General features: G+C 52.8%; 4 protein-coding genes and 1 long non-coding RNA gene across 9 annotated transcripts in view; 3 read left to right on the forward strand and 2 right to left on the reverse strand.

Annotated features, from left to right (window-relative positions):
• Window positions 1-3,416: 3,416 nt before the first annotated feature.
• On the forward strand, window positions 3,417-37,878 carry FAM3B (FAM3 metabolism regulating signaling molecule B). The gene is made up of 8 exons (XM_010992397.3): window positions 3,417-3,518; window positions 10,049-10,192; window positions 19,446-19,569; window positions 29,048-29,106; window positions 30,064-30,114; window positions 31,232-31,319; window positions 32,351-32,483; window positions 37,747-37,878. The coding sequence occupies exons 1-8, from the start codon at window positions 3,500-3,502 to the stop codon at window positions 37,834-37,836; spliced, it is 708 nt and encodes a 235-aa protein (XP_010990699.1). The 5' UTR covers window positions 3,417-3,499; the 3' UTR covers window positions 37,837-37,878.
• A 2,435-nt stretch (window positions 37,879-40,313) lies between these two features.
• Window positions 40,314-43,407, forward strand: LOC116155337 (uncharacterized). The gene is made up of 2 exons (XR_004139219.2): window positions 40,314-41,206; window positions 41,386-43,407. It is a non-coding gene; the product is annotated as an uncharacterized LOC116155337 (long non-coding RNA).
• A 2,464-nt stretch (window positions 43,408-45,871) lies between these two features.
• Window positions 45,872-82,932, forward strand: LOC116155339 (interferon-induced GTP-binding protein Mx2). Of its 3 annotated transcripts, none has more exons than XM_064476084.1 (14): window positions 45,872-45,971; window positions 54,247-54,549; window positions 55,166-55,358; window positions 56,694-56,831; window positions 58,882-59,036; window positions 62,445-62,583; window positions 67,106-67,304; window positions 70,576-70,654; window positions 72,736-72,858; window positions 73,165-73,306; window positions 74,090-74,248; window positions 74,658-74,734; window positions 76,495-76,749; window positions 78,280-80,600. In XM_064476084.1, the coding sequence occupies exons 2-14, from the start codon at window positions 54,301-54,303 to the stop codon at window positions 78,508-78,510; spliced, it is 2,139 nt and encodes a 712-aa protein (XP_064332154.1). In that variant the 5' UTR covers window positions 45,872-45,971; window positions 54,247-54,300; the 3' UTR covers window positions 78,511-80,600. The 3 variants fall into 3 exon arrangements, with proteins under 3 accessions (XP_064332154.1, XP_064332153.1, XP_064332152.1); XM_064476083.1 differs by lacking the exon at window positions 78,280-80,600 and adding an exon at window positions 82,638-82,932 and having other exon boundaries at window positions 45,890-45,971; XM_064476082.1 differs by lacking the exon at window positions 78,280-80,600 and adding an exon at window positions 77,114-78,273 and having other exon boundaries at window positions 45,890-45,971.
• A 3,997-nt stretch (window positions 82,933-86,929) lies between these two features.
• On the reverse strand, window positions 86,930-117,451 carry LOC116151375 (interferon-induced GTP-binding protein Mx1). 3 transcript variants are annotated; one of them, XM_064476077.1, is made up of 15 exons: window positions 117,364-117,413; window positions 114,572-114,649; window positions 113,700-113,825; window positions 109,323-109,515; window positions 108,110-108,247; window positions 105,453-105,607; window positions 104,671-104,809; window positions 102,876-103,074; window positions 100,579-100,657; window positions 98,980-99,102; window positions 98,470-98,611; window positions 94,992-95,150; window positions 92,957-93,033; window positions 90,647-90,886; window positions 86,930-87,553 (listed from the first exon to the last, which is right to left on the reverse strand). In XM_064476077.1, the coding sequence occupies exons 3-15, from the start codon at window positions 113,802-113,804 to the stop codon at window positions 87,323-87,325; spliced, it is 1,980 nt and encodes a 659-aa protein (XP_064332147.1). In that variant the 5' UTR covers window positions 113,805-113,825; window positions 114,572-114,649; window positions 117,364-117,413; the 3' UTR covers window positions 86,930-87,322. The 3 variants fall into 3 exon arrangements, with proteins under 3 accessions (XP_064332147.1, XP_064332149.1, XP_064332146.1); XM_064476079.1 differs by lacking the exon at window positions 114,572-114,649 and having other exon boundaries at window positions 117,364-117,451; XM_064476076.1 differs by lacking the exon at window positions 117,364-117,413 and having other exon boundaries at window positions 114,572-116,569.
• Window positions 117,452-123,180: 5,729 nt separating this feature from the next.
• Window positions 123,181-139,878, reverse strand: part of LOC105106579 (interferon-induced GTP-binding protein Mx2) — a 35,377-nt gene continuing 18,679 nt past the window's right edge. The window contains exons 7-14 of the mRNA XM_064476075.1: window positions 137,146-137,344; window positions 133,795-133,873; window positions 131,597-131,719; window positions 131,149-131,290; window positions 130,207-130,365; window positions 129,721-129,797; window positions 127,706-127,960; window positions 123,181-126,175 (exon numbers count right to left, since the gene is read on the reverse strand). Coding sequence (XP_064332145.1) covers window positions 125,945-126,175; window positions 127,706-127,960; window positions 129,721-129,797; window positions 130,207-130,365; window positions 131,149-131,290; window positions 131,597-131,719; window positions 133,795-133,873; window positions 137,146-137,344 — 1,265 coding nt within the window. The 3' untranslated portion in view covers window positions 123,181-125,944. The remainder of the gene's footprint in view (window positions 126,176-127,705; window positions 127,961-129,720; window positions 129,798-130,206; window positions 130,366-131,148; window positions 131,291-131,596; window positions 131,720-133,794; window positions 133,874-137,145; window positions 137,345-139,878) is intronic.

Genomic DNA, 139,878 nt, shown 5'->3' on the forward strand with positions numbered 1-139,878 from the left:
AAAAGTTGGATAATACAATACTTTGGGAAGGGTATGGACAAATATTCTCATACGCTGCCAGCAGGCATGTAACCTGGTATAACTTCTCTGGAGAGCTGTGGGGAACATCTGTTGGAATTCAGAATTCATGTACCCTTTGGTTTAGTAATTCACTTCTAGGAATTTATTTGTATTTAAATGTCCTTCTGGCTTTTGTTGCCCTCATAGATTTCTTTGCCTTTTTCACTGTTGAGTGTACACAGCATTTCCTCTTTTGAAAAACCCCTTAGCATAGATCCCCAGAAATGGAACCTCTGTCGTGTTTTACAGGCCAGGGGAGCTGCTAAGGAGAACCTGAGGAGGTTTCTTAGGGACCGTGTGAAAATAGGGAGTGGGGTCTGGATTTAGGAGGATTAAAGCAAAATGAAAGCAAATCCCAACCTAACCAAGGAGGCACTGAAAACGACAAAACTACTGAAAGAAACGAAGGAAGGTGCAAATAAATGAAAAGACATCCAGGGGTGAGAGATCTGAAACTGCAGTATCGTGAAGTCACCGGTACTACCCAAAGCAATCTGCAGGTTCAGTGCAATTCCTAGCAAATATCATGGGGGTTTTTTTGCAGAAATAGAAAAGTCCATCCTGAAGTTCATATGGAACCTGAGAGGACTCTGAATAGCGAAAACAATCTTGAAAAAGAAGAACAAAGTTGGAGGCTCGCGAACTTCCTGGCTTCAAAACTCAATTATAAAGCTGCAGTAATCAGAAAAGTGTGGCACTGGCGTAAAGACGGACATGTCAGCCACTGGAATAGACTAGGGAGCTCCTAAAGAATTCCTCGAATATATGGTCAAGTTATCTTTGATAAAAATAAGGATTTTTTTCACAAGGGTGCTGAAACCATTTGATGGAGAAATGACAGTCTCTTCAACAAATGGTGTTGAGAAAACTGAATATCCATATACAAAAGAATGACGTTGGACCTTTACCTAATGCCATGGACCAAAAAATTAACTCAAAATGAGTTAAAGACCTCAAACTTCTAGAAGAAAACGTAGTATAAAAGCGTCATGACATTGGATTTGGTAACCATTTATTGGCTATGACACCAAAAGCACAGGCAGCAAAAGCAGAAACAGATAAATCAAACAAAAACTGGATCATACAGAAACTTCTGTGCATTCAAGGACACAGCATGGTGAAAATTAGGGCATGTGGGGAGATGTTTATAAACCATATATCTGATAAGGAGTTAATATCCAGAATATATAAAGAACTCCTGCAATTCAACAACAACAGAAACAGCCAGATTTATAAATGGCCAAAGGCCTAAATAGACATTTCTCTGAAGATGCTACACAAACGACGAATGAGCACGTGAGAAGATGCTCACCGTCACTGTTCCTTAGAGAAATGCAAACAAGATCACAGCGAGATATCACCTCACGTCCTTTAGGATTCCTGCTCTAAATTAGAAGCAAAGCAAAACAAAAAAACAAAGTAATGCATTGTGAGGATATGGAGAAACTGGAACACTTATGCACTACTATTAGGAGTGTAAAATGATGCAGCCACTGTGGAAAATAGTATGGTGATTCCTCAAACAATTCAAAGTAGAATTACCCGATGATCCAGCAATTCCACTTCTGCTGTATGCCCCGAAGAGCTGGAAACAGGATCTCGAAGAGATATTTGCACACCCACGTTCACAGTAGCATTATTCACACTGGCTAAGTGGTGGGAACAGCCCAAGTGTTCATCAAGGGATGACTGGATAAACAGGCTACTGTCTATACATATAATGGAATACTCTTCATTCTTAAAAAGGATTGAAATCCTGTCACAGGCTACAACGTGGATGCACCTGAGGACGTTGTTCTAAGTGAAATAAGCCAGTCATAAAAAGACAAATACTGTATGATTCCACTATATGAGGGATCTAAAGTAGTCAAAGTCTGGAAGCAGAAAGTAGGACTGTGCCTGCCGGGTGATTGGGGTCGGGGGAAGGGGGAGGTGCTGATTACTAGGAACAGAGTTTTCGTTTTGCAAGATGAAACCGTTCTGGCGTTCTGTTGTGCAACAAGGTGAACGTACTTAACTTTACTGACCTGTACACTTAAAATGTAATTTTGTAAATTTGGTATAAGGTGGTACATTTTATGTTATGCACTTTTTTACCACTTTTTTTTTTCAATGAAAGCGAACCCAGAGATAAACGCTCCATCTCTGAAGTGAGGTGAGCTAAAGACAGAGGTGCGGCTCTTGGGCGGAATCAACACCCCCTTCAATGAGCTGATTCGTGTGTCTAGTGTCAGTGTTGAGGAGAGCTGGGGACTAGCCTGCCAGCATCGCTGGAGAGATGCTCAGAGAGGCATCCGAGCCGAAATGTGCCTCGCTCGGGCTGGGTGCCGTCCTGGAGCCCTGAGGAGGGCGTCCCAACAGAGACCCCTGTCTTCTGTTCCCCGATCTGCAGGCCAGCGGGCAGGCGGTGGCCTGGAATAAAAAGCCACGCTGTCCACAGGACACTTGTCCCCGGCTCCCTGGGTGACCCCACACTGGAGCTTCTCAGGAGGCAAAGACGGTGGTGGAGGGCGGTGGCAGTTGAGCCCCTGGCTTCTTTAGGGAACAGGACTGTGGGAGCCAGCACACTCTGGAGGTGGGGACTGTGTCTTTTGCAGACGCTGCCTCCCTGGAACTCCTTCTCCACAAAAGTGACCAACTGCCTGTGGAGCCTTAACTTGCTCTTGGGAGCCTGGGGCCACTTTGATGGCAGTAGGTTCAACGCGCTGTAAAACCAGACGGATGCCGGGAAGGCAGGCCTCCCTGCCGGGAGGAGGGCAGCCGATCCTCTTCCCAGGCGGGACATCCCGGGAGCTTTCTTCAGAAACCTGCTTGACTCTAACCCTGGCAAGCCTGGCCTCCTATAAACCCAAGGACCTGCAGGCCTGTGACCCTGACTTTGGGGCCCAGGACATGGTTCCTGTCCTATTTTCCCTAATCAATTCCCAGAGTAAAGGAGGACATGAGAGGCAGAGCGCCTGCTGGGCTGTGCAAACTGCAGTGGGTAGGGAGTTTTGGAGGAAGCCAAGCGCCTTATAACCGTGACCCCGGGACCTGGACTTGAAACCTGGATTCATTCCCCTGGGCCTCTGCTTTGACGTCTAAAAGGCTCGAGATAGGCGTATCTTGGGCAATCCCCCTTGTGAGACATTGAATTGGGGCCTGGGGCCACTAAACGTTAAGAGGCAGCGTCCTCCCCGTCAAAGCAAACCCCGCTCCTTCTCTCTGGAGACTGGAGAGCGCATCCCGCAGACCCTGAGCTCCCTGCCCCTCCCGCACCTGTCCCGCCCCGCCCCGCCCGCACCTACGCACCTGCCCTACCCGCGCCTGCCCTCCCTGCTGCGGCCCAGCCTGGAGGGCGTGTCGCCAGGCGTCCGCCCAGACCGTGCGAGGCGCCCTCCGGTCCGTCCGCCGGGAGCTGAGGCCAAGGGCCAGAAGGGCCCGCAGCCGCGCCTGGAAGATGCGCCCCGGGACTGCCGGTGAGTGCGAACTCCACCGCGGGAGGAGGGAAGGGACCCCTGGGCAGGGGAGAGTCGCTGCCTCGCCCTTCCTGGGACCCGCCACACTGAGCCAGAGGTAGGGGCGCCCCCGGACAGGGTTTTCTCTTGGATCGGTGACCAGGAATGCGGGAAGCGAATGCGGCAGGCAAGTTGGCTGGAGTTTTTCCTCCGCCCTCCTACCGGTCCCCACCGCCCTAGCTGCGTGCGTGGCGGGTAGGGGTGGGGGTGTCAGTGAGAGGGACGTTTGGCCTGAAAAGTAGGTGTTGGGTGAGCGCAGGTGGAGCAGAACCCGGTGAGCCCCAAGCGGAGAGGGCGCCTTCCTCCGGGCCGCAGGTGCCAGCAGGGGCGCTGGAACTTCCTGGGAGGGGAGGCAAGGGACGCCGGGGCTGCCAGGCGCTGGTTAGAGGCACCTGTGGATCCACCTGTGGCTTCTCCAGTTGGAGGCAGAGATCATTAGCCTCAGGTACCTGACCAACCCAAGAAATTGTGAAAAGTGTGGGACAGACCTTTTTAAGTCACTGGCCTGTGGGTGGGTGAGACGTGGGGACTAATTGACATGGAATGCCCCATTGTCCCTTATTATAACAGTTCCGGTAGCATCTTTTTATAAGGCTTTTGTTTCCTTCCGTTTTATCAAACTACTTGAGTCTCTGAATTCTTGGGGCAAATAGGAAAGTGGAGAGAAAATCCCCAACTATTTCAAGAGTCATTTTGTCCCTCGGTGCCTGTCTTCCTGACGGTGGCCTGTCTTCCCTGCCCGCCTCCATTGCTGTCAGTGGGGTCCAGGTGAACCTCCCGCCACAGGCACACATTGCCTTTTGAACGGTTTGGCTGTTTCTTCGTATAATCTGAAGGATTATAATCTGGCTTCCTCCTGGAGCAAGGCAGCAGACTGTGCAAACATTTTAAATTCCAAAATGGAAAGCTCTCTTGGCATCTTTCAAGGTCACTGCCCCTGTCTGGCGGCAGGTCGTTGCTGCGAGGTGTTTGTTAGCCTCAGTGGCCTTCATCCTTCCTGGCTGGCCTTCTGGCTGTGTGGTTGCGCTGCAGGATGTTCTAAGCACCGTCTTTTCTGCTCATCCCCAAAGGGTAGGAGACCCAAAGTTGAAGATTTTTGTTTTGTTGTGTAAAATACTGGTGTTTGCTACAGAACCGTTTATGGGTGACCAGCACTATTTGGGGCGCCCTGTGTGGGCTGTAGGGGACACACATCTCTTCTTGGGAGAAGACATCTCCCAGGGGCACTGGCTTCCGTTACCGTGAATTTAGAAGAATTTTTTTGTTATTCCTACATTATATGCTTGTGATACGGTTTTGCTGGTTCCTCGATGGGAAGATGCTGAGTGTTATCAGGTCGTTTTGCCCTTCCTGCAGCTTTTTCACACACAGCCCTCGTGACTCACTTGTGGGCTATGTAGCCCTTTCACATGAAGCTCTGAGGTAACACCAAGTTTGCACTGCTCCAGGTGTGTCTGGTTGTGACAACCCCCCCCCCCCCCCGCCCCGCAGAAGCTCAGGGCCATGTCCCTTTTGATTTTGTGAGCTAAAGATTTGGTGACATTTGTGGAAACAGCATTCCCCTGCACCAGATCTGCCTCAGGTAGGGACACAGCTCACAGGAGGGACAAGCAGACTGAAGGGCTGGAGTATGTTAAGCCTCCACCGCCCTTCATCTGGGAGCAGCTTCCTGGCAGCTGTCATCCCCTTTCCTCACAATGAGGGTGTTGTCATGTGTACTTTGAAAGGTGGGTAACCTTGCAAATCACGTGTTGTGTCCAGGTGTGGCACTTCCCAGCTTACTACCAGAAAGACTTCGTCACCTGGACAGTGAAGACAGGGGACACTAAGGCCAGCAGAGCTGAAGCCACAAAGCAGCTGCATCTCAAGTCTGGCTCAGCCACCCCTCAGCATCCCCAGCCTCTTAAGAACGAGGGATGCAGGAGTGGCTGTCTCCAGGGTGACGAGATTTGGGCTCCCAGGGGGAGGGTGCCAGTGACAAATAGCTTCCTCATCCTGCATGCTACTTGAAGGAAATCCCCCCATGTGTGTTCTTAAGGGCTCAGGACGGCCCTCTGCAGGGCTGCCGGGCTGGAGGGGCGGGCACTCAGAGACCCATCCCCCACTTATATGTAGCCTGGCTTAGTGTTACTGGTTTTCAGACTGCTTTGGCCTCCAGTGGAAGTGAAGTGTCTGGGCCAGCCTGAGACCCCCCAAGGCTCTGAGGGTGGGGTGAGTGAAGGACACACACGTGCACGCGCACACAGGTCCGCACAGGTGGCGGGAACACACTCGCGCCCTCCACGAGGGCCTCCGAGGAGGAAGTCCCCGACCTCCTGCGGCGCTCAGAATTGGCCTTTGCTCTCTCACCTGTGCCCGCGGGGTGGAAGCACTTGGGAGGGGGTGTCTGTGGGCTGATGGTGACTTGATTACCTTCTGAGAGTAGGCTGGGTCCTGGTTACAGAATCCCGCACGGTTCCTGGACTCTGTGTCCTTCCTCTCCCTCCTCCCCCATGTCGGAAGCTGCTGGGCCCCTCCTGCCAGGGCTGGCCCCCCCGGGGCTGTCTTAGCCGAGTCCCTGTGCGCCCACCTTTCCCAAGACGAATCCTCCCCTGCGCCCCCACCGGGTGCCGGGTCCGCCGCCAGCCTGCACCCTGTCTTCTCAGGATGAACTGGTCCCATGTGGGCTGCTGGGTCTGGCCCCCCCCCCCCCCCCGAGGTGCTTCTGGCTCCAAGGCTCCCTTCCTCCGGCCACCGCAGGCATCCCCGACCTGGAGCATGGACACTTCATAAACTTTCTTGGAGCCAGAAAATGCCCAGGGCTCTCCTTGTCAGGAGGCGTGGCTTTGATTCACTCTTCATTTTCTTCTCTGTCACTTCCACCTGCTTGTCCTTGTTCACCTGGGGATAAAGGCAGGCCTCCCTTCCGTGCGGGATGGAAGGCATCTGAGAGGTGGCACCACGTTCCCTTTCAGTCTTTTCCCATTGAAACAGCAGCTCTTTGCTTAAAGATCTCACGTGTGACATGGGGTCTAGAAAGTCTTCTGAATAATTTCTGCTTTGCGAATTTTCTTATTCAAATATGACGCTTGGATAAAGTAGTCCGGCTGTGCTCGGAGGCACGGGGCACAGTGCGCTGTTGCTTTGGGACCTGAGACCCTGTGGATGCTGAATCCCTGTTTCCCGCAGTCAGCGTGCGTCCAACAGTGTGTCCTGGAACATCACTGGACCCTCACACCGGCTTAGGAGTGTGGACGCAGACCTGGAGAAGAGGGGTCTGGCGTGCTGCGCCCCTGGGGCGTGTGAAGGGCGGTCATGAGGGTGTCTGTGTGGGCTGCACCAAGGAGGGGCCCCAGAGCTGCTGGGGTCCTTGAAGGAGGAGAGAGAGATGGCCAGGGGTCTGTGGACGAGGGCGCCCCGGAGGCAGAGGGACAAACTCAAACACAGGGACAGCAGGAAAGGGCAGCAGGTCAGCACAACTGGAGCACAGAGCAAACGGAGTTCCCAGGACAGCACGCCTGCTTCATCCATTGCTTTTGTGCTTCTGTGTTTTCTGTGGCTTCTTCTGGCTTGGAGAGGTCCCTCTGTCCTGGGAACTGCAGTGGCCACACTGTCTCAGGCATTTTGCAATAGGAAGCCATCTCTGTGTTATGTCCTAACAATCTTAGAGACTGCATGGTTTGTAAAAGAGAAAAAAATGATTGATGTTGACACATGAACTTGAAAAACAACCAAATGGTCAAGGTGAGGTGGAGGCGTCCCATTCCACCAGGATGATTGCCTAACGAACTAGCCAGTGCCCATGCATCGGCACACACGGACCCGACAAAGCTTAACCAGTGGGGGTTCAGTGAGGGGAAACCTCTAGGTGCTAGAAAGGAAGAGGGGGCTGAGATCCAGGGCTCAACATGGCCAGGCTGACGGACAGGTTTGCATTGCATCACTGCCCGGAGAGAGGGGGGCACCTCTGGCTGGGTGCTGGAGGGTGGGGGGCTGTGCCCTCAGAAAAGCAGGGGAACGCCCACTGGTGCCTGCTCAGGGCTCTGGGTGGGGAGACGCGGAGCCTCTGACACCAGCTGGATGTCCAGCCATTCAGTTCAGCTCTGACCTGACCACACAGTCAGCGCCAGCGCCCACGGGTTACGGGACACGTCCTCCATGAGCTGCCCTCTCTTCCGACGCCAGCAACAGGTCTCGGGAGCTGCTCACGGTTCTGAGAAGCTGGCTGCAAATCTGGGGGTTCCCACCCCTCCTGGGGGTTTGATAATTTCCTCCAGCAACTTACAGAAACACTAAAAACATAACTATATTTACAATTATAGTTTTATTCGAAAGGATCCAAATCAGGAGGACCAGCCAAATGAAGGGACATACGGGGCAGAGACTGGGAGGGTCCTGGAGTGGGAGTTTGTGCCCCGCCCTTGGTGTCGGGGCACATCACCTCCTGCCACATCAGTGTGCGCACCACCAGGAAGCCCTCCAGAGTTTCACTGGGGTCTTAGTGCATTGCTGGTCATGTGACTGAGCTCAGCCTCCATTCCCTCTCCCCTCCTGGAGGTCGGGGGTGGGGATGACGTGTCAGCCCCCACCATGTGACCCAGTCACAGACTGGGTCTTTCCAGCATGGCCAGCCCCTCCCCAGAAGCTATCCAAAGATGCACCCAGTTACCTTGTTAGCATAAACCCTGGTGTGGCTGAAAGGGGCTCCTTATGAACCAGGACAGCAGACCCCCTGATCAGGGAGTTCCAGGGTTTTAGGTGTTTTGTGCAGGGATGTGGGATAAAGATCACATGTGTTCTTTTTTTTTAACTTTTTTTTTTTAGTGGAGGTGCTGGGGATTGAACCCAGGACCTCAAGCATGCTAAGCATGCTCTCTCCCTCTGGGCTATACCCTCCCTCCGCAAGACGTTCTCTTTATTATACTCCTTGTGATACATCAATGCTCCATACGGAGCACCCCTGGGTGTGGGGGTTTCACCACCTGCGAAAGAGATAAGCTAGGGTGGTGGTGGCCTGGGGAGTTGGAGGCAGTAGAGGCCAAGAGAAGTCTGTGGAGGTGAGGTTGATTTTGGAAGCTGCCCCAGCAAGACTGGCTGATGGGCTCCACTGAAGGCTAGGAGTGGGGTGTGGGATCAAGGATGAGGTCCTCGTCTCCGGTACCTGGCCCTATCTGTCCAGCTGAGCTGGGAGAGACTCAGGGCAGGGACAGATCTGGGGAGCCGGGGAGAATCTAGGGCCTCATCTGGGACATGCTACATGTGAGGCCCTGTGGGGCCTCCCAGGGTGCTGATGGGGGTTGGAAAGGGGACATCGTATTCAGGAACCCAGAGGACAGTCTGGGTGACCTCATCTAGGATCCTGAGGACAGGTCCGGGATGCACCCTGCCAGGGAAAGCCTGCCCACGAGGTGGGGACCCCTCGGGAGCGTAGGAGCCGTCCGGGGAGAACACGGTCAGGGCGGGACCGTCATCCAGGGGCCTGGGGCAGGCAATGGGGAGGCCTTTGGAGGCCTTGACCAGCACAGCTGCCATGGGTGGAAGGAGCAGCCTGGAGGCCACTCTAGAGGATGACTGTTTCCAGATGTTTGGCCTGAGAGGGTGTGGGATCACCCTCCCCTCCCCTTCCATCCCCTCTCCTCCCCCTTGTTCTCCTTCCTTCTTTCCTTCCTTTTATTTCTTAGGACTGGACCTGTTAGCACAGAAATGCCAGTGGGGACATCTTGAGGTCCCTTTCCTGCAGGCCTATGGCCATCCCTGCGTCTCGGCAGTGTTGGGAATCCTGCACAGTCCTGATCTGTGAACTATTTAGGGAGTGAAATGCCAAAGATCCAGGAGCAGATTGTCTATGAAGGGGCGGAACTGTCCCCTAGACCTCCGATAACCGAGGAAGGAGTAAATGCCTTTCCTGAGGAACTGAGAGGAAGATTCTGGAAGCCTATCAATCAGATAATCTCCAGGGACGTCCTGCCAGGGGAACCTCTGGTGTCCCTGCAGGCTTGTCTCTGAGGATGATGATGGTGGGGAACTTTTTCCAGTGACACAGGGGCAGTTGCGTGTTCCCAGGACACAGGTGCCATCCCCAGCACTGGCCGCCCAGCAGCAGACAGAACAGAATTTCCACCTGCTTGAAGGCGCTTCCCGGGGCTTGCAGAGGGAAGGGCCCCCTCTGTCTTTTTAGGCCTGTGTCAAGGCAACTTGATGAGTCCTTGGCGTGAGCACCTGAGGAAGCTCCGGGCCCCAGCACAACGGCAAATGGGAACCTTTGGCCTCGAGAGCCTTCACATCCTGTTCACGTTACCTGCTCCGGTTTATCTCAAAAGCCTGCCCTCGGGGCCATGAGCCGACGTCGTGGCCCCATCAGGTGGCCCCGGGCCCTCGCCCGCCAGCCTCCAGGGTGATCTCCCCTCAGCGCATCCTGTGGACACTGGTGCCAAGCACTGTCTCGGGAAGGTGGAGGGTTGGGTCAGGAAAGCCGCGCTAGGGGCACCCACTCGTGTCTTGTGTGTCCGCAGGCACCCTGAAGGCAGCGTTCCTCGTCTTTGCCTCCCTGTGCGCCTGGTATTCCGGGTACCTGCTCGCAGAGCTCATTCCAGCTGTGCCCCTGTCCGGCACCATCTACAGCATCCGGAGCATCGGTGAGAGGCCCGTCCTGAGAGGTGAGTACCACGGTCGGGTCTCAGCCCAGCTGCCGCGGTGAGGTGAGCCTCTGGCCTCCGGTCTGCCCGACTGGTCATTTGTGTTGACGAGGCTGAGGAGGAGGAGGAGGAGGGAAGGTCCTCTCCTGTGGTTCCTACACCATTCCAAGGTAGGTCCCCCCTCGTCCCCCTGGGAGACCCCGAGGCAAACTATGAGTTAGGAAAACAGACTTCGTGTGCAGGGTGCGTTAAGTAAAACTCTGCGTTGGGACTGGGAATGCAGTGAAATTACAAAAGATCCATTAAAATTGCATTGGAAAATGCGTGGGGCCCTAAAATAGTCAGATGTACCTTTTTTCAAAGTCTTGTAAGTAGGTATGCTGGCATATTTTTAATACAGAAATAAATTATACAGAAATAATTTGCACAAATAAAGAGAACCTGGTAATGATTTTAAAAATGTGTCAACACCATTCCTTTTCAGATTTAATTACCTTCTGTGACGAGTAAAAAAAAAAACTTTCTAGGAAATGACTGTGACTGAAGTGTTTTGTGTCAGTTTTAATAAGGTTTTCACAGTGAAGTTGCATAAATCACATAGATTGTTGCATAAGGGCTGTGCATGGGGCCCAGTGCCGCAGGGGAGACCTCCCATGTGGGGGGCATGAGCATTGCCCTCCAAGGGCTACTTTCTCATTTTCTCCATTTTGAACAAAACGTGACGTCTGTCCTGGATACAGGCTTACCTCTAGGAGCCGCCTCTGTCGCTGGTCTTTTTAGAAGGACTCATTCACGTGGTTTCTGACTCCCATCGGCGTGGGCCAGGAAGGCTGTCACCCTCTCCCTGTGACTGAAGCACACCAGGTTATCTGGAACCCAAAGGTGGTGGCCAGAGGCAGCCGTGACGGCTGTGTCCCGGCCAGCTGGCTTGCAACCTCCACTTTTCTTTTAATTGCAGCGTAGTTGATTTACAATGTTGTGTTAATTTCTGGTGTACAGCGTAGTGATTCATTTATGTATATATATAAAAATATATAAATATTCCTTTTCATATTCCTTTTTATTATAGGCTATTACAGTGCATTGAGTATAGTTCCTTAATCTATACAGTAGGACCCTTTTGTCTATTTTACACATAGTAGTATATGCTAATCCCAAACTCCCAATTTATCCCTTCCCACCTCCTTTCCCCTCCAGTAACCATGAGTTTATTTCCTATGTCTGTGAGTCTGCCTCTCTTTTGTAAATAAGTTCGTGACCTTTTTTTCTTAAGATTCCACATGTAGGTGATATTATATGGCATTTTTCTTTCTCTTTCTGGCTTACTTCACTCAGTATGCAAATCTCTAGGTCCATCCATGCTGCTGCAAATGACATTATTTTATTCTTTGTTAGGGCTGAGTAGTATTCCATTGTGTAAATGCACCACAACTCCTTTATCCAGTCATCTATCCACGGAAAATTAGGTTGCTTCCACGTCTTGGCTATTGTAAATAGTGCTGCTGTGAACATCGGGGTGCAGGTGTCTGTCTGAATTAGAGGTTCCTCTGGATAAATGCCCAGGAGTGGGACTGCTGGGTTGTAGGGCATCTCCCCTTTGGAGGGACACAGGGCTGATTGGGGGTCTGGTGGACTCAGAGTTTGCGATTGAGACTAGTGATTCGTAGTTTAGTGCTCAGGTGGAGAAGAGATTAAAGGGGAGGCATGGTCCGCGGAGCTAGGCTGGCTTTGCCGCAAGGCCTACGCCATGCTGTCATCAGCAGCGTGACTGGAGGGGACACTCCCAGGGACAGGTGCCCCTTGTCCAGGTGCTGCCTCCTGGGCTCCTCCTGTGCGTCCTGAACAGGCAGGCAAGGATGTGCTTTCCCCGCCTCGGAACGAGGTCAATGCGAGCTGTGGAAGCGCTCAGTTCCTCCTGTCCCAGCGCCGTGCTGTTCTCAGTTGCACGGTCCCCCAGTCCCCTGCGGGTGGTGACCAACGGGTGGGACAGCATCAGAAGCAAAGACAGGAGCACGTGGAGATGGGAGGTCAGTGTACTGCGCACTGAGTGAAATGAATCTCAGAAACCGAGGCTCGGGGCACTGAACTCCTTGCACTCCTGCCCTGCTCCCGAGCAAGACCACACGGGCCCCCACCTCGGGCTGGCGCACCTCTATCCAGGTTTGGCTTTTTCCACTGTGCTCTCTATTCTCTTAAAGTGGCCCAGTCCCTAGAGCTGTGGGGGCCTTAGGTCCGGGCTTCAGATTTCCCGAAGTTAACTTGCCCGCCAGGCCAGCTCTCCTTGGATGCACGCTGTCCCTGTGTCACATGTTGCCTCCCCACCATTGCAGCGTGATTTTGAATCCTGGCTCATGGGAGAGACTCGCTGAGTCAGCCGGCTTTCCAGACCTAGCCTGACCTCAGCAGGGCCCCTGGTGGTTGCTGTAATCTGCTGCTCCTGCCTTTCTCTGAGGTCTCCTATTCCTCATACTTAATAGGGGTGGGGGTGGGGGTGGGGCTAGGCCTCACATTCAGCCCATCTACTTCCTGGAAGGTTCTGTGCTCCTTGGAAAAGGATGGAAACACAGTCCCCTCCCCCTGCAGGGCTCAGCACCCCCATGTCCTCCTCCTCAGAGGCCTCCTCCCTCCCTCCCTCCCCCATCTGAACCTCTGGTACCTGTGGTGGAGGTGACCAGCCAGCTATCCCTGCACCAGCCCAGGCCTCCCTCATTTTATTTACTTATCCCTTTATCCAGCCTCCCACTCTGACTTTTCCCCCAGCCCTCCGAACTGTCTGATAAATAGTTAATTGCTGACCTGACCATTGTGTTCTGTGGGCCTGCATTCCGGGCCGTTGTAAACCTCGTGTCTCAGTGTCACTCGGTGCCGTGCCTATGGCCCTGTCTTGCTGTGGGTGCCTCTCCTCCTGTCCTGCCGGGGCGAGGCCCCACATTTCCCCCTCGTGACTCAGGACCCGCACAGATGCGCTCAGACCTGGGGGAAGTTTTCTATGTGATTTGCGCATCCAGGGTGGAACTATTAGCCACAGCGTGTGTGTCGGCTTAAGGTGACCAAGTCGAACCCGACGCCTTTCCAAGACCAGCCTGCTGTCTGCATCCCACCGGCAGTGTGCGGGCTCCGGTCTCCAGCCATCCTCTCCCACCATCCTCACCAACACCTGCAGGTCCCAGCTTTCTGAGTTCGCCAGTCTGACCTGCGTAAAGCGGCAGCTCCCTGCTGGGACAAGCATTTCTCAAGTTTCCAATGAGTTTGGAAGAGCAAGCGGGACCCTACAGTCATTGCCCATATCCGGGGACCCGACTCCAGGGCCCCCGTGGGCACCAAAATCCACGGGTGCTCAAGTCCCTTGTACAAAACAGCGCAGTGTCTGCATCACCGGCGCACATCCTCCCGCAGACTTTCTTCTTTTTTTCTTCCGGTTTTACTGAGACATAATCGACAGACAGCACCGTGTACGTTTAAGGTTTACAGCATCATGATGCGACATGCACACGTCATGAAATGATTATCACAGGTTTAGTGAACAACTGGCATCTCGCAAAGGCACAAAATTAAAGAAATAGAAAAATGAATTTTTTGTGATGGGAACTCTTAACGATTTGCTCTCTCAGCAGCCCTCTCCATACCTTGTCATGTCTGGATTCCTTGCGATACCTAATATGACGTAAACGCTATGTCAGCAGTTGCCTGCAGGATGCAAATTCAAGTTTTCCTTTTGGACCTTTCTGGAATATCTTTTTGAATCCTTTCGATCCCTGGTTGGTTGAATCCAAGATGCGGAGGGCTGGCAGGCCGTACTTCTTTGTGACGGGCAGGAGGAGGAACACGGAAGAGCTGAGGGGAGGAGCCCGGCCTCACTCCAGCCTCCGTGTGACTTGATCCCGAGCACAGTGGGCTGGTCGGGGCGCCAGGGTGCAAACCTGCTGGACCCACAGGCGGGCGGGTGGCCGTCCAGGGCCGCCTGCAGCTGCCTCCGGGCCATTAGGCCTCTGCCCCCAGGCCCCCACTCCTGTAATTACACATCTGTGACTTGCCCGTTTCTGAGGGGCTGTGCTCTGTTCTCGTTGACTTGTGGGGTGCTTCTCACGCACATTCAGCCGCTCACGCCTGTTTCCTACACGGCACGTCTCACAGGCTGCAGGGACCTTCTCCTCACTCACTCACTGCCTGTCTCTCCTGTTCGCGTGTCACCGCTGCCCCTGCAGGGCTGAGGGCGGTGTCTGCTGTTTCACAGACCCATGGGGATTAGGTGTTTGCGTAGTTAGAACTTGTGACTGAGTGAAGGAATGGGTTTAATTGGAAGCCGGGCTCACAGCGCGGGCGGCAGAGGGAAGGACAGGGTGGGGTGCGTGGCCGAGAGCCCTGTGCACGTTTTCTTCCACGTTCTCCCACCGTGCATCGTCCCGTCATTGTCCCAGAAGGTCTTGGGAGACAAAATTAAACCGAGTGAATTGGCCGTGTTGAGTCACCTGCCTGGACTCTGAACCAGGATGAAACGGAAGAACAGCGGAATCGCTACTTTTCTGGAACACGGACGGGAAGCCAGGAACACTCATCTTCGTTCTAATCCCGCCACTCGCTAGCCGCTGATGCCTTTGGGTTGTCCCCATCATTGGGGGTGATATTTACATGCGGGCTCTTTCCGATTCTGAAATAAACTCCCACATTGTGATGCTGTGACCTCTGGGCTTCGGCTCCACCTGGTAGAAGCCCAGGACCACAGCCTTGAACATGTGGCACGGTGCCGGTTTCCAGGCCCCACACTGAAGGCATGTGAGCAGCAGAGCCACTCTCCCCGGGGGGCGTGGGGAGGGGACCGCACAGTCTGCCGTCAGCGCCGCGCCCGCGGGAGCATTCAGCATTTCCCCACCTGGGCGCCGCTGAGCAGCTGAGCTGCGCCACCTGCACCGCTGAGGCTCCAGCCAGACAGGATCCTGGGCCACAGAGGGACGAGCGCTCCTTGTGGGTGCGGCCTGGGCTTGAACCTCACACTGAAGTGTGAACTGAAATGGCTGCGATGCAGTCATCATCCCTGTCGACCTGGTGCACACGGCAAGGCGGTGTCTCTGGAATCATCCGGCCCATTTAAAGGGTGAATGAGATGATAGTTCCCAAATCAGGAAGTATTTAGGAAAGAAAGAGTCCTGAACCCTGCTTCGGGAAATTAAAAACCCTGTGGGTCCAGGTGGCATCTAAGACTCTGTGTTTGTTTTGATAAATGTAAGTAGGAGAAAAGTTGACCTTCCTCAGGAAGAGGGTCGGTTCTAAGACAGAAGTTCACAGCAGGAGGCCCGCTCTGCCGGAGGCGATGCTGACGGTCAGGGCGTCTGGTCTGATGCTCAGGTGTCTCAGGACACAGGGAGGCAGGACACGGAGCGGGAGGCCGCCGGTCCCCGGCCGGGGCATCAGCATCCCTCTGTCCACCTGAGCTTTACCTTCTCATCTTGGGGAAGGAATGTCGGGAAAAGTGCTGAAAGCCTGGAGGTGGCCTTCAGGGAACGTGGTAGAAGAGGCAGGCAGGTGGGAAACAGCTCTGTCTTCTCAGAAGACACATCTGCCCTGACACCCTCTCTCCGAATAAGGAATACGATTTTTCTTCATTCGTGTAATGACATTTTGTGCTTCTAGGAAGTGGATGGAAAGGTAAGAAAGCCTTTAAAAAATGCCGTACGAGTTACTCGACCGTTCCCAGACAGTGAGAAAACACGAATACCATCTCCGTGTCACCCTTGCCACTAGAGCCACATCCTCCTTGGAGAAGCTGATGAAAACCTGTCACCTGCCTGCTGGAAAACCCGCCTGCACATATCCTCGTGAGCAGCATCTGAACTTTGCAGGGGCCCTGGGTTCGGAAGGCCTGCCCTCTGCAGGCAGAAGCCTCGCTCCCAGCAGGGCACAGGCTCCTGCTTCCACCCCACCCCAGCACCCAGGGGAGCTGGCTGCCACATGGACAGCCATGCCCCCGTGGGAGGAGGAAGGCAGTAGGGAGGGGAGGGGTCCCTGTGATGGCCATGCAGGGAGACTCCAGCGTCAGGCCTTCAGGTGAGTGTCCTGAGGTCAGGGGGCAAGAGAGGCAGGCAGACCGAGGCTCGTTCAGGACCTTGCTTGCCCAGTGGGGCGGGCCCCCTTGTTACTGTCCCTGGGCCCCGGGCCCCAGCCCCCAGGTCTGCCTCATCCAGGAGGAGCAGAGAGGGTGCCAGCTGCCCCCACGACTGGTTCATCCTTCTGACTGGCAGGAGGAGGAACAGGGGACATCTCGGGTCAGAACCCAGCCCAGCTGTCCCACCTGGTCATCCCCTGTCTCTTCTGGCCAAGCTGGTCATAGAGAAACATCCTGCTCCTGCCTGCCTTCCACCTGCTCTCAGTTTGGAGTCTGCTGCCCCTGTCTCGGGCACCCATCATGGAGGGGAGATCATTGCTTAGGGTTCACAATGCCTGTTGGTGCTGGATCCAAAGAAAGAAGGGCAAGGAATGAATGTGTGACATATACACACACACACACACGTATATGTGTGTGACTGAATCACTGAGCTGTACGCCTGAAACTAACACAACATTGTAAGTCAGCTACACTTCCCTAAAAAAAAAATTCACTGCTCTTTTTACAATATAAAATATAATGTTCTTTAAATTATATTAAGTATATAAACTGTTATCTGATATGTTGGCAGGCAGAGCTTTCAGCTAAGTCAAAAAAATACAGATTATTTTCGAAATCTTCCCAACATTTTTGCAAAGAGGTACCCCGTTGCCCTGCTGCCCTCTCCTTCCCTGTTGCTCGGAAGTTTAATTCCTCACCTAAGTGTAACGTCTCTCAGCTTTCTGAGTCGCTTCACGTACTTACTGACCAGGCTGCTTCGCTGGCACAGGAGACGGCACGTGGCTCGTGGCGGGGAAGACGAAGGCAGGGTAGTCACACCTGTGAGCCGCTCTTAACTGTTCAGCTCACAAGCAGCGTGGGTGATGCTTGGCCGTGGCTTCGGAAGCCACGTGCCTCTCTCACCCTGTGGGGACCTTTCTCCGGCGCACCGTCACGTTACCAGACCCCGTTTGCCTCTATTTTTTCAGCTGGCTTTAAAGCAAAGCAAAATACTGTTTCTGATTTCCCTCTTACCTCCCCTGCTAATCTCCTGTCATTCTGTCTCCAAACTGCCATATCCCATGGGGGTCAGGAGGTACCTGCTATTCTCATGGTTTTATCCTTGAAGCTCCACTGGGGCTGGGGCTGGGGCTGCGTCAGACCAGCCACCCCTGCGGGTCACAGCACACCTGTCTGCAGTGCTCAGTGAGGACCTGGGTCGAGAGGATCCCGTAGCCAGGGCACTTCTGCAGCATCGTGATGATGGCAGAGGGCCTGGAAATAATGCCCTTCTCCAAGGGCAGTCCACGTGACAGTGAGTGAGTCTGTGTGCCTGCTCAGGGGAGGGGTCAGTGACGTTACGGGAAATGCAGGTGGCCTGAGAACCAGAGTGGCGCCCACTTCAAGAGTGTTCTCTCTAGACTGAGTGCAGAGCTTCCTTGACTCACGACAGGGTCACATCCCAATAAACCCTCCTCAAGTTGAAAATATCAGCTGAAAAGGTATCTAACCAACTGAACGTCATGACTTAGCTTCGCCCACCTGAACCGTGCCCAGAGCACCTACGTTAGCCTACGGTTGGGCAAAATCCTTTGTCACAAAACCGACTTTATAACTGGGCTGAGCGTCTCCTTTAGCGAACACTGTAGTGACGTCAGTGGTTCCCCTTGAGATCTGGGGGCTGACTGGTGCAGCAGAGCCACCAGCGCACTGTCCTGCATGTCACCAGCTTGGCTGAGGGTAACAATTCACAATTCGAAGGACAATTTTTACTGAATGCGTGTCCCTTTTGCACCACCAGAATGTCAAACCACTTACGTCGGGGACCAACTGCACGCAGTCTCAGGACGTCTGCCAAGTCAGGAAACAGGACACACCTACTTTCAGTCTGTTTGTTACATTTTCAAATACTACGCTTAGTGTGTTTTTGGGGTAAATGGGGTAAATTACCCCATTCTTGCGTTCAACAGCGCCGATGGAGGGGCTGCGTGTGCTGCACACCAACTTGGTGCTGGAGGTACAGTGAAAATAGAACCTGGGAGATACTGGAGAGTGATGAGGGCTGAGAAAAAAGAAAAGAAAACAGGGTGATGCGGGCAGTGCGGGCTGGGTGGGAGCCACGAGGTTAGTGGTGGGGGTCGGGGTCTGGGGCAGGTGAGGAGGTCGAGGACGCGGAGGGCTGAGGAAGCACAATGTTGGGGTGCACACACCTGAGGAACTGTGTCGTCCTGGGCACCAGGGCTGGGTGGGTGTCCGCCTCCCCGTGGCCACCAGGAAGCTCAGCCCCCACCCAGCTCGGCCCCTGCAGAACTCGCTGGCCGTCACAGCCCATGTCTGCGTCCGATTCCCTCCAGCTGGGCCTTCCAGCCCCTCTCTAGCCGTGCGTCTAGTTAATCAGAAAATCACAGCGATCCACAGAACAAGCACGTCCCGTCCAACTGGAAAAGCGAGCTCACTTTCTGATTTTTTTCTTTCCTGGAGACTCAGGATTTCAGTTTGAATGCAGTACGGGACAGCCGGCTCTGCAGGTGACGACGGGCAGCCACACCTGCGGTGCGGGGAGACAGTGGGGGATGGCAGCGCGGCACCCAGCAGCGGGAGATGTCGGGGAGCCCAGGGCCAGCCGGGCGCCTCAGCCAGGTGCCCAGCCCTCCCCAGATGCTGACCCCCATGAAATGGGGGTGCCGCGCGCAACATCTGCCGGGCCTGCCAGCACTGACGTAGCAGCCCAGGAAGAAAAGCTCAGAGCCTCAGGCTCGGGGGAGAGGAGGGGGGGGGCCAGGCATGGCCAGGGTGGCGGTCACCGTGTGTGTGTGTTTCAGGCTGTGTAAATGCGGGAGCCAAACAGGTGCTCCACGTGCTACCTCTTTGGTCCACAGCGCTCTTAGGCCCAGGGAATCTTTCTCAATTGGAATAGCAGCCACTGTGCACTGCAGTCCAAGGGTCTCGGCATGGCGATCAGCCAGGGAGCGATGCCCAGCTCTTGTGAAATCCTGACGCCTGGTCAACATCCCCTCCCATTTGTACGTTTGCTCTTTTAAGACAACTTCCCGTCTTCCAGTTTTTTCCCCACTACTGCTCGGAGACTTGCTGGTGTGAAGTCCTGGGACAGAACAGCTGCCATGTGTGCTCAAGCAAGGGGTCCATCTAACAGATCCCGCGTGACGCTAACTCTCGTCCTCTTGTTCGTTACAGCGCCAGCACCGAAAAGGCAAAAATGTGACCACTGGACCCCGTGCCCCACAAACAGCTATGCCTACCGGTTGCTCAGCGGGGGTGGCAGGGACAAGTATGCCAAGATCTGCTTTGAGGATGAGATGTAAGTACCAGCGCGGGGAAGGGAAGCCTAGCTCACCCACCTGCTCTTCCTTCTCTGAGGCCGACCGCGCAGCGAGTCTGCCCCCGGGAGAGACAGGCACGTCCTTGACCTCAGGCGGAGACCGGGGGCATCCAAGGGGACCTGAGAATGCCCACCCTGCCTGTCGGGGCTGGGAGGGGCGAGGGTCGGGGACACAGATTATCTCCTGTAGTTCTGTGTCCCCCATGGAACTTTCATTTGGCAGCAGTTAGAACAAACCTCAGGATGTATTTTGTACTTTCTCCCTTCAAAGTCATGGAAACACCAAAGTCCAGCGGACACAGCTGACCCCCAGCTTGGTTTGGACCTCCACCCTCACGACTTAGAGCAGGTGCTGTCTCTCCGTGCAGCGCATGCCTCCTGCATTCTTTCTGAGGCTGCGAAGGAGAGTCTGGTCCGGGCCCCTCTCCTTGGCTCCTAGGCGCCATCCTCAACCTGTCTCTTTACCTCGCCTCCCTGCTGTGTGTGTGTCTGGGAGCAAATTTCCCCCTGTAAAAAGAACACCAGTGGTGTTGCATTAGGGTCACCGTTTTAAAAAAGCCTCATTTTAACTAAATCATCTCTTCTAAGGTCATACTCTGAGGTTCTAGGGGTAAGAACTGCCGACATTTGAATTTTGAGGGAACACAGGGCAATCCGTGCCACCGAGCTGAAGGACGTTTCGGAGACTGAGTTAGTTCCTACAAATGAGGGGCAGTGCGGGCCGTTCCTGGCCCTGAGTGGGAAGTCCTTCCCAACTCTCCCACCGTTTTCCCCCCAACCTGGCACAGCTCCCTTTGCTGGCTGGCTGGTCGCTGCCCACAGCGCTTGGCGCCTTCTGCACTTCCCTCCCTGCATCTTCCAGTCCTTCCATCTCTGCACTTACCTTGTCCTCCCGAGGAGCAGGGAGCACACCCAGAGAGCATGTTGTAACCAGCTTCCTACACCTTCCCTGGTCTCGGCATAGCCCTCAGTCAGCATCTGGAAATTGGGTGGAAATAATAGCCTCTCCTGTCCGCGGGTCCATCACTCCTCCAAGGCCCACTTCACTCCTCGGGGGAGCTCACTGATACACCTTCCTCCACTGATGATCTGCCGAGTGTGAGGCTCTCACCGGAGGGACCCTGGCATTGAACCCATGGCTCCGGCCCTCGAGGGGCTGACATCAGTTCAGGGCTCTCCACCTCAGCACTGAACACTCTGGGCTGCTGATTCTGTGTGGTGGGGGCCGCCCTGGACACTGCAGGGTTGGCAGCATCCCTGGCCTCCACCCACTATATGCCATAGAACACCCCCCCAGCTGTGACAACCATACGCGTCTCCAGACATTGTCATGTGTCCCCTGGGTGGCAAAATCCTCCCCTCCCCCTGCCTATTAAGAACCACTGGGATAGTTGGTGAGAACACAGGTTTTGCAAATGTCCGTAGTAAATGGATTATGAGAACCGTGGGCGGCTGTGGAATTTCAGAAGTGATGCCCTGTTGAATGGGATTGTTAATGAAGTCCACGGAGGAGGCAAGGTGAGGGCTGGACTTGAAAACTGAACAGGATCCCATGGTGAGGAAGAGGAAGGAAGATCCGGGAGGTGGTAGGGACAATGGGACGAGGTTGCTCATCCAGAATCACGCTGAAAGAAGGGGGTTGCTCAGACTCAGCTCCCAGAGCCCGGGACGTGCACTGCGGCATGGGGCATGCAGCCTTCTGCTGACCATGGTGTGGGAACAAAAGCATCCTACTTACCTGGTCCAAACTAACTCACACATTAAGTTCATGTGACTCCCTCTGAGGTAGGTACCGCCATCCCCATGATGCAGACAAGGAAGCGGAGTCACACAGAGGTTCAGTAACTTGCCCCTCATCACACAGCTATTAGTGGCACAACCGGGATTCCACCCTGGTGTACATGGGGTATGCTGTGTAGACCAACTTAGCTGTTCCTTTAGACTGCTGGTCTACCAACTCACTATTGCTGTGAACATGTGGTACCCAAGGGCAGTTTGCCTGCTCCAGACAGTATTCTAGTTGTTTTTCAGAATACAGTGCAAGATAAAACAGGATAATCACAGATAAAAGCAAGTTAAAGGAACAGAAGAATAAGCATGGCCCACTGCCTGAAAGAGACGCTTGTGCTGGTTTAGCACCGTGTTTCCTTGTAAGCAACTCGTGGAACAGAAAGTATGTGTTTTAGAGATTGCATTGTTGTATAAAGAAAACAGACAGGCTTCCACAGAAAGACAAGCAGCTTTCCGCCATTGGTTTCATTCCTGCAACCAGCACAAACTGGGTGCCTGCAGACGTCACTGCCCCAGCGACAGCCACCTCCAGCTGTCAGCAGTCTCCCTACTCACTCACTTCCACATCCCTGAACAGCCTCTTGGTTTTCCCGTTTTGGGCATCACCTATTGCGTTGCCCCTCGGGAAGTGAGCTCTCTTCCACTGTCGCACAGTTCCTGTCCCCCTTCCTTACCATCGTCCTGCTTGAGTTACACCATCACTGTGGTTTGAGCAAAATTCAGCATGTACGTGATTATGCCTGTGGAAATAAAATTCAGACAGCTTTACCTGAGAGGGGTATTTTAGTGAGTGAGAACCCAGCTGTTGGTGAGCAAGGAGACTTCCAACGGGAACGCGGTCAGGAAGCCTGGCTCTCAGTGGTCACAGCTCAGCTTGTAAAGCGTGGATGAGCAAGTGCTTTGTCATTAGAAACTTCTGTGCCGTCCGCTGCGTGAGCTGAGTGCTCATGACTGCAGGGTCATGCGGACACGAAGAAAGCTGAAGTCGTGTTTAAGGTCAGAGTCAGCGTTTTGAGGATGTTGGGACAGTTTTAAGTTCTGGTTATGAGACTCTGAATGTTCTTCTGAGGGTATATTTAAACTGTGGCCTCCAGTTTGTATTTTTTCCTAACAGGAGTGAACCGCGGTTCTTCACGACTGAAGTATGTTGTGTACAATAATTACATTTTGTTTGTTTGTTGTTGACTTGCTTGGTTTCCCATGAACTTCCATCAGCTTAACCCCTAAACCTTCCTTGAGTTAAAATAAATCTTCTCTTCCATCAGACGTTTACCAACTTCATCTTCTGCCAGCCACGTTGCCCCAAAGCCACCATGCAGCTGTCACCTCACATCCTTCTCCACAGCATCCTGGGGTGACTTTTGTCTCCCCCTCTGGAGTTGGAGCCCCTGTTTCCCAGATACAGGATCTTACGCTTTCTGAGACTTCCCCCTTGTTTTGCTGGAGCACATTTCCCAGTAACATCCTAAGAAACGGTACTGGGAGAGATAAAATGTTTAAAGATTTTTCTCGTTTATTAAAATTGATTCATTCTCCCCTCACAATTAACTGATAGTTTGGCTGAGGATAGATTTCTCATTTAGCAATTTCCACTTGGAATTTTGAAGTCCTTGCCTGCAATGAAATGACTCTCCCTCCCGCAATGTTTGAGGGTGGTAACCTTGAGAATGCATGTGTCAGGTTTCTAGACGCAGGAAGTTCACTGACCAAGAGTTCCAGCTGCTGTATTCTGAAATCTGAAACCCATACCATGTTTGCTGGAGGCCTGGCTTCCCCTGGGCTGCTCCCAGCCGGTGACTGAGAATGGTTAAAGAAAAAAATAGTTGTGACACTTCCTGAAAATAGTAAGACAGACTTGATTCAAGGAGGAGTATGTGTGGGGGTGGGGGGTGGCAGTAAGTGTAGGGACCACTGCCATGGGGTCTTGAGGTGGAGAGAGGTTGGATTCAACTCCAGATACATCACGGGCAAGAATTTATAGTCAAGGAGCAGGGTGAGGTCAGTGGATGGAAAATTGCCAAGAGGAAGCATCAGGGCTAAGAGGGATTCTCGCTAAACCGGCTGACAGGATTCTTGGTGAAGCCGGGCCAGTGTGATCAGACACCACCTGGATGGGTAGGGGGTGGATGGGTGGAGGATGAGGAAATGGATTAAACATGGAGGGTGATCAGATATCAAAGGTGGGGGGGGCGTGGTTCTGGTTGAACTGACTCAGCAGAATCCTTGCTAAAGCTGGACAGTGCGGAGATGAACACGGACATCCAGCAGTCAGGCCGCTGGCTCTGACCTTAAACACAACTTCAGCTTTCTTCACGTCTGCACGACCCTGCAGATATGAGCAAGTCAAAGAGCTCAGGGGGAGCCTGAGTAGAGTTTGGTCAAGGAGAGAATCCTTGTCAGAGCCTAGAGGCACCCGGCAGCCCCATTCCTGGGGCTGAAGTCTCAGCTGAAGGCCAGTTTGGGCTCCAGGAGGCCCAGGGGCCTTGCCGAGCGCCCCGAGCCTGCTCCGCTGCCTCGGGCACGTGCACCCCGGCTTTTTCCTTCCCTTCCCCCTCGTCATGGTCTGACAACTCTCCCTGCTCAACCCAGCCCCCGTCATCGTCTTGTAGGTGTTTCCCCTAATACAGATTCTCATGCGCTTCATCCTGTGTGGGTGTCTGCTTGTCAGAGGCCTCAGATTAACACGAGAATGACTCTCCCACGGCATGATGACTAATATTTGGATTTTTGCCACTCCGGGAGAAGAAAGTTAGTCTCGGATTTGTTTTTTACTCTTCTGGCTCCTGCTGAGTGAATCTAGGATCTCTTCATGCTAAGGAAGGTGATCTTGTCGGCCCTCCTTTTCCCCGGGTTCCACATCCGTGGATTCAGCCAACCGCGGATCCTGTACTGTGTTTATGGTCTGTGGTTGGTTGACTGCACGGCTGCAGCTCTCACAGATGTGGGGGCCGACTCTGGGACTGGAGCATCCGTGGAGCTGGGTATCCGCGGCAGGTCCAGAAACCAGTCTCCCGCAGGGACTGAAGAATGACTATATTTATTTTCTGTGATCTGTTTATATCTCTTGCCCATCTTTTTTTTCTGTCATTGGCCTTTTTAAAAAATTGATTTATAAGATATTTTTTTAATTTGTGCTTGTCTTTTTTTATATATATTTTTATTGAATTATAGTCAGTTCACAATGTTGTGTCAATTTCTGGTGTGCAGCACAATGCTTCAGTCATATATGAGCATACATATATTCATTTTTCATTTTCTCTTTAAATTGATTTATAAGAGTCTTTAAATATTAAGGTAGTTAGCCCTTTTGTGTTGTAAAAATGTTCTCCACATTTTGTTTTTTCATTCTTTAGATGGCATTTTTAAATATGCTTATGTCTTAGTTAATATAAGACCTTTAACAAAGCAAAGAAAATACACACCATGGAGTGAAAGCAAAAATTAAAAAATGTAAAAAGCAACAAAACCAGAAAGCAACCCAAGTGTGAAGGTATCACCAGGGACAAATCTATCTCATGTATTAGTAGGTGTCCTGTGAACCACCAAGAAGATAATCCTTAGATTAGATCACAGCACACTAACCCCAAATTATGCTGTATATTAAAAAATGCATACAGACAAGAGCACTGAGCATTGAGGTAATGGGACAAACCACCGCCCTGCAAACTGGAGAGACAAGCAGATTCAGAGACTCACAGCTTTCCTGGAGCAGCAAGCTCAGTTGGACCCAGCATCGGGCAGGAACCCCTAACGGGTAGTTGACTGCTTGCTGGAGACTGAACTTGGACGAGCTGGAGAGATTCACTTCTGGAGGCCAAGCCTTAGAGGAGCCCCATGCTTCTCTGAGTTTTTCCTCCAGGAGCCCTACCAGGCTTTCAGAGTAAAGAGGAAAGAAACATCCCCTCCTGCTTCTGGCAGTGGGAATGGAAAAGTAGACATTTTGAAATATGCCCACATGTCCTGTTCTCCTTAACCATGGGCTGCCTTTAAGGGAAACCGTTTTACCAGAGTCAAACCCATGTAGATTTCACCAAAGACTAACCAACCTGGGGGAGGGAGATCCTCAACTCCGGGCACCTCTGACCTTCCTGCTTCACCTAAAGAGTGAAGTTAAAAATAAAACCAGTTGTGAAGCCCACAGCCCAGGGGCAAAGGATCACTAAAGGACTGAGACCCAATCACAGGGCTATAGAATACTGCCTCACCCCCACATCTCACCACCTCCTAAATAGGGCTCTTGTAACATAACAAGGGATTGCAGCTGAAAATAACTGAAATGCTCAAGCCCAGTGTAAAAGAGTCTATAGGGGTACCCACGACAGAGGGGAGAAGTGTTAGCTCTGACACCTACAGCAGCAGTAAACCCAGCCGCACTCCTAGCCAGATGAACATAGTTCATGCGAAATACCTGTGCGCCTTGGCTGCCTTTACAGAGTACACTGCATCTGGCTTCCAACAACAAGTAACAAAGGTTCTAAAAGTAAAACAAACAAACAAATAAAAAAAACCACACACAGTTTGAAGAGGCAGGGCATGCATCAGAAACTGACTCAAATATGGCAGAGATTTTTGAATTAGCATCCCTGGAATTTAAAACAACTATGATTAATATGCTAAGGGCTGTAATAGAAAAAGTGGACAAAATACAAGGACAAATGGGTGATGTAAGCAGAGAGATAGAAACCCTAAGACATAATCAAAAGGAAACGGTAGGAATTACAAACCCTATGACAGAAATGAAGAACTCCTGTGCTGCAGGCTAGACACAACCAAGGAAGGGATCCATGAGCTTGAGGATATGTCAGTAAAAATTCCCAAATGAAAAGAAGAGGAAGAAAAAAAAAAGGATTTAAAAAAGCCCTGAAAAAACCCCCAGAATATCCAAGAACTGTAAGATGACTACAGCAGGTGTAATGTGTAACAGGAGTACCAGAAGGAAGAGAGAAAGGAACAGAAATATTGTAAGTAATATTGCTGAGAATTTTTCAGAATTATTGACAGAAACCAAACCACCAATGCAGGAAGCTGAGAGAACACCAAGCAGGATAAACAGCCCAAAATGCACTCCTAAGTAAATCGTATCCAAACCAGACAAGATTAAAGACAAAGGGAAAATCTTGAAAGAAGTGGGCAGAGGGGAGGACTTTCCCTTAAAGGAACAAGGGTGAGAAATATTTTGGGCTTTTCTTCAAAAGCCACGCGAGCAGCATAGAGCGGGGCGAAGTATTTAGCGTTGAAAGCAGAGCGGCTGCACCCTTTTCCACCCGCATCAGTGTGTGAGAGCTTCAGTTTATCTGCCACTCTGTTCACCGGTGCTTGGTGTGGTCGGTCTTCCTAATTCTGGACATTCTAATAGGTGTGCAGTGGTATCTGCCTGCGGTTTTAATTTGCGTTCCCTCATGACTAACGGTGCTGAGCCTGTTTCCATGTGTTTATTTGCTGGATGTGTATCTCATTTTGTGGAGTGCCTGTTCAAATCTGTCCCTTTTTTACTGGGTTGTTTTCTTATTATTAATTGTGAGGTTTCTTCACATATTTTGTATTCAAGTTCTTTCTTAATTATATGATTTGCATATAACTTCTCCCAGCTTGTGGCACATGTTCTTTGTTGGGGGACACGGCAGGCCAGTGTCGCGGGTGGTAAAAGGATTTATGAAAGACAAAGAAAAGTTTGAGAAATAAAGGAAAAGTTTCATAGATAGGCTGCTAAAAGCAACAGCGGGCCGCACAGATGAGAGGTACCCAGGTAAGCGCCGAGGGCGGACGTGCAGGGTCTTTTATTAGGGACAGGGCTGTGTACACAAGGGGTGGGGAGCTGCGTGCTCAGCCCGTGCACAGGGACCTGACTGGCTGTGAGCAGGTAAGACTTGTCAGGGGCTCTTCTCAGTACTGGGATTCATGACTCTGGTAAGGACAGGATGAGGCCTGTCTGCCCGGGTTGTTGTGAGACTAGCCATTTCCAGGGAGGTTAGTTCTGCCAGGGCAAATACATGCCAAGGAAAACTGCTCTTTATCAAGAATGTGGGCATGAGGAGGGTCCGGGAGCTGGGGCTTGGGGTTTTATGGACTTCAAAGAGCGCCACCCCACATCTCCTTCTCTTAACGGTGTTTCTCAAGAAGCAGAAATTCTTAATTTTAATGAAATCCAATTTATCAGGTTTTTTTCTTTAATGAAGCATATGTTTTGTGTCATATCTAAGAGCTTTTTGTCTAACCCACCGTCACAAAAAATTTCTCCAAAACTCTGCCAAGTCTCTTCCAAACTTCTGGACTTTTTATAGTTTTAGGTTTTTCATTTTATATAATACAATATATCCATTTTAATTAAGCTGATTTTTGCAAATGGTATAAAATATGGATTGTAGTCATTTAAAAAACATGGCTAGAGAGTTGTTCCAGCACATTTGGTCATAATACTGTCTTTTTCTCCTGAATTCTCTTTGTACCACTGGGGAAAATCAAGTGACCATACATGTGTGTACCTAATTCTGGTCTCTCCATCTCTCCTATCTTTCTGTTTGTCTGTCTTGTCGCTACATGCAGTTAACTTCCTGATAACTCCGGCTTTACAGTACATCTTAAAGTTCGATAACACAATTTCTTCAAATTTGTTCTTTTTTTCAAAATTATTTTTACTACTCTAGAGTATTTCTATTTGCGTGTGAATTTTAGAATCAGTTTATAAATGTCTGCACAACAGCTTCGCTGATTCTGAAACTTGACAGAGGATGCGTGCACACAGATCGAGGCGCACACACGCAAAGTTCCCGAGATCCTCAGTGACAGTTCGCACTTCCAGGAAGGTGGCTTTTCTTTCCTGGTTTTAGGGCACAATCCCCTGGAAACTGATGTTTCATCTTCTCCAGTTTAAAAGTAAACATTAAGTGAAGCAGTATAGGGGATTTATGGAAGGAGATGGATGGGGTTGCACTTTGTGGTTGGAGGAAGGATCTCCACGAGTCAGCAGAACCTCGTGCAGAGCACCGGTGGGGAGAGGACACATAGAAGCTGACACCGGAGTTGGATCACATCCCACCTCTTGTGGCTCGTTTTTTCCCAGTCGGCCAGGCTGAATGTGTCAGTCATATTTGTCACCCCCACCTCCTATGTCTCTCCCATCCCATCCATGGTCAAAGCCCAGCAATTACATACCTTCAACATCTCTTTCCTCTGCCCTCTTCTCTCCCCACTCCTAATGTCCTTGTTCACAGTCTAATAAGCTTTTGTCAGACTGTTAAAGCAACCATGTGGGGGGGTGTGTGGGTGTGTGTGGGTGCGTGCACACACGCGCCTCCTGGCTTCCTCACTCCTGACCCAGGCTGCTTCTTGTTTACTCCATATTTACAAGATGGGAAAATGAAGGTCCACCCATGAGGTTGCTGAGGATTCAGTGAAAGAATGTCTGCCAAGAGCCTGTGCTAAACCAATCGGTGTTTCCTCCCCTGGGCCATTTGTATGCCTTAGAAGACTAAATGCAGTTCCCAGGTTCCCGAAGCGACTGGGTCGGTAGAGACTTGGGGATGGATGTGTGTGGGGCAAGTGTGAGGGTGGCTTTCAAGGGAGCTGGTCAAGGCCATTTTATATCTACGAGGAAACGGGAGCCGGGAGGGCCTCTCACTGCTTGATAAGAAAGGAGCTCTTTGACTAATGCTTATTTACCTTTCAGGCTCATAGGAGAAAAGACTGCAAATGTTGCAAGAGGAATATACATTGCTATTGTCAACTGTAAGTTACTCAGTGTTTTCTTTAAAACTTCTTTAAAGCTCTGGGATTGGCTATTCAAATGTACCTTGGGTTTTGGGTTTTTTTTCAATGATTTTTGCACACAACCTAGCCTAGATTTCTATTTTAATGCATTTTAAAAGTATAGATTTAACTGTTTTTATAATGCCTCACTTTACAGATTACTTGTGGTTCCTACAAAAAAAAAAAAAAACCCTGAAATCTAATATAAACTGATTTTTAAAAGAACAAAGAAGGACCTGCAGAAGTCAGGGCTAGAACCAGACCAGCAGACCTGGGCGCACAGACACCCTGGCCTTGGGCCTCGTGTTTGCTCTGACTCCTGATGGCCCAGCAGAGGGTGACACCACCAGCCAGTTCCTACCTTTGTCTGATAAAAGGTGACAACTAGGGCCTCTGCTGGAAAAAACACCTGTCACCACTGGGGCCCCGACAGTAAGAACTGTAGCAGATTTGGGAAAAGGACTTCCCGTGGTGTCTGCCCCTGTGAACAAGCTGACACATAGTCCAGTGACAGCGGGGCTGCAGGAACCCAGGAAAAACGTGCCCGATCCAATAATCCGGCAGGAAAAGCTACAGTGCAAGGTGGAACGGACTGAGCGGGGTCTCTGGTGTTTGTGGGAAGGACTGAGAGGGGTCTCTGGTGTTTGTGGGAAGAGGCAGTTGTGCCGGGAAGGAGCGTGAGACCCAGTGTGTCTGGAGGCAGATGGGAGGGATTCTCTGTGCAGCTGGCGAGCGCTGCCTTCCTGACCCGCACCACCACCTCATCGGGGACCCCTCTCCAGGGAAGGCGGTCCCCTCCTTCAGGCCGGGTCCCCAAGGCAGGCATGCTTCCTGGAAAGAAACAGAAAGGACAAGCTACTCTCAGAACTGCAGTGCCACAGATGTGCCCTGAGCCCCCACGAACCTTCTTTTGAAAACTGTTTCTTTTATTTTCAGATATGACTGGGAAAGTGATAGCAACACAGCTTTTTGATATGTACGAAGGCGGTAAGGAATCTCTTCCTGTTAAAATTAAAAATGAATTACAAACATAAGACTAAAAAAACGCAAACAAAAATGTCAAACAATCTTATTTTGTCTACTCAAAAAATTGCCAGAAGCTCACGTGAGTATGCTAGAATGGGCTTACGTAAATTCTCCTAGTCTCTATGTGAGTTCGTATACTAAACTTTGAAGGCATTATCTAGAAAATGTCTTTTCTCTGATCAGACTCGTCCTGGAGCTTTTCCTTCTGCTTCTTCATCACCTAGTGGAAAAGAGAAAACATCTCTCTTTTTTTGGTAAATCGAACATATGTGAAATAACGCCATCAGCATCCAGCCCCGAATAGCATCGTAGTTGCTGTCGTGTTCCCGGCGCTGCTCTGCGGTGCTCACGTCCCTGGAGCCCATGGAGCCCAGCCTCCTCCAGGGGTCCCTCCTTTCTGGGCTCTGGGCCTTGACTGCAGTTAGTTGTCCATAGGGATATACCAGCCCATTTTACTTGTACTTAATGCTGAGAATGATAAGTCTTTATAAAGACAGTGGAGAGGAGCAGTAAAAAGTGCCTGGATGCCCTGGACAGGAGCAGTGCAGTTTCACGCTGCAGTTAACTTAACCATTGCTGTAAGTAGCAAGCCCCAGTGCTGAATAATGGGCTTTGAGCTGTGTCTTTCTTTCCTTCCTGTAAGAAATAGAGAGGTCTCTTAGGAAAGACATGCCCAGCCCCGTCTGGTCTGTCTGTCTTGTATTTCTCGCCTTCATTCTGTATGTCAGTGTCACAGGGCTGCTCTGGGACCAGTGCTCTGGTCACACCTGGTGCCCACTTAGTGATTGCAGAGAAGAGTCCACCTGTGCTGCTGGATTGTGGCCAGTTTTAAAATTGATCGTTGGAATCTTTATGATCTGGTTGTGCCGCTTGCCTCACACAGTCCCACTGGGGGACATGGTCTCTCTGGCCACTTACTACGAAAGCCCCGGAGCACCATTTGCGTTTCAGGGGACAGCTCTCGAATCAGAGGAGTCAGAGGGCAGGGCACAGGAGCTGAGTGCAGAGGAAGCCCACCCTCTAGGGCTGGAGTCTCAGCCGACTGAGATACTAAAACTGGTTTGCGCTGATCCGGCAGATAACTCTGGACCAATGGCGAGGTTTATTCAGAGCGCCCCTTCGCAGTCCCTGCTGTTCATGGTGACCCAGGATGAAGGCAGCAGCAGGTGAGCATGCAGGTTTGTCACAGAAGGGGCGCCAGGAAGGGAAGCCTGCAGGGTGCAGGGTGCCCGGCCCCTGAGGGTCCCTCAGGGCATCCTTTAAGAAGGAACAAAGCTCCGAGGAGCAGGATGCTTCCTGAGGGAAACGGAATGGGAGACGACGACTAACAGATTGCCTTTCTAAAAAAATTATTGGCTGGTGGAGCGCATAAATCCTAGACGCAGAGAAATATTTCCAGGTAGCAAGACAGAGCTACCGCTGACCATAAATAGAATAGCAAAGAGCTAAACCCAGGGTGGGACTTACACTCACACACACACACTCGGGAAAAACTGACCCGGCTCAGTGTCCTCCAGGTGTGCGCTTCTAAACAGACGTGCGCATCTTCACTGCTGAACTTCCAAGAACCTTGTGGGGCTCATTCGCATTGTGAATTTCTGAGATGGGGCCACTGAACGTGGCGTTTCCCAGATTTGTCTGACCTCATATCCTATTTTCACTAGAGCCTCTTCCCAGATGGAAGTTCTTTGATATATGCTTAAAAAAACTCAGATTTAATGCATTTAGGAAAATCTGAACTTATTTTTTCTCTTTTCCTTTCTGCCCTCCTTCCTTTGCTTGCTCTAAATTGCACTTTTTTTTTTTTTAACAGTGGTAGGATTGTTTAGGGTTTTTTTTTTTTTCTCTTTTGATATTGACTTTTCTGAACACAGAAGGGACAGTTTTTGGCATTTGTTTTCATCTTTTAGAAACTTCTGTCCATCTTATTGTGTGGTCGGTAAACAGGAGGGCAGTGAGGACCGAAAATTATGTTGGCTGAGGGTGAGGATGTGACTGAACCCCAGACACAGGGCTTTTCAGAACTGAGAATTAAAACTCTGTGCCCGAATTGAGTCCGAAAGAGTCCTACGTGTGGCACACTGGGCTAGCCTGTCCCCTCCTGTCATGGGCCCCAGGAGGACAGACTCTGTCCTAGCACGACACACCGAGTCTGCAGGGAGACGTTCATATGCTTTCCCCTCTTCCCCCCGCCCAGACTGAAGGAGGACGCCAAGAAGGCCATCGAAGCCCTGGGAAGTAAAGAGATCAGAAACATGAGATTCAGGTCAAGCTGGGTGTTCCTTGCAGCAAAAGGCTTTGAACTCCCTGCAGAAATTCAGAGAGAAAAGGTGAGTGGCTGTTAAACGTCCCTTCCCCCGAACAGTACAGTACATGCTGTGATTTGTCTCCTAACACCTTCCTGTGTTAGACGCATGCGCACAGGGCTGTGCCCGAGGCCCCTGCTTCTGTGCGCGCGCTTCCCGCGTGGTTCTGCATCCTGAAATCCTGGGGGAAGCTCGCCTTCCACCCAGTGGTGCTTGATGAGCTGTTACAGGCAAAACAGTCCATCCTAAGATGTTTGCAACCTTTCTTATTGTGTCAGCATTCAAAAGACACTTGGCAAGTTTTGACCTTCCAGTCTCTTTAAAAGTAGAGAATTCTGAATGCGCTATTGGTGTTGATTTTCTATCCTGCTACAGCCGACAGTACGTCCCAAGCCTCTTCCCTTTGCCTCTGTTCCGGGGCTGGTCACAGTGCTTAATTCTCAAGTTGGTCCCCAAGTCACCAAGCCTGTGTGCGTGAAGCACTTGAGACAGGGCGGGCTGCACACGAGCACTGGGTAAATGCCGCTTGCCTCGTCGCTGCCTTGAGTAAATTGGGACAGGACTGATTATACGCCCCTCCCACTATGGCCTTTATTTATGGAAGAAAAGTAAAGAGCAAAAGAATGAAGTTCTGGCGCATTAATACTAAGTCACCATGAAACTTCCAAGTGAGGGGTGGCCAAAGTGTCCTAGGAGTTACAGGCTGTCGCCTCTGCAGGCATCACCAGCTCCTTTGGAGGGCGCTGCTCTCCAGGAACCGGCGCTGAAATACGCTCCAGAAGCGGAAGGAGTTAGCTGGCTGCCAAGGAACGAGCCCCGCCCTCAGCTGCTCCTTTCTTCCAGCTAGAAGGTCAAAGAGAGTCGAGCTTCCCTACTTCCCCCCACCTTTCCATCCCCTATCTGTCATTCCCAACCTGAGTCACCTCAAAAAACGCGGACACCCAGACCCACTGCACTGGAATCGCAGAGGCCGGGGCCTGCCCCGGTGATTCTGACGCGCAGGGAGAGTTGGACCCATTGCACTGATTTTCACGAGAAAATAGAGGCCCTGGTTCTATGTGCACATCCACACTCTCCCTTAATATTATATTCCAGCGTCTCTGTGCTTTCCCCAGCTATCTTACCCCTCACCCTCTTCCATGCCTCCTCCTCTGTCCCCCTCATCCTCTCCAGGTGCCCCGCCCTGCCCCCACCCCAGCTGTCCCGGTCACATAACTCATCAGTAGTGGTGGTGAGCAGGGACTGCTGGCAGCCAGGGGTGTCAGGCCAGTGGGAAGTGCTGTGTGTCCTCGCCTGTCATTACTGTTATGACAGGAATTGTTCCCACTCAAATGTGAGAGCTTGAATCTTGCTTAACTCAAAAATGTCAACATCTCCACAAACAGGTTCCATATTCATGTTTAGCTCAGACAGAAGACAAAGCCTCATCTGAACTGATTTTTTGTTTTCTTTATGGGAAAAGGAGTTTCTGGAGTGGGAGGAATCAAGGAAAATGCAGGTGTCCCAGTACTGCACTGCATTTAGAGACACAATGTGTTTTGAAACCGTGGCTCTAAGTGAGTTGCAGGAGAATGCTTGTCTTGCCCACGTGTGTTGGTTGAAAGTCATTGTCCTGCTTACTACAAGGGTGCAAAGACCAGACCTGAGCGTGGTGAGCAGTTTTTGTAAGTCATTAGAGCTACTGTGGTTTGGGGCCCAAAAGGATGTTTGCTTGGATGTTGATGAAACCTGAGCTGGCGGCCAGGACCTCAATATGGGCCTGACTGCGGATCTGAGTCAAGTACTACTGGAGGAATCGTTGCCGTCTTCATTATTTTAGACTTCAAGTTTGTACACCGTAGATTTCCCCAAGAGTGGGGTACAACCTGCTCCCCCCATGATGCAGAACTAGAGCTCAGACCCTGTCTGCAGCCCAGCCAACCCCCTTCCACGCTTATCTCCATCCTATGCATGCTCAGCACGCTTACTGTGGTTTTTGCTCTCACACGCACATCACAGAGCCTCCCCTTGCTTGGACCTCTGCTGTGACTCCTTCCATCCTGAGTGTGCTTTCCTGGAAGCTCCTTCACGATCCAGCTCACAGCTGTTTTTTTGTGGAGACTTTCTGGCCATCCTCCCCTGCCCTTGTGTGCCCACAGCACTCTGTGCCTTCCTTGATGGGCATGTGGTGCTGTGCATTAGTGTTGTCTGTCTGTCCTTGCTTGGATGGTAACCTCCTGAAGGCATAGAGCACATTTTCTTCTACTGTGTGATCCCCGAAGTCTCAACAATGAGTGAATTATCAGAAGAGTAGTTTTCAGAAGAGATGTATAACCAAGTGAGATTTGTTCCAGAAATACAAAGTTGGTTTAACAGCCAAAAATCAATTCATGTAATCATCACGTTACTAGAATAAAGGACATGACTATTTCAATAGACACAGAGAAAATATTTAACAAAATTCAACACCCTTTCAGGATAATACACTTAACTAAGAACAGAAGGGAACTTCCTTAACCTTTTAAAAGGTATCTACAGAGGGGTGGATATAGCTCAGTGGTAGAGCTCATGCTTAGCATGCACAAGGTCCAAGGTTCTGGGTTCAATCCCCAGTACCTCCATTTAAAAATAAATAAATCAAAATAAAGGATATTTACAAAAACCCCATATATAACATCATATTTAATGTGAAAACCAAACGGCTTCCCTCTGAGATCAGGAACAAGACAAGGATATCCATCTTTGCAACTTTCTTCAACATTGTTCTGACCAAGGCAATTAGGGAAAAAATAAAAAAAGAAAAGAAAGAAAGAGACGGGAAAAAAAGGGCAATAAATGAAAGCCATCCACATTGGAAATGGTATGATTCTGTGTTCCAGAAAATCATAAGGAATCCACTAAAAAACCTGTTTGAACTAGTAAACAAGTTCAGTAAGTTTGCAGGATGCAAGATCTAGGTACAAAATCTATTTACTTGCAGTGAACAATCTGAAAACAGAATTCAGAAAACAATTCCATTTGCAATAACATCAAAAAGAATAAAATACTTAGGAATTAACTTAATGTAGAAGTAAGACTTATACACTAAAAACTATAGAACATTGCTGAAAGAAATTAAGAAGACCTAAAAAAAGGGAAAGATATTTTACATTAATGAATCAGACAATTTAATATTGTTAAGGCACGAATACTCTCCAGATTGATATACAGATTTAATGCCATCTTTATCAAAACCCCAGAGGGCTTTTCACAGAATTTGAGAAGATGATCCTAAAATTCACGTGGAAACTCAGAGGACCCAGATAGTCAAAACAATCTTGAAAAAGAAGAATAAAGTTGGAGGACTCTTACTTTCCAGTTTCAAAACTTACTACAAAGCTGCAGTAATCAAGACAGCATAAAGACAGGCATATAGACCAAAGGAACAGAACTGAGAAATAAAACCTCATAGTTTTGATCAAAAGATTTTCAACAAGAGTGCCAAGACCTATTAACAGGGAATAAATGGTCTTTTCAACAAATGGTCCTGGGACAACTAGACATCCACATGCAAAAGAATGAATTTGGATCCCTACCTCACACCATATACAAAAATTAACTCAAAATGGGTCAAATAACTAAATGTAAGAGCTAGAACTATTAAACTCTTAGAAGAAAACACAGGCATAAATCTTTGTGACCTTGGATTAGGCAGTGATTTCTTAGCTATGATACCAAAAGCACAAACAAAAGAAAAGAATACATAAATTTCACTTCCTCAAAATTTAAAACATTTGTGCTTCAAAGGACACCATCAGGGATGTGAAAAGATAGCCCACAATATGGGAGAGAATATTTGCAAAAAAAAAAAGAGTTGTATCCAGAATATATAAAGAACTCTTGCAACTCAATAATAAAAAAGACAAATAACCCAGTTTTTAAATGGGCAAAGGATCTGAATAGACATTTCTTCAAAGAAAATATACAGATGACTAATAAGCACGTAAAAATATACTCATGACTAGCCATCAGGAAAATGCAAATAAAAACCACTGTGAGATACCACCTCACACCTGCTAGGAGTGTTATAATAAAAAAGACAAAATAAGAAGTATTGATGAGGATGTGGAAAAATTACAACCCTGCTGCTCTGAGAAATATTCTGGCAGTTCCTCAAAAAGTTAGGCATGTAGTTACCGTATGTTCTAGCAATGCCACTCCCAGCTACAGAGCCAAGAGAATGAAAACATATGTTCACACAAAAACTTGTACATAAATATGTGCGGTAGTGTCATTCATAATAGCAAAAAGTGGAAACAACCCAAATGTCTGATTAATGGATTAAAAATGTATAAATCAGATATGGTATAGCCATACACTGGAATATTATTCAGGCACATAAAGAGATGAAGCCCTGGTATATGACACGGACGACCCTTGAAAACACGCTGAGTGAAGGGCACCAAACGCAAAGGCCATGCATTGCGATTCCTTTTACAGGGAATTTCTTGAAGAGTCAAAACCAGAGACAGAAAGTACATCAGTGGCTTCTAGGGCTGAGGGGGCTGATGAGTGGCTTCGAATGGGTGCATGTTTTGCCGTTCGGGGGTTGAGAATGACCTAAAATTGATTGTGGTGATAGTTGCATATCTCTGCGAATAGACTGAAAACGGTTGAACTGTACACTTTAAATGGGTGAATTTTATAGTATGTAAATTAGAGCTCAGCAAAGCTTTTCTAGAAAAAAAGGGAGATAAAACTAGAATTCCCAAGTTCAGAATGCATATTATTCTTTTTAAGCATTAGGTGAAGGTGCTCCATTATCTATGAGAGAATTGACGCTGGACAGAGCTGAAGTCGAACTCAATATGAAGGCACATCTTCTGAGCAAGGAGCGCTACGATCACCCTGAAAAAAACCTGTAATCCTCCTCCCAGAGAACTGAAAACTAAACTTTAGAACAGGCAGATACTAGCCAGATTTTCATTTACATTTGAATTTATTCTAATTAAATAGAATTTAAAACTCAGTTCATCAGCCCCACGAGCCACATTTCAGGGTATTCAGTAGCCAGACGTGGCTCCTGGCTCCTCTACTGGGAGCATAGATTAAAGGACATTTACATCATTCATTTGAGAAAGTTTTCCGTGTGTTGAATCAAGTTGGTTGAAGTAAGAGACACACTGAGAGGAGATGAAGACCCAGAGGAGGTTGGAGCAAATCCCATTCTAGGAAGACATTCTCTTTTTATGAATTTGCTCACAGCTGGCATGTTAATTTGTGGATTAGATTAGTGAGTAAATTAAATCCTTTTCTTTCCTTTACGCAGATCAACCACTCAGATAGCTCAAGGAACAGGTACTCGGGCTGGCCTGCAGAGATACAGATAGAAGGCTGTATACCGAAAGGACCAAGCTAACGTTGCCCGGCCTTAATAAACGTGTGTTTATAGACAAATGCAGCATGGAATGGACCAAGAATCTGATCCAGCGGTCACTATTTGATGAGTATTTGGGGCTTGCCATCAGCCAACCAGAATATTTGCTGGCTGTATAAAATCTTGCCGTATAGACGTTTTATTTATAGAGTGAAGATCGCAGGACAACTGAAATGAATAACTGTTCAAGGAAGTGCAGTGATTGAACTTTGAGAGGAGAGGGTTGGGGGAGCAACCACTGCTTGTCGGGGTGGAGGGCTATTTTATGATCAGATCTAAGTTTGACCCCTGTGGTCCAGACAGCTCTGCAGAGAGAAAACCTTTATCCCTGATCACCAGGCACACCCTCCTTTTGGATGGTCATCTCCTTGGAGGACGAGCAGCGGTCAGAGGGCGTAGCTAACATCTGGGGTCCACCCTAGTTGAGCTGTTAAAGTCTCCCCCTGGGTCACTGAACTTATTTACTCCACAAACCTAGGTGCCCCTACCTCGGGCACCAGCAGTGCCGCAGTGAAGAGCCCCAGGCTCTGCCTCCATGTGGGAGCGTCCCTCCAGGGGCTGGGGGTGGGGGGGACCTTTGCTTAGCAGGGTGGGGAGGGAGGAGCTCTGACAGAGTGGGTGGGCAGGGTCTGCTGCTGGGAGGCCCACAGTCTACCCCAGGCTTACCAGGAGACACATCGTAAGATCCATGTAGCAGCATATCCAGAGAAGCACGTCTGGTGACTTGGGGTTAAGAAAATCCAGTCACTGCCAAACGCCCATTCTAACGACCCTCCTGGGGCTGGCTGCCGCAAAGGCTAGGAGACTTTGATGCCCAGTTAATAGTACTTCTCGGAGCCTCTCGTTTCTCATCAATAAAACAGAGGGATTGGGACCGAGAGTGATTTTCAAGCACTTTTATCAGCAGGACTCCTTTTAAGAACATGGTAGCAGGGGATGGGTAGAGCTCAGTGGCGGAGCACATGCTTAGCCTGCACGAGGTTCAATCCCCAGCGCCTCCGTTGAAATAAAGAAAGAAAGAAAGAAAAATAAACCTAATCCCCCTCCCCCAAAAAAAGAGCTTCTGATAAAAATGAATGAATAAAATGAACACACGGTAGCACGTGGCGCCCTCACAGTGTCAAAGCAGTGGAGCTCATTAGCGCCAGCTTCCCCTTCGTGCTCTCTGCCGGCTGCAGGTCAGCAGAGGCTTGGCCCTCCTCCTGAAGGTGGGTCCTGACCATCATGGAAGCCAGAGAGAGCAGGAGTCCAGGTGCCCCCCAAAGCTCCTGCCAGGACACACACGAGCCCTCCCCCGTCCCTCCACAGCGGGGGGACGTCACCCTCCTGGCAGCGGGGTGGGAGGTGGGGTGTCTGCCCTCCCACAGGGAGGGATGACTATGTGTGAGCAGGAGGGGAGCGGCCACCGAAAGCCAAGCAGAGCTCCAGCCCAGAGAGAACCTCGGCATCTGGGCAGTGGCCCTTCAGGGAGACTGGACCTCTCTCTGCAAAGGCGTCTGCAAACCACTGGATGGGATCTTGGCTCAGGCCCTATTACGAGCTAAACTCTGTTCCCTCAGATCCGTGAATTGACCCCTAATCAGCATTTCCTCTAAACGTGACGCCATGTGTCAGTAGGGTCATGTAATACGCTAGAGGGAAGTGGCCCCCCATCCAGTACGACTGGTGTCCTTACAGAAAAGGGACGTGTAGATACAAACAAGCCCTTGGGGAGAAGGCCACGTGGCGTTGGAGGCAGAGATCCAGGTGACGCTTCTACAAGCCAGGGAGCCCCCGAGGTCACCAAAACCCACGGGGAGCGAGGGGGGCCTGGAACAGGTCCTCCCCTGGAGGCTTCAGAGGAGGCCGCGCCTGCCTGCTCCTGGGCTTGGACGTGCGGCCTCCAGAACCGTGAGATTAAGTGTCTGCTGTTTAAGCCGCTGGGTTTGTGGCGCTTCGTCATGGCAGCCCTGGCCAACGAATACAGATCTGTTTAGGTGCTAAATTCTTTGGTGTCCGCAGACATTTCCGTAAGGGGGAGGCATATTTGCACTCCGGCTGAAACTATTACATTTTCAGAGCATCTTCACCCGCGGTAGCAGGTGAGGCCTCAGGCACTCCTGGCCAGGTGTGTCCAGGATCCTGCCTTGGGATGTGAACTCCTGCAAGAGCCCCACCCTGTGACAGCCCCCACCCTGTGACAGCCCCCACCCTGTGACAGCCCCACATCCTGTGACAGCCCCCACCCTGTGACAGCCCCCACCCTGTGACAGCCCCGCATCCTGTGACAGCCCCCACCCTGTGACAGCCCCCACCCTGTGACAGCCCCGCATCCTGTGACAGCCCCCACCCTGTGACAGCCCCGCATCCTGTGACAGCCCCACCCTGTGACAGCCCCCACCCTGTGACAGCCCCGCATCCTGTGACAGCCCCCACCCTGTGACAGCCCCGCATCCTGTGACAGCCCCACCCTGTGACAGCCCCCATCCTGTGACAGCCCCGCATCCTGTGACAGCCCCCACCCTGTGACAGCCCCCATCCTGTGACAGCCCCGCATCCTATGACAACTGTCATTCTGAGACAGCCCCACATCCTGTGACAGCCCCTCCACCCTGTGACAGCCCTCACCCTGTGACAGCCTCCATTCTGTGATGGCCTATATCCTGTGACAGTTCCCTCATCCTGTGACAGCTTCCACCTTGTGACAACTCCCATCCTGTCACAACCCCCCATCCTACAACAGCCCCACATCCTGTGAAAGTCCCCCACTCTGTGACAGGCCCATCCTGTGACCACCCCCACCCCGTGACAGCCCCCATCCTGTGACAGCACCCCTACCCTGTGACAGCCCCCCCATGACAACCTCCCTCCTGTGACAGTCCTGAGGCCCCTGCAGCTCTCAGTGTGTTTGTCCCCCTGGTGTGCAAGATCTGACTTGTCCATGTCCTGTCCACGTCCCTGCAAGGGCGCTGAGAGGGCCACCGAGAGCCCTGGATCCTCTGTTCTCCCATGGCCGCCTGCAGCTGCCGGCCTGTGAAGCCTCAGCCACCGATCATAAAGCTAAGAACTTACTGAAAACCTCTTCCTCTGTTGTGGCCTTGGCTATGTTTTGTTTCTTTCCCGAGGTTTATGTTTTCCACCTAAATTTTCATTTTGTTCGGTAAACCAAGTGGCGGCCTCCGCAGCACCCCCGTTTCAGAGAGGGCAGGGCCAGGTTATGGGGTGGGGTTTAGGTTCACCGTGTGTTATTTTAACAGGTGTGTCTAGCGTTCCTGAATCCAGCCATGGAGTCAGTCTCCATCCGCCCATTCTACAGATTGCAGCCAAAGAACAACCCCAGCAGTGGGACGGCATCCTGACTTGTCATCACCAGGTGGGGTTCCCTCTGCCCCACTCCCTGCCCTCAGCCCTGCAGTAGGGACATCTGGCCCCACCTAGAACTCAGGGCTCAGCCCCTGAAGCCAGTCGATCCTCCTGGAGGTGGGGGTGTCCCACCAGCTTCGCTCACCGGGTCCTCTCCTGACTGATCAGCCCCTTTGGCCTTGTCTGCAGGAGCAGGAGTCGGGGTGTTACCCCAACCCCTTTCTGGGTTTTGGACCACCTGGCAGAGGTGGCCGGAGAGTTTCGGCGACGTCACAGAGAAGGAGGCAGGATGGAGACAGGACATCAGGGGTGCTGGGGGCTGCAGGAGGTAGCTGAGCAGGCAGGTGCAGGATTCTCAGGGCGGTGGACTGCTCTGTACGGGACTGCAACGGAGGACACAGGTCATTACACGTTTGTGCAGCACCGAGAGTGACCCTGATGTGCACTGTGGGCTCCGGGTGACGATGACATGTCCATGCAGGTTCACAGATTGGGACAAATGCACCCTCTGGTTGTCAACAGCGAGGAAGGCTGTGCATGTGTTGGGGGAGAGGGTCTGGGGCAATCTCTGTACCTTCCTCTCACTTTTGCTGTCAACCTTAAACTGCCCTCAACGATAGCCTATTACAAACAAAGAGAAGGAGCGACCAACGAGACTGAGCCTCGGGTAGGCTAATTGCCCACACGCTGAGCGGACGTGAGCCTACGCCTGCCCCCTAGGGTGGGGCCTGGCAGGGGGCGCCAGCCCCCCACCCCCACCCTGCAGCAGGGGGCCTGGAAGGGGCTGCCCTCCCACAGAGAGGGCTGCCCCGGAGCCTCTGCCCTGGGGAAGCGGGCACTTCCGGGCCTCTCTCAGCAATCCTGTCACCCAGACGCCCGGACTGCCGACACCTCAAAACCGGGAACAGAGCTTGCTCCTGCCTGAGGAAAGGGTGTCACCCGCTGAGACCCTGCACCGCTCAGTGGCCCTTTGTCTCCCTCCAGCCCAGACAATGGCACTGCCCACCCCAGGCCTGTCCCCCGTCCACAGGTACTAGGCACAAGGGTTGATGTCCTCTGAGCACCTTCCCCGGGATGGGTCCCCTTGTCACCCTCGCTGGAGCACGTGGGGCCCAGAGAGTGAAGGGTCCGGGGTTTCCATCCTGAAGCGGCCTCTGCAGCGACACACCCACTTAGAGCTCTTGTCCACAGACTCCATGTTCCCTCCAACTCGTGAATCCAACAGCCGGGGAGGCGCTCACATAGTCTCCTCTAGAGGACTGGGGGGCAGGCGCAGGACGAGAGGTCCGAGGGTGGGTGCCTTTCGGGTCCGGACGGCCGGGTGCTGCACGAACGCGCGGGCCAGCCCTTCTGCAGAGGGTCCTGAGGCCGGCGGGACGGGCGACTGCGGCGGGCGGTCTTCATCAGCCGCCTGCCAGGCTCCCCGTGGAGCTGAGCAAACCGCAGCTCGAGACCCGGCCCAGCACTGTGACGCTGCCCGGGCAGGGTGTTCCCTCCGGGCCCGTCAGCACCGGCAGCGCGAGGACCCACCCCTCCTGCGGCGCGTGCCAGAACAGATGCCATTCTCACAGGGAACGGAGGATCCTCCAGCGGCCTTTGCTGCCTCCAGGGAAGCAAGTGTCACTCTGCAAGGCTTCTCCAGGGCCTTCACTTGTCCCTTTCCTGGAGCATTAGATGCACCTGTCCTGATGCAGATGCTGATACAGGAAAAATGGGCCACGAGAGGACAGTCATGTCCCCAGGTCTCAGTCGAGTCCCTGGGAGGGACCCCAACAAGTGAGGGTCCTTGGCTTCGCACAGGAAAGAATTCAAGAGTGAGCCACAGGTTTATTCAGAGAGAGGCACACTCCATGGACAGAGTGGGCCGTCTCTGCAGGTGGGGACAAGGGGTGGAGGCCCCAGAGCACGGGGTCATCTAGAAAAGTGAGGGCGGCCATGAGGTGCGGGGCTGTCAGTTTTTATGGGCTTGGTAACTTCATGTGCTAACAAGTGGGAGGGTTATTCTAACGGCTTTGGGGACGGGGTGGGGAGTCCCAGGAACTGGGCCACCACCCACTTTTTGACCTTTTATGGCAGCCTGGGACCCGTCATGGTGCCTGTGGGCGAGCCATTGAGCTGCTGGTGTATAACAACGCGCGTACAGTGAAGCTCACGGTCACTGCAGGCACATCTCCCGCCATCCCGGTGCTAATCAACGTGTCATTCTTTTAATGGATGTGTCCTGTCTCCTTCCCTCCTGTCTACAAGCCACAAGTGGTCAGACAGAAAACTGTCACACTGGGAAGTTGGGTGCCCAGTTCCTCCCTCCGTTCTCTGCTCAGGGGCCCTGGGTGATGCAGGCATGAGATCCTACAGGACAGACCCTGAACCTGGGGTTTGAAAAACATTTTTTTAAGCATCTAAGGTCTTTCTTAGAAAGAAAACTTGCCCACAAGTGAAATGAATGAGCAAAGATGTGCTCAGGATTTTATTTTCTTAATTATAATATTAATTTCTGTTTTGGAGAGGATGGTGGGAGTGAACCCGAGATGGACACCGGCTTCCTCCCTCCTGTACTCTCCCCGCCACCCTGAGGGCTCTTTGGGGTGCCCCACAGCTGTGCTCTGGTGATGGGAATGCCCAGTGCACCCCTGCCTCACAGTGCAGAGGGACCCGGGACCCCCCGGGGAGCGCACCTCAGTCACAGTGCAGGGGGACCCGGGACCCCGAGGGAGCACACCTGTGGCTTTGCAGATCAGGTTACTGAGGACCTGAAAGTCCTGCAGGCTCAGGGCTGAGTTCCCAGCAAGAGCTCTCCGAGAACATGGGACCATCCTGAGCCGAAGGGTGTGCAGTGCCCGAGTGGGTTCCTGCAGGATGCTCTGGACTTCCCTTCTTAGGGTACTCAGGCCTGAATATGGGGAGAGGGTGACAACAGAGCAGCACAGAACACCTCTATCATCTCAGAAAGTCCCGCTGCACAGCGCTGCCCTAAGTGACCGGATCTCCACGTGTGGACCCACCCCAACCTCCCCTGAGAAGGTGTTAGCAATGCAGAGTCTCTGGCCTCGGATTCTCGGGGTGGGCCTAGCCCCCCAGTGTGTTCACAAGCCCATCAGAAGACCTGGATGCAGCTGGAGTCTGAGGACAACTGTGTGAGTTCCCAGGAAGCATGTTGATCCTTCAGCTGCGTTTCTGGGGCAGGCTGTCAGCTTTGTTACCCAAGTTAGGAGGCCCACCACAGTGTGGGTCCCTGCCTGCCAGCTGGGAAGAATTCACAGCTAAGGCAGAGCGACAGAGCAAAACTGCTTTTACTTCTCAAAAGAGGAAAAAGAAGGAAAGTGTTCAAGCAGGGAGAAGAAAAGAAAAGTGCTCCTGCGAGGAAAAGGCGTTCAGGCGGGACCTGTCAGCCCAGACGGGCAGCAGGGGCAGCCCCAGCCCGGCTCGGCCCGCGTGGACTTCTGTGAACAGCTTCCACTACCACGTCCTCCTTCCAGGTGTGAGGAGCCGATCAGTCCTTGGACGGGCTTTTCAGTCTTTGGGTTTTTCCAGTTGTTGCCATGGCAGTTGTCAACTGTCATGGTGCTGGTGGGTGTGTCACTCTAAGGCGGGAAGCCCCATAAAAAACTGGCAGGGCCCCCAAGCAGGGCCACTACTCTCCTGCCGGCACCATCCGGTTCCCTGGCCTAGAGGCTCTACCTCACTTTTTGCCTCTGAAACGGCTTACTTACCCCTAAAATTCTATTGTTCCCTGAACTCCCTTCTGATTGGTTATTTCCCTCACTCGTGATTGGTTATTACTCTCACTTCTGATTGGTCCACTTCCCTAACTTCTGATTGGTCCATTTGTAGTACTTCATTTGCAAGGAGCTCACTCCTGATTGGTTATTTCTCTCACTCCTGATTGCTCTATTTCTACAAAGCTTGTTCCTGGTTAGTCAACTTCTGTTATACTTTATTTGCATATGATGTTGCAAAGTGTAAAACTGGCAGCCTATAAAGGACTGTGTAGACCTACAGATGGGGTCCAGAGCTTGGAGTGTTAACTCTTCTGGGCCTGCTGGCGTAATAAACCTGAGTTCTCCAACTCTCCGAGTGCTGCTTGGTCTCTCACCCCGATCCAGGCTGTCACAACTGAGCTGTAACACATTTTTCCGCAACATCTCAGCACCTAATAACTTTATAATGAGCACATAACTAGGCTCAAGTTCCCCTGGAAGGGACATCCGCCCGCATCTTGGACTTTGTTCATCCTAACCAGCTATTGCTTCTTCTCTGCAGCTGCCTCTGGAGAATTAGATAAGAGGAGTTGGTTTTTAGTTGAGGGAGGGTCAGGGGTAGGATCCTGGGACAACAGCCTTGGTAACAAAAAAGAAAGTTGTTTTTAACCAGAATGCCTACAATCTGGTGGACCCATAATCCCCCCCCCCAAACCATCTTCAGAGATTCTGTTCAGCCATGGAAGTTTTAAAGGGAAATGGGGCAGTGATACCAGTTAATCCTTGAGACAGATGGTCAGAGTGGTTGCCATACCCGGTGCCCGCAAGCTTGTCCTCATCCACTGCAGGAGCTGCCCTTCTGTGACTGGGAGCCTGGGAGGCCAGCTTCTCTGTAAACAAGAGGCTGGGTGGTCGGGGAGGGACTGGTGGCCGGGGTCAGCCACAGAGTCCTACTCACTTTCAGTTTCCTTTCCCTCCCTGCTGAAAAGGGGGGGCATCGTGGGGAGAGTGGTTTATATAAAAGGGAAGCAGAGGAAGGGAGAGACGAGGTGCCGGCTCCCTTCTGAAGGCGCACAGGTAAGAGCTGGGGCCCTGCAGGGAGGGCTGCTTAATGATACCTTATGCAGCAGACCTGCCTTTCTGTTAAGAGCCATTCCTGGTGAACTCGGCTCATGCCGGGAGGCTGGAGACACACAGAGAAGTGTCTGAAGATGCTTGTGCTGGCGCTGGCCCCAGAAGGCACTGCAGGCTGAGGGCACTTTCTAGAAAGGAAGTGGACGGACTGGGAGCACCAGGGGGCGCCTTCCACATCTAGACAAAGACCTTTCCACTGCAAAGTGGCTTCGGGGGCTTCCATGGAAGGTGCACATCTTGGGGGGGGGGGCAGGGAAAGGAGCTCTGTGCTCTGTGACACTGTGATTTACAGTAAGAAATATATTAACTATGGTCACTGCGCTGTTACATTCCTGCACTTAATAATTAGTTATTGAGCTGCTGAGAGCACAGACCTTAAAAGTCCTCATCACAAGACAAAAATGTAAGTATGAGGACACGAGTTAACTTACTGTGCTGATTACTTCACAATGTAGACAAATGTAGGGAAAAGAAATGCGTTATCCAGTCTGTCAGTTTCGGACACAGAGCTCCTAAGAGCCTTGGAAACTGTAAGTGAGGAGAGCACATCTCCTGTGACCTTAATGAGGGGACGCCAGGCTGTGTGCTGTGCTTCTGCGACAGGGCTGGTTGCCTGGAGAAGCAATCACGTGACGGGGGCCGGCACTTTCAGTCCCACCCCCGACCTCCAGAGAGGGGAGGGGAGCAGGAGACTGAGTTCAGTCACTGCTGGCCAGTGATTTAACCCACCACGTCTGTGTAATGAAGCCTCCTTAAAACCCCAAAAGACCGGGCTTGGGGAGCTTCTGGTGAGACTGGAGATTCAGGGAGGTGGCTTTTGCAGAGGGCGTGGAAGCTCCGCGCCCCTCCCACACCTGCCCTCTGCGGCTTCCATCGGGCTCTTCCTGACTTACATCCTTTTATGATAAGCCCACAGTCTAGTGAGTAAAGTGTTTCTCTATGAGCCGCTCTAGCAATTTATTGAACACAAGGAGGGGGTCGCTGGAACCTCTGATGGATCTGTAGCCAGTGGCTCAGAAGCACAGGTGACAACCTGGACGTGCTGGAGATTTAGCATGTGAAGTGGGCAGGTTGGGAGGGGAGCAGGCAAGCAGGGCTGAGCCCCATCAGGGGGCCCTGTGGCCTCTGACGCCACCTCCTGCTAGACGGTATCAGAGCTGAGCTCACCGCTTGGTGATGTGGGAAAATCACCCCGGAATCTGTGTCAGCACTGGAGACTGCAAGGCTCGGTCTCGGGGCTTCAGGAGCCCTCTCGCTTGTGGCACTGGTGGCCCCCCTGAGGCGTGCTGGACTCCGGCTCCCCGAGGGGACAGGGCGGCTGGTTTCCAGCGTTTGCCAATCCCTGCTGTCACGGGCATTGGTATACAACTGTGCCTTCAGAGTTTTACTCGGAGACAGATACTGATGCCAAGGCTTCCCAGCACAGAAAGGCACTCAGGGACACAGATTAGGTATGAACCATGATGTGTCAGGGTCCAGGGCTTTCCGGCAAAGCACCCCAGGCCAGAGGGCTCAGTCATCCGAAATGTTCTCTCTCCCAGGTCTGGGGGCTGGAAGTCTGAGATGAAGGCAGGGTTGGTTCCTCCTGAGACCCTGCGTAGAATCTGTCTCTGCCTCTTCCAGCTTTTGGTCATTGCCGGCCATCCTTGGCACTATTTGGGGAAAATACCTCAGGATGCGGAAGTCATGCCGCTAGCAGGAAGAAATACTCCAGGCCACGCGGTCAGCTGTGACCCATGACCCATTCTGGCAGATTTTGCAAGGAAATCAGACTTCTGTGTATCTCCCCTGACATTCACACAGAACCAGGGGCTGAGCCAAGGCAGAGGGAAGGTTTAGACTTGGATCTAAGAGTAATGACATATTTCTTTCTCTTTCCTGGACACTGTATGGAATCTCAGTGAACCAGACTTTTATTGTGCTTTTAGGAGAAATTAATTTCCTATTTAGCATGGAGGGAGAGGAAACATCTCCACAGGTCTGAGTGGGAGATCACACAGATTCCGCACGAGATGCCAGGTCAGAGGAGAAGTTTTAAATGACTTGCAGGACTCCCCCAGATGCGGGCATGTGCCTGCTCAGCCATGGGACGTCTCCGCAGAACCCGGGGCCAGCACGGGGCCAGGAGGCCAGGCCTGGGGGCCAGGAGCTGGTCGCAGGGCGTGGGATTCAAGCCCCTCAGCCCTGTGACCCTTCTGGGGCTTTACTGAAGCCTGTGGAAAGCCGGAAACACAAAAGCAAAAACAGCCCATGGGAAGAGAGCCACGGGGGAGGGGCTGGTTTCCAAGACTGCATTTCTGAGCTCCACCCATCACTGATGGGAGAACTTTGCCTTGAGATTTCAAAATCTGACCAGCCGTCCTGTTTCCTCTTTATCAAACTAACACATTATTCACTGTGTTACCAAACTCAGGCTCCTCTGCTCACCACTCAAAAGCCAATAATCAAGAGGCAGGTGTCAGTAGAGAGGAAAGGTGCTTTCATCAGAAAGGCTGGCAATAACTCAGGCCCAGAAGCCATCTCCGAAGATTCTGCTCAGCCAGGACGGTTTTTAGAGGGAAAACGGGGGCGGGGGGGGGATCTCAGTGAAGCGTGGAGGCAGGAGGCTGGGGTCCGCATCTTCTCCACGGTGTGCGGACTGGCTGCCCCGCTCTCCAGGTGCTACCCGGCCCGCGGTCTGCCCACAGGACTGCGAAGGGGCTGCGGGGGGTAGAGAGCTAGTGGTTCTTTAACTGCTCCCTTCTCCACCCTTACTTGGTTTCACGTAGGAATAAACCCCCAGGCGAGGCAAGACGCCGCGTGCAGTCAGGAGCGCGCAGGTCCTGTGCCGGTTTCCATGTTGCCCAGCGACCTCCTTCCTCTAATTAGGCCCTTTCAGGGTGAGAGGGGGCAGAAAGGGACAAACAGGAAGGGGCTGCTTGCAGACCCCGCCTTCAACATCCTCCCTCCTCTATGGAGTTAGGAGAGAAGGCGAGTCTCTGTGACCTCTTCATGCCGACAGAGGGCGCCCTGTCCTCAGGCGGAAGACAATGAAATGGGTCTGAGCACCTTTCTGCCGACAGCGCGCTTGCCCACGTGCGTGTGCAGGGAGAGCCAGCTACCGCTACTCTGAGGCCCACAAAGGTGCAGATTCTCATGAGCCATAGTGTTGATCCCGCGCTCGGAGAGCCAGGCCTTGGAGCTGTGCTGGCCATCGGGTCGGCCGGCTCGAGGTGGGGGGCTTGCGTGGCGGCTGCCGCCTGGGCCCCACGCAGGGAGCTTGGGCCCCGCCGGCAATCGTGGTGTCTGTGCGACGTCTCGGGAACGTGCGTCAGACCCTGAGCCTGTGAGTCTGCTGTCCTCGTCATTAATTGCTCCAGCCTGCTCTTTTACGACGCTGCGAATCTGGAAGGCTCCAGCTTTTCTGCAGACGAGAGGCAGGGGACACGGAGGGCCTTTGCACTTGGGGGGCCCTGCGGGGCTCTGCTCGGTCCCAGCTGGGTCCTCAGACTTCTAGCCGCGGGACGGCATCTCCGTTGCTCAACTCGAAGTTCCCTTCCCATGGTACATGGAAGCAGGGACAATGCCCACGAGATCAGAGAGCACACAGTGCTCCACGGGGCCCAGGCAGAGCACCTAGGAGAGGTGGGCGTGTCCGCCGAGCCCTGGCGTCCCTCCTGTACATCCCCCTGGCCTCTTTCCCCGCCCTGTCTGTCCCAGCCTGCCTGTCCCAGGCTGTCCATCCACCTGTCCCCACTCCCATTCCCACTCCCGTCCCCGCTCCCTCCTCAGCCTGGGTCTGGCTCTTAGCTCACACCCATCCTCCTGCTACGTCACAGTCTCCCCGCTTCCCCTTTGCTCTCATGGCAGGTGTCCCCGCATGTCCTCCATCCCGGCTGCCCTGAGGGTCCCGGTACTTCGTTCATGGTGCTCCGGCCAAAAGACACACCAAAGAGTTCTGTGATTAATGAGTTACGTCCAAAGAACTCAAAAACAGCAGGTTGCGTGGCGGCCAACCGACATCTCTGTGCATCCTGGGAAATTCGGACGACCCCACAGTGCACCTGCGAGGTTGCTGAGGTTCCCCAGGGCACCCAGTTTGAGAACTTAGCTTTATAGTCTCGGCTAATTCCCTTTTTCCACCTGTGGGTCACTCAGGGGCTTATCTGTGATGTGAGGAATCTCAGCACAATGTTGGGGTCTCTTCAGCAGAGGGGGCACTGTCCCTGTGGGCCCGCGGCACGGCTGTCCCTGTGGGGTGACGTCGCTCCCCTGGCTACTCTAGGGTGGACTGGACAGTGGACAGAAACAAGCGGAGGGTCCAGTTTGGGGGGAGGCGGGAGCTGAGCTCAGGCTGCGCTGCCGAGACTGTGATGTGTGCGTGGGGCCCTGGCAGGCGGACAGCTCTGGGTTCTGTGCCTGGTCGTCGGGTCCAGCCGTGCCCCCAGCTCTGCCCTGTGTCTCTCCCCTCTGGCTGTGGCTGACTACAGCCTTGCACAGTAAACCGTCCTTTGCCGGGACAGAGGTCAGCACAGGTCCGTCCAGAGACACTTCCTTGTAAGTGACGGAGGTTGCTGCCTGAGGCCCAGGGATGAGGCAGAATGATTCTCTCCTCCCCCTTTGCTGTCCCTCCGTCCAGCAGCAGCAGGGAGCCCTCCTCCCGTCTCCTCCTCCCACTTCCTGTGTGGTCCTCTCTGCCGGGTCGCCCTTTGCCCACCCGGGCTGCTTCCTCCTCTGGGCTGCTGGCTCAGCCTCTTGTACGTGGACTGCAGCCCGTTGCCCCTGCTCGGATCTAGGTGGGGAGTGGGGCAGTCAGGGCCCCTCTCAGATGTAGAAGCTTTGGGTGAGAGGGAAGGAAGGAAAGAAACCCCCTCTCCATGAGCGACCTCAGAGACACTCGTGGGGGACCAGCCATCTCTCTCCGGCCCGTGTGTGTCCTCCCTGGCAAGTGGTGTCTTCTCCTGCAGCCTCTATCTTTACCATATCAAGGACAGTTCTGGGTTCCTCACTTGCTGCGATCCAGCTGCCCCAGCCTGCCGCTCGGCAGCCCCGGTGTGGATGTTCGTCCACACGGCACCCCCCACAGGCCTCTCTGTGGAACCCCCACCTCTTCAGCTGCGACCTCTCCCCATACGTCCCTGCCCCACCCACCGGACCCTCCAGCTCCCACCCCGTCCCCCGGAAAAGGCCGAGCACTACAGATGTCCCAAGACAGCTCCTGCACGCCCTGCTCTAAGCTGTTGTAAACAGTGCCACAGTCAAACCATAAAACCAGAATAAACTTTGCTGAGGCTCCGGGCATGAGTGTCAAGGAGCAGAGCGATGCCAGAGGCAGCTGTGACCCCCTGCCTGCAGTCTGTCCTGGGCCTTCTCGCTGCCAAGGCCGAGGGTGCAAGGGACGGACAGTCTCTTTCAGTCTTTAGCCAATGGGAGCGCCCGGTTCCCCAGGAGAGCAGCCTCCTCCAGCCTGGCCCTCTGCAGAGTTCTCTCCCCTGTGTTTACATTCAGGAGGTTAATAGAATCTGAATATAATTTCCTTATATTCAGGGGATGAAATAAATCACTAGACATGTTCTTGAATGCAATTTTATTCATTTAAAAAAAGTGGAGAATTTTTCTTTCATATTTCCTCATGACACTGGCTGAAGGGCTAGGTGTTTCATAAAATGAGTAATTTTACCCAGAAGTCTGGGGACGGAGGGAGATGGAGGTACTGGCTCAGGATGTGAACACAGAGGTAAAGGCACTCCTTCCGCACAGCAGCCCTTGGCAGGGCTCCCCCGGCAGCAGGGCTGAACTGGCACCGCCCCTTCACTTAGGGTCTCCGGGCCGTGGGGCTGACCACGTGGAAGAGGGCAGGTGGAAGGCCTCTCCTGCCTCCTTCCAGCCCAAACCCAAGCAACGCCAGGCATTGCCAGAGCTGCCCCTAAGAAGGGAGCTGCCCCTGGGCTAGGCCTTCCCAGCCCCTGGGGGAAGGGGGTGCTCCGCGCAGCTCCCTGAGCTCAGGACCTTTGCACTTGCATTTCCTCTGCCAGGAAGGCTCCTCCCCACGTCCTCAAGTATGTGCTCCTCTGCCACTCAGCTCCTGTTCACAGGCACGCCTCAAACACGGGTTCAGGGGAAATAACACCGGACCCAGGAACCATGACCCACCCCCTTTCTTCCAGACCCTCCCTCAGCACCTGGGGTTAGATTATTTGTTTGGGGGTCTCCGGGACAGAATGTCTGGACCTGAAGCAGGGGCTTTATCTGGCTTGGTCACCAGCACACCCGCCTGGCAGGAGGAGCCTGCACATACCAGGTCCTTGTTTGGGTTTGCTCAGGTTGCCCTAACAAAGCACCACCAGGGGGCAGCTTAGACAACAGAAATTTATCTTCTCACAGTCTGCGGGCCAGAGTCCAAGGCCAAGGTGCCAGCAGGCTAGGCTGCTCTGAGCTCTCTCTCCTCGGCGTGTAGACGGCCGTCTCCTCCCTGTGTCCTCACAGGTCTTTCCTTTGTGTCTTCACTCTTTTCATAAAGACGTCAGTCAGGTTGGCTTAGGGCCGACCCAAGCGACCTCGTTTTACCTTATTCACCTCTTTAAAGGCCAAATCTCCAACACAGTCACACTGGAGGTCGCAGGGGTTCGGACTCCAGCATATGAACTCGGGGACACAATTCAGCCCTTAACAGTCCTCCAGACATCTTTGTGGAATGAATGAATGAATGAATGAATGAGCCACTCCCATTTTCCACAAAAGCCAGTGGCACACACAAAGTTGTGAACATGCTTGTCCAGTCTGAGGAAAGGCAGAATGCTGGGCGCAGCATTCAGAGAAGGGATTCTATCAAATATAGAAAAGGAGATTGGGACCACATCTTTTTAAGAACTTTGTCCTGAAAGAAAGGTCTCAGAGGTTTCTAGAAAGGGTTCAGTCATGCTGAGACCCAGGGTTTAGAAGGAAAAGAGGCCTACTAGGTGGAGAGAGGCCACGGTCGTGGGACGGGGACGGAGGGCTGAGGGGCCGCAGCTGGACATGGGCCGGAGTGGACCCCCCAGAGTGCAGCTACTGGGGAGGGGCCGCCTCCACACGCCAGTCCCCCAACTGGTTAGTGCCCCGGGGCTGGCATAACAAACTCTCCAAACTTGGACGCTGAAACAAGACTTTATTCTCTCACGGGTCTGGAAGCCAGATGCTCCGAGATGTCCAAGACGCTGGCAAAGTTAGTTCCTCCTAGAGGCCTTGAGGGAGAATCCACTCCAGGCCTGGCTCCCGGCGCTGGGGCTCCTGCGCCCCCGGGTTCCCTGGCTGAGGCAGCATCCTTCAATCTCTGCCTCCATCTTCACGTCGCCCTCTCGTTGTGGGTCTCTGTGTCTCAAATCCCTCCCCACCCCCACCGTCTCTTCTTGCATTTCAGGCCCACTCGCATCTCCAGACCCTCTTTGGAAACATGTGCAAATACCCTTTTCCCAAATAAGGTCACATGCACGATCCCAGGTGGACGGGCATTAGGAGGAGGGCGGACACCATTCATCTCCCACATCCGCTCTGCTCCCTGGGGTGAGGTGGGGGGGCAGTAGCGGGCAAGGTCTCAGGACCCAGAGTCACCAGCTTGGCTGAGTCCTGACTCAGGCCAGGAACCGGACCCCCCACTTCTGCTCCTTGACCTGGAAAATGCAGATTAGGGGCAAGCACACCCGGTTATTGTGAAGCTGAGATGAGCATCTCAGAGGGGCGCCGGGCGAGGCCGGCACTCGGTGCCGCCAGCGACTTCTCACAGGCTGGCTCCCTGATGACAGCCCCGTGGGGAAGCAAGAGACTCCAGCAACCGCTTCCCCCAGACGCCCCAGCAGCCTGAGCTGGTCTGGCGGGCAGCCTGGGTGGTGGCAGGGCAGGGGCTGGCACCCAAGGGACCCGGGAGAGCCTACCTGTCGTCTCTCCATGCCCAGTCTCCTGTCCCGTCCTGAACCTCAGGTGACACTGGCTCATCAGAAGTCACAGAGGAACATTCAGACTTCCCCATGGAATCGTGGAGGCCCCTTGTCCGCAGGGGGCCGGCAGGGACCCCTCTTGTGCTCTGAGCCTGTTTGAGCCAGCCCCTCCTGCGGTCGGGGCTGTGCTGGGCAACTGGTCTGCCCTGAGTCCATGTGCGGGAGGGCGTGCTGTGTTGGGCTGGGCGGGCAGGCCTGGAAGGATGAAGCACCGGGAGGTCCGCTTGGGGACGTTGGGGACACATTCTCATCTTGTGTGTTTGCAGAGTTTGCCAAGAAGATTGGAGGTGCTGAGCAGCAGCTTGACGGGACGACAGTGGATGCCCATGACCTACAGGTCCCGGCAGCGCCAGACGCACAGTTCCAGTTCTCCCCGACACCATCCCAAAAAAGAAATGGCTTCCTTCCTGCAGCAGCCACTGCCAACGGGCGCAGGAGCAGGACAGATGATGAGTCCCCCAAACTGGCAGTTTGGGGGGAAGGAGCCCGTTTTCTTCCCCAAGGATTTCAAGCCTATCCCTTTGAGTGAGCAGCAGCCAGGAGGAAACAGAGACCAACAGAGCACAAAGGCAAGTCGGGTGGAGGGACGGGCAGGAAGGGCACTCCCGGCCACCAGGCCGAGGAGGACCAGAGAGCGGCCATGGGGGAGCCCCCTCCAGGGCAGCCAGGTCTGCACGTGTGGTCCCCCCCCCCCCCAAGCAGCACGGCTCTCTCCTGGGCACTTCCAACAAGCCCCAGGGACAGTCTCTGGGCAGCAATGGCCTTCCCGGTCATGGATCTGGGGGCTCCGTTCTTCGTGAGGGGGTCTCCTTCCTGGGAGGTGTTCCCCTGGCTATGACTGCCACTGTCACCATGGCCAGCCCAGCCCAGCCCACCCCAGCTCGGCAGTCCCGGGGCCCCCGACTCTCCTCCCTCTGGCAGGGAGCACCACCTCTCGGCAACTTCTCCCTTCTTAGTCGGGCACCTCCTCCTCCAGCCCCAGCCAAACTCCCCCCCGCAGCAGCAGAAGCCGAGTCTCCACAGGAACAGAGCACAGGGCCCTCCCCCGGGCACGTCTCCATCCACCGCTCACCCTCCTGCCTGTAACCCATCACCTGTAGCTGCATCAGCTCGGCCAAAGATTCCCAATGGCGGTGGGAGCCCTGTCAGAGGCCACGACTGTGAAGTCTGTTCTGCCTCCCCCAGGGGCCCGAAAACAGCCTGTTCAGCCCGTACGAGGAGAGGGTTCGGCCCTGCATCGACCTCGTCGACTCCCTGCGGGCCCTGGGCGTGGAGCAGGACCTGGCCCTGCCCGCCATCGCCGTCATCGGGGACCAGAGCTCGGGCAAGAGCTCCGTGCTGGAGGCGCTGTCGGGGGTCGCCCTTCCCCGGGGCAGCGGTAAGCACCATTGGGCCAGCCTCGCTCTGCAGCCAGAGGCCGGCCGCCTGCAAGCCACAAAGCATCCCTGGGACCAGGGGTTTCACGGGCTGGTCTCTGGGAAGGACCCCCGGAGGGTGGCTCCCACAGGCCCTGCACGGCGGGGTCTGCAGTGGACGGGGAGGGGGGCTGGGTGTCCCAAGCTGCCCTTAGTACCTGGGTCCTCTCCTCGTGTCAGTAGGCATCGCTGGGCCTGTGTTAGTTTCCTTCTAGTGGTTTCTGTAAGCGAATTTCTTGTCTGAAGTCATTAATTTGTGAGTTTCTCACACACAGTCTTTCTGAAGAAGTTTAGATCACAGAGTGATAAGACCCGAAGTTTTCTTTTATAAAAAAATTAACTGTGTGTAGAGTTCAAAAGCTGTTTTGCCTTTCTGATGTAATCAAATAATTATAAAGGGGAAAAAAAAGAAGAAAGAGGTGGCAGCTGGGAAGAGGGTCGAGGTTCCGCCAGCCGGTTCCCTTCCTCACTCCCATCTCCTGCCAGCAGTGCCCATCCCCCGCACCCAACGAGAAACAGGGGCCAGGGTTCGGCCTCCTGGGCACACAGGAGGGTGTGGGGGTGCTGGGGGACGGCCCAGACCCTGCGCAGCCCCAGGAACAGCCGCGCTGCCAGGGGCCCTGGCCTGTGCTCCCTCTGACCACAGACAGCTGGTCTTCTACTCCGGGACGTCCCATGAGATCCCCACCAGCCAGGCTCCTGATGGATGAGAACTCAGAGTGGGCACAGTGGCTCCTCCTCTCTGCCCTGGGTTCAGCGTTCTGGGGAGAGACGCCACAGGGCAGAGAGTCTGGAGGCCACGGCAGTGACGTGGGGCAGGCAGGGGACCCTGGACAAGGTCCCAGGCTGGGAGTGGTCGTAGGACAGCCCTGCTGTGTGCAGGTACTAGGGGCTTGACCACCGGAGCACAGCCCCAGGCAGCTCAGGGCAGTTCCAGCTTCCCTGGGAACTTGATCCCTCCCTGCCAGGCGCCCCCACAAACCTCACCCTTGGGCCCCGATGTGCACATCCTGCTCCCCCTCCCCTGCCTACCCCCACCCCCAACCTCCTCCCGCAGGACTGGGAGGGGCTTGGGAGGGCTGGACAGGGTCGGGCAGACCTCTGGCTGACATCCCGCCTGTCCCGGACAATGCCCGAGGCATTTCTAGGGCCTGGGGGTAAGTGTGGTGGCCTGGACTGGGCCCTAGAGAGGGACAGAAATTTCAGACCAAGCCTCCGGGGACACGGGGCAGGTCCTGGGGATAAGAGCAGAGGGTACCTGAGAACGCTTCTTTTATGTTTGGGAAACTCTCTCCCAGGAATCGTCACCAGGTGTCCGCTGGTGCTGCAACTGAAGAAACAGCTGCACGAGTGCACGTGGAGGGGGACACTCAGCTACCGGAACACGGAGCTCCAGCTGCAGGACCCCTCCCAGGTGGAGAGGGAAATCCGGAAAGGTAGGGCCCGGGGAGGCTGCAGGGGCGGCTCCTTCTGCCCGTGGCCATCCTCCTCGGGGCCCCTGCAGCTTCACAGGAGCCTGTGCTGCTCCCCTCCCCTCGCCCCTGCCTGCACGCCGTCCCTCCTGGTTGTCTGTTTAATTCTTCCTCTTTCTTTTGGTCTCAGCTTACCTGCCTGCTTTTCCTCTGGGAAGTGTCCCCCGCAGGGTCCCCGCTGGCCCCAGCCATCCTGGCACTGCTCTAATCTGGAGTGGCTGATTGCCTGTGGCAGTGGCTCTGCCCCCAGGCGACTTCCCCCAACACTGTCCCAGCCCCAGCCCCACCCCCATGTAGCCCCCTCCCCCTCCCCTCAGCCAAAGGGTCCTTAGTAGAAGCACAGCCAACCCTGGCCTTTGGACAAAACTCACCAGCCCTGGGGATTAGCCTTGGGCAGGCGCAGAATGCTCAAAAGCCTCCATTGCTCCTGGATTCCGCTTCCAAACCTGCTTAGAGGAGCCCTGGGGGTCGCCCTCCCGCAGCCCTGACCCTCAGGTCCCTGAGTCAGCCTGTCCTTCCCAGAGGCTTCTCCCTGCCCTGCTCGCAAGCTGGGCTCAGCCAGGCAGGCAAAATTAGCCTTGATCCTCGCAGGAATCCCTGCAGACAGGGCCTCTGTTCCAGGCAGACGGGCTTTGCGCCTTACTCAGCCATAAACTCAGCACGTGAGACAGGGGTTTTCACCTCACTCCCTGGGCCTAGCTCCCCGGGAACCGCGTGGCCTCGGCTGGCTCACCAGAGGGATCCCTCCCAGGTGGAGAGATACTGCCTCAATTCTAGCATTCACCCCCACCCCCAATACAGAAGCTGCTTGCGGCCCTCAACTGGCAAATTTCCTAGCGTCAAGTTTATAAAAGCTCTGCCCCCCAGCTACGCCCGCTGCACCTGTCCTGGGCGGCCGCGGGCCCCGCACGGCCCGCTGCGCCACTGAAGTCAGCCCTGGGCTCTGCAGCCCCACGAGCTCTGCGGGCAGAGCCGGGAGGGCGGTGGGCTCCCACACACCGTGGGCGTGTGCTTGGATGAACGTGGGAAGATGAGTCATGAGCAAACCACAGCTAAAGCATCTTTAGAATAGCGTCTCGGAACTCCGCTGCCCTGCTGGTGGAAGTCTGAGTTGGTGTGGCCACTTTGGAAAACTGCCACAATTTTCCAGTAAGGCTGGAGGCGTGCACACCCCATGTCGCCCCAAAAGTCCACTCCTGAGCACACAGGCAGCGGACATGTGCGCCAAGAGTCAGGTTCTAGGATGTTCATAGCCCACACTGGAGACCCCCCAGTGTCCGTCCACAGTCGACCTGATCATGGCACTGGGTGGACGAACAGGCAGCAGTGAAGAGGAAGCACCCTCAGCTACCAGCAGCAGGACAGGGGACCACGCAGGCCTCGTGTGGGGCGGGAAGCCAGACCAAGGGGCCCTGTGGTTCATGATTCCATTTGTGATTAGGTGAGACCACGTGAAACTGCTGTTCTCGTAGGTCAGACGTGGTCGTCTCTCAGCAAATTCACTCGGCCCAACCACGGATAAAGTGCAAAGTGGGCAAAAGGAGTAGATGCCGGCCGAGCCCAGGCCAGGGGTCATCCTTGCTGGAGGCCGATGCCCGACAGGGAGAGAGCGGCTTGGAGGGCTGCCCGTGCTCTGTGACTTGAGCCGTGTGTTGGTTACACCTGTGAGTCCCGCCTGTGAAACTCACCGAGCACCTGCTTAGACGGTGGGGACTGTCCTGCGCGTGCGTGACTCTTCAGTAAAAGGTTACAAAAGTCGTACCTTAAGTAGTGACGATGAATGACGATTGAAGCAGGGGAAGTTTACAGAGGAGCAGCCCTGGCTCTAGCCTGCCCCGTGCTCTGTCTGTAGAGAATCAGGCACTTAATCCAGCCTGCGCCTTAAGCTGCTTCCCTGCCCCTCAGGGCTGTTCCCGAATATGGGAGAAGGGCTCAATGGCCACAGTTACACAGTGCTTTTGCCGGGCCGGGCGGTCCATCTGGACTCTGGGTGTCTCCTCTTTGGTCTCCGCAGCCCAGGACGCCATAGCTGGGAGTGGAGTTGGCATTAGCCACGAGCTCATTAGTCTGGAGGTCACCGCCCCTGAGGTTCCAGATCTGACCCTCATTGATCTTCCCGGCATCGCCAGGGTGGCCGTGGGAAATCAGCCCCAGGACATCGGACAGCAGGTGAGCCTTTCTGGAACTTGGCAACGGGCCATGCTAAGTTGGGGTGGCTTCTGAGGTCTCTGCCGGCAGCCCCACGTGCTCTGGTGCACCTCCGCAGCCCTCCCTCTGAGCGGTTGTGGAGGAGACTGGGGTCGGACCTTCTAGGACTGGGGGCTCACACTCGGGTTCTGAGAAGGGCCTGGCAGGTCATGGAAACGGGCAAAGTTGACTCAGTGTTTCAGGGGACAGCTGACACCTCACTGCATGTTGTCGTGTGGGAACGTCAGTCCTGTCTTACTGCTATCCTGATGTTCAAAGTGTGCCGGAAATTTGGTTTGTACGTGAAATCTGCTAAATTTAGTAGCAATATTTTTGCTAAAGCAGTACTTTGGAAGTCAATTGGAACACAGACTGTGATGTCTGGTCGGAGGCAGAAAGGCCAGCACCATGGACAGGGCTGAGATCAGGCTCACCTTGAAGCGCACACCTTGCCCCTCCCATGAGGGGCTCCTGAAAGAGGCCGGGGGTTCTTGAGCCAAGCAAAGGCCAAAGTTCAAGGAGACTGGGAGGAAGCTGTCCTTCATCTACGAGGTGCTCCAGGAAGGCGATAGTCACAGAATCAGGGGACAGCAAGTTCCCTGTGTTAAGAGAGGCGACCCGGAGGCTTAGCCAGGTCCTGACGGGCCAGAGGGAGAGGGTGGGAAAGCGGCAGAGAAAGGAGGTAAGGAGGTGCTCGGGTGAATGCCCAGGGCAGGGCTGGACCTGGACTCTGTGTCCCCCTTGCAGGTCCACACCCTTCCTCCTTCTCTCTACCCGGCCTCTTGCGGGCACAAACCGTGCCATTTTGTCAGTGTTTCCGCATCAAGTCCCGTGTGGCCCCCTCCTCTCAAGCCGGCCACTCGCAGGAACACGCTGCCCTTTTCCCTCTTGAAAGCAGTGCTTACACTTGAGGAAGCATCCACTGGGGAGGTGAGCATAAGAGTTTGTCAGAATCAGAAAAACAGAAAGTAAATTGTTAAGAAGCTGGTAAGAAGCTAGTCTGTTGAGAGGACTGTTTGGTCAGAAGTGAGGAGTTGCCCATCACAGGACGCAGCCAGTCAAGCTACAATCCTGACTGGCTCCACTTTCAAACACATCCCAAGACCCGTGCCGTCATGTTTCCCTGTCCGCTGCCGCAAGGAGCCCACAGCACCGCCATCTCTTACTGAGCTCCCGTCTCTGCCCTGCTTCCTGGCTCTCCTGCCCCTGCCGCTCATGGCAGCACCCGTTCCCCAAGTGCACTCTTACACAACGCTCCTGTCCTAGAGCACAGGCCAGACGCCCTCACTCCTCAGAGTCCCCAGTGGCTCCCATGTCAATCCACAAGACAGCTCCCGAGGTCCCATGTGAGCTGGCCCCAGATCATTGGCCCCGTGTCCTCTGTGCCCCACCCCTATCTTTATTCCTCCTCTTCCCTCTTCCTGAAATGCCCTCCCCGCCCAGACTTCCACCTGGCACGTGCCCCCACTTACCCCAGGCTTCTACTCAAAGGCCATCATGATGCCTAATGCCGGACGCCCTGTGCCCGGCCCTTCTGACTCCATGCCCCTTTTCACCGAGTGTTCATGGCCTGCATTCCCTGCTGGGGAGTAACCGGGGAGGAACTGCCTTCCGTGTTGGCTGCTGAATCTCTGGGTCCTCAAACGGCCCAGAACCTGAGCCCGATAAGCACGGGTGACGTGAGCAGAAGGTATTCTGTTTACGAAGCTTCCCTCTGCAGGCAGACACCCGGGGGGCAGTTTTCACTCCCCAAGATCCTGTCAAAATGCACATGAAGGAGTGTGATTCAGGCCGCAGTTCCCAGCTCCGGGGAACGCAGGCATGTCTGAGACATTTTTGGTTATCACAACTTGGGAAAAGTGCAATTATTACCAGCATCTAGTAGGTAGAGACAGAGACGCAGCTCAGTACTCCACAGCGCACAGGACAGCCCCGCAGGGGAGGTCCCTCACCCCAACAAGGAGAGTAATTATTCTTCTGTAATAGTCGGGTTGCGGGGTTGTGTTGGTTTCTGGTGTGCAGCATGGTGATTCAGTCACACGTGTGCATGAATTCTTCTTCAGGTTCTCACCCATGATGGTTGATTGCAGGGCGTTGGGCACGGTTCCCTGTGCTACACAGAAGGGCCTGGTTGTAGAAAATGATTACTCTTATTGTTATGGAGCTGTCGTCACTATCAGTCAGTAATACAGATTTTGGACAAACTTGGGACTTTCAGAATATCACTGTTTAAGAGTTCTTGGATATTCTTGAAAGGGTCCAAATGCATGAAATCATTAAGTTAAATTTTAAAATAAGGATTGCAATTTGGATAGTAATAGCTCAAAAAAACAAACAAAACTGTTAAGAAGCCCAGGTTGCCAATAGCGCTGAGGCGGAGAGCCCTGGATGGCCCCGTCCGTTGACTTACAGAAGCTGTCAGGTCCGTCACGGAGGTGCCGCCGAGGGGCGAGGCACCAACACGAAGCGAACTTGCACCGTTAGGACAACTGCCACGGAAGCTCCCGGACAAAGTTTGCCTGTAGCTTTACTCAGTTAAACTTCCCGTGACTGAGGCCTAACTGGACCTGTTCAAATTCGGCATTTTTATTTCATCTCAGTGCTTAACTTTCTATATGAGGCTAATGTGTGCTTATGTGACGGAAATTTTCTATTTTGTGGCTGTGCCTACTATTTTCTGTGCACAACTTGAAATTAGACGGAATGTCAGCTGCGCAGCACTAAGTGTGAGTTATACCAAATATAAGGAAACACACCCCAAGGTGCCAGCCTGCTCCACGGTTATTTGTTTGCATTCTCCACGCAGGGAGTTTAAGGCGTATCTGGCCCACGTCTCCTGTGTGCCTGCAAAGTCTCAGAAATCTTATGACATCTCTCTAATTCTAATGAGCTAGACCCCTCCCGAGAACAAACGCAGGAAAAAGTCATTGGTTTTCTGCATAAACAAAGGTGGAGACATTACTGACGTCAGCTGTCACGGGGGCTGGCGCTGAGCACCTGCCGCGGGTGCTGTGCTGGGCTCTGCATGGGGACGTCCGGGATCATGACAGGGATGCCCCAGAGGTGTCCTTCTGGGGAGGACACAGCACGCACACACCACCCTCATAGAAGGCAGTCTCAGGAGTGCCATGGGAGAGATCTGGAGAGGAAGTAGGGTCTTGGGGGTCAGGGAGTCTTCGGGAAGGAAGAAACACTGGTGATGAGCTGTGCAGGATACGCAGGACGTCAACAGAGGACCCGGGAGGGCAGGTGGGCACACACTCCCAAGGAAGAGGACAAGCCAGAGCCCAGAAGTGGGACAGCTGGGCCGTGCTCTGGGTGTCACACACATGTGGCTGTGTCGTTGGGTGACCAGAGATGAGCTCGTTCTTTGTGGTTCCCTGGCATCAGATCAAGGCACTCATCACCAAGTACATCCGGAGGCAGGAGACGATCAACCTGGTGGTGGTCCCCTGTAACGTGGACATCGCCACAACAGAGGCGCTGAGCATGGCCCAGGAGGTGGACCCCGATGGGGACAGGACCATAGGTAAGAAGAGGGAACCCAGTTCTAGAGGCCGGGAAGGGCGGGGGGAATCCTCGTGTATATAGAAGGCCCTGGGTTGGAGCTCTGCCAGGGACGCCCACTCCTGCGTTGGGTCCAAGTGCTGTTCCCAGGGGAAGCTCCATGGGCTGGGGGTCACAGTCAGGGTGAGACGTGTGGCCACAATTGGGAGGTCCTTTGCCCTCCTTCCACTTGTCCCTCATCTGCATTCTCAAACCATTCCGGATGGGGGACGAGAACGTCCACAGTGGTCCACAAGGGAGAAAGTGCCTGGACCATCAGCTCTGCAGTCCCACAGTTGAGTTCTTGTGACTCCTTGGAGATGGGAAAGCCCTTCATAAAGCCCGGATGAGCATACTCAGTGAGCACACTTCCAGGCGTGCACTGCAGCACACGGTGTCTGCAGAATTCACATTCAAGCACAACTTTTCGTTGGGGACCTGGGTTCCCTTAAATTCCTTTCGTTAAAAAGCCACCCTGGAAGGTATTATAGGGGACTTGGCTTAAGAACACAGACTGCTTGGGTTTGAATCCACGTCCTACCACTTACTGGCTGCACACCCTTAGGCAAATGGCAGCTCCTATTTTTAAAGTTTTAATATTATTACTCAATATCCCTTCTTTACGAGTCATCGCACTTACCCATAGCGTTTTCCTTCCTGAAAACTGGCAAGTCATTTCCCTTGACTAAGTGGATACTCAGTACACACCTACCCTTTATCCATTTTTATTTTCCCAAACGAGTTCCCAGTTTCCCAGTAAGGATGGACACAAGCCGATGGGGGCGCGGCTCAGTGCAGTGTTACTCCAGGCCAGACCACGCGTGCTCCCTTAGCTCCTGCCCCCTACAGGCGTCTCAGACACATGGACACAGGGAGAAAACGCAGGTCTGGGGTCACCCGTCCTTGTACGTGCAATTCCTGTCTCTTCTCACGATCGTAAGTCAAGAGGGATGTCCTGCTGACGGCCACGGCAGGTAATATCACCTGCCCAGTAGATCGATTCGGATGTTGACATCTCTGTAGAAACTGAGTAACGCTTCTTATTAATCGTTGTCTGTTCCTCTCGTTAGGCGTAAACTCCGATAACCGAAGGTTCTCGCTAAATATTAGCTGCTATTAATATGAATTCACCAAGAACTGCAGGCGTAGAGGACACACAGTCAGACCTTAGTGCGTCCCAGACAGTATCACGGTGTCCCTGCAGGCTTTCCATCTGCACTCCAGGTCAAGTGCAGCGACAGAGACAAGTGCGCTGGGTTTAAAAAGAAAAGGGAATCCCCACCCACGTGCACAGCAGCGTTCTTCACGAAAGCAAAAGGTGGGAGCAAACCAAGTGCCCATCAAGGGAGGAGTGCACAAGCGAACCACGGTGCGCACACACAATGGGGTGCTGTCCAGCCTTGCAAAGGAAGGACGTGAAATAAGCCAGTCCCAGAAAGATAAATCCTGTATGATTCCACTGACTTGAGGAACCTGGACAAATTCAAAGAGACAGGAAGTAGAATGGCGGTTGCCAGAGGCGGGGAAGGGGACTGGCAGTTAATGAAAGGGTACAGAGTTTTGGTTTTGCAAGATGAGAAAATTCTGGAGCTGGGTGCTGGTCACGATGGCACGGCAGTGAGGCTGTACTTAATGCCACCCAACTGGAGTCTTAAAAAATGGCTACAATTGTAAACTTGGTTATGTGTATTTTACCGTATTTTATAAAACTAGCTTGAGAAGCGGGGACCACGATGGTGCAGAAAGGGGGGAGCAGCGTCTTCTCACGCACTGAGGTATTCTCTGGTGTACGTGAGTTACGTGTACTTTAGCACATTTTTTAAAAGCAGAAAAGGAATGAATGCCTATGCAGTACTTCCAAAGGGTGAAAACAGAACAAATTTGGTGGATGATGTAGTTGTGGCTTACAGAATATTAAGCTTGGGGAAGAACAGAGTCAGAATATTTGTGGGGTCCCCACCAAGCTTGTTCCCCATCCATGCACTGCTAAATGCACACTGTCCACACAGCCAGCTCCGGCTGAGCTCCTGTCCCCACCTTGGGACAGAGAAGGCTCTGGTCAAGGTCACCAGTGGCCTCCGTGCTGACAAACGTGCAGTCCCTTCCCTGTGCTCATCTTCCTCCACCTCTCAGCCAAAGTCAAGGTGGCGACCACTCCCTTCTTGACATCTTCCTTCCTGCGCTGGGACATCACGGCCTGCTGGCCTCTGGGTCCCCATTCTCTCTCAGGTCTCCTCTTCCCTGGCCACCTGGAGGTCTCGATCTTGGTCTGGTTGGTTTTTCAGTTCTCTAACCTCTAAGTACTGGAAACCCAGAACTTGGTCCTGAGCTCTCCCCTCTGTTAACACAGCCTCTTTAAATAATCACGTCTGTCCACAGTTTCGAGTCCCATCGATTTGCCAGCGACACCCACACCTGTATCTGTAACCCTTAACCTTTCCCTAGGCCTGACATCTCCACTTGGAAGCGCATTAAGTGTCTCCAATTTAATGTGACCAAAGCACAACCCCTGGGGTCTGCACCCTACCCAGATTCTCCTCCTTCCCAGGGCTTCCCGGCCCCTTTCTTAGCTCCATACCCGCCTGCCCAGGTCTGAAGCCAAATCAGACAGTCACACCTGATTCTGCCTTCTGCTTGCTTACACATGTCTAACCCATCTGAAGTCCTGGTGACTCTGCCTCCAGACTGACACCACATCCATCTGCACTTCTCATTTGTGCAGTCTGAGCCTCCATCACCTGCTGCCTGGTCTCTCCACACTCACCTTGCCCAGTGCACTGCACTCTCTGCTGGTCCTTAAACATGCAAATTGGGTCGTGTCGCCCCGCCCCCGACTGACTCTCTAATGCTCCCTCCGCACATACACAAACCCAGACTCCTGTGCCTGGACCACAAGCCCCCTGTGGCCTGGCCCCTGCGTGGCTCTCTGAGCACAGTTCCCGTTGCTCTCTGCCGCGCCCTCCTCTCCAGTCCTGCTCAGTCATCCCAGCTCCTTCTTCCCAAGGGCCTGGAAGGGTCTTTCCCCATCTTCACTAGGCCGGCTCCTTCCTCCTATCAGACCTCAGCCTGAGCGCTGCCTTCCCAGGGGCCCGCCTGGGGACCCAGCCGGGATCTACACCATCCACGCCTGCCTGCACTCACCTGCCAGCAGTCACTGTCATTCTCTGCATAGCACGGATCAACAGCGGATGTTTTTCTTTGTTTCCCTTACGTTACTGGATTCATTTCTCTAGCACTTTCCCACTACAAGGGAGGGGATATTCGTGAGATCAGGGACTTTGCAGTCTTGTTCACGGCCACCTGCTCAACACCCTCAGCATGCGCTTGACTCAGTGTGCTCCTTTCTTAATTAAATATGTTTGTGTACAGCATCTAGGAATGGATTAATTTTGTTTTTATAATTGAAGTGTCTAGGAATGTTTGGCAGTTAGTGGCCTTCCCTGTAGCTGGGGCCCTAAATGAGGCTCGTGAGCAAATGCTGCAGATGGGGACGTATTCGCGTGCGTCCTCTTTTTCAACCAGGCTCACTGCGAGAAGGCGCTCTCCCCAGCTGCAGCGAGTCCTAGCAGAGCGTCCCAAGTTCTGTTCTCTTGTACTTGTCCTGCGAATAAAGGCCAGTGGCCTAGGCTTCTACGAGTGACCGCTGCTTCCAGGGACGGGCCTTCTTGGCTGCTTTCTCCCTCCCAGGGGAAGGTCCTCTCTGGCCACGGAAGGTGCGAGAGTAGATTCAGAGACATCTCGACTCTGTCAGTGACATGAAGGCCTGTGCTTGCACAACCCTCTTAGCGACTGTGAAGATCCGCTCTTAAATGACACCTTTTGGTGACAGGAAGGTCAAAAGAGAGAGAGAAATTCAATCCTTTAGGTGCCAGGAAAGTTTCAGGAAATGGTGGACGAGAAGTCCAGACTTCACAGCAAATTAAAAACAATGACAGTGACAGTAGAAGATGACCTTCAGGTTTCTAACAGGAAACAAAGAGGAAATGCAGCGGGAATTTGACACTCAAAGAACACAATCACGCAGAATGCACGGCTTTCCATCCAGTGTGAGTGGGGAGCAGTGAGGGCGGGAGAGCGAGACAGGAAAGCAGGTGGGAGACTCTCAGAGGAGGAACCACAAGGAGGGGGTGGAGGGGGTGGAGCGAGTATGCAACCTGAGACGCCAGACCCTCCTGACAGCAGGGATGACGGGTCCCTGGAAACGTGGTGGTGGAGCCTGTCCGATCTGATGCTGCTGCCTTAGTGTCGGCACCCAGCAGGCACCCAAGAAACATTTGTTAAACAAATGACCCAAGGCAGGTAAGGAGTCCAGTGAGTGGATAAGCAAATGCAGGTGCAAGGAAGAGGGGTGACGGTGGGATCAATGAATGGGCAGCCAGGCACTGGGCGGTCAAGGCTGCGGACTTGGTTGGTCTTGCCCAATAAAAGGCCCCATAGCCTAGTGGAACTCAAATATGTCTGAGGGGACAACTGACCTTCCAGTGCTTTCCTCCATCATCTCACAGGGATCCTGACCAAACCAGACCTAGTGGACAAGGGCACCGAGAAATGCGTCCTGAACGTGATGCAGAACCTCACGTACTGCCTCAAGAAGGGCTACATGATAGTGAAGTGCCGGGGCCAGCAGGACATCCTGGACAAAATGAGCTTGGCAGAGGCCACCAGGAGAGAGACGCTGTTCTTCCAAATGCATCCGTACTTCAGGTGAGGTTCTTTAGGACAACCTCAGGGCTGGACTCCCTGGAAGCCAGTTCCGCCTGCCAGGATTGGCCGATACGATGACCAAATTACATGTAAAATTATACCACCTGGCATAACATATCCTTGTCTTAATTTTGGTGTTAATTTTGTTGGCTTATTTAAACCAGTCATTTTCCTCTTGGTCTCTAATGATGGTGCTGATGAAAACCTTGTAACATGGCATTTCATGGGGCATATACACTGTGGTTTCCCCAAAGGTTTTCACTTGTTGCTCATTTGAGTCCCACAAATTCTTAAGAGGTACATATAGCAGGTGAGGTTCTTCCCATTTTTACAGATGAGGACGATGAGGTTGAACAAATAGTGAATGAAAAGAGGCCTAGAAACAGATCTTCTAACTTTTGGAAACTAGTGAACCTGGTCAAAGGCGTTAAAGATGTAAGACGTTAAATCAACCAGCACACCCACTTGCTTTACGGAACTCTCCAGCTCTTTAGAGCCTGCAGGCTAACTGGTTCTTATCGAAAATTATCTTGTAGTGCCTCTGTAGTTGGCAAGACAGTGGGAATTTTCCAATTGAATTGGGCAATTTTTCCTTATAATTCATTCAGGAACTTGCTGTTCTTGAACTATGAGGGAGTGGGGTAAGAAGATACAGACCACGCCTGCTTTAAGGAGAGACACAGTGGGAAGAGGATGGATTTGGGCAGACCAGGCTTGCTGCTTGCTCTGTGCCCTTGGGAGATGGCTGGCCCTCTCTGAGCTTCTGCTTTCTCATCTGCTCAGTGAGTCCTGCTGGTGCTCCACAGGGTTGAGTTTAGGATTAAATATGTGACCCACACACAGGTTCCAGCGCCCAAGGAGCCAACACTCCCAAACCAGCACCCGGATCCTCCCTTCTGTCTGTCCCCACCCTGAATCCAAGACACAGACTGTTTTCGGTAGCACTGGGGGTCGCAGGCAGAGAAAGCCCCGCTCGCCGAGCAAGAAGAAGGCTCTGTAACAACCACGCCCACGGTTCTCAACCCTGAGCCAGCAGGAGGATCCAGCTGGCTGTGCCCCGGCCCAGAGTTTCTGAGGTCTGGGTGTCAGGCGGCAGAATCTGTGTTCCTAACACGTTCCCAGGTGTTGCTGGTCCAGGGACCAGACTTTGAAAACAACCGGATTTTGGGCAAATTAAGTCTTGGATGAAAAAGTGTGTTGAAGTGCTTTGTCGCTGGACATCTGACTTTAGTCATCGTGCGTCCGCGTACTGGGACTCTGCCCCTGCACGACAGCTCTCAGAGCAGCCCTGGGACGATGAGCCCACGGGTCCTTCCTGAATCTGTGCTGACAGCAAACACTCAGCGGCCGGACTGCCTGGTGTGTGGCCCCGGGCAAGCGCCTTCCCCTTTGTCTTTGCCTTTCTCTCTGTAAACCTGGTTGTTCCATGATTAAATATCTGTAAAGCCCTTAGAACGGTGTAGGCACTCAGAAGCCCCACGTAAACACTTTCAAAACTCATTTCATGACGGCAAGAGCGTTTGGCACAAGTCGACGTTCCCGAGAAATGTGAAAGTGCACAGTGCAGGACTGTTCGCCACAGGCAGTGTTGTTCCCCGGGCCCCTAGAAGTGACTTACCTTGCAGAATTGAAACTTTATCCCTTTGCTCAGCAAGCCCTCGTTTCCTCCTCCCCCCACACGTGGCGACAGCCATTCCACTCCCCGATGGCACAAGTCTGATGGCTTTAGATGGCTCCTGCAAAGGGGGCCAGGCGTTCTTTGTCCTTCTACGGTGGCTCAATGCACTTCGCATGAAGTCCTCAAGGGTCATTCACAGTGTCACGTGTGGCAAAGTTTCCTTCTTTCTAAAGGTGGAACCATATTCTATTGCAGGCATATCCACATTTTCTTTATCCACGTGTCTGTCCCCACCGCGGACACTGTGAGCAGTGCAGCAGGGAACACAGGGGTGTCAATATTGCTTTGAGATCTTGATTCCAATTCTCTTGAATAAATCCCCAGAAGGGAGATGACTGGATCATATGGGAGCCCCATTTTAAATTTTTGAATTTTCATACTGCTTTTCGTAGTGGCTGCACCATTTTGCATTCCCATCAACAGTGTACAAGGGTCCCAGCTTCTCCGCATCCTGGCCAGCGCCTGTGTTCTGGTGTTTGGATAATATCATCCTCAGAGATGGGAAGTGATGTTTCGTTGTGGTTTTGATTTGCATTTCCCCGACGATCAGCGACGTTAGCACATTTTCATGGACTGAGTGGCCACCGGTGTGTCTTCTCTGAGGAAATCTCTATTCAAGTCATTAGCCCGTTTCTCAATTGTGTTATTTGGGGTTTTTGATATTGATTTGTAGGAGTTCCTTGTATATTTCTGAAATACACTCTTGATCAGATGTGTGGTTTGCAGATGTTTTCTCCCGTTTGGTTCGCTGCCTTTTCCTCTGTTAATTGTCTCTTCGCAGTGCTGGGGCTCCGTGGTTTCATGTAGTCCTGCCTGCCTGTTTTGCTTTTGTTTCCTGTGCTTTTGCTGTCCCAGCTGTGAAACCACTTCCAGGATCGATGTGATGACGATGTTCCCCCTGGTCTAGGTGTCTGACTGGCTCAGGTCTTGCATTGGAGCCGCTGAGCAGTTTTCAGCGGGCGTTTGTGTCTGGTGTGAGATGAGGATCCAGGCCCACTCTTTGCGTGTGGAAATCCAGTTTCGCCAACAACAGCTGTTGAAGAGGTCGTCCTCCCCCCTCTGCAGGTTCTTGGTGCTTTTACCAACGCCAGTTGACGGCGTCCGCGCGGGCGTGTTTCCGGGCTTGCTCTGTGCCCCGAGGCCCCTCTGCCCGTCTCTGCCGCGGCACCGCGCTGCTTTCGCGGCGGCAGCTTCGCCACGTCTGTTACACGTCAGGGGCTGGGGTGCCTGCTGCTTGTTCTTCTTTATGAAGATGGATTCGGCCATTTGGGGACAAGTAATGGTTAGGAGAAATGAAATACTATTTTGGGCAAGTCGTTTAACCTCTATGAAGTTACATGTGTTTTGCTTTTCCTGAAAAGATGACTCATGAGTTTGCTGGGATGATAAGAGGAGATAACTGAGTGCAAGCTTCCCAGCCCCGTGCTGGCCGAGGTGCGGGCTTCCACGGAGTTGTCACTGTCCTTCTCGTGGGCCGCCTGGCCTTTCTGATGACGCGTGTTACCCGAGATGCGAGCTGCCCTGGCCACCTGCAAGGCCCAGTACTGGAGAGCGAGCCCTTCCTGAGCTGACGTGTGCCCTCTCCTGTTTCAGAGGTCTCCTGGAGGAAGGAAAGGCCACCGTGCCTCGTCTGGCAGAAAGGCTCACCGCCGAGCTCACCGTGCACATCAGGGTGAGTCAGAGGGTCAGGCTGCAGGCTACAAAAGTAACAGCCCGTCCAAGTCACTTTCGTGGTCATCAGTTGGCCAAGACACCCATCAAATTGCCCAAATCAGCAAGCAAGCAAGTATGTCTGAAACGCAAGTCATTCAAGTCACAGGCTCACAAGACAGCGTCTGTAACGGGGAAGCAACGCCTGCATGATGTTGGAAGAAGGAGTGAATCCGTCCGTTCGGGGGCACTGAGGGAAGAAGGAGGAATCCGGTACCCGTGAATCCGGGGCCGTCAGGGCCGTCCAGCACCGGGGAGAGCGGCGGAGAGGGGAACGGACGCCGCGGCAGCTTGCCAGTAGCTTCTTAATGCGTCACGGCACAAAAATCATCTTCCCAGCTTCAAGCTCGTAGGAGAGAAATGTTCAGTGCTCACCGGTTCTCAAGCACAGACGACCCCAGGCAAAGCTCTCCTGGCGTCGCTGACGACCGGGCGACCGCGGACCGCGGCCCGGTGTCCTGGGAGCAGCAGAACCCGTGTCGTGCTGCCCGGACCTGTGTGCCCGAGGTCGAACAACGCGGGAAGAGTGAACATTAACCCTTAGGGCAGAGACGATCCCGGGGGCTGGATTCCAGTCTGTGCTGAGCCGGCTGTCACACAAAGGCAATGGATTCTTTTGAACCAGAAAACACAGATTCAAAGGATATTTGCTTGGAAGTGGCCAGTGGATCTCAAACTGTGTGTGCACAAAAGTTACCCAGAGTGTTTCTTTCAGCTCAGATTCCCAGGGCCCGGGTCCGAGTTTCCGAGTCACCAGGCGTTGGGTGGGATCCACGAGTCTCCCCTCTCACGTTCCAGGTGACCTGGGGAACACACTTGGAGGAACACTGATTCCAGTGAAATCCCCTTCATCTGAAGCACAGGATTCTGAAAAATGCATGCCTGCCTCAGAGGTATATCCCTTGTCTAGTGGAGATAAACACATTTTTTTTAGTAGATATTGCATTTTGATAATAGTTCCAAACCTTATTTAAATATTTCACATTAACATTTAAACATTTAAACACTTCACGTTAAACATTAAAATTTAAATATTTAACATTTAAATATTTCATTGAAATTCAAATTTAAGTTTTTTACTATTTTAAAGTCGTTAAACATTCTGTATCAAGATCAGTTATGATCATTTGAAGTATCAGGAAAACAATGAATACATTTCTGCCTATGGCTGCGAGCTGCCAGAGAGAGAGAGAAACACACACACCTTATCGACCTCTTGGGAGGCTAATCCACAGACTGCCTGTAAATCCCCATGAGCTCATCCTGCCCGGTGTCTGCACCAGCATCATGCACTCAGGTGCCTTTACCTGCCGTGTTCCCGGGCACGGGCCGAGGATCGGGTGATCAGGGTGCCAAATGGAACTCTGCCCCTGACTAGCTCAGTGATGTATCGAGCAGTCTGCCTCTCTGAGCCACAGGCTCCTCTCTTGTGAAAAAGAAGCAATAAAGACACGTGCTTTGTATTGCCTGTGGGGCTTACCTGGGATGTGAGGTCTTGGACCGATGCTTGGCCCAAAGACCCCCCTCCCGGGGTGTCCGCTCCATCCTTCCCAGTCCCCGACTTTGTCATCTTCATCAGTTACACTGACTGGTCGGGACGGTGCCCAGCCTGACACCAACACGAGGACACATCCTTCCACCAAAGCACCATTTTTCAGTTTACAACACTCAAACTACCAACAGAACATTTCATTAAATAAGTCTCCCGTTATTTTCAAGTGTATTTGTTCTCTCGATGCAAAGCTCCAAGCCAAACAAAACAAAACAAGAAGTGGCCCCTCCTTCCCTGACTCCGCCCCACCCAGATCACACAGCAAAACCTCACAGCACAGCAGATCTTTCCAACTGCAGTGCATAGCATTGCCTTCAAAGCCCAACTTGGGCTCCTTAACAGGTGTCCAACTAAACAAGCTTCCCACAGGATAATAGGAATTCCGGATCCCCTGGGATACTTTCAGATGGGATTCCACCCATATACCTGAGAAATCTGTCATCTGACTTCATCAAGCTGCAGAGTTTCAGTGTTTCTCTTCCTTTGTTCAGAAATCCCTCCCACTGTTGGAAAATCAAACAAAGGAGAGCCAGCAGAGGGCGATAGAGGAGCTGCGCCAGTGTGGAGCCAACGTCCCCAGCCACGACGCTGATAAAATGTTCTTTCTGATTGAGGTGAGGATGCCAGGGACTGCGTCTGACACTGGGCACAGAAAGTGGCTTCTGCGTCACCAGGTCTCTCTAGGTGGCCGTATCCTTCCTGGTGGCCCCGCACGTCTCTAGGTGGCCCTCCACGTGAGCGTCCCCACAGGTGACATGTGGGAGCTCCGCCCTGCCCCCTGTGTGTCTCAACAGGGGATGAGGTGGCTGGGGGGTCCCCTGACCTGTTTGCAGACCCCAGCCCCCACCACACGCTGCTGTCCTGGTTCCTGCTCTTAATATGACTACAGGACTGATGGATGATTTTATCTCATTTTTCAGAAAATTAAGGCGTTTAATCAGGACATTGAAAAGTTAATAGAAGGAGAAGAAGTTGTAAAGGAGAAAGAGACCCGCTTATATAATAAAATCAGAGAGGAGTTTAAAAACTGGGTCCTCACACTTGCAGCCAACACCCAAAAAGGTAAGTCCTGGGGCAGTGTTCCCCTAAGAGCAGGGTCATATTCCCCGAGACCAGAAGCCACTCCCAGCGCAGAAACAGTGTGCAAAGAGCTTCACCTGCCCAGGCGGGGGGCCCCCTGGTGTCCGAGAGTGCTTCCCTCTGTCCTCGCCAGCTCAGCAGGAGTCCCCCCACCACCTACCTGCTGTGTCCTTCTTGCTTCCCTGCTTTTCAAGGCTGGACGGTATCACTTGCCCCGTCTCTCCCCTTCTCTTCAGCCGTAACGCAGGACCAAAGAGGGTGATTGTTTGCCTGACAAAGTTCCAGCTCCATTCTGCTGCAGCCCAGGTGCCAGGAGGATATGTGCCCGTGTGTGCGTGTGCGTGTGTGTGTGCGTGTGCGCCTGTGTGTGTGTATCTTTGTTTTAACACTTAATAAAAACAGCCCTCTCCATCCATGGTAGGATTCCTCCGGCTGTGTCTGGATGTATTCTTGGGAGAGCTGCAAGTGCACAAGAATTTCTGAGGTTCTGTTTTCACTTAATCAGATTTTTTCCCTTCCAATTATAACCATTCAACTTCTCTCTCAGGATGACGACCCTCAGTTGAAACACATTTGAACAGATAAAGATTTTTGTGTCTTAAATGTCACTGTTTCTCAAATTGGCATCATCAGAGCAATACATTTTTTGATTATGAAAAAAACCTCTGTTTAGAAACATTGGGGTAAGTTTCAGAGATGGGTCCCATCTCTAAAATGTCTCCGAAATTATCAGAATTTACCATGGTGGTTTGTTCTGTCTTGTAGTTAAAAACGTCATCCATGAAGAAGTCTCAAGATATGAGAAGCAGTATCGAGGCAAAGAGCTCCTGGGCTTCGTCAACTACAGGACGTTTGAGACCATCGTGAAGCAGTACCTGGAACGCCTGGTGGACCCGGCGGTCGTCATGCTCCAGAAAGTCGTTGGTGAGGCGCTCTCCTGCCTGCTGTACCTCCCGTGGGTGCCAGGGCCTTGGAGGGGGGCCGGGAACGGAATGATCGGACACAGGCTGCGGATTCTAGCAGCCTCGGGGGGAGGATGAGCACGTGTGAGCTTTATCTGCATCATAGCTGGGCCTCTGTGCTGCTGTGCGGGGAGCAGTCCCGTGCTAACCCTGAAGAGGACACACCCACCAAAAGGCCAGGGAACCGAGGGACCTGCTCAGGGTGGCGGTGACAGTGGGCTTGAGAGCCGTCCCCCCTTCCCCCTTGGTCTGCGGATCTGGGGAGCTCAGCCTCAGGACGGGGACAAGGCGTCATGGTCCATGCACCCTGTGTCTTCAGCCCGCTTCTTCCTGGCTGCAGTTCACTGACGTTTCGCTCTTTCTTTGCTCAGAGACTGTCTGGCACACTTTCACCGACACAGCCAGAAAACACTTCAGCGAGTTTTCCAACCTCAGTCAAACTGCCCAGGTAAGTGCCTGCCGTTTCCTTGCTGGTCACCTGTACTTCGGGCTGACCCACCGGGTCTAACAGGGGAAGGAAGCTAGACATGTACTGTCCGTTGGAGACAGGAGGCCAGGGTGACGACTGCAGGGTAGCGGGGCTGGCGACTCCAGGAGCGGCGGCCCTTTGGCTCCTGCTCCGGAGAGGCCCCCTCCCTGGGGGAGGAGACCAAGCACGCGGCCTGGAGCTCTCTTTCCCGCGAGCCCCCCAGCCCGGCGGGGTGCGGGCTGGCCGGTGACACCCGAGCCTGTCACTGAGCCGAGGGACTGGCTGGGGCTTGGAGTCTCCTCCCAGCACCAAGGACAGCGTGTCTGCGAGGCCGACCCCGAAGCCTCCTAGGCTTGAGTTAAAGACCTCGCCAGGGCTGTGTTCTTCTTCAGTCAGCAGCCGGCAGTTCTCCCCGAGCCCCTGTCTCAGCAGAGGGAAGCGAGGGCTGCTCTGGCTCCCGTTTGGGATGGGGATAAAACCCTCTTCTGCCCAAGCCTAGGCTGACGGGTCCGAGTCTCATCCCACATCAGATGAGCCAGGAAAACCGGTTCTGTCATTTTCTATCGCAAAACAATTTCTGCTTTCACCTCTTTGGCCAGTTGGTGAAAACTGAACTTCATTTCCGACCTCTCTCTCTGCCTTTCCCAGAGGCTGTGCCTAAGTCCCGGGGCACCTCCTCAGGGGGTGGGTGACAGGCCTGGTCCTTCACCACCACCCTCCAGGCTGGCAGCTTTCAAGATGCACGCAGTCCCCTGAGGGCCTGGGTGGCTGGTGCCCTGGGAGCCTCGTGCTCCTGCCTGCGGGGTCGGTCCTGCTGAGCTCTGGCCCAGCCCTGCCAGGGCCTGGGGCTCCCTGCAGCAGCACAGGCTGCTCCGGGGACGAGGAGACAGCTGCCGCCCAAGGGCCTCCGTCCCCTCTGCCGTCCTTGGAAGACTGGGCACAGCTCCGGGGCCACACTGCCCCCCACCGTGACCGGGCTCCCACCCAGACACGCTCCCTGCCATCTGCTCTCTGCCCCAGAGCCGCATCGGGGCCCAGGGTCTCGTGTCCTCCGTGTCACTCCTTGTGGGAAGTGACACACGGCCCACTCCTGCTCTCAGACTTCAGTCCTGGGAGCGGGGCTGCCACATACATGCTTTTGGCCACGCACTCTCCAGAACAGAAGGGCAGCCTGCCTTCGTGAAGCTCACAGGCTCCCTCTTCTCTCCAACCACTCTCTCCACCCTCAGCGTACGAACGTCCTGTGGAAACTCGAAAACCCAGAAGTGACTCCCTGCACTGTGCGTCCCCGCCCTTCCCGGGGCCTCTGCCTGTGCGGGGTCGCGGGAGTCGCAGGGCTTCGGGGAAACACGGGTCTCGAGCTGCTGCCCCACCGCGTTCGTTAGCACAGGAGTCGTTCTGAAAGCTTGGACTGAAGCCAGCCAGAGACCCCAGAGTGTGGACGCACAGATGCAGACCGAAGCACAGCTGAGGGAGCAGAAAGGCGGGGGTGTGGGAGGAGACGGAGGTCGGGGCGGAGGGAAAACCCAGGCAGCACGGAGGGCGGGCCTGGCTGGAGCCGCGGCGGAGCCACCGCGCAGGCCCCGGCAGGGCGGCAGCGCAGGCCGAGCCGGGGCCTCCTGAAAGCCGCCACTGACGGCCTCAGGCGTAACAGCGTTCAGTGTGACAGTACTTTCTCAGTCATTTTCACAGCAGGGGGACAAAGAGAAGTAATGTGTTTCTCTTTCTTACCCAACCAGAACAAGATCGAAGACATAAAATCACAACAAGCAGAAAGAGCAGAAAGGTTCATCCGACTTCAGTTCAAGATGGAGCACCTGGTTTATTGCCAAGACCAGATTTACAGCGTGGTTCTGAGCACAGTCCGAGAAGAGATTTTTAACTCAGTGGGAAAGCCTTCACAGAATCTCCAGTTGAAATCAGGCTCTTTAAATGACCCGTCTTCGGTTTCCTCCATCACTGAGATCGGGGTCCACCTGAATGCGTATTTCCTGGTGAGTGTGCAGGTGCACGGGTCAGCACTGTGGCCCCTCCGAGCCGAGACTGGCTACCCTGGTTGACAGCTGCTCACCTGAGCAAGGAGGGGAGGGGCACCGCCGTGTGTCAGGCCCCTTCTGCTGTGACCCGTTTCTCATACGTCGCCCCCTTGTAGTTGACAGTCACCCTGTGGAGCCTGTGTTCATTACTTTGCCCCAAATCAGGTTCTCAATGTGGCAGAGCATGTCCTCAAAATTAATTCCAGCTCCAGAGTTCCATATGTTTCATGCTATGCATAAATTACAAAACTGCTATCAGAATGCGGCAAAACACAGCAAGCACTAACTTTACTGGTCACAATTTTGCTTCCTTAATGTTCAGAAGGCCCTCAGCTCTTGAAGTGCCTCGAATTCACTAGCTCCACATCAGGAATGGAAAAGCCTTTCCCTAGGTGCTGCGACCCTCTCAGCTGCATGGTTCCCGACCCTCCGCCCACAGGCTAAAGTCTTAGGGTGCATGGAGAGGACGGTAGCTGTTAAACTGCAAGGAAGCCCAACTCCTGCAGTCCTTTCTTGATCAGAACAGAAAGTAGAGTCACCCAGATGTGGGGTCCAGCTGCCAGGCCTTCTGGAGACGCTGAGGAAGAGAGGGAAGGAGGCAGCACTGGAGCAGTGCCACCAAACTCAGGTCCAGCTGCTCGCTGCGCAGAAGTCACTGTTCAAAGGCAAGTGTTGGTAGGAAGGAAAGGTGCCTTATCAGAAGGCCGGCAGTCTGGGGAGAAGGTAGACCCAGGTCCCCCAAAACCAAGTCTGAAGATTCTGCTCAGCCATGACAGGTTTTAAAGGGAGAAAAGGGAAGTGACCTCAGTACATCCCTGAGGTGGGAGGTTAGGCTCTGCGTCATTGCCCACTGCGTGCGGGCTGGTGCCTCCTTGTGCTCCTTCTTCAGCATCACCTCGTCCACGTGGTCTGCCTGCAGGATTGCAAACGGGGCTGTTGGGATAGAGAGCTGGCCATTCTTTAACTACTTAATTCTTCATTCCGACTTCTTTCAATCTAGGGAAAGATTCAACTCATTGCGTACATTCCATTGAGCGTAAGTCAGGAGTCAGGCCAAATGTTACCTAGTGATCTCATTTGTATAAGGTTTGACAGGAACAGAAATGGGCAAACAGGAAAGGAGCAAAAGAGCTGCTTACAGGAGATCCCGACTCACTCCCAGAGGCCCGCGGGGTCCCGGGGCCGGGAGGTCTCCTCGGGGAGGTGAAGTGGGGGAGGGGGGGAGCCCCTGGGAAGGCTGGGCTGTCCAGAAGGTGGTATGGGTGTGCCGGCCTACAGGTGGGTTCTTATTGCCAGAGGGCATGCCTGGGTAGTGAAAAGTGGGCAACTCAAGCAGATCCTTCCCTTGGTTTGGTGCTGACCCTGGAGTGGAGGTGGGCCTGACACCAGGACCTCCCAAGGCGACCATCCATGCGTCCGAGGACTCCTCTCTGGAACCACAGGCCTTGGGCTGAGACCCCTCCTGCTGACCCTTCTTCCCCCTTCCAGGAAACCAGCAAACGTCTTTCCAACCAGATCCCACTCATCATTCAGTACTTTATGCTCCAAGAGAACGGCGACCATGTGCAGAAAGCCATGTTGCAGACGCTACAGGAGAAACAGCAGTATTCCTGGCTGCTCCAGGAACAGAGCGACACCTCTGCCAAGAGGAGAGTCCTTAAGGAGAAAATTCACCGGCTTGATCAGGCTCGGCGAGCCCTCTATCAGTTCTCACTCTGAAAGGAACAGGCTCCCGAAAGAACGGCAGCACTTCTGGGTTTTGCTTCTGTGTGTCACGGAAGGGAGGCGGCACGGGAAGTGGCTTCTCCTTCGGGGTCGGAGTTTTCTGTTGCTGTCTGGGTCCATCTTCACGGTCCTTCTCTCAGCACCAGAGTTTCTACCTGAAGTGCATCCATGCTCAGAGCTGTCTCCTCTGCCAGGAGGTCCTCCCCATCCTCCATGAAGAGGGAGCTCTGCAGCCCTTGTGTCCTGTAGCCTCCAGTTACAGCGTTCTTAAACACCGCTGCCGTTCTTTGTTAATTTGTCACCCCTCCCCATTCGACTGTGTGACCCCAGAGGAGGGGTAAGGTCAGCCTCTTGTTCTTTTGTATTTCCAGACTCTCACGTGGTACGTAGCACATAGTAGCCCCTTATTAACTGTCTCATCAAATAAGCGAATTGTGGAGACTCCCCAAGGCTACAGCTTAAATCCAGGCTTTGGTTGTTTGGGATGGTGTCCCTTAGCTGGTCCCTTGCAGATGAATTCGGTCATGACACCTGCTTCTCATCATTTGCTGTGATGGCGTTTCCCTGTCCCCCAGGAGAAAAGAGGTCCAGTGATACCTTTTTTCATTTGTATTATTTTGTAGTGTGTGATTTCCCATTTCTGTGTTGATTCTTAAAAAATTTTAATAAGGAGATAATTGTTTAAGAACACAGAGCTTCTTACCAGTGGTCATCGCTAGACTGGAGGGTCATGGCTAGTTTATTTTCTTCTTCACACTGAGGTACAATGCCCTCATGCTAAAAACGAGAATGTAAGAAGGTGATGTGAAACCATTTCTACAAACCACATGTCCCAAAGCAGGTGTTCAAAAATGCCAGTAATTCTTCACTCCAACAAAGACATCTTCTTTTTTTCTTTACCTCCTTGTCCACAGAGCAGCCCTCACTTCTAAAGCTCTTTCAGCCAGTTCCTACATTTAGGTCTTTGATAAGATTTTGAGTCTGTTTTTGTGCGTGGTGTTAGATAAGGGTCCAACGTCACTCTGTTGCATGTGGATGCCCAGTTTCCCAGCTCCCTTTGTTGAGAAGCTCTGTATTGATCTTGGCACCTTGTCAAAAACCATTTGAACGCAAGCATCATGTCTTGTTTCTAGGCTCTCAGTTCTGCTCCATTGGTCCACATGCCTGTGTTTATGCCATTACCACAATGTTTTGACAATTGTAGGTTTGTAGTAAGTTTGGAAATCAGGGGGTATGGCTCCTCCAGCTTTGTTCGAGGTCATTATTTTGGCTGTTCAATGTCAATTTCCATAGAGATTTTAGAATGGGGTTTTAGGCTATCTTTGCAAAAAATGTCTTTGGGATTTTGATAGAACTTGCACTGAATCCATAGATCGTTTTGGGTAGTAATTTCATCTTAATATCAAGTTGTTCAATCCATAAGCAGAGGATATCTTTCCATTTATTTGTGTTTTCTATGGTTTTTCGAAGAAATACTGTAGTTTTCATGTATAAGTTTTGCAAGTCTTTAGTTAATTACCAAGTTTTTTATTCCTTTTGGTGGCTACTGTAAATGAAATTGTTTTCTTAATTTCCTTTTCATATTGTTCATTGTTAGTTTATATAATGTAACTCATTTTTATTTTTAATTTTTTATCTTTCTATTTTGTTGAATTCATTTAGTGATTATAACAATCTTTTCGTGGACTGTTTCTGGTTTTCTGACATCACCTGTGGACAGAGATGACTTGGCTTCTTCCTTCCCGACTTGGACGCCTCTTATTTCTTGTCGCACCTGACCGCTCTGGCTGGGGCTTCCAATGCTGTGCTAAATACAAGTGGCAGAAGCAGGGGTCCTGGCTTTACAAAGTTACTCTGGTTCCAAAGAACTTTGTAATATTGAATCTAAAGCCTATGAGGAGAGAATTTAAAAGACAAAACATTGGTCGCAGTTTAGGTGCTATCCTTTTTTTCTGTTTGGATTTCCCCCCTCATTTTACAAATTGCATCACATGTACAAACAGTCAGCAACGTAACTGAAAAGTGGAATCCAACCCTTTCACATTGTAAATGCTGCTGCGAAAAATGAAGTCTGAGAAAAATAAGCTCTGGTGTTTATGTCTGTTCCATCAGTTGTAGAGTCAACGCTCCCCCTACATGTTTAATGCATTTCACACATATGTAGACACACACGTTACCTCAACCAAAGCATCTCATTTACCACCTCAGGACTGGCCCCCAAACCCGGGGGCGAGGCATCCAAGGAGGATGCCTGGGGCCAAGTGTATGAGTTTCCTGAGGCTTCCATAATAAAGTGAGACAGCAGCGAAGGGGGCAGGCACAGACGTTCAAGGAATGATGCAGCAATTAACACCAAGGTGGCAGATGGCCCAACGCGCAGGGGTCCTCGAGGCCCAGGAAGGCGGGAGCTTTGACTCTAGTGGACTTGAGCTTCATTATAGGCTCACGGTAATATACTAACGCGGTAAATGGCACTCCCACAGGTGCCCTGACAGGTCCCAGGCTGACCATAAACAGTCAGAAAGCAGGTGGTGGCCCAGTTCCTGGGAACCCCAGCCCCTTCCCCAAAGCAGTTGGAATAGTCCTCCCACTTGTTAGCATGTGAAGTTACTCAGCCCATAAAAACTAGCGGCCCCGCCCCTCATGGCTGCTCTCCCTGCTGGGTGAGATGGCCGGCACTCTGTCTAAGGGGAGTGTGTCTAGTTTTACTTTAAACTTGACATCCACCCCCACACCTCGTGGCCTTTCTCTTGCCTTCTGAGACAGCCTGCAGTGTCCATGGAGTGTGTGTGTCTCTGAATACGTCTGCCTTTACTCAGCTGTGGCTCACTCTTGAATTCTCTCCTGCGTGAAGCTAAGGACCCCCTCTTGGTGGGGTGCATCCCAGGGACTCAGCTGAGACCGGGGGCATGGCCCTCCCCTCGCCCCACATTTTTCCTGTATCAAAAGTACCACAAACTAGATAGCTTAAAGCAACAGAAGTTGTTTTCTCCCAGTTCTGGAAACTGGAAGCCTGAAACCCAGGCGTGGGCAGGGCCGGTTCCTCCCGGAGCTCCGAGGGAGGGTCTGTCCCAGTCTCTTTGCCCGCTTCGGCCGGCTCCAGCCGCTCCTGGTGCTCCTCACTGGCAGCTGCATCACTCAACCTCTGCTGGAGGCTGAGACCTTTGCAGTCTTCCTCTCTGTCTCTTTATGTCAAGTCTTCTATCCTTTCTCTGTTAAAGATGCCAGTCATTGAACTAAGCTCTCACCCTAAATCCAGGACGATTGCATCTCAAGATTCTTAGCTTAATCACACGTGCAAAATCTTTACTTCCGAATAAGGTCATATTCACAGGCGCTGGGAGTTAGGACTTGGATGTGTCTTTTGGGGAGACGCAACTCAGGCAACTACACCTGGCTTCCCAGCAGGTCAAAGCGGGAGCTAACTGCTCAACAAACACCTTAAGATCTCTACAGCTCAACACGATCCAAGTGTGTTCCCTGCTCACATCACAGTGATCAAGGCAGGTTGGCAGTGTTCTGAGACACACTGTCCCTTAAGTCAACAGCCTCCTTCCACTTAGTGGCCTCACCATCTTGGACTTTAACCTTCCACCAGATCCTCAATATCCAGCCAGCAGGTGAGGACGGCAAGGAAGGCTTCCAGGAGTCAGGCCTGGGAGCAGGGCCCCACTTCCCCCCACACTCAGTGGGCAGATGTCAGGCCTGATGCCACATCTAACTGCAAGGCAGGCTGGGCAATATGGCCCGGCTAAGTAGTCAGGAGGAGGAAGAAACAGAATTTGCATATTGTCATTCCCATTCCTACATCCATGAAGAATGAATACTCCCTGCGTGAGAGCAGGCAGAAAGCTAGATATGAGCAGAGAAAGGGGGACGCAGAACAAATGGCAGGAATTGGGCAGAAAGGAGGGGCACGGGACACATGCAGGAAACCCTCCATCATGTAAACACCAGGGGTCCCTGGGCAGAGAAGGAAAAGCAGGAAACTCTGGGATGATAAGCAGTCACACATTTTGAGGAGACAAGTGCCTGGAGGCTGACGAAGAACAGTGAGGAAAAGCAGGAGTCTCCAGTGTCAGGACAAACGTAACCTTCTGCTCATTGTGTCCTCATTACAGTGAAGTGAGCCTCGCAGATCAGAAGTGCCCGTCAAGCACCAGCGCTGTGACACTTCCCATCCGGACTAAGTAAGGACACACATCTCTCCTCCCTCGGGAAGGAGGAGCTGGGATGGAAATGAGGGAATAGGACCCGAAACCCCTCCCTCCCCAGGGACGATTCCACCCACTCATTTTTACACCCTGTGCGACCAACTTGCCAAAGAAACTCAGGGCAGCCGCTCTCCTGAGCCTGCCCGCTCTCCCCTGAGAGTGTACTGTCCATCCCTTAATAAATCCGTACTTTATTTTTTAACCTCCGCATCTCGTCTCTGAACTCTTTCTGTGACAAGAAAACAACCTAGTCATGGGCTACACTTGAATAAAACCCAGGAGTAAAGAAACAGATGTGTTCGCTGCTCTTCCTTCTTGTCCCAGGCACACCACACACGCACACGCACACGCACACGCACACGCACACGCACACGCACAGGCCCCTTTCCCCTCCCAGCATTACTGTGCATCTGGGGTTTTGTTCACAACAAGAGTGGAAGTCACGGAAGGCCACCCAAAGGGGAACAAGCAAAGGTGCTTGGTCACATCTCGTTATAGCAAGGGCGGCAGCCACATCACTTGCATTTTGGCAGAGACTCAAAGGCAGTAGGAGTAGGGAAGCTTTATCGCCGAGAAAAGGAAAGGCTTCAAGAGGGCCCTGCTGGGAGGCTGTGGGCGTGGGCAAGCCGAGGGAGGCCTCACTGGAAGTGGGCATCCCACATGAGGGCTGACCCCCATTCCCACGGCCCGGCCTGTCCGAGCTGACTTGAGGACAGCTCCTGAATGGCCATCGCCTGTGCCTCCCTCTTCTCCCAGATTCAGACCCTGAGACCAAACTCTTCTCGAGCTCTCTGCCCAGTGTCCCACGCGTCCTCAGACCCAGCCTGCCCAAGCTGGAGTCCAGCATCTCGTCCCAGGAGCTGTCTTCCTCAAACCCCTGTGAGCTCATGTGTTAGCTGCTTCATCAATAGCGAGTGTCCCCGGCCCTGGAGGGTGTGACACGAGTGAGAGAGAGAGACGGGGTGAGTGTTCCCTGCCTCAGACAGAAGCCCATTCTTACTCTCCCAGTTCCCCACATCCAGGAGTTCCCAGCACACAGCAGGTGATCAGAGAACAATGACTGCTGACTGTCTTCATTAGGTCAAGTTGGGTTAAAGTTATGGGACAAGCTATGAGGAAAAGGTAAAGAAAGCACACATGTTTGTCTGGCAATATTCTTAAATGCAGCAGATTCTGGTTATTTGAGGTAATTACGTTGTACAGAGTCCTCGCGAGCATTCAGTCGGTGAAACCTGAATCCGTGCTGCTCAGGCACAAACAGGGTCAGGTGGCTGCCAGCCTCCGGTCTTTGTCACCGATCGGTATACAACCCTGTTCAGTGTGTGTTCGTTTAAAGACACCTCGCTGGTGTGTGTCGTTGGTTCACTGACACTGAGCTCACAGCCGGCAGCCCTGGGCTCACTCCTGAGGGACGCTCATCTAACCACGTGGCTTCCCCAGGGGGCGCGGCCCAGCCTTCCTGCCCTCGCCCCTAGACAGCTCCTCCCGCTGTGCGTGGGGCCGCTTTGACAGGGAAATCGGCAGCGAAGAGTGCAAAAGCGAAGAAAACGCGGCACTACACAGGCTGTGGAAAGGGTCCCTGTGAGCAGTCTGAGTGGAAGCGACAGGCAGGTCCCCCTGTGCCACCTCAGTGGGCAGCCCAGTTTCTTTCCCCTCTGCCCGCATCCACAGAAGCGCTGCTAGTAATGCTGTGGGGTAACAAGCAAATTGTGGCGAGTAGGTGAATCCACCAGTAAGGGATCCGGGAATAAGGAAGATCGACCGTTCACCTAAAATTGTCCACGTGGGCAAGGCGCTGGCCCTTCCGAGTTTCCATGATGCATGTCACTCCGGAGCCCCCTTGTGAATGGCTTTACTTTGGGAGGAGGTTGGTTTCCCTTAAAAGATCAGCCAGGATGCTGAGACTAGGAAATACTGACATTTTTGTATTTAAACATTTAATAGAGACATAAGTTAATTTGCTTGATACAAATGAACCCCAATACTGATTAAAGTGGAAAGACGGGTCTTAATAAAAGCGTGGGATCTGGGCTGCTCATTTCCTTGCTTCTCGCAGCTGCAGCAGTGGTGAGTCCAGAGCAGAAAACGAATCCCCCTTGATCCGCTTCTCCCTGAGCTTTACGGGGAGGGAGGGCACGCTGCCTTCAACTCAGGTCCCTGGTCTGTTCCCAGCTCTTTCCTTCTTGCTCTCCTATGGTTTCCCTGACCCGATCCCGATTTCAGAGACGTTTTCCCTTCTGACCGAGGCTTTACCCCTGAACCTGACTTTGTAAAGGAGCCGCACACACCCCGGCTCAGAGTCAAATCCCATGGCCACGGCACTTTCGGCTTTGGATCCAGAGACGGTGACGCATGAGGTGACACCGGCCAGAGCTCTCCCCCGGGTTCAACCGGTGTTTTAACAAAAGGGCTACAATTTATGTGGCTCCCAAAGAAACATTTACAAAATTCACTGCGTACCAGCTACCTCATTTAAAATAAATTAACCCCATGAATTTTGGTGTTTGAGCCATTGCTTTGCTATGATTAAAGGCCCTGTTCTTACAATCCCCTGAGAATCCACTGATCCATTTGGACCCACTGAACCACAGAAAGCCAAGGCCGTTGCCCATTCTGCTGCCTTACAGCTCCCTGGTGGCCGACCGGCCACTCGGACTGGATTCCTTTCCCCCCAAACAGAAACTGATGGAGGAAATTCACCCTGGCTGTCCGGTTGCTTTTGTTTTTGCTTTTTGCTCGAAGAGGAAAATAATAAAGGCAGGTGCTCCATAGCATCTTAGAAGATAGTCACGAACCCAGAAGGTCATCTGGACACGTGCCCAGAGTAACCCATGCCCACTCCATCCCAGAACATTTACTGAGCACCTGCTGATGTCAGGCCCTGCATTGGTCAGTCCAGTGTTATCTGGCCCCTCTCCTTGCTCTGCTCCAAACTCAGCTCTGTCCTACGAGGTGAACTGAGCCCCAGGCTTGCCTGGAGGTCCTGTGAGTGGGCATCTGTGCTAATCTAGTCTACTCTGCACAGGTTGATGGACCTTCGAGCCAGTGCTGTGGAGCAGGCAGCAGGGTCTGGAGATGCAGGTTCTGATCCCGGAGCTGCCCCTCATGGGTGGAGATGGGGATGGGCGATGGGGGAGGGGCAGTTCACAGCTTGTCTGAGCCCCACCCCCACTGAGTGAGGGGTCACACTGAGTGGACTCCAGGGCTGTCTCTCCCTGTCCCTCCTTGGGAGGAGGGACAGTGTACTTTCCCCCTATCGATGGCTGGTCAGACAGGCCTGGGGGGCACCGAGACCCCTGCTTCTTGTGGCTAAAAGGAAAGCAACTGTCAGCACCTTCTGAGCTCCCCGCAGACTTGTTCCCTGGGGAAATTCCCGATCTCTGAAGCACATACTGTCGGCTTTCTCCCTCCATCCTGTGGAGGACTCGCTGGGAAAACTGAAACAACAGCAAAGAACCCTTGGCAACACTGACCCTCTGGCTGGTTCGGGTCTAGGCAGATGCTGCCCTTGGTGGCCAGGATGCCTGGTACTGGAGCAGTTACTCAGGCCAGACACGAGGGGGCACCGAGTAGCCTGAGCGCCCTCTCTTGTGCATAAATTCCACAGCGTCCCAAAGCCCTGAGATCACTGAGCCCTGAGTGTCAGAGGGACCTGGGATGGAGGGTGGGCTGGGGCTGGATGGTTGTCCAACTTGGCCTGGGAGTGGACAGATATCCAGGCAGTCACTCCCTCTCTGACCGGGTGCCTGTGAGTGTCCCCAGCTCTGCTCAGTCCAGGGGGGCAGTCAGGACCCCACCGTGCTGTTTGGGCAGCTCATGCTGAATATTCTGCCCTCCCTGCCTGCTGGCCCTGCACCTCCTGCAAAACCCCACTGGGGGGGCAGCGACCCCTCTGGACTCGGGCTTGGACCTTTCAGCCCTGTGCCAGGTGCCCGGTGATGAAGCAGACTGCACACCTGAGCAGCACACATTATAAACGGCGACTGCCCATTGCTCCCCATTCTGCTCCATTTCTTAACTTTGTTCCCCATTTCCCTTCAGCCTCTTGTACATAACTGAGCACATTCCTTTGCTCAACTGTTCTTTCTGACCTGACCCAGCATGGAGGGCAGCCTCAGCGCCCATCGACCGCTCCCCTGGCTCCCACCTGCTGTCATTTACAACTTCCTCACCCAAATAAAGAACGTGTCAGAGAAATGTCTGGGAAAAATGACTTTATTAAAAATTGAAGAAACAGGCTTCGGTGTGCAGTCACACGTGGCACTAATGCCCCTAAAACGTCGGTGTGAAAGGCTATTACAGAAAGCAGGAAGACCCGTCTAGGATGCTGGTGCGTGGGTGAGTATCTGATGAAGAAAGGGAGAGAGTTGAGGGAAGGGGAAGAGCAAACAAGAAAATCGCTGGATGCCTGAAGCCCACCTGCTCGTCACAGCTCCTTACAAAGTCCTCACTCGCTAAGAGCAGAGAACCTACTAGTCGCTCAGGCATCTGTGAAATGGGTTGCTAATGATGCGAGGCTACCAGGGAAAGACGTTGGTCCTCCGCTCCCTAGGGATGTGTCCTGGAGACCCTGGACGGGCCGGAGGGCCGGTTTACCCAGGGAACTTGGCGAGCCGGCGCCGAGCCTGGGTCAGCCGCGACAGCCGCTCCTTCAGGAACTTCCTCTTGTCGCTGGTGTGGCTGCGCTCCTTCAGAAGCCAGTCATACTCGTCCTTGTTCTGCAGGAGCTGCAGCATGCCCTTCTGCAGCTGCTGGCCAAACGACCGCAGCACAAAGTACTGGATGATCAAGGGGATCTGGCTGGAGATGCGGTTGCTGACCTCCTGGGAGGAAGGAAGGGACAGTTCATAGCAAGTGAGGGGCCGCTGCAGCCTGGACACCTGACTTCACCACAGGGCCTGGGGACAGACCCGACCTGGCGGGCGGCAGGTCCCCTCCTGGGTTCACAGCTGCCTGCATCCTCTGTGCTCTGGGCACAAGGGGTGAGCGCCAACCCTGCACTCCAACCACCTTCTCCTATTCACTAAATAGTTACTTTTTTTAGTTCTTCTACTTTTTTTTTTTTTTGATGGAGTTACTGGGACTGAACCCAGGACCTCCTGTATGCTAAGCATGCTCTCCACCACTGAGCTATACCACCCCCTCTAAATGGTCACTTTTGATGGAAGAGGTTAAAATGTACTCTAAAAAGCTAAATGGACGGACTGAGTATAAAAACTACATTTTCAAATTACTTGGAACTCTACTTCCAAAGATTTTACTACCCTTTTTTAAAATCAAGGCTAAAATTAATTAGCAGGAAAGAGGCTGGGTCTTCCAAGGCCACAGAAGGAAACCCACTGTGTTCTATGTGTGTTGAAAATCAGTTTCAGCTTTTCCTCTCTCTGTCCCTGTAACTGGGCAGGACCCTATGGGGCCTTCCCAGAACAAAGCCCCCCATTTCCTCTGCTGGCTTCTTGTCTGGAAAAAAAAAATAGCTAAGAATAAATTCAATCAGGGAAGTTTAAAAAATGCCAAAACAAAGGATAATAGTTAAGCAAAACAAAATAATAACAGTGTAGCCGCTAAACAAAGGAATTTTGTTCCTCCTCAAGGGCTGCAGGTCATATTCTGAGCCATGTCCTTTGAGCTGTTTTACAGACAGTAAAACCCCTACCAGGCGGAAGAAGTTAACTGCATGCTGCCCACCAGCAAGGAGACCCCAGACTGGATGGAGCCAGAAGGTGGACGCTGCTGACTCCCAGGTACCTCACCACCAGCCAATCAGAAGAATGTCCATGAGCTGATCACAGACCCCAAACCCTTTCCTTAGCATGTCGCCCCTTCCTCTTGTCCCTACAGAATCTCTGAAGAAAACCTAGAAAATAGGGGGTTGGCTGCAACAGCGCTTCCTTAGAAGATGCAGGAGGGCTCCTAGCCAGGGATGCGGGCAGCCTGCAGGAGCTGGACGAGGTGAAGAAACGGGCGCCCCCTGACAGCCTCCATCAGGAATCGAGCCCGCCTGACACCTGGACTGTGGCCAGTGAGGACCGTCCTCAGCTGGAGAGTGGGGTTCTCACTAACATCAGAGACGAGGCATGGCTGTTAGTCCAATACTGCTTTAAGTTGCACTGAAGAGACCAGAGGCAAGAAAAGGAAGTTTGAGCTAAAAATGGAAAGAGGAGAGGAGGGTAAAACCACCATTTGCAAGAGGATGAGTGTTCGCTGGGCAAACTCGGGAGAATCAGCTGTAAAACCACCACCAGCAGGAAGAGGGTCAGTGCGGGTGACAGAGTCAGACAAAACACAGAAAGCACGCTTGCTAACAACAAGCAGAAGACGCATCGCGGGACAAGGCTCATGCACACTAGAGACAGAGATGAGACAAGGCGGAGGAGCAAACTTGAGACGTGTTCACGGCCTTCCTGCAGAGAACTCTAGAACACTTCGGAGGCCACCCAGAAGGAGCTCTTACAACTGGGAAGACTCAAGACGTTCTTGGAACTGAAGCTGCAGGCGGGACGGAGATCGCTCATCAGCTGACGTGAACTAGGGAGCGTATCCATGGTCACCCGTGGTGACCCGCGATCTCCTTGGACAGGAACATCTAAAGTCACAAAGATGGCGACTCTTCTGTGCAGACCTGTGCACTGAGTGCCGTCCCAGTAAGGATGCCAACAGTTCCCTTGTTTCATAAGGAACTCGACAAGCTACCTCTAAACTTCATACTGAAACTGGAACAGACAAGAAGAGGCACCCAATGTCTGCACAGAGAGGCAGGAGCACAGGTAGTTGTGCCCCGTGTTCACTGCAGCCTCATTCCTGAGGGGCCGAAAGGTAGGGACAGAGCTAGTGTCCGTGGCCCGATGGATGGATGGACAAATGCAGGACATACACACCATGGAGTATCATCCCCTTCAGCAGAGGAAGGGAGCCCTGACACCTGCCACACGTGTCCTCTCAGGGGATCAGAAAGGATGAACCTTGAGAACATTATGCTGCAGAGAATAAGCCAGACACCAGAGGACAAATACTGTGAATCTAGTTACATGAGCTACGGAGAACAGGACAATTCAGAGGCAGAAGGCAGAATGGGGTGCCAGCGGCCGGGCAGGGGGTGGGGAGTGGGTGTTCAGTGGGAGCAGAGTTTCATTTGGGGAAGATGAAAAAGGTCTGGAGATGGTGGTAGTGATGGTTGCTCGCCAGCGTGGATGGGCTTAGGGCCACTGAATCGTACACCTGAAAAGTTAAAATGGTAAATTTCATGTGATATATGTTGTATCGCATTATAAAAAAAGGAAAAAAAGGAAATGAGGGGCAGTGGGTTTAGCATCGTACAAAGATGGACAGTTGTGGGGAGGGTAGAGCTCACCGGGTGCACCCGTGCCCGGCAGGCATGGGGTCCTGGGGGAAACCCCCAGTACTGCCATCTAAATGAATAAATAAGTGAATAAGGAAGTAAATCAATACATAACATCTTTCCTGCCTAGACTTTTGCAAATCCCCACAGCTCTAAGCTGGGCACCCTTCCCCGAGGTGACTGAGAGGGCCCTTCGCATCGTGTGAAATGCGGGGTGGCTGTCCAAGCACGTGTCGCTGTGGCCAGCTGCCTCTGAGCTCCAGTGCTGCTGGAGGGGTTTCCTCATACCCCTCTCACTGACGATCCACAAGAACCCTGAGCGGAGACACCGTTTTACAGAGAAGAAAGCTGAGGCTCAGAGAGGTTAAGCAACTTGGCCAGGACCACACAGCCAGCAAAACCAGACACGAGTCACAGGCTTCTCATCTATCCGATGGAGCTGCTTCCTCGGAGGTTCACCAAGGACTGAACCGTGGAGCTGGTGGTCCCCTTGCACAGACAACAGGAATGAAGGGAGAGGCATTCACACACAAGGGAACAGGCGAACAGCGCCTTTCTCAGACACTCGCCGACTCACCTCGTGGTAGGCGGTCAGGTGCTGAACGACCTCAGCTATGGAGGGGTCTTCAGTGAGGGTCGAAATAGAATGCTTTGATTTTTTGTTCTTTTCTTCTTCGGCCTCCTTCTCCCTGGCCTTCTGCAGCGCACCCCGGTACACCTTGTCCTGGCAGTAGACGATCTGCTCCATTTGGAAGTGCAGTCGGATCACCTTCTCAGCTTCATTTTCTAGATCTAATTTAATGTCCTCAACTTTGGACTACGGCAAAAGAGAAACATGACATTTCCCTCTGGAATGAATCAAGCGGTCGGAAGAAAATAAGTCCTCTGCAAGGGCCACCCCAGCAGGTGCCAATTTCTGCCCGATGTGGCCGGCTTCTCCAAGGTGGGCTCCCGCCCCTGGTGGAGGTCAGAATTCCCCAGGAAGCCCGAGCCGCACGGGTGACCAGACCCCTTAGCCCCAGGGCCAGGGACCAGTGCGGGCTCTGTTCTCAGGTCTCATTTCCAGCCTCCTTTCTCTTTTACAGTCTTTCCATCTGACAAGGAAGAGTGTTTTTCTACCAGAGAGCTCACAGGCATAAGTGGGGGCCAGATTTAAATCGGGAAATCACATACATTTCATATTCTGGAGTTCAGAGAAACTGGCTGCCAGAGAGCCAGGAGGAAACCCTTCAGCCAGAAGGAATCTGGACCCACAGACTTCACTGGGTACCACTGAGGGTGATGTGTGACGCCAGGTGCATCCTAAACCTTTTCTTCTATGTTCAGTACAAACTTCTGAAGGAGGCCTTTTTTTTTTTTTTTTATAGAAGTATGGTTTGCTTACAATGTTGTGTTAATTTCTGGTGCACAACATAGTGATTCAGTTATATATATATACACATATTCCTTTTCATATTCTTTTTATTATAGGCTATTACAAGGGGTTGAATATAATTCCTTGTGCTACACAGTACGACTTTGACGTTTACCTATTTTCTATATAGTAGTGTGCACCTGCAAATGCTGACCTCCCAATTATCCCTGCATCCCCCGTCCCCCACCTCATAACCACAATTTTGTCTTCTATGTCTCTGGGTCTGTTTTGCTTTCTAAATAAGTTCAGTTGTCGCATTTTTTTTAGAATCTTAGATCCACGACTCTGAAAATGAAATTATTTTATTATTTTTTGTGGCTGAGTTATATTCCAACTTCTTTATCCATTATCTGTCAATGGACATTTAGGTTGCTTCCATGTCTTAGCTGTTGTAAATAGTGCTGCTGTGAACATTGGGGTGCGTGCATCTTTTCCAGTTAGAGTTCCCTCTCGATATACGCCCAGGAGTGGGATGGCTGGAGCACAGGGTAAGTCTGTTTTTGTTTTTTTATGGAAAGTCCATACTGTTTCCCAGGAGGACTGCAGCAAACTGCACTCCCACCCGCAGTGTAGGAGGGCTACGGAAGAAGGTCATTCTTACTCCCATTTTGGGGGTGAGGAGCGTCAGGCCAGGCAGGTTAAGTGGCCCCAGGAGCTCCGGCTTGGGAAAGGCAGAGCCAGTCTTCCCCAGAGTGCGGGGTGCTGGGTGCTGGGTGCTAGGGGCACAACTTCAGTGTTGAAAGCCTCATCTGCAGTGTGAGGGCACCTGGAGGCGGGGTCTTGGGGGGTGGGTGGGTCTGGGCGGTGAGAGAGGAGCCCTGAAAATGGATGCAGCCCCTGGAAGAAGAGACACCAGAGAGCTCTCCCTCCAGCCCCCCTTGCCCCGGGGGAGGGACAGTGGGAAGGCAGCCGGCACCTGGGCCTGCCACTGCCAGGCCCTGCACGGGGAGGAGGAAGTGCGGTGGTGCCCGAGGCAGGACCAGGGACCCAGGCTCCGAGGGCAGCCGGCTCAGCTCTCCGGGCTGATTGGCGGGGGAGGGGGGCCTCGTTGCCCTTTTGCTCTCTTTCTTCATTCTTGAAACATCACTTAAAAACATTTTTTAAGGGAGTTACTGGGGTTTGACCCAGGACAGCATGCAGGCTAAGCACAGGCTCCACCGCTGACCTCCCTCCCCACAAGGATGGCAGGTTTACCCGTGGCTGCCTCAGTGGGCCTCCGCACTCAGGGCCACATTCTCCAGACGTGACAACGCTCTACACTCAGGACGGCTCTCTCGTGCTCCTGTGATTCAACATGTTGTTTGTGGATTCTCTTGACGCACTGGTCACATCGTTAGAGTCACTACTGAGCTTCGCGATTTCTTTCTCCAAATACGCGATAAAGAATCAACAGTCTTAACCTAAGAAATCTCATCCCTAGTGCCAGGCCTACATTTTTTTTAATTAAAAAAAATAACGTAAGGTTGGTTTTACCTTGGCAGTTCTGTGGAGGTTGAAAAACTCGTTAAAATGTGTTTCTGAAACATTTGTGAAGGCAAGCCGGACTATATCTGGTGAAAGAGAGACAGAGAAGCATTGCTAAGGGGTCGGGAGCTTCAGAGAGTGAGAAACGTCAGAGGGTGAAGCGGCAGGAGCAGCGCCCTCCGCCCGCCTCCCTCCAACCTCCCTTCTCTCCAAACGGGGAAGCTGAGATGTTTTACTCAAAAACTCCCTGGAGGAATTTTAAAACATAAATGTCCCCAGCATATTTACTTGGCATTAAAACATTTTAACTCAAGTATAAACAGTGGCAAAGAGTGTAATTTCTGGTAAATTACAAATATATCAATAGTTTATAGAAAAACACATCACTCTTTTAAATACAACAATAGAATCAAAATGGCCACGTTCTTCATTTGAAAGAAATACGCAAACAAGGTCTGATTTCAATCAGAAAGTTTACATTATTTCTTTCTATTTTTGAAACTCCTATTTCCATTTGTCTTCCTCACAGAATGTTATCTCAGTCTGATGGACAGTATCTTTGCGCTTGGAAATCTTCGACACCACATCACAGCTTTCCGAAACAGAAGCAGGTATCTGTGTGTATATATAGATACAAATGTTTTGACATGTTTTCTGTGACTGGAAGCCGAGAAGTGCTACAAATTCCTTCAGGACTGAATGAAGGATGCACACTTGGTCAGCACGACACAACCGCAGATTTTGCTACACAGCTCTTAAGCCTAGAGGCAGACTGTTACTAGAAATGCACCTCCTAATGGTCCGCTACGGGTCTGTCCCCACCACTAGCTGCAGGATCTATGAATGACTATGACTGTCACTCAGCGCTAAAATGAGACAGTTGAAGCCTGAGCGAAAAAGGTGTCAGCCAAGGAGGCAACAAAGAAAAGAGACTGGCTGAGACCTTGGAAACCAAGGGGCAGAGCACGTAGGGGGAGGGCGCGGTCAGCGCTGCGGGCTGCTGCGTTTCTGCTGGAGGCGGGGGGCACAGCTTCCTACTCGTACCTGACAGCAGGGACACCGCCCCAGGGCCACACAGCACCTCAGAACCTCAGAAACACTCCCAGAATGAGCACCTGTTTAATCGTCAGCCTGACTTCCCAGAGATTTAAGAAACAGCGTGCACTGAGGCTGCGAAGTACGCACAGCAGCGGAGTGGAGGGAGGTGACACAGGACAAGAAGCACACTCGGCCCTTGTCCCTGGGTCCCAGCACAGGCTCCTAAGTCCCCTAGAATTTCCTGGGTGATAGGAGCATCTCTCGTTCTAATGCGGTGACTCTCGGTGGCGCTAGAGGGCTCCAGCATGGGGACAGGTCGCCAGAAGGACCAAGCCCTGGTTAGCAGCCTGGAAGATTCAGTCCGACCTCCCCCTTCTCCCCAACCTCTGGAGGGTGGGTGAGGGGCTGGGAATTGAGTTAAAAATTGATGTCGCCTCCATAAAAGCCCTTAATGACAGGGTTCAGAGAGCTTCCAGAATGCTGAGCACATCCATGTGCCAAGAGGGTGAGCTCCCCCCAACTCCTCAGGACAGAAGCACTGCACTTGGGACCCGCCCAAACCTCACCCAATGTATCTCTTTCATCTGGAACTTTATAATATCCTTTATAATAAACTGGTAAAGGAAGCAAATCCTCTGCAACAAGCCAGTGAAGGGAAGTCGAGCGTGTTCCCGAGTCCTGTGAGCTGTTCTAGAAAATCATCAAGCCCAAGGAAGGGGTCAGGGGGACTCTGATTTACAGCTGGTCAACCAGAAGTACAGGAGCCAGCGGCTGTGCAGATGCCACCTGCAGTGGGCAGTCTCGGGGCCTGAGCCCTGACGCTGTGGGCTCCGGGCTGACTCTGCGTGGGCAGAGCTGGAACGAGCTGTTGCACTCCCAGCTGACATCTGGAAAACTGGCTGGGTTGTTGATGCTGCTGAAAACCCCCCAAAAGGAGGCACTGGCTTGACTTTGCCCTTTCCCGGCCCTAGAAATAAGACGCCTAAAAGCAAAACCGAGAACTCACCAGTTACTCTGTGCAGCATGTCGACAGCCGGCTCTTCCAGAATCTCCACCTGCTTTTTGATGATGGTCTCAAACGTCTTGTAATTCACAAACCCCGGCAACTCTCTGCCACGATACTGGTTTTCAAATTGCTGGATCTGTTTACAGATATCGTCATAGCCTACAGAAGGAAAGAGGGCCTCTGGGTTATTTTACAAATATAACCTTGGGGGGTTTTGTAAACACAGGATCATTCTGCACTTTCTGAAAATACAGACGGGCAGGGAAAAAAATCACATCTGATTTTCAAATAGGCATAGAATCAGGGATTGCAGTAAAGACACAGATCCCAAGGTGACTGTCCTTAGTCATCTCCAGACGGCGAGCATACAGCCAGGCTATGACGTCAGAAAGCGGGCGGTGACTGCAGAAACTTAGCGTAAGACACATTCTTGAACAGGTATTCAAGCAGGAAATTTTGCAAATCAAATTGGATTTTCAAAAACCTGCCTCATAGAATACCATACCCTGCAGGCCCTTCAAAAGTCAGAAACGACCATGACGCCCTGTGCAGTCAGGGACGCGGCACAGCTCGCTGGGCGGGAACAGGAGCAGGCAGCGCTATGAATCCGTGGCCCTGATAGAGCTAGAGCACTGACCCGAGGCGGCGCCACTGTTTACTCTGTAAAACATTTAGGTTTTCCTTTATACATCTGGAGTTCTTTTCCCCCTCAGCAGACGAGAGTATGGAGAAACCCCACAGGGGGTGCAAATTCAGCAGGGCTCTGGTTTCTTTTCTTTGCTAAATCAAGGATGGTAACCTAGTTACCCTCTTTTGCTCAGGAGATACTTTCTCACAGGCATTTTTAAAAAACTGAGGTCAATACACAAACCATAAAATTCACACTATTAAGGTGTACGGTTTTCAGCATAGTCACAAAGTGGTGCAACCATCGAGACCGTCTAATCCCCCAAGACTCCATCCCGCGATGGAACCCTGTACCGACCAGCAGTCCCTCCCCGTTTCCCTCTCTCCCCAGCCCCTGGAAACCACTAATCAGCTTCCCAGGTCTATGGATTCGCCTCATCTGGACGTCCATATAAGTGCAACCATGCAGCAGGCGGCTTTTTGTGCCTGACCGCTTTCACTCGGCCTGACAGACTCCAGGTTCATCCGAGGTGTAGCGCGGGCCAGTCCCTCGTGCCTTTCTAGGGGTGAATAATGTTCCACTGAGAGCTGAACTCTGTCTCCCCAGAACTCGTTTGTTGAAGACCTATCTCCTGGTGCCTCAGAATGGGATGGTACTGGGACACAGGGCCTTTAAAGAGGCAGTGAAGGTGAAATGAGACCAGGAGGGGAGCCCTCACCGGTAACACTGGTCCTAACAGCAGGAGATCAGGACACAGACACACCCAGAAGGGTGACCACGTGAGGACAGTGGGAGAGGGCCGCCACCGGCAAGCCAAGACAGGAGGCCTCAGAAGAACCCGAACTGGTTGACACTTGATCTTGGACGTCCAGCCTCCAGCATTATGAGAAATTAAACTTCTGTTGCTTAAGACCCTCGGCACGACAGCCCTAGCAAATGGATACGTACCAGCAGACCACAATTTGCTTATCCATTCATCAGTTGATGTACATATGGGTGGTTTCCATTTCTTGGCCATTATGGACAGTGCTGACAAGGACATTCAGAACGCATTTATGTGAACACACACGTCCATTCTCTGGAGGATGGACCTACGAATGGAACCGCTGGTCATGTGGCAGCACATGCTGAGCGTCCGGAGGAACTGCTGGAAAGCTTCCCAGAGCAGCTGCACCATTATTCTTCCTCCAGCGGTGCGGGGGTTCTGCCGTCTCTAGACTCTTGTCAACACTCCCTGTCAACGTTTTGCTGACAGGCATCCGAGCAAGTGTGAGGTGGCGTCCCGCTGTGGGTTGATTTTGCATTTCTCTGCTGGATAATGAGCTTGAGCACCTTGTCATGGTCTTATTAGCCACAGGCACATCTTCTTGCTTGGAAGGATGTCTACACCAATCCTTTGATCATCCTTAAACTGGATTGTTTGTTTTTTGTGCTTGAGCTGTAGAGCTTTTTATATACTCTGAATACATGACACTTGTCAGATGTAAAATTTGTAAATGTTCCCTCCCAACCTGTGGGTGTCTTTCCACTTCCGTGCTAGCGCTCTCTGATGCACAAATGGTTCCTATTCAGATGAATCCAAATGATCTTTTTTTTTTTTTTTTGCTGCTCCTCTTTTAGGGGTCCCGTCTGAAGAAAAGAGAACCACTGCTGAATCCTGCTCACGAAGGTCTAATCCTATGTTTTCTTCTAAGAGTTTTACAGTCTCAGCCATACTTGTTGGTTTTTGACCCATTTTGAGTTTATCTTTTGCCTCGAGGGTGAGTTAGGGGTTTCAGTTAATTCTCTTGCATTTGGGTGCCCAGTGATACGTAACTGATCGTTGCTGGGAGGGGTTTAGCATCTAAAAACTGAGACACTAGCTCACAGGCCGCCTGCCCTACACACTTACACCATAAAAACCTGGCTGGACAGTGCACGGGGGACCGCTGGAGGTCAAGGGCTGTCGTCGTCCTTGAACGGGGTCCCCCGGCTGACGAGAGGGCACAGCACGCAGCAGCGAGCCGCCCTCTCTCCGCGGGTGGATTTAGCTCCTGCAAACAGCGCAGGGACCACGGAAATGGGGCAAGTGACTGCCGCGAAATGAGCTTTCCGGACTTTTCTCCCTCAAGGGCACTGTTCCTTACCCTCCCTGCCCTCTGGCAAGGAACAAAGGTGTCACCTCTGCTTTATGTAGAAACTTGCATGATTTATCTTCCCATGTTCCTGACTCAGAGCCCAGGAGGCCTGCCAATCTGAACCTGGGGTCAGCCGAAATCAATAAGGAACACACCTGCCACCCCAAGTTGTTTGAATAAAAGCAAAGTTACTTGATATTGTCCTCAGTGGCTGATCTATGATTAGCTTCAGGCGTCTTGAAATATTAAAAGTAAACTTCAGATCACAGTGTCTACCTTTTTCAGACTCTGGAGGCTTTGATGATGCGAGGCTGGTACCTCACGTGCTGTTCTCTGTGCCTTTCATCACTGCGGCTGTGAAATCTATCACCAAACGCCTCAGGCTTCAAGGCCTCGGTAGGTTAAGGGAGAGGGAATCGGGGCCGTTTCAGGGGCAGCCCGACTGGCAACGCAAAGAGCCTCACACCCGCGCCAGGCCCACGGGCTCTCTGCGGACGGAGGGCTGCTCTTCTGAGCGTCTCCAAGGAGACGGGCCAGGGAGGCTGCGTTTTCTCTCTGGGTGTCCTTTGAAATCGGTACTAGAGGCTTCCGGGCCAGACTCAGGGATATGAAACAGCAAATGAGACTTTCCCACTACTAACCCCTTACCGTGGCCGCCTTCACCAACGGCATCACTCCCACCCCGCCCTGGGCTCGACCCCCTTGCCAGGTCTCCCTTGTTGCCTGGGCTCACCTTTTTGGAAATGTTTTTCGATCACAGCACTCCATTTGCTGAACTCACTTCGGATTCTGGTAAACAGCCGAGACTTGTGCTCCCCCACGCATTCCTCCCCTTGAATTAAAGCTGTGATCTCCTTATTAAACGCATCAATTTTCTGTCAAGAAGAAAAACACACGGATAAGGGGAGATACTCCAAATATGAGCAAGGTGGTCTGGGGGTCGCATGCATGAAGCGGAGGGCGAGTCCCTCTTTCCTGCCTGAGGGGCTCGTGGGCGGAGGGGAGAGAAGAGGCTTTGGCAGCGGATGACCCCCTCCCGCCCTCCCTGCCTTCAGGGTCCCCCTGATGAGGAGCCAATGGCAGCAGTGGGATGGTCCCCTAAGCCCGGCCCCTTTTCGGTGCCAAAGGGGCAGAGTGACCTGGATTAGCTCTGGGGGAGTGAAGACAGACGTGCCCGAGGAACACGACCCCTTTCCGCACAGTGACGCACGAGTCTGCAGCTTGGTCCCCTGGCAACACTCACCTCTATCAGAAGGAACATTTTTCCACTTTCATCTTCCGGGATGTCGGAGCCACACTTCTGTAACTCCTCTGATATTTTCTGGTGACTCTCCTTTATCTGATTTTCTAACAGGGGCAGGGATTTCTGAGAACAGAAAACAACGGGAAGACACAGATGTGAGCGGGATGAGCAGAGGCCCGGGGTTCTCCTGCAGGTGCTGGACAGTGACCCAGGGCGCTCCATTCCTGGCCCCTCTAGAAGGCAGATGTTCCCAAAGGAGGGGGGCGTGGGAGCAGGAACTGCTGCCCATCAGGCCTCCCCCCTGCCCGCTCCTGTGGAAGCAGCCTCAGAGCCATGCTGCGTGCCTCCAGGTCCTGTGACAGCAACACAAGGACCACGTCCCTCTGGGAGCCTGTGGCATAAACTGTCCTCAGGGGGAGTAACAAAACCCGTGTGTCTAGTGGGTCCTGAAAAAGTGGTCATCGGAATAATTTGAAATTCAACATTTGTAGGTTGTTGTTAACAGATTAAAAGTTATCAGGGACTTCTGTCTCTCATCACATGGTGACTGCACCTGCTGGCTTGCCCGCCAACCGCAAACACCTCAAACTGCTGGCCTGAGGGTCACAAGCACCCCTTTAAATGTGTCAGTGAGCGGGCAGGGGCAGGTCAGAGACAGAACTCCAAGGCCAGGTGACAGTGGGTGCCCAGTGACTCAGGTGCCAGGGTGCCGGGGGAAGGGCTAAATGTACAGTGGGCTGCGCAAGGCGGGGAGTCCTGCATGCAGCCGGGACCCCAGCCAGCTCCGCTCTCACCGTAACGGTCAGCAAGGAACACCCCTGCCGTCCGGCCCCACTCCTGGCCTGAACGCCGGGGCTGGGAGGAGGGGAGAGAAAGTCTCCCCTGGGAATCTGTAACCACAAGCCAGCACTCAAACACATCTACACTTTCAACGTCACACTCCCTAAAGTGTCCCCAAACTCAGGCTGAAAATCTAACGTGATTCAGAAACACTAAAGGGCCTGCCTGGGGCCTGGCAGAAACAAACACGGTGTTCCCTGCAGAAGCCCTTTTGAACCTAGGCCCCCACAGACACCCTCAGACCAGGTTCCAGGAAAGAGAGGCTCACAGTCCCAACTCCAGCCAAGTCCCTTGGGGACGGCTGGGAGAACCCGGCTGCCGACGTTGGAATCATCCCGTGAAAAAAAAGACAGAAATACGAGCAAAGACATCGTATAAAAGGTTTGTAAATGTGAAAAAGCAAGAGACTCTGTCCAGGCAGATTTGAAAAGGACCACAGAGAAATCTCAGAAGTGGCCCACACGACCGTCACAGCGACCCCGACGCCATGACAGCGGTTGGCAGTGAGAAAGGAGCGGGTGGTGCCGTGCTCGGAGAGTCTAGTTTTCACCCAGGCCAAGTGCATCCGCACCATCAGCATCCCACTCAGCGTGTGGGTCTCTGACGGGCAACGTCCGCAACACCTGGGGAGCCCAGGCCGCATCGGGGTGCCCTGCGCCTCACTAAGGCCCCCAGGAGGTCGCAGTGAGTGACCAGCGCGGCCCAGCTTCGCGCCTGCGGGACTCTATTCAGAGAACGGGCCGCTCTGCGTGCACTTACACAGATGTGCGTGATGAGCTCTGCGGTCAGTTTCTCCGCCAGGCGGGGGACCGTGGCCCTCCCTTCCTCCAGAAGATCCCTGCAAGAGAAGACAGCGAACACGTCCACCTGGGTCCGGCCGGACGACGCAAGCCTGCTCACTGCTGCCGGGAGAAGCCACGGCAACTCCAGGTCCTCCCCACGGGGTGCGCTGTCCTGCTGCCGGTGCCCAGGAAGTGCTCAGAACTGGGGCGCACGGAACCAGGGCTGAATTTTAGTGATGCTGGGTATTTCGAAAATGGTATAGAATGATCCCGCCCAGCTGAGACATTGACTCTGACTCAGGACATCGGCCTAGAGAACCGGTCTTTATAAAGATAGTGTCCTCTAGCTGTGTGTTCATAACGTGCACGCCCTTCTGTGTACACGACGCATCTCGGCCCCGGGCTTCATGAAAATGTACTGACGTGTGTTTACACAGGTGTGGGGTGCACTCTGAACGAGGGGGCGCACCTTCCCCAGGACGAGAACTGAGACCTCGGGCGCTGGGAGGGAGGAAGCCAAGCTCTCCTCTCACGCTTTCAAATCTGTGTTCACCGGCTGAGCGGTTACAGGGCTTCCTACATTTTAAAGGGCTTTTGAGGATGAAGGATTCAAGCCAGGAGGCGTGAATTTTCAGGCAGATTTGTGGTAGTACACGGACACCTCCCTTTCAGTTTCCACCCCTGTCGATTTTGTAAACTGTGTAAAAATATACATAACATAAAATCCACCATATACATAACATAAAATCCACCATTTAACCACGTGTAGGTGCACACTCAGGGGTATTAAGTGCAATTACATTGTTGTGCGACCATCACCGCCACCCACCTCCAGAACCAAATCTTCTTCCCGAACTGAAACTCTGACCCATCAGCAGCAGCTCCCCACTTCCTGCCCCCAGACCCGGGGAACCATCCTTCCACTCTCTGTCTCTGTGACGCTGACTCCTCTAGGGACCTCGTGTGATGGAATCATACAGGGCTTGTGTTTTTGTGACTGGCTTATTTCACTGAGCACACTGTCCCCCAGGTTCATCTGTGTCACAGCCTGTGTCAGAATTTCCTTCCTTTTTCAGGCCGAGTCCACTGTCTGGATGGACCACATTTTGTTTCTCCAGGCATCTGTCAGCGGACACGCAGGTGGTTTCTACGCGGTAGCTATTGTGAAGAACGCTGCTGCGAACACGAGTGCACAGGTGTCTCTTCTGAAGCACGTGTCTCTGCAGGCTTCTGGGGGAGTTCAGTGCGATGCGGTGACAAAGCACGTGGGTCTCCACCCACGAGCGCATGTCTGCACACAAGGGCTCTCAGTGACTGTGTCCCTTTGTTCTCAGCATCTATATGCACCTTTGTGTTGGCATCTGATTGACACAGCTCTCGAATGCTTGCAAAGTCTGCAGTCTCTTACTCTGGTTCATGTATACAAACCCCACGATTTCCAACGTTTAGATTCCAAATTTTCATGATTAAAAACAAATCTGTGCCGAACACCCTTTAGCCTACAGGACTGCACACATCCCTGTATTTTCCTGGGTAGAATTCCCAGAAGTAGAACTCAGCCTCGAGGATACACCTGCTCAGACTGGCTCGCATGTGACCACAGCACATGCTCCCAGTAGCAGAGGTGAAGGCCCACACCCCTCCTTTCCCATCAACTCAACATCTTCTCATTATTTCAAATCTAACCAATTTAAAAGTCTTTTTTCCTTTTTAAAAAATTTTGTTTTCGGCAATAGAGTTAGCAAGATATGGGATTATAAACTCTCCACCTCTGTTTTCCTCTGGGATGCTTAAGGTGTCTTTCTTGTATTTAATTTTAAATTTCAATTGATATTTATTTTGGATCCCATACTAAGTAGGGGCACAATAAATTTTTCCCAAATATTACACAATGATCTCAAAGCCACTGATGGATAAACTGCTGTAGCCCAGGGCTTTCAAATGCCACATTTATCCAAGACCAAATATATCAATCTGAGTCAATTTCTGGATTTTCCACCTATTCTGTTGCACCTACATTTATAGTCTTGTTTGAGAACTATACTATTTAAATTATGGCAGAAAGTCTCTTTCTTATTTTGAATTTTAAATTTGCCTTTTGCAACATGTTGTCAATTCTTCCTTGAGAATTTGAAGCAAATTCTGAGGTTACTGTCCAGGAACAAACGCACACGACTACGCTCAGTATCTGCTTTTGGACGGCATCCATCCTCCCCCCTGAGGATGGAGGTCCGTGATTTTGTTTTAGCCTCAGGAAGACACTGATGCACGTACCTGAAATGTGTGTGGTCCTCAAAGAAGGCCTGCTCCCTCTGCAGGGCCTTGGCCAGGCTCAGCCGGGCCTGGATGTCCTGCTGGCCCCGGCACTTAACGATCATGTAGCCCTTCTTCAGGTGGAAGACGAGGTTTCGTACCACGTCCACCACCTTGTCTTCAGTGCCCTTGTCCACAAGATCAGGCTTTGTCAAGATTCCTGCAGGCCAGAGACCTCCGATTAGAGAGCTCCCAAAGCTTCCCACAGTGAGAAGTGAGCAGAGCTCCCGGCCCTGGGGAGGACGGTCCCCTGGTCCCCGGATTCCTCCCACCTTTGCTGGAGGGCAGACGATGGGGCCAGCAGGACAAAGGTGCGAGTCCCTGCTGCTGTGAGGACACCTGGCTGTGGGTTCTCCCCATGCACACAGCACCCAGAGACACGGCAGCATCTCCTGGCCTTTCTGAGTCCCTTCCGACCAGTGGAAGAGGCCACTCTCTACGACACTGCTCTCACTTCCCTGGGCAGCTGAACCGCCTTCAGGTGAGCCCTGTAATGCAGACTCTCAGGCCCTCCCCAGGGATCAGCCTTAGACTTTCAGTGGGAGCCAGGGACTTGTGTTTCTACAAATTCTCCAGTGATTTCTGATGCATGTGGGGCCTGGCGCACATTCTGAGAAACACAGGACGGGCCAAGACCAGCTACATCATTTGTGGGGCCCCCTGCAGAAGGAAAACGCAGAGACCCATGCTCAGACGTTGGGTACCACAAGACGGCAGTGGCACAGCCTTGCAGCACGCGTGGACCCCTCCGGGTTTTGGGCCTGGGTGACGGCCCAGGCTGAATGCTAGTGAGGCCAGGACAGATCGAACCCTCAGGTTTCCCGGGTCCACTGGCAGCTGCTGCCCTGGCCGAGAGACTCTCGCCCCGGGCCTGGTGCGCGGCAGGACGAGGGAGGAGTCAGGACCACGGCTGAGGGTGGAGGAGAGACCGGTCCTTAAGGCTCACCGCCCACGGGCAGAGAGGGGAGAGGCCTCTGCCCAGGTTACTTCTTCTGTGTGAGGATAAATCTCCATTTGTTTCAGCCCCTGGACTCAGGTCCTCCACTGTTCACAGCCAAATGCAAGGTTTTAAACATAAAATTGACAATTCTAACCGCTTTTAGGTGAGCAGCTCAGGGCGCTAAGCCTTTCTCGCACTGCGGTGCAGCGCGCTCTCCTGTCCGCCTCCAAACCTTCCAGCTCCCACAGCTGAGACTCTGTCTCCACCAGCAGCTGCCTCCTCCCCCGCCCGTTCCCCGCACTCGACTGTGTCTCTTTGAACCTGACTCCTCTCCATCCGCCATGAAAGTGGGTCCCACGGGTCTGTGCGCTCGCACTGGCTCATTTCGTTGAGCCTAATGTCTTCAAGGTCCATACACACTGGCGCACGTGTCAGAACGTCCTTCCTTTTTAAGGCTGACGGCTCTAGCAGCGCATGGACACGTCACACTTCCTGTGTCCTTTCAGCTGTCCGGGACACTCGGGCTGTAGTGCTTCAAATGCCTTGTCAACGGATATAACTGCTTCCTGATTTCGCTCTGCCCCCCGAGCCCACCAGGCCTAGTATAAGCAGCTAGACAAGGACCACGAGCCAACACACGGCCAACAGGAGTCAGATGTGGCCCGTTTCATCTGGCCTCAGTGGGTTCTCAAGTGCTCCTCACCTGCTGGGTGCAGTCCCCCACCTGCCTGGGGGCCAAGAAACAACCACTGCATTCAACGGATGCTTTTCTGCTGTCGAGCCGCCTACCATGTTTAGACTCCTCCCTCTTCTTACCTATGGTCCTGTCCCCATCGGGGTCCACCTCCTGAGCCATGCGCAGGGCCTCGGTGGTGGCGATGTCCACGTTACAGGGGACCACCACCAGGTTGATCGTCTCCTGCCTCTGGATGTACTTCCTGATGAGAGACTTGATCTGTTGGAAAATGAGAGGGTATGAGAGTTAAGACAGGTCCTTCCCTCGTACTAGCTTCAGGCCCTCCCTGTCCCAGAGGTATTTCCCCCAAAGAAGCAACTACAGAGAAATGAGTCCGCGACACAAGCCTGGTGGCACTTTCCAAGCCGGAGAAACTGAGCTCTCTGTGGCTGAAAGAGAGCTCTGAGGTCAGGGAAAACTGTGAGGTTTTAGCTTATTAATTATCTCCTCAGACCTCAAAGCTGATGATCACGATGAAAAACAAGATGCCAGAAGAGCTGCTTGCATTTCCCGAAATCTTTACTCCACAGAATGAGGTTCCCTGAGTCAGAAGCAGCATTATAGTTGTGCCCATGCTGTCCCTTCCCACATGAACCCCCTTCCTGAAAAGTGCCAGTTTAGGTATGTGACAACATGTCACTGTCAGCAAAAACAAACCACTGCATAAACCACAAAATGCACTTCCAACTTTACCTGTTTCCCTCTTTCCGCAGAAGCTTCCTCCTATCCTGGTGGAGTAGATTTCGACCATCACAAACTTCGTAGGTTTCCCTATGACAACCCCTGTCACCCGCTCTTCAAACTCAGTCCTGATCTGACTGATGCGTGAGTGCCCAGGCCAGGATGCAGCTTGAAGTCTCACCTGGTATTCAATGTCGTGTGGCTGATTGCCCACGGCCACCCTGGTGATGCCGGGAAGATCTATCAGGGTTAGATCCGGGACGTTAGGCGAGCTGACCTCCAGACTAATCAGCTCATGGCTGATTCCCACTCCTTCCCCAGCGATGGCAATCTGGGCTGGAGAAGAGCAAACAAGAAAATTTGAATAGAGCTTAGGATGGAATCTCTCATTACAGCGAATCCTCTGAAAGCAACCTCCACCCGCTGTGATTCACGGATAAGGCCTGTTTGGAGCAGATTCCCTTTTCTAGAGCAAAACAGGGCTTCAAAAGATAACTCGGTTTTGTCACTGCCATTGGCTAGAATTGTCTGCAGAGGGATCCAGTGAAAACATCTCTAAAGATGACACCCAGCGGCACCAGTCCTAACCTGAGCAGAGCCGGTAAGTTCTGCTGTCACACCTAACTGCCCCCATGGATGCAGTAGGAACTTAACAACCAAGTAAAATTAAAGCAAATAAAAATACATGGTGGTTCCTGAAACATGACGTCGAATATTACAGAGGGGAATGTGCTTGGCTCGGGCAAGATGAACGTTAGCTGCTGGGAGTCCCTTGAGGGATTTCATTTTGCCACGTCCTCCTGAGTAATGACATTTCAAGATATGAATCCAGTTCGTCAGATCGTTAGCTAACACTACATTACCGCTGTCTACACTGAGAACGTATTTTTGGTATGATTCCTAGCAGTCAAGGACGCAGAATGGAAACAATAACAACAGTGGTATGTGCGGCCAATCTGCTGAGTTTTTCCCTCAAATCTATTTCCCGGAGACGTGGTCATGAGATTCAGGGGGGCTTGTGGGACAGATGTGAAGACACTACGTGCAACCTCCAGAAAATGTGCTTAAGATACGATGTGCCATTGCCAATGTCCAGCTGACCCGAATGGAGACTTGCTGACTGAATCACGAGGCAGCCTTGGGACTGCAGGCTACACAGAACAGAGAGAACAGATGGGAGTCTGGGTTCCTGACCCTGGAACCCCCACACCACCTGTGGTCTGCCCACCTTCAGACTTCTACAAGAGCGAGAAGTAAAACTGGAACATTCTTTAAACCCCTGTGTTAGTAACTCGCTTGCACAAATAGTGTCATATTCCCTCCCATCGGGGAAGCTTGCTGCTTTACAGGGTGACTGCTACTTGTCCCATGCAGGGAGTTTGCTCCTTCAAATTGGGCTCAATCACGTGACTTTCTTTGGCTAATAGGACATTACAGAACATATTCTAGTAGACATTCACAGGTGCTTACACATTGGGCTCGCTGCTTGGAACTGCTCCACCACCACGTAACAAAGCCCCGCCCAGCCTCCTGAAGGGTAACAGACCACAGGGATACAAGTCCTGGTTATTCCAGCCCAGCCTTGGGATAAGTGCCTGAGGCGGTCCTAGAGTGCTGGCCGCAGCCAAGACAGCCCAGAGGGAAAGAACTGCCCGGCTGACCCTCTGAATCACAAGAAATGTACCCTTCTAAGCCATAAGGCTTTGAGCTTGTTTTCTTACACAGCAAGGGCTAACTGATACGCACAGTGATTTCGACTTTTCTGCACCAGGCAGGCAATGTAATCCCCAAAACACACAGTAACATTTGATTATATCATTATTTAAACTTTGCAGAACAGCCAATAAAAGATCATCAGTGCTTCCATCTTTACATGAGTCAGACCCACAGTTTCCTACTGCTGGATATCAGTTAATGTCATTTCTCAAATGACTGGAATTGAATTATGTGACATGCTAGGAAGAAATTAAAGTCAGTAAGGAAAAGTTGTGTGCTCATCTCACTTACACGTAGCAGCAGCTAAGTGCATCATTGTTTTGTCCCTATCTGCTGGACCTGCTCTCCTTTCAGGTGTTTCAGACTGGTAAACTAATCCCCGTGGTTTGCATTTACTGGGAGCTGCCATAAATCTGCTGCAGCTAGGACTGTGCAAATGCTCACATCACGCTCCTGGGGGAAAAGAACCTCCAGTGCTGAGCGGGATTCAGCAAGGATGCAGTCAGCATTTTGGAATGCCTTTTTACCAAGTTAACAGGAAAGGGGATTCCCCCACCCCGCACCCTGATGCCTCTTCCATCATATCTGTGCAGTCGGGGAGCCCTTGAATAAAGGAGAAGTCCTCCGTATTAGAACACAAGCTTCAAACCTGACATTATGTTCAGATGCTTACATAAATACTAGGCAATAAATCACTGAGATCAGATTCTGTCCAAGGCACTGGTATTTTTCCCCCAATATTAAAAATTGAATTATAGTCAATTTACAATGTGTTAATTTCTGGTGTATAGCATACTGATTCATTTATATATATATATACACACACACACACACACACACACTCACATATATATGTATATTCCTTTTCCTATTATTTTCCAGTAGAAGCCATTACAAAGTATTGAATACAGGTCGCTGTCAAAACACTGGTCACAATGAAAGTAAAAGAAGAGAACATACAAGGGAGCTGGGGGCCTCATATAAAGGAGGAAGGAAAGGAAAGGGTGCCCCAAGGACCAGGACAAGCCCAGAAAGGGGAGAGTGGGAACAGCGATGGGCGATCCCACCCAGGTCACCCAGTTGACCAGATGTTCAAATAAGTGATGAACACGGGACACTTACCTTGATTGACTTCCTTTTCCACTTGCAAAGGATCTGAAATCTCGGCCTCGTAGTCCCGGAAACTGACTTTGCCTCTCCATCCATCTTCGTTCACAAGTTTTTTCAGTTTCAGCACCAGAGGACATCTCGTAACAATACCTAGGAGGTCGCTCCCGTCAGATCTATATTCTTCACGGTCCTGTACGGCGGCCTGACATCAGTGGCTCTCCGAGTTCCGTACAGTCATCTGGGGAGACCGCTGAAACTGCACACCTGCTGCTCGCACCCTCTGACAGCCCGCCGCGCTCCTTCTGGAGGGGCTCCAGATTGCGCATCTTGACTGGGCATTTCAGGTGGCGTTTGGCTCACTGAGGCATGAAGCCACTACGCTAGACCTCCTGCTCCCCCACCCCGCGGTCTCCATCAGCTCAGGAGGCAAACTGCAGTGGGAAACCCCAAACGTCTGCAGACATCGTCCACCACCCAGGCGCACACAGCCCGCTCCTATCGGGAAGGCCCACTGCCCTCACCAGGCCACCTCACAACGTCCCTTTGCTAACAACTCCAGGTCCCACCCGCCTTCACATCTGACCTGTGTTTCAAGACCCAGCCAGGTCGGCCTTCATCCCTCGAGGCCTCCCTGATCCTTGGCCTCGTAGCTCAAGCAGCACCCTAACCAGAGCACTAACCTTTACCCCCGGACGGAGGGTCAGCTCCTGGGAAGGGGCTCAGGAAAGGCAGCAACATGCAGAGCATTCGAGGCTGGGGTCCCACATACATTTCACCAGCCCTCCACCCTGCAGGTTGCAGACAGTCCACACTCTGCGATGAGGGGGGGTTACTGCCTGAATTCCATCCCCCACAACGTCCTCAGTAGAAGCCCGCACGCCCAGCGCGACTATACTTGAAGATGGGCCTCTCTCCTTAAAGAAGTCATTAACATTAAACGAGGTCCTAAAGTGGGGCCCTAGCAACATGCCTGGCATCCTTATAAAAAGAGGACGAGAAGCCAGACACGGCTGCACGCAGAGAAGAGGCCACGTGAAGCCACAAGGAGGACACGGCTCTCTGTGAGCCGCGGAGACAGGCCTCGGGAGAAAGCGCCCCGCCGCCAGCTCGCGCGCGGGCTCTCAGCTTCCAGAGCGCTGAGCCCTACGCCGCTCGCGCTTCCACCGCCCTCTGAGGTGCTCTGTCGCGGCAGCCTCGGCGGAGGAACACGAGGCCAAGGGCTTACCGCTGCCTCGGGGAAGGGCGACCCCCGACAGCGCCTCCAGCACGGAGCTCTTGCCCGAGCTCTGGTCCCCGATGACGGCGATGGCGGGCAGGGCCAGGTCCTGCTCCACGCCCAGGGCCCGCAGGGAGTCGACGAGGTCGATGCACGGCCGAATCTTCTCCTCGTACTGGCTGTACAGGTTGTTCTCGGGCCCCTGGGGGAGGACAGGTGGAGATTTTTGTCATATCTGCAGGTCATGTTCCAGAGAGGGACAATTCAATCAGCCTCAAATATACGGGTGATTCGGGTTCCCCAAAGAGAGTGGGACTGAAACAGAAATAAGTGTTTGAAGAAATAACAGCTAGAATTTACCCAAGCCTGGTGAAGATTATTGACCTGAAGATCCAAAAAGCTCAACGAACCAGAAGCATAAAAAACGTAAAGTAAGTGACATCGGGGCACATGACCGACAAATTGCTCAAAGCCAGAGATAAAGGGAAAGTGTGTGAAGCAGCCAGAACATGACAGGTTACACGCAGAGGCGCACAAGTGAGATTCACAGCAGATTCCGCGCTGGAAACAATGCAAGTCGGAAGACAGTGGCACAGCGTTTTTAAAGTGCTGACGAAAACCATCAACCTAGGATTCCCCACCGAGCAAAAAGATCTCCCCGGGAGGAAAGTGACGAAGCACTGCTTTGGACGCACACGGGTCAGTGACTACGTCATCAGCGGACCTGCCCTACAGGGAACGGCAACACGGATGGTCAACTGGAGGGAAAGGGCCGTTGAGTAAAATCTGAATCCACACCAAAAAACTTACATCACAAGCAGTGACAAATGTACTTTTTTATTACTTAAATATCTTCAAAAGACATTTCACTATTTGAACAAAAGTAATGAAATATACAGTGGGGTTTAATATATTGGTAAAATTAACTGTCATGATAAAAGCAGCATGAACGGTGAGAGGACAGAAATGGAGGCACGCTAATGTAAGGTTCTCACGTTGCACGTGAAGAAGCAGAGCAGCATCAGAAGGCACATTTGATATGTTAAAGACGCACAGTGTGTTCCCTGACACCATTACACTCAGTAGGTCCATAAGGGAGGTAAGATGGAATCACACACACACACTCACAAAAACTTGATTAATTCAAAAGAAGGCAGCAAAAGAGGATAGAAGAAATTAAGTAAAAGACAAATATATGTGGAAAACAAAAAGCACAATGATCTTTCCAAGTCTAATCATATTAACAAGCAAGGTAAACATAAAAAGTCTACAGACGCCTACAACGGTCACATGACACTGAAAAGGAAGAACACAGCTGGAGGCTCAAACTACCTGATTCCCATAATTACTACAACGCTGTAGCAACCAAAACACTGTGAGGCTGGTGCAAAAATGGAGAAAGAGATCAACGGAACAGAGCACACGTTCCACGAATGAACTGATACGTACGTGAACAACTGGGTTTTGACCACAGTGCAAGGGCAATGCTGCGGAACAAAGGTAATCCCTTCCACTCATGGCACTGGGGTAACTGACTATCTATATGCAGAAAAAATGACCGTGAATCTGTGTTTTACATCATACACGAAAAATAACTCAAAACAGATCATAGACCGAAATGCAAAACTTAAACCTACAGAACTTCCAGAATAAAACACAGGAGAAAAATCTTTCTGACTCTGGGTTGGGCAAAGATTTCTTATACATGGCCCCAAAGTACAACCCATAAAAGAACCACCTGGTAAATTGGCCTTTACCACAATTGAAAATGTATGATCTTCAAAAGACACTGTTAAGCAAATGAAAAGACAAGCCACAGTCAGGAAGAACATATTTGCAAAGCCTGCATCTGACAAAGGCTCTGCACACGTGACAACACTCACAACTCAGCAACAAGCAAACAAACACCCTCAGTTGAAAAGAAAATGTGAAACAATCATTTTGACATTGGCCTCTTTCTTTCCAACTTCAATTTTTGTGTGTTCGCTGTAATATAATTCACTTCTGCTAGAACAGCCCTTTGGATCATGGTGAGAAGGCACTAACATTCGGACCAGAGACGTGTCTGCGGTGGGGCCGTCCCGGGCCTTGCAGCAGGGCTGGCATCGCGCCTGGCCGCTCTCCACCGCTCACTCCGAGTTGTGGCAACGAAAATGCCTCCAGACTTGCCAGGTGCTCCAAGGGGCAAAAGTGCCCCCAGCTGAGAACCCCCTCCTTACGGAATGTCTGAGCGCCCCATCTCATCTGCAGGGAATGCTGACGACACTCAGCAGAGAAGGGGGAACCCCCGACAGGGGCTCCTTGAGCGAACTTCAGTGGGGCTCCTGTGAGCCTTCCTCTCCACTAGGCCCCACCTTGGCCTGCTGCACCCACACATAGCCAGGAATGGAGCTAAGCCAGCTCATCCAGCACCCCCTCACCCCTGTGAGTTAATCAGGTCCCTCCCCCCACCCCCACTCTCCCCTCCCCCACCCCAATCTCCCCTCCCCCCACCCCCACTCTTCCCTTTCCCCACCCTGCGCACTGCCCCCCACCCCCAACTTTCCTGGTATCCACGGTGAGCTCAGTCTTTCTCCCCTATTGCAATACACGTGAATACCGTCCTCTTTGCCATTTGTAGCAAGTGCCCTCTACAACTGTTCTCAGTAACAACACTTAAGAAAGGACTGGGGCCCAGCCGCCCATGGCCTCTCCGCAGAAACCTGGCTGAAACTTGACACTCGCCAGCGGCCTCAGTCCCAGTCCTCCTCGTGGGGGCCTTTCCTTTTCACTTCTGTACCGCCCATTCACAAGAGTTTATAACACATGAGCGAGAATTGGCAAAAATGCACGTACCAGCCAGCTGGCTTGAGAAAGCCGGCATTCCCAGCGCTGAGGACTCTCCACCTCCCCTCCCCAGGCCCCTTCCTCCTGAATCCCCTTCACCCCCAGGGGGCGCTCTGCTCTAGGGCTTGGGAGAACCTCCTTCCTGCTCCTCAGCGCAGCTCTCACCCCCAGTCCATCCTTCGCTGAGCAGTACGTGGCTCACGGTTGCCTGCTGGGGAACCTCATATAAGTGGGATCACAGAGTATACCTCTTCCGGGACGTGCTTCTAGGGTTCAGCGTTGGTGGTTAGACTCAGCCACCCTGGTCGCCGGGACGCCAGCTGAGTCCGCGCGCTGCTCCTGGGAACCCTGCCGCACGGGCCGGCCGACCTGTGCACGCACTCCCCCCGGGGGGGACTCCGGGTTTGTGCATACTCGACGCTGTATGAACATGGCAAAGTGCTGCTCAAACTTTAGCACAAAGGAGAATCCCCTGGAGGGTCTGGTAAAGCATAGATGCCGGGCCCCGCCTCGGAAATGTCTAGTTCACTAGGTCCGGGGGCAGAATGTGTGAGGGTGCTCATTTACACTCTGAGCTTCCCCGGGGACTCTGATGCTGCAGGTCTGGGGGCCACACTCTGAGGACCAAGCTCTGCACCTAGAAGTGGGGCTGCTGCGCCCAGGACACGCCTGCTCTAGCTGCTGGAGGAGGCCCAGCTACATCCAGACGCGTGAGTGTGAGCCGGGCGGTTCCGACTGCCCCGGGCCCGGCACGGCCAGGCAGGAGACGACAGTTACATCGGGGGGCGCAAAGTGCGGGTCCTTCTCAGTTTTCTACGCCCTTCACTGTGCTTTCTAATATAGTTTAAAATAGTGTTAAACACTGGTTAAGAACATGGAGTCACCTAGAAAGGGCTGAAGAGCTACAGCTTTACAACACATGACAGCAAGATACAGAGCTCTTTCTAAGCGCCCAGCCTGTACCCGAGTCCTCCAAAAGCCACACAAAGTAAATCCTAAAATCTTCCTCGCTTTAGAGATGAAAAGCCAGGCGTCTAAAGGGAGAAATAACCGCCCAAGCTCATAAAGAGGAAAGTGGCAGCACTCGGGTCAGATTCGGGTTGCACTGATTCCGGAGGCCAAGTTTGCTTCCCGCAAACATGTGACGTGATTTTGGGAAGAAAGCTATCAGGTGGCTTCACGGTGAGGGGGGGTCACAGGGACACCTCAGAGTTTTGCGCTGGAGACTGAACCACGACGTATGCATGTGAGAACACAGGGCTCCTTGGACCCATTGCGCGGGACCAATTCCTACACCAGCCATTCAGCACCCTGCCTGCTCTCCCAGAACAAAATCCAATCCCAACCAGCATCAGCTAAAGCAAAACACTGGCTACATCTGGCTGCAAGAAGGGCCCAAGCAGCATGAGTTCCTTGAGAGCATTTGCACCCACATCCTGCCCAGGAGAGATGTGGCAGCAGGCAGCCCCGGGCGGCCAGGGCGTCGCTGTCCGCACCGGCAGCCCTCAGATGGACACAGCTCGTGTCCACGCCGTTAGTGGTTTTCAGGCATCAACTTACTGTTTCCTGATTTTTCTCCACCATGTCATCATTTCCATTTAGGGACGCATGACTGGATGCAGAAGCTGAATCAAATTCTTTGTTTTCCGAGTCAGAATAAACCATCTTCTTCCTTTACTGGATCAGCTTAAAATCAAGTAGGTGAGCATCAGCACAACTCAGAAGACAGGTACCTTCAGTCACGGAGCCAAACCCCCCAGGGGACACGCTGGGACACAGCGGGGCCCATTCATTCCCTGCTGACTGATAAACCAACGACAGGACAATTCCACGGAGCCAAATGTCAGATGAGGGCAAATGCTCTCTCCTGGCTCGACTCTCCTCAAGGGCATGTATGCTTCCAGACCCCAAAAAGAGGTTTTGAAGTTCTGCAGGTCCCGTCACGATTCTACACTGTACGTCAAAAGAGTTTTCACCATAAATGTAAATTGTGGCAAAGGATGAAATCTCTGATGCATTTTAAAATTTACATGTAAAAATAAAAGTATTATAAAGCTCTTTCCAATGGAGACGACGGATTCTAAATATTATGATGATTTAACACTCGAACCTATATTTTAAAAAAATATGAGCTCCAAGTCATTTCGTGTGTTCCTTTTGATACTCGACTTCAGAGTTTGGTTTCATTTCCCCCAAAGAACTGTGTCTTAATGTCATTCATTTGACTTCATAAGCACTTCATTGGCCACTGTGTCTCACTTGTCTGCATCCAAAATATATACATGCATATATGTGAGATTCATTCAGATTTTATTCTGGAACCAAAATCTCTAAATATTAAATTTTACACATCTAATACCCATGGATAAAAGTCAATGAAAAAATATGTCTTAAGACTTGAATAAATGCTATAAAAACCCTAAAGCACGTACCTGCAATATACCTTCCTTTTACTTGACGATGGAACAATGACTAGTCACCAGAAATGCAGAGCTGTTGTCCTACACCTCCTTGAAATTAGGCAAAATGTACAAATTACACCAAACCCCAGATGAATAAATGAAAGCACTCGTCACACTGCGTCCCCATGGCTGAGGATGCTGTGAAAGCAGCGGGGACGAGCTATAGGAAGACTCAGAGTGCCCTGAGTCCTTCCTATAATCTGAGATATTTAAATTCTGAGACAGACTTGTAAGGCACAGAGCAGGCTGTCAGTGCACTGCCTGAGCCAACAGCCCTTTTTTCTCCTTTTCTCATGCTCTCCTTGCTTCTTCTCAAGGGATCTTCCCCAAAACCTATGAAATTTGGGGTCTATGTTGGTGCCATTGAAAGGTCAAGGCTGCTTAAGAATCCAAGGGAGGGAGCTATGCCCTCTGTTCATTGAATTGTGGGAGAAAGGTGATTTTGAAAGGCGATCAGTTTTAAAGAGGACTTACAGAATTTGGCCATCTGGAAAGTTATTCTCCAGCCCCACGTCCCCGCCCATGCCTTTGGAGAAACCTTGTGCAGCCAGGGCTTCCTGGACTGGAGCTGCGGCCCCATGTGAAAGACAGCAACCTCACCTGACCCTACTGTGCCTAGGCAGGTGGCATCACTGGTCCCCAGGCCTCGCCACTCCAGGACCGCGGGATTTTTTCATAAGCATACCCTCTTCCTCTGTTTGTTTCACAAAATGACATTCCCTGAAAGTCCCATCTTGCGGGTTTCCTCTGCACATCTTAATCGTTTGTACTTGTCTTGGGTCATCTTTGAAAATCCCTTTGGATTTCAGGAGCAAGGCAATCTCAGTACTGAAGATCACTTTCCTCCGTATTCATTGCATTTGGCTTCCAGGGGCACTTGTCTAACTGAGCAGAGAGCATTCGCCAGTTCTGGCCCTGAGACCCTCAGCCCTCTGCCGAAAACTGCTCAGGAAACTCACCCACGCCTGGTGTTTGCAGACAAGGCTGCAGGGAGCTTCCGGGCAGGCACAGCGCATGGAATCTCTCCTCCCCCACCCCCACCTTCCTCAGGCCTGCACACCCACAGTGGTCGCTGGTGGGGTGGCTGTGCCAGGCTCTTCCTCAGGCCCAAGTTTGGGGTAGGGATGGGGAGAAGGTGCCCAGGCGCTGTGGGTTCTTTCCGTTCTCGCCCAGGGCAGGTCTGCCCGCTCAGGTTCCCACGGTCCACGGGGGTGGCTGTCTGGATGGCCCTTCCCCACCTGCAGATTTCACAGAGGGCTAGCTCCCCTGTGGCTCCCACACCCAGAGCCCATCTCTCAGCAGTGTCTTGGCAAATCCCCGGGAGGGCAGGGAAGGCATCAAAAGGTTTCCCAGGGGGAGCCTAACCTCCTAAGAAAGCTTCCTCTGCCCAGTCCACAGAAGAAGCAGGGATGGGAGGGAGCAGTCAGTGACCACAGGCCCCGACAAGGACCACCCACCGAGCAAGTCAGAGGAAGTGCCAGACTCAGTGTCTGCAACTCGCTCAAAATAATTCAGGCTAGTTAATCCGCAGGGCACTTAGCTTTGCTTTTTCTCATGAAGGTTTGCCTTTCAAAAACTCCCTGGCGTGTACATTTTCTGACTGAAAAGGAGACGCCTTGCTCCTTAGACCCAGCGCTCCCTACCAAACCGCTCCGACCTGAGCTTCAGGCGGTGGGGGAAGGGAAGCTGGGAAGGAATTGCAAGGCCTGCCTGCAATGGGAAGGGCAGAGTGGGGCAGGGGACTTCCTGGCCAGCAGCTCTGTTGCAAAGCAGAAAGGTGACAAGGACATTTTAGGAGCCTTTTTAAGCTGGACAGTCAGGGGAGCAGGGGCGTTAGCATCACTTGACCCTACTTCCAACAAAAACTTGCTGTAACATTTGACCAAATAATTTCGAGAATCCCACTTGCACAGCTCAGCGGTCACCAGGGCAGGAGGGGCGGGGCAGGCGGGGGGAGGGACGGTGTCGGCAGCACCTGGGTTATCCATCAACCCCCAGGGCTGTCCTCCCTCCCTCCATCCCGACTACTAAGTGTGCCCGCCCCACGCAGTCTCTCCCCGCGCCACATCTGCGAGGACGGGAGACCCTGGGCATCTCCCCCTCCCCTGCGTTAAGGGTACTCCGCGCAGGGCCCTTCTGCGCATGCCTCATCTCTCCGCCCGCCCTTCCCGTTCCCAGCGCGGCTCCCGTCCCTAAACCTCCCGGCGGAGACTCTCAGCTCCAGCCCCCTCGCTTCAGCAGGACTGGTGAAGACCCTGCTCCGTGCGCGTCTAAGGATTCCACGGGCCGAAGATCTGTCTGGGTTGCACTCGTTAGCAGGAAATGTAAAGCGATACATCCAGCGATGGTCAGCGTTTGGGGTGCGCTTGGAGGTCACGCAGCCCTGGATGTGACACTCTCTCAGCGCGCTCTCCTTAACCAGCGCGCTCCCTCCGAGACCCCCTCTGCCCGCATCTCCTCCACCTGCCCACCTCCTCCGGCAGAACGCCGCCAGTTTCGGGAGGGGGGTGCCTTTCGATGTGTCACCCAAGAGCCTGAGCATCCTGTCGGTGGGAAAGTTGAATCAGGAGTGCTCTGAGCCCAGCCAGCACCGCCATTAGTGTTATTTCCATTACTATCATCACCATTGCGTCATCATCCCTATTCATCTTGAGCATTTTTACTGTTACACCCCGAGCGTTCATCTCTGCAGCCAGTCCCCCAGATGCCCCGAGCCCTCTGACTGGTCAGATGGTGCCCAGAGCAAGAAGCGCGACACTTACCCGTCAGCTCCCAGTGCTGTGACCAGCCCCAGGTGCCGGCTGCTCCTTACCTTCGAGCAGCTTCAGCACCGCCCCTCGCTCCCCCCTCCCTCAGCCCCCAGCCGCTGAGAAACGAAACTCCTGGGATAGTCCCAGGGCTTCTGGTCAGAAACGAAACCAAACACCAGGCTTGCCACTGCCTGGGGCAACGCCAGCACCACTTGCTCCCAGCCGCAGCCCCCTGGAAGCCCTCCAGGTATGCCCGCCACCACATCCTTGGGAGCTTGCGGGCAGCGCAGATTGTGGGGTTCCAGGCAGACCTACTGCATCAGACACGCAGGCTCAGGACCTCAGCTTTACTCGGCTCTCCTGACGGCACAAATGCAGAGCCACTGCCCGAACAGCCTCGAGTCAGCCAAAGCCGAGCAGAGCTGTGCGATGCTTTGAACCCAGCAGGTCCCTTAACCCCTGGTCTTCTGAACACAAACACTGATAACTGGGTGCTTCAAATCCTGCTGTAGTTTCACTGGGAACATCCAGGGATTCTCAAGCATTCTAAGCCCCACAGCTTCCCCCAAATCTCCCTCCCCAAGCAGAGCCATGTCTTCTTCCTCCTTTCCTGAGTCTCCTCGTCAGATGCAAGCCCTCTCTGAAGCTCAGCTCAGTGGATCTCCCCAGAATGGAAACGGGGCGGAGGTATGGGCTCAGGTCAAGTAGACCCATGAGTGACCCTCCCGGTGAGGGCTCTGTGGGTGGGGCGACACCCCATCTCCTTAGCCCACCGGACAAGCCCAAAACAAGCCTCCTCCCCGCCACCCCAAAGACTCTTGTGATTAGAAAAGGCCTCCCCCACCCCCACAGGAAGACCCGGAAGCTGCTCAGCTCCTCGGGCTGGGGTCAGGCGTCCACTGGGAAAAACACTGCGCAACCTAAAAGTTGGGAGTGATGTTTATTTGGTGGATGGGTTGAGGGCTTCCCCCAGCACAGCCTCGCAGTCGCTCTGAGGGACACTTCCTAAGGGGTATGGGAGGGGTTAGGATACATGGGGGGTTACAACAAAAACCTGATAGGCTGAACCTCAAAAGATTACTGTCACAGAAAACCCAGGCATCTCAAGTTAGTGAATTTCGTGCTTTTCTATATTTGGGAAGATGCAAGAGACGGGGCTCACTGGAATCATTCCTCTGGGCTGCACCTCAGCTCTCTAGGGCCAGTGTCCTGCTGTTCTCCATCCTGAGTCCCCTCTGGGTGCACAGTCGGAGGAGGCTGCAGTGGCTGGTGGCTTGATTGCCGCAACATCCTTTGTTTACTTGATATGGCGGGGGCGTTCCTCATCCACACAGGGAAAGCTTGGACGGGAACAAATTCACTACGGCGGCACCAGAACGAAGATGAGGAGCCACCCCAGAGCTGCTCTCTGGCCTGACGTCTGCCCTGCTCTGCAGGGTCCACCGCTGGGGGCTGGGCCGTCCCACCCAGGGCGCGCTGGCGGGAGGGCACAGGCTTCCGCGGTAACTATCAAGGAACCTTTGCCTGGCTGCTCACCCGTCTGGGCCTCAGATACTTTCTGGTCACAAAGAAGAGTGACACCGTTTCTGGGTGGGCTGTGAGCAGGATGTGCTGAAGGAGCAAACCTGCACCGAAAGGCAGGGGAAAGTGGGGAGAGAGAGGCACTTGGTGGATGAAAGGCTCAGCTCTGAGGGATGATCCTGCACCTTCAAACCGCGGGAGGCTCTCCCTGTGACTCCTGTTTAGGGAGGAATTCAGAAAGAGCCACCGGCAAAGGTGAAAACTGCTTGGGGCCAGAGCCAGGGCCAGGGCCAGGGCCAGGACTGGGGACAGCGGGCAAGGTGTCTGGGAGGCGGATATAAGGAGCCCCTCACTCTCAGGGCTGCAAGTGTCGCCTTACCTTTGGAGCCCCAGCTGATCCCCACCCCTCCCCTTCTCGCCTCCTGGCCTGGGATTCTGGGACCTGCTGTTTCTCACAGGCTCCTTATGTGGCGGTTCCCTGAAGATCCCAGGGGCTTGTTTGGGGTACAATTCAACACTAGTACAATAATAGCTCCTGTGTACTAGGCAATAGTAAGTGTGAGGGGCCAGGCTGAGAGAATGACTCACCTTCACCACCACCCTGTGGAGGGACTCAGGGTAGCACTCCCATTTCACATAGGAGGAGACTGAGGCCCAGGACCTCTCTTACTGCTGGGCCCCATGTCCAAGAAGGGGGAGAGCGGAGATTGCAGTCTAGGTTTTCTTCCCAGGCCCGTGCTGTGCAGCGTCCCCTCTCCAGGCCAAAGCCCACAAGGTGAGCCCCTGTTCTCAGGAAGCTCACAGCCCCCACCCGCGTTGCTGACGCTTCTTTCCCTCCTGTAGAACCCTTGATGCCTCTGTGTTCTACCAAGGAGTTTCAAGCTCTCAGCCCTTGAGAGCTGTGCCCCAGGCCAGCACCCCACTCACCATCCCTGAGTGCGGCCCAGCTTCCGTCCGCCTGTCTGTCCTTCTCCCTGGGCTCCCAGAGACAGTCTCCTCCCCTGCCAAGTCCCGACTGCATGGTCCGTGTCTCTGCAGCTGCCCTGGGGAGCTCCTTGCAGGCCTGGCTCAGCTCAGGCAATGATGCTTTGCCTCTCGGATGGATGCTCTGCATCTTGGAGAATGCGGGCACCACCGCAGCGGTCTCACAGAGGCCTCGACAAAGGTCTTTTCAAGCTTGTATCCCTCCAGGGCCTGCCACCTACTAGCAGTAGGTGCTGAGAAGTCACAGGCTGAATGTCATTGGACTGGGCCCAGCCCCTTGCGCCCCCGAGACCCCGCCATGCCTCTGGCCGGTCCTGCTCTCTTACTGTTGTTTCCTCACCGCGCTGAAACGTGTCTGGCAAAACCCCGGCATCCACAGGGACACATGTCAGAGGTCAAAGATACTCTCACCGCCCACCCCCTGTCGCCTGTGCAGTCATGGGTGCCCAGGGCTCTCCAGGCCTCTCTGTTCCTTGTCCAGTCGTCTCATCAGATGCCCGGCCTGGCCTGGCCTTGCCGAGTAGAGGTGAGCTGGTGTTAATGGGAAACCAGGCCTGGCAAGCTTCTAGGCATCGCGCTCTACCTACAAACTGGTGCATCTCCTCAGACACCTGTGGGAAGGGAATAGCACCCTGTTTAAATGCTGCAGGTGCCCCCTGCAGGGCTGGGAGGGGTGAAGGAACTGCTCAGCTTAGGGCACCAGGCCTGCCTGCGCTGGGCCTCACCTCGCTGCTCCCCCATTGCTTGGATGTCCACCTCCTCACTACACAAGGTCTCCCTCCAGCTCAGGAGCCCGGTTCCTCCTCCACCTGCGGCGCTGGGCTTCTTCCCAGAAAGCACCCTCACTCAGTCCTTCTCCAGGCCTAGCGCACTTGCTTTCTGGGAGCCCCATGCCCAGCCCCCCCCCCTTCCCCAGGATCATGGCCTCCTCAAGCTGTCTCTGGCCTTGTGAAGGTGCAGTGTGTCACCAGGCCGTCAGTGGGCAGGACCAGGTCGTGATGTTGGCTGTTTCACTTGGGGTCTAGCACAGTTCCTGGCACATAACGTTTCGATCAGTGTTTCTAGAATGAGTGGTGCTTCTGTGATCTCCTGAGAGTTACCCTAAGCCACTGGGTTTCCTGTATTGCCTCCTCCCCTCCTGTCTTCTCTGATCTCAAGTTTCCCAGTCAGTTCTAGTAAGGTTTCAGTTTCTTTTTCTCTATCAAGAGAAAGGAAACCTAGAGCAACTCAGGAATCAGCGGGGAGGGCGGAGGGGCGGAGCCCAAAGAAAGAAGGGGCAGGGTGAGGGAGTACAGGGAAAGGGGCGGGGCCAGAAGAAGGGGCGGGGCCGGAGGCAGAACGGGGCGTGGGGCGGGGCCCGGAGGAGGACAGTGCTGGGAGCAGACGGAGCAGAAGCAGAGGAAGTTGCTGGAGAACCAGGAGGCGACTGGGGGTGAAATCCGGAGGAAGGGGTGGTACCTAGGGGAGGGTCGGTGTCAGAGGCCCGCCCCTAGCCCAGCACCGTCGCTGCTCAGCCTCCCTGCAGGTGAGCTGTGCTCTCTGACCAGGCAGCAGCTCTGACATCACGTGGAACCTGGACACAGTCCTTAGGAGCCCGGGATCTTGCAGAGCGGTGTGGCATTCCGTAACCTCCAGGGTAATGCGTCCAGGCCTGACGCCGCGGGGGCTGAAGAGCAGAGCAGCGCGCCCTGGCCCAGCGCCCTTCTCTCCTGCCTGAAGCCCGTGTCAGCGTCCTGTGTCACTGCCGCGTTTTGTTTTTTCTTCTGTGCGGGTGGCGTAGACCTGTGCTTCTCAAAGTCTCGTCCCTGGACCAGCAGCACTGGTTTCACCTGGGGCCTTGTTAGGAACGCAGGGTCTGTCACTGATGGAGCTGAGCTGGTGGCCCTGGGCCCTGAGCCCTGGCTGGTGAAGTACACGTGGCCCAATGCCCAGTCCCTGGGGACGGTCGGTGGCTTTTCTAAAATCACTTTCCCAGGATAAGGGCCAGCTGCCCCTCTGGCATTTGCCTGGTGATCAGCATTTGGTGAAAGTATACTTTTCAGAGGAGGGAGGCAGAGCACATGTTACCTGCCTTACCAGGACCTCTCCCAGTGGCTAATGAGAATTAACTGTTCTTTCCACTCATTTTTCAAACTTCTTCAAATTCCTACCTAGGGTGTTTCATTCCTCCACTGGCTGCAACTGGGCTCTGTGTCACAGAATAGGAAGTGGACGGACCCCCAACTCAGTAGCTCTGTGTTAAAACTGTCATCTCTTGTTTTTGATGAGTCCATGGAATGATCACAAAACGTACTGGGCTAAATTGTCTACCCACATGGTCTCTAATCTTGCAACAATAAATCAGTTCAGAATGGAGCTCAAAGAGGTCGACTCTTTTGCCCAAAGCACACATCTAGAGAGAAAGGAAAACGGTTCTCTCTGCACTTCCACAAGCTGTCTTGTTCTCTCTGCTGCATCGCAATGACCTGCCAGCCACTACTCACTGCTCCAAGGAAGTGAACCCTCCCCCAGCTGAGCCTTGAGCCAAGAGGGCAGCTGCTTGGTCCACAGCTGGACTGCAACTTCAGGACAGACCCTGAGCCAGAGACACCAGACCAGGGCTGGTGTGACTTCCTGATCCAAATAAATAGTGAAACAAGTAATTTTGGGGGTGAAATTTGTAATGTAACCATAGACAACCATTACACCATGTCATTATGCATGACCAAAGAGGCATTTAGGGCCTCAAGGGGGTAGAAACAAGTTGGGAACTCCACATTTGTTCACCCTACCAGTGGATACCTTCTCCAGGATAGTCCTCCCTCTTATCACTGCACCTTTGACTCCCACCCCAAAGGAGCAGGTCCATGTTGGTGAGGAATCCTAGGGTAGTTTCAACAGGATGTGGGAGGGAAGAGATGGGGGTGGATGGGGAGGGACCAGATTCAAGCAATGCATAGCCCCAGACTGTGAACAAGACAGATTTCACCTGTAGGAGCAGGTCTGCAATGCTGGCGGGCAGAGGAGGTAGGAAGGCCCCACAGGACAGGGTAAGCTGTGCGAGACTTAATACGCACACAGACAGTGGTCAGATCACAGACGAAGACGGAGCTCTGACCCGCAGGCTGCAGCAGCCTGCCCAGGAAACCAACCCCTTGTCCCAGTAGCCAGTCCAGGAAGCCAGCCGGCCTTAGGCAGCCTTGTGAGAAGTCACATTGCTATCTGTCAACAACCCGGGAGGCAGACAAGAAGTCCGGTGACAACGAGCCCCAAATGACCAGAATTTTGTAGCTGAAACAAGTCTCCTTGGCAGACCCAAAGGAAGTCAGGCACTGGGACGCTGAAGAGGTTTGTGGCAGAGAGTTTATTCACGAGGCAGCCAAGCCAGGGGATGGGAGAAGAGGTCTCAGATCCACCTTCCCGGAGGCCAGGGGTGGGGATGTTTATGGGAGAAGCAGGGTGGCCCTAGACTTGGTGCAGGGTGACTGGAGGTGGGGAAGTTGAGATAATCAGTGTCTTACACATGTGCATCTGGGTCACATGTCTCTGCAGATTCACCATCCAGATGATACAAGAAAACAGGGCGCACGAAGATGGCCATGTCCCAGGTCCCAGGTGCATCCCTGGGAAGCACCTCATCAGGTGAGGGTCCTTGGCTTCCTGCAGGACAGAATTCAAGACCAAGCCGTAATGGAGTGAAGGTAGATTTATTCAGAGAGATGCTCACTCCATGGACAGAATGCAAGCCTTCTCTACAGGCAAGAGAAAGACCGCGAGGTGAGGGGTTGTTAGTGCTTATTGGCTTCGTGTGCTAACAAGGGGGAGGACTTTTTATTCCAAGGACTTTGAGGAAAGGCTTGGGATTCCCAGGAGCTAGGCCACTACCCACTTTTGGACTTTTTTTGGTCAGCCTCAGAACTGCTATGGCGCCTTTGGGTGTGTCATTGAGCTACTAAGGGAAACCAGTCAGCCAATAATGAAGCTCAAGGTCTGCTGGAAGTCAAATCTCCAGACACCCTGTGCCTCAAGTTCTACTGGGAGGTGAATCTTCTGACATCTTGATGCTAATTGCTCTGTCATTTCTTAATGCTTGTTCCTGCCCCCTTCCCTCCTGTCTCACAGGCGCTGAACATGATGGGAGGGTACCATTTTCCTGCCATCAGATGTCAAAGGCCCTTCATCAAACACCTGCCCAGGCCCAGTTTTGGGGTCAGTGGTCCCAACCAACTTAGCTGGCTGGCACTGGACCAGGTCTAATTCCAATTTCCTGTAAAACAACTGGGCTACATGAAGCTGGGAATGTATGTGATTAAAGAGAAAAAGAAATAAAGAAAGAAATGTAACTAAAGGGAGCTTAAATGGTGATAGCTGGTTACAGGCTGAAGGGTTGGAAAGAGCTGCTCCTGAGATGTTGCTCTGCAAGACACACTTAAGAATTTGTTAAACATTAACTCCTTTATCTCCAGGAAGCGCAGTTCTACTTGGGTGATTACTGACAGAGGCCCTCATTTTTTGTCTCTACTTTAAATTTAGGACCATAAAGAAAAAAATCTTGCCAACCACTCCCACTCTACAAGGATCAAGCCTTTAAACACTGTAGTCCCCCACCCACAGTGCATCTGGGGGGAATTCAGGATGGAGAAATGTAGGCAGCATTCTGTTCTTGGATATACCGGCTGTAAGTAGTATAAACTACTACTACCAAAAACGATCTATGGATTCAGTATAATTTCTATCAAAATCCCAATGACATTTTTTTTGCAGAAGGAAAAACCCATCCGAAAATTCCTATCGAATTTCAAGGGACAACGAATAGCCAAAACACTCATGAAAGAAAAAAAGAAGAAGAAAAAAGCTGGAGGACCAACACTCTCTGATTTCAAAACTTACTACAAATCTACAATTACGAAAACAGTATGGCATAAGATAGTCTTATAGACCAATGGAACAGAGCTGAGACAGCCCAGAAGCAAATCCTGGCACATATGGTTTAATGATTTTTGACAAGGTGCCAAGATCAATATGGATAAACAGCCTTTTCAACAAAGGGAGCTGGGAAACTGGGCATCCACATGCAACAGAGTGACGTTGGACCCTTATCTAACACCACGCACAAAAACAGACTCAAAATCTTATCAAAGACCTAAATGTAGGAACTGGCTGAAAGAGCTTTAGAAGTGAGGGCTGCTCTGTGGACAAGGAGGTAAAGAAAAAAAGAAGATGTCTTTGTTGGAGTGAAGAATTACTGGCATTTTTGAACACCTGCTTTGGGACATGTGGTTTGTAGAAATGGTTTCACATCACCTTCTTACATTCTCGTTTTTAGCATGAGGGCATTGTACCTCAGTGTGAAGAAGAAAATAAACTAGCCATGACCCTCCAGTCTAGCGATGACCACTGGTAAGAAGCTCTGTGTTCTTAAACAATTATCTCCTTATTAAAATTTTTTAAGAATCAACACAGAAATGGGAAATCACACACTACAAAATAATACAAATGAAAAAAGGTATCACTGGACCTCTTTTCTCCTGGGGGACAGGGAAACGCCATCACAGCAAATGATGAGAAGCAGGTGTCATGACCGAATTCATCTGCAAGGGACCAGCTAAGGGACACCATCCCAAACAACCAAAGCCTGGATTTAAGCTGTAGCCTTGGGGAGTCTCCACAATTCGCTTATTTGATGAGACAGTTAATAAGGGGCTACTATGTGCTACGTACCACGTGAGAGTCTGGAAATACAAAAGAACAAGAGGCTGACCTTACCCCTCCTCTGGGGTCACACAGTCGAATGGGGAGGGGTGACAAATTAACAAAGAACGGCAGCGGTGTTTAAGAACGCTGTAACTGGAGGCTACAGGACACAAGGGCTGCAGAGCTCCCTCTTCATGGAGGATGGGGAGGACCTCCTGGCAGAGGAGACAGCTCTGAGCATGGATGCACTTCAGGTAGAAACTCTGGTGCTGAGAGAAGGACCGTGAAGATGGACCCAGACAGCAACAGAAAACTCCGACCCCGAAGGAGAAGCCACTTCCCGTGCCGCCTCCCTTCCGTGACACACAGAAGCAAAACCCAGAAGTGCTGCCGTTCTTTCGGGAGCCTGTTCCTTTCAGAGTGAGAACTGATAGAGGGCTCGCCGAGCCTGATCAAGCCGGTGAATTTTCTCCTTAAGGACTCTCCTCTTGGCAGAGGTGTCGCTCTGTTCCTGGAGCAGCCAGGAATACTGCTGTTTCTCCTGTAGCGTCTGCAACATGGCTTTCTGCACATGGTCGCCGTTCTCTTGGAGCATAAAGTACTGAATGATGAGTGGGATCTGGTTGGAAAGACGTTTGCTGGTTTCCTGGAAGGGGGAAGAAGGGTCAGCAGGAGGGGTCTCAGCCCAAGGCCTGTGGTTCCAGAGAGGAGTCCTCGGACGCATGGATGGTCGCCTTGGGAGGTCCTGGTGTCAGGCCCACCTCCACTCCAGGGTCAGCACCAAACCAAGGGAAGGATCTGCTTGAGTTGCCCACTTTTCACTACCCAGGCATGCCCTCTGGCAATAAGAACCCACCTGTAGGCCGGCACACCCATACCACCTTCTGGACAGCCCAGCCTTCCCAGGGGCTCCCCCCCTCCCCCACTTCACCTCCCCGAGGAGACCTCCCGGCCCCGGGACCCCGCGGGCCTCTGGGAGTGAGTCGGGATCTCCTGTAAGCAGCTCTTTTGCTCCTTTCCTGTTTGCCCATTTCTGTTCCTGTCAAACCTTATACAAATGAGATCACTAGGTAACATTTGGCCTGACTCCTGACTTACGCTCAATGGAATGTACGCAATGAGTTGAATCTTTCCCTAGATTGAAAGAAGTCGGAATGAAGAATTAAGTAGTTAAAGAATGGCCAGCTCTCTATCCCAACAGCCCCGTTTGCAATCCTGCAGGCAGACCACGTGGACGAGGTGATGCTGAAGAAGGAGCACAAGGAGGCACCAGCCCGCACGCAGTGGGCAATGACGCAGAGCCTAACCTCCCACCTCAGGGATGTACTGAGGTCACTTCCCTTTTCTCCCTTTAAAACCTGTCATGGCTGAGCAGAATCTTCAGACTTGGTTTTGGGGGACCTGGGTCTACCTTCTCCCCAGACTGCCGGCCTTCTGATAAGGCACCTTTCCTTCCTACCAACACTTGCCTTTGAACAGTGACTTCTGCGCAGCGAGCAGCTGGACCTGAGTTTGGTGGCACTGCTCCAGTGCTGCCTCCTTCCCTCTCTTCCTCAGCGTCTCCAGAAGGCCTGGCAGCTGGACCCCACATCTGGGTGACTCTACTTTCTGTTCTGATCAAGAAAGGACTGCAGGAGTTGGGCTTCCTTGCAGTTTAACAGCTACCGTCCTCTCCATGCACCCTAAGACTTTAGCCTGTGGGCGGAGGGTCGGGAACCATGCAGCTGAGAGGGTCGCAGCACCTAGGGAAAGGCTTTTCCATTCCTGATGTGGAGCTAGTGAATTCGAGGCACTTCAAGAGCTGAGGGCCTTCTGAACATTAAGGAAGCAAAATTGTGACCAGTAAAGTTAGTGCTTGCTGTGTTTTGCCGCATTCTGATAGCAGTTTTGTAATTTATGCATAGCATGAAACATATGGAACTCTGGAGCTGGAATTAATTTTGAGGACATGCTCTGCCACATTGAGAACCTGATTTGGGGCAAAGTAATGAACACAGGCTCCACAGGGTGACTGTCAACTACAAGGGGGCGACGTATGAGAAACGGGTCACAGCAGAAGGGGCCTGACACACGGCGGTGCCCCTCCCCTCCTTGCTCAGGTGAGCAGCTGTCAACCAGGGTAGCCAGTCTCGGCTCGGAGGGGCCACAGTGCTGACCCGTGCACCTGCACACTCACCAGGAAATACGCATTCAGGTGGACCCCGATCTCAGTGATGGAGGAAACCGAAGACGGGTCATTTAAAGAGCCTGATTTCAACTGGAGATTCTGTGAAGGCTTTCCCACTGAGTTAAAAATCTCTTCTCGGACTGTGCTCAGAACCACGCTGTAAATCTGGTCTTGGCAATAAACCAGGTGCTCCATCTTGAACTGAAGTCGGATGAACCTTTCTGCTCTTTCTGCTTGTTGTGATTTTATGTCTTCGATCTTGTTCTGGTTGGGTAAGAAAGAGAAACACATTACTTCTCTTTGTCCCCCTGCTGTGAAAATGACTGAGAAAGTACTGTCACACTGAACGCTGTTACGCCTGAGGCCGTCAGTGGCGGCTTTCAGGAGGCCCCGGCTCGGCCTGCGCTGCCGCCCTGCCGGGGCCTGCGCGGTGGCTCCGCCGCGGCTCCAGCCAGGCCCGCCCTCCGTGCTGCCTGGGTTTTCCCTCCGCCCCGACCTCCGTCTCCTCCCACACCCCCGCCTTTCTGCTCCCTCAGCTGTGCTTCGGTCTGCATCTGTGCGTCCACACTCTGGGGTCTCTGGCTGGCTTCAGTCCAAGCTTTCAGAACGACTCCTGTGCTAACGAACGCGGTGGGGCAGCAGCTCGAGACCCGTGTTTCCCCGAAGCCCTGCGACTCCCGCGACCCCGCACAGGCAGAGGCCCCGGGAAGGGCGGGGACGCACAGTGCAGGGAGTCACTTCTGGGTTTTCGAGTTTCCACAGGACGTTCGTACGCTGAGGGTGGAGAGAGTGGTTGGAGAGAAGAGGGAGCCTGTGAGCTTCACGAAGGCAGGCTGCCCTTCTGTTCTGGAGAGTGCGTGGCCAAAAGCATGTATGTGGCAGCCCCGCTCCCAGGACTGAAGTCTGAGAGCAGGAGTGGGCCGTGTGTCACTTCCCACAAGGAGTGACACGGAGGACACGAGACCCTGGGCCCCGATGCGGCTCTGGGGCAGAGAGCAGATGGCAGGGAGCGTGTCTGGGTGGGAGCCCGGTCACGGTGGGGGGCAGTGTGGCCCCGGAGCTGTGCCCAGTCTTCCAAGGACGGCAGAGGGGACGGAGGCCCTTGGGCGGCAGCTGTCTCCTCGTCCCCGGAGCAGCCTGTGCTGCTGCAGGGAGCCCCAGGCCCTGGCAGGGCTGGGCCAGAGCTCAGCAGGACCGACCCCGCAGGCAGGAGCACGAGGCTCCCAGGGCACCAGCCACCCAGGCCCTCAGGGGACTGCGTGCATCTTGAAAGCTGCCAGCCTGGAGGGTGGTGGTGAAGGACCAGGCCTGTCACCCACCCCCTGAGGAGGTGCCCCGGGACTTAGGCACAGCCTCTGGGAAAGGCAGAGAGAGAGGTCGGAAATGAAGTTCAGTTTTCACCAACTGGCCAAAGAGGTGAAAGCAGAAATTGTTTTGCGATAGAAAATGACAGAACCGGTTTTCCTGGCTCATCTGATGTGGGATGAGACTCGGACCCGTCAGCCTAGGCTTGGGCAGAAGAGGGTTTTATCCCCATCCCAAACGGGAGCCAGAGCAGCCCTCGCTTCCCTCTGCTGAGACAGGGGCTCGGGGAGAACTGCCGGCTGCTGACTGAAGAAGAACACAGCCCTGGCGAGGTCTTTAACTCAAGCCTAGGAGGCTTCGGGGTCGGCCTCGCAGACACGCTGTCCTTGGTGCTGGGAGGAGACTCCAAGCCCCAGCCAGTCCCTCGGCTCAGTGACAGGCTCGGGTGTCACCGGCCAGCCCGCACCCCGCCGGGCTGGGGGGCTCGCGGGAAAGAGAGCTCCAGGCCGCGTGCTTGGTCTCCTCCCCCAGGGAGGGGGCCTCTCCGGAGCAGGAGCCAAAGGGCCGCCGCTCCTGGAGTCGCCAGCCCCGCTACCCTGCAGTCGTCACCCTGGCCTCCTGTCTCCAACGGACAGTACATGTCTAGCTTCCTTCCCCTGTTAGACCCGGTGGGTCAGCCCGAAGTACAGGTGACCAGCAAGGAAACGGCAGGCACTTACCTGGGCAGTTTGACTGAGGTTGGAAAACTCGCTGAAGTGTTTTCTGGCTGTGTCGGTGAAAGTGTGCCAGACAGTCTCTGAGCAAAGAAAGAGCGAAACGTCAGTGAACTGCAGCCAGGAAGAAGCGGGCTGAAGACACAGGGTGCATGGACCATGACGCCTTGTCCCCGTCCTGAGGCTGAGCTCCCCAGATCCGCAGACCAAGGGGGAAGGGGGGACGGCTCTCAAGCCCACTGTCACCGCCACCCTGAGCAGGTCCCTCGGTTCCCTGGCCTTTTGGTGGGTGTGTCCTCTTCAGGGTTAGCACGGGACTGCTCCCCGCACAGCAGCACAGAGGCCCAGCTATGATGCAGATAAAGCTCACACGTGCTCATCCTCCCCCCGAGGCTGCTAGAATCCGCAGCCTGTGTCCGATCATTCCGTTCCCGGCCCCCCTCCAAGGCCCTGGCACCCACGGGAGGTACAGCAGGCAGGAGAGCGCCTCACCAACGACTTTCTGGAGCATGACGACCGCCGGGTCCACCAGGCGTTCCAGGTACTGCTTCACGATGGTCTCAAACGTCCTGTAGTTGACGAAGCCCAGGAGCTCTTTGCCTCGATACTGCTTCTCATATCTTGAGACTTCTTCATGGACGACGTTTTTAACTACAAGACAGAACAAACCACCATGGTAAATTCTGATAATTTCGGAGACATTTTAGAGATGGGACCCATCTCTGAAACTTACCCCAATGTTTCTAAACAGAGGTTTTTTTCATAATCAAAAAATGTATTGCTCTGATGATGCCAATTTGAGAAACAGTGACATTTAAGACACAAAAATCTTTATCTGTTCAAATGTGTTTCAACTGAGGGTCGTCATCCTGAGAGAGAAGTTGAATGGTTATAATTGGAAGGGAAAAAATCTGATTAAGTGAAAACAGAACCTCAGAAATTCTTGTGCACTTGCAGCTCTCCCAAGAATACATCCAGACACAGCCGGAGGAATCCTACCATGGATGGAGAGGGCTGTTTTTATTAAGTGTTAAAACAAAGATACACACACACAGGCGCACACGCACACACACACGCACACGCACACACGGGCACATATCCTCCTGGCACCTGGGCTGCAGCAGAATGGAGCTGGAACTTTGTCAGGCAAACAATCACCCTCTTTGGTCCTGCGTTACGGCTGAAGAGAAGGGGAGAGACGGGGCAAGTGATACCGTCCAGCCTTGAAAAGCAGGGAAGCAAGAAGGACACAGCAGGTAGGTGGTGGGGGGACTCCTGCTGAGCTGGCGAGGACAGAGGGAAGCACTCTCGGACACCAGGGGGCCCCCCGCCTGGGCAGGTGAAGCTCTTTGCACACTGTTTCTGCGCTGGGAGTGGCTTCTGGTCTCGGGGAATATGACCCTGCTCTTAGGGGAACACTGCCCCAGGACTTACCTTTTTGGGTGTTGGCTGCAAGTGTGAGGACCCAGTTTTTAAACTCCTCTCTGATTTTATTATATAAGCGGGTCTCTTTCTCCTTTACAACTTCTTCTCCTTCTATTAACTTTTCAATGTCCTGATTAAACGCCTTAATTTTCTGAAAAATGAGATAAAATCATCCATCAGTCCTGTAGTCATATTAAGAGCAGGAACCAGGACAGCAGCGTGTGGTGGGGGCTGGGGTCTGCAAACAGGTCAGGGGACCCCCCAGCCACCTCATCCCCTGTTGAGACACACAGGGGGCAGGGCGGAGCTCCCACATGTCACCTGTGGGGACGCTCACGTGGAGGGCCACCTAGAGACGTGCGGGGCCACCAGGAAGGATACGGCCACCTAGAGAGACCTGGTGACGCAGAAGCCACTTTCTGTGCCCAGTGTCAGACGCAGTCCCTGGCATCCTCACCTCAATCAGAAAGAACATTTTGTCAGCGTCGTGGCTGGGGACGTTGGCTCCACACTGGCGCAGCTCCTCTATCGCCCTCTGCTGGCTCTCCTTTGTTTGATTTTCCAACAGTGGGAGGGATTTCTGAACAAAGGAAGAGAAACACTGAAACTCTGCAGCTTGATGAAGTCAGATGACAGATTTCTCAGGTATATGGGTGGAATCCCATCTGAAAGTATCCCAGGGGATCCGGAATTCCTATTATCCTGTGGGAAGCTTGTTTAGTTGGACACCTGTTAAGGAGCCCAAGTTGGGCTTTGAAGGCAATGCTATGCACTGCAGTTGGAAAGATCTGCTGTGCTGTGAGGTTTTGCTGTGTGATCTGGGTGGGGCGGAGTCAGGGAAGGAGGGGCCACTTCTTGTTTTGTTTTGTTTGGCTTGGAGCTTTGCATCGAGAGAACAAATACACTTGAAAATAACGGGAGACTTATTTAATGAAATGTTCTGTTGGTAGTTTGAGTGTTGTAAACTGAAAAATGGTGCTTTGGTGGAAGGATGTGTCCTCGTGTTGGTGTCAGGCTGGGCACCGTCCCGACCAGTCAGTGTAACTGATGAAGATGACAAAGTCGGGGACTGGGAAGGATGGAGCGGACACCCCGGGAGGGGGGTCTTTGGGCCAAGCATCGGTCCAAGACCTCACATCCCAGGTAAGCCCCACAGGCAATACAAAGCACGTGTCTTTATTGCTTCTTTTTCACAAGAGAGGAGCCTGTGGCTCAGAGAGGCAGACTGCTCGATACATCACTGAGCTAGTCAGGGGCAGAGTTCCATTTGGCACCCTGATCACCCGATCCTCGGCCCGTGCCCGGGAACACGGCAGGTAAAGGCACCTGAGTGCATGATGCTGGTGCAGACACCGGGCAGGATGAGCTCATGGGGATTTACAGGCAGTCTGTGGATTAGCCTCCCAAGAGGTCGATAAGGTGTGTGTGTTTCTCTCTCTCTCTGGCAGCTCGCAGCCATAGGCAGAAATGTATTCATTGTTTTCCTGATACTTCAAATGATCATAACTGATCTTGATACAGAATGTTTAACGACTTTAAAATAGTAAAAAACTTAAATTTGAATTTCAATGAAATATTTAAATGTGAAATATTTAAATTTTAATGTTTAACGTGAAGTGTTTAAATGTTTAAATGTTAATGTGAAATATTTAAATAAGGTTTGGAACTATTATCAAAATGCAATATCTACTAAAAAAAAAATGTGTTTATCTCCACTAGACAAGGGATATACCTCTGAGGCAGGCATGCATTTTTCAGAATCCTGTGCTTCAGATGAAGGGGATTTCACTGGAATCAGTGTTCCTCCAAGTGTGTTCCCCAGGTCACCTGGAACGTGAGAGGGGAGACTCGTGGATCCCACCCAACGCCTGGTGACTCGGAAACTCGGACCCGGGCCCTGGGAATCTGAGCTGAAAGAAACACTCTGGGTAACTTTTGTGCACACACAGTTTGAGATCCACTGGCCACTTCCAAGCAAATATCCTTTGAATCTGTGTTTTCTGGTTCAAAAGAATCCATTGCCTTTGTGTGACAGCCGGCTCAGCACAGACTGGAATCCAGCCCCCGGGATCGTCTCTGCCCTAAGGGTTAATGTTCACTCTTCCCGCGTTGTTCGACCTCGGGCACACAGGTCCGGGCAGCACGACACGGGTTCTGCTGCTCCCAGGACACCGGGCCGCGGTCCGCGGTCGCCCGGTCGTCAGCGACGCCAGGAGAGCTTTGCCTGGGGTCGTCTGTGCTTGAGAACCGGTGAGCACTGAACATTTCTCTCCTACGAGCTTGAAGCTGGGAAGATGATTTTTGTGCCGTGACGCATTAAGAAGCTACTGGCAAGCTGCCGCGGCGTCCGTTCCCCTCTCCGCCGCTCTCCCCGGTGCTGGACGGCCCTGACGGCCCCGGGTACCGGATTCCTCCTTCTTCCCTCAGTGCCCCCGAACGGACGGATTCACTCCTTCTTCCAACATCATGCAGGCGTTGCTTCCCCGTTACAGACGCTGTCTTGTGAGCCTGTGACTTGAATGACTTGCGTTTGAGACATACTTGCTTGCTTGCTGATTTGGGCAGTTTGATGGGTGTCTTGGCCAACTGATGACCACGAAAGTGACTTGGACGGGCTGTTACTTTTGTAGCCTGCAGCCTGACCCTCTGACTCACCCTGATGTGCACGGTGAGCTCGGCGGTGAGCCTTTCTGCCAGACGAGGCACGGTGGCCTTTCCTTCCTCCAGGAGACCTCTGAAACAGGAGAGGGCACACGTCAGCTCAGGAAGGGCTCGCTCTCCAGTACTGGGCCTTGCAGGTGGCCAGGGCAGCTCGCATCTCGGGTAACACGCGTCATCAGAAAGGCCAGGCGGCCCACGAGAAGGACAGTGACAACTCCGTGGAAGCCCGCACCTCGGCCAGCACGGGGCTGGGAAGCTTGCACTCAGTTATCTCCTCTTATCATCCCAGCAAACTCATGAGTCATCTTTTCAGGAAAAGCAAAACACATGTAACTTCATAGAGGTTAAACGACTTGCCCAAAATAGTATTTCATTTCTCCTAACCATTACTTGTCCCCAAATGGCCGAATCCATCTTCATAAAGAAGAACAAGCAGCAGGCACCCCAGCCCCTGACGTGTAACAGACGTGGCGAAGCTGCCGCCGCGAAAGCAGCGCGGTGCCGCGGCCGAGACGGGCAGAGGGGCCTCGGGGTGCAGAGCAAGCCCGGAAACACGCCCGCGCGGACGCCGTCAACTGGCGTTGGTAAAAGCACCAAGAACCTGCAGAGGGGGGAGGACGACCTCTTCAACAGCTGTTGTTGGCGAAACTGGATTTCCACACGCAAAGAGTGGGCCTGGATCCTCATCTCACACCAGACACAAACGCCCGCTGAAAACTGCTCAGCGGCTCCAATGCAAGACCTGAGCCAGTCAGACACCTAGACCAGGGGGAACATCTTCATCACATCGATCCTGGAAGTGGTTTCACAGCTGGGACAGCAAAAGCACAGGAAACAAAAGCAAAACAGGCAGGCAGGACTACATGAAACCACGGAGCCCCAGCACTGCGAAGAGACAATTAACAGAGGAAAAGGCAGCGAACCAAACGGGAGAAAACATCTGCAAACCACACATCTGATCAAGAGTGTATTTCAGAAATATACAAGGAACTCCTACAAATCAATATCAAAAACCCCAAATAACACAATTGAGAAACGGGCTAATGACTTGAATAGAGATTTCCTCAGAGAAGACACACCGGTGGCCACTCAGTCCATGAAAATGTGCTAACGTCGCTGATCGTCGGGGAAATGCAAATCAAAACCACAACGAAACATCACTTCCCATCTCTGAGGATGATATTATCCAAACACCAGAACACAGGCGCTGGCCAGGATGCGGAGAAGCTGGGACCCTTGTACACTGTTGATGGGAATGCAAAATGGTGCAGCCACTACGAAAAGCAGTATGAAAATTCAAAAATTTAAAATGGGGCTCCCATATGATCCAGTCATCTCCCTTCTGGGGATTTATTCAAGAGAATTGGAATCAAGATCTCAAAGCAATATTGACACCCCTGTGTTCCCTGCTGCACTGCTCACAGTGTCCGCGGTGGGGACAGACACGTGGATAAAGAAAATGTGGATATGCCTGCAATAGAATATGGTTCCACCTTTAGAAAGAAGGAAACTTTGCCACACGTGACACTGTGAATGACCCTTGAGGACTTCATGCGAAGTGCATCGAGCCACCGTAGAAGGACAAAGAACGCCTGGCCCCCTTTGCAGGAGCCATCTAAAGCCATCAGACTTGTGCCATCGGGGAGTGGAATGGCTGTCGCCACGTGTGGGGGGAGGAGGAAACGAGGGCTTGCTGAGCAAAGGGGATAAAGTTTCAATTCTGCAAGGTAAGTCACTTCTAGGGGCCCGGGGAACAACACTGCCTGTGGCGAACAGTCCTGCACTGTGCACTTTCACATTTCTCGGGAACGTCGACTTGTGCCAAACGCTCTTGCCGTCATGAAATGAGTTTTGAAAGTGTTTACGTGGGGCTTCTGAGTGCCTACACCGTTCTAAGGGCTTTACAGATATTTAATCATGGAACAACCAGGTTTACAGAGAGAAAGGCAAAGACAAAGGGGAAGGCGCTTGCCCGGGGCCACACACCAGGCAGTCCGGCCGCTGAGTGTTTGCTGTCAGCACAGATTCAGGAAGGACCCGTGGGCTCATCGTCCCAGGGCTGCTCTGAGAGCTGTCGTGCAGGGGCAGAGTCCCAGTACGCGGACGCACGATGACTAAAGTCAGATGTCCAGCGACAAAGCACTTCAACACACTTTTTCATCCAAGACTTAATTTGCCCAAAATCCGGTTGTTTTCAAAGTCTGGTCCCTGGACCAGCAACACCTGGGAACGTGTTAGGAACACAGATTCTGCCGCCTGACACCCAGACCTCAGAAACTCTGGGCCGGGGCACAGCCAGCTGGATCCTCCTGCTGGCTCAGGGTTGAGAACCGTGGGCGTGGTTGTTACAGAGCCTTCTTCTTGCTCGGCGAGCGGGGCTTTCTCTGCCTGCGACCCCCAGTGCTACCGAAAACAGTCTGTGTCTTGGATTCAGGGTGGGGACAGACAGAAGGGAGGATCCGGGTGCTGGTTTGGGAGTGTTGGCTCCTTGGGCGCTGGAACCTGTGTGTGGGTCACATATTTAATCCTAAACTCAACCCTGTGGAGCACCAGCAGGACTCACTGAGCAGATGAGAAAGCAGAAGCTCAGAGAGGGCCAGCCATCTCCCAAGGGCACAGAGCAAGCAGCAAGCCTGGTCTGCCCAAATCCATCCTCTTCCCACTGTGTCTCTCCTTAAAGCAGGCGTGGTCTGTATCTTCTTACCCCACTCCCTCATAGTTCAAGAACAGCAAGTTCCTGAATGAATTATAAGGAAAAATTGCCCAATTCAATTGGAAAATTCCCACTGTCTTGCCAACTACAGAGGCACTACAAGATAATTTTCGATAAGAACCAGTTAGCCTGCAGGCTCTAAAGAGCTGGAGAGTTCCGTAAAGCAAGTGGGTGTGCTGGTTGATTTAACGTCTTACATCTTTAACGCCTTTGACCAGGTTCACTAGTTTCCAAAAGTTAGAAGATCTGTTTCTAGGCCTCTTTTCATTCACTATTTGTTCAACCTCATCGTCCTCATCTGTAAAAATGGGAAGAACCTCACCTGCTATATGTACCTCTTAAGAATTTGTGGGACTCAAATGAGCAACAAGTGAAAACCTTTGGGGAAACCACAGTGTATATGCCCCATGAAATGCCATGTTACAAGGTTTTCATCAGCACCATCATTAGAGACCAAGAGGAAAATGACTGGTTTAAATAAGCCAACAAAATTAACACCAAAATTAAGACAAGGATATGTTATGCCAGGTGGTATAATTTTACATGTAATTTGGTCATCGTATCGGCCAATCCTGGCAGGCGGAACTGGCTTCCAGGGAGTCCAGCCCTGAGGTTGTCCTAAAGAACCTCACCTGAAGTACGGATGCATTTGGAAGAACAGCGTCTCTCTCCTGGTGGCCTCTGCCAAGCTCATTTTGTCCAGGATGTCCTGCTGGCCCCGGCACTTCACTATCATGTAGCCCTTCTTGAGGCAGTACGTGAGGTTCTGCATCACGTTCAGGACGCATTTCTCGGTGCCCTTGTCCACTAGGTCTGGTTTGGTCAGGATCCCTGTGAGATGATGGAGGAAAGCACTGGAAGGTCAGTTGTCCCCTCAGACATATTTGAGTTCCACTAGGCTATGGGGCCTTTTATTGGGCAAGACCAACCAAGTCCACAGCCTTGACCGCCCAGTGCCTGGCTGCCCATTCATTGATCCCACCGTCACCCCTCTTCCTTGCACCTGCATTTGCTTATCCACTCACTGGACTCCTTACCTGCCTTGGGTCATTTGTTTAACAAATGTTTCTTGGGTGCCTGCTGGGTGCCGACACTAAGGCAGCAGCATCAGATCGGACAGGCTCCACCACCACGTTTCCAGGGACCCGTCATCCCTGCTGTCAGGAGGGTCTGGCGTCTCAGGTTGCATACTCGCTCCACCCCCTCCACCCCCTCCTTGTGGTTCCTCCTCTGAGAGTCTCCCACCTGCTTTCCTGTCTCGCTCTCCCGCCCTCACTGCTCCCCACTCACACTGGATGGAAAGCCGTGCATTCTGCGTGATTGTGTTCTTTGAGTGTCAAATTCCCGCTGCATTTCCTCTTTGTTTCCTGTTAGAAACCTGAAGGTCATCTTCTACTGTCACTGTCATTGTTTTTAATTTGCTGTGAAGTCTGGACTTCTCGTCCACCATTTCCTGAAACTTTCCTGGCACCTAAAGGATTGAATTTCTCTCTCTCTTTTGACCTTCCTGTCACCAAAAGGTGTCATTTAAGAGCGGATCTTCACAGTCACTAAGAGGTTTGTGCAAGCACAGGCCTTCATGTCACTGACAGAGTCGAGATGTCTCTGAATCTACTCTCGCACCTTCCGTGGCCAGAGAGGACCTTCCCCTGGGAGGGAGAAAGCAGCCAAGAAGGCCTGTCCCTGGAAGCAGCGGTCACTCGTAGAAGCCTAGGCCACTGGCCTTTATTCGCAGGACAAGTACAAGAGAGCAGAACTTGGGACGCTCTGCTAGGACTCGCTGCAGCTGGGGAGAGCGCCTTCTCGCAGTGAGCCTGGTTGAAAAAGAGGACGCACGCGAATACGTCCCCATCTGCAGCATTTGCTCACGAGCCTCATTTAGGGCCCCAGCTACAGGGAAGGCCACTAACTGCCAAACATTCCTAGACACTTCAATTATAAAAACAAAATTAATCCATTCCTAGATGCTGTACACAAACATATTTAATTAAGAAAGGAGCACACTGAGTCAAGCGCATGCTGAGGGTGTTGAGCAGGTGGCCGTGAACAAGACTGCAAAGTCCCTGATCTCACGAATATCCCCTCCCTTGTAGTGGAAAAGTGCTAGAGAAATGAATCCAGTAACGTAAGAGAAACAAAGAAAAACATCCGCTGCTGATCCGTGCTATGCAGAGAATGACAGTGACTGCTGGCAGGTGAGTGCAGGCAGGCGTGGATGGTGTAGATCCCGGCTGGGTCCCCAGGCGGGCCCCTGGGAAGGCAGCGCTCAGGCTGAGGTCTGATAGGAGGAAGGAGCCGGCCTAGTGAAGATGGGGAAAGACCCTTCCAGGCCCTTGGGAAGAAGGAGCTGGGATGACTGAGCAGGACTGGAGAGGAGGGCGCGGCAGAGAGCAACGGGAACTGTGCTCAGAGAGCCACGCAGGGGCCAGGCCACAGGGGGCTTGTGGTCCAGGTACAGGAGTCTGGGTTTGTGTATGTGCGGAGGGAGCATTAGAGAGTCAGTCGGGGGCGGGGCGACACGACCCAATTTGCATGTTTAAGGACCAGCAGAGAGTGCAGTGCACTGGGCAAGGTGAGTGTGGAGAGACCAGGCAGCAGGTGATGGAGGCTCAGACTGCACAAATGAGAAGTGCAGATGGATGTGGTGTCGGTCTGGAGGCAGAGTCACCAGGACTTCAGATGGGTTAGACATGTGTAAGCAAGCAGAAGGCAGAATCAGGTGTGACTGTCTGATTTGGCTTCAGACCTGGGCAGGCAGGTATGGAGCTAAGAAAGGGGCCGGGAAGCCCTGGGAAGGAGGAGAATCTGGGTAGGGTGCAGACCCCAGGGGTTGTGCTTTGGTCACATTAAATTGGAGACACTTAATGCGCTTCCAAGTGGAGATGTCAGGCCTAGGGAAAGGTTAAGGGTTACAGATACAGGTGTGGGTGTCGCTGGCAAATCGATGGGACTCGAAACTGTGGACAGACGTGATTATTTAAAGAGGCTGTGTTAACAGAGGGGAGAGCTCAGGACCAAGTTCTGGGTTTCCAGTACTTAGAGGTTAGAGAATTGAAAAACCAACCAGACCAAGATCGAGACCTCCAGGTGGCCAGGGAAGAGGAGACCTGAGAGAGAATGGGGACCCAGAGGCCAGCAGGCCGTGATGTCCCAGCGCAGGAAGGAAGATGTCAAGAAGGGAGTGGTCGCCACCTTGACTTTGGCTGAGAGGTGGAGGAAGATGAGCACAGGGAAGGGACTGCACGTTTGTCAGCACGGAGGCCACTGGTGACCTTGACCAGAGCCTTCTCTGTCCCAAGGTGGGGACAGGAGCTCAGCCGGAGCTGGCTGTGTGGACAGTGTGCATTTAGCAGTGCATGGATGGG

This window comes from Camelus dromedarius, chromosome 2 (genome assembly GCF_036321535.1).
Source record: "Camelus dromedarius isolate mCamDro1 chromosome 2, mCamDro1.pat, whole genome shotgun sequence".
Lineage (NCBI taxonomy): Eukaryota > Metazoa > Chordata > Mammalia > Artiodactyla > Camelidae > Camelus > Camelus dromedarius.

Bases quoted from the DNA above. Each gene is read 5' to 3' on its own strand.
- LOC116151375 (XM_064476079.1), bottom strand. From the start codon at position 113,804: ATGGTTTATTCTGACTCGGAAAACAAAGAATTTGATTCAGCTTCTGCA. The intron at 93,034-94,991 runs GTGAGTTCTCGG...CTCTTTCACCAG, and splicing joins CATGCTGCACAGAGTAACTG to ATATAGTCCGGCTTGCCTTC. The intron at 90,887-92,956 runs GTAAAACCAACC...CTTTTGCCGTAG, and splicing joins ACCTCCACAGAACTGCCAAG to TCCAAAGTTGAGGACATTAA.
- LOC116155339 (XM_064476084.1), top strand. From the start codon at position 54,301: ATGCCCATGACCTACAGGTCCCGGCAGCGCCAGACGCACAGTTCCAGT. The intron at 67,305-70,575 runs GTGAGGTTCTTT...CTCCTGTTTCAG, and splicing joins CAAATGCATCCGTACTTCAG to AGGTCTCCTGGAGGAAGGAA. The intron at 74,735-76,494 runs GTAAGTGCCTGC...TTACCCAACCAG, and splicing joins ACCTCAGTCAAACTGCCCAG to AACAAGATCGAAGACATAAA.
- FAM3B (XM_010992397.3), top strand. The intron at 10,193-19,445 runs GTGAGTACCACG...TGTTCGTTACAG, and splicing joins TGAGAGGCCCGTCCTGAGAG to CGCCAGCACCGAAAAGGCAA. The intron at 19,570-29,047 runs GTAAGTACCAGC...TTTACCTTTCAG, and splicing joins ATCTGCTTTGAGGATGAGAT to GCTCATAGGAGAAAAGACTG.